Source organism: Meles meles, chromosome 3 (genome assembly GCF_922984935.1).
Source record: "Meles meles chromosome 3, mMelMel3.1 paternal haplotype, whole genome shotgun sequence".
NCBI classification, from domain to species: domain Eukaryota; kingdom Metazoa; phylum Chordata; class Mammalia; order Carnivora; family Mustelidae; genus Meles; species Meles meles.
This window is the reverse complement of record NC_060068.1, coordinates 8605856-8750034: the sequence shown is the minus strand read 5'-3', so window position 1 is coordinate 8750034 and position 144179 is coordinate 8605856.

Genomic DNA, 144179 nt, shown 5'->3' with positions numbered 1-144179 from the left:
TATAACCGTATGTTGATTTCAGTGCTAGCAAGCCATAGATGTCCATTTCAGTAATTCAGGATGAGGTTACCCAGCCTGGTCACCGGTTTTATTGGAACATCTCCTTTATTTAGACCTAGCCCAGGAAAACACTGTTCCCATTTTCATAAATGTAAGCCAAATATATTCAATAAAAATATTATAACAATTTCATATATAAAAGGATGAAAAGGTCATATAAATTACTCTATATGGCTTTCTGCCCAGAAATTTGAGTTAGAGTCTTATTAATAGTGATTTTTCTAAGGACCCGCTGAAACCAGAAATGCCCTTCACTCTTTCCACACTGAGAACACTTTTAAATTTAGATCCCTGAGAATGAGAAGTTTTCATGATGATCACCAGTAGGAAAGACTGGGGTTACAGGGCAGTAACTGAAGCACTTGCTCTTCACGAGAAATGCAGCCTGTACTCAGAGAAGAACAGAAATGGGAGTTCTCAGCAACCCACTGGGTCCCACTTGAGTTTCCTACATTTGGGATGGACAGGTATGCCAAGGGGTCCCTTGAATGTGCTGTTGTCACAGAAACACACCACAAGTCTGTAAAGTTTTGAGCATAAACATGTGAAAAGGGGATGGTACTAAGTGCACCTTTTCCTTAGATGTGTTTTAATGTCTCCTCTATGCAGATACCTCTTGCTTCCCTTCCTTTTTCCCTTTGCCCCATATCACTGTTCCTATCTGATTGGAGCATCTGACACAGATTGTGTTTGTGCTGGTTTTATATTTTCATGTGGTCATGGAACCTAACTGAAAAACTGCTTTAACAAAGTGTTTTGTATTTCTCACTCAGATGGTAACATCAAAATAAGTTTCTACCAAAGACACAGTGTAACCTAATAAACAAAACTAAGTCATTTCCTAGTTTATGTTATTCAATAGCAAACCAAAAGATCATTTTGGAAGTGATAATTGCTAACCATGTTTAATTATTGAATTTCTTCCTGGAAACAACACATTGATATTTTGTACCTTCCAGGTATTCTTTGCAGACTTGAATTTATACAAAAACCACCTCCAAGAAATTAATATTAATTAAAAAAATAAAATATATTGCCTTCAATTACCAGCTATTTGTAATTGTAAACCAAAGTAAGTGACTTCATAAGTGGTTCTGTAATGTGGGAACCAAGTTTTGTGAAAGTCGAGCATGAATCAGGAAGCCTGGGAGATTCAGGAGAGCAGGAGCTCAACGGCTGCTGCTTCCCAATCGATATCCAGTAGGTAGAGCAGGTCAGTAGATACTAGTTCTCCCAGCTGGGAAAGAATGTGTATGCATCATATATATGTATTTTATGTATTTATTTTTCTTTATTGAACTTGTCCCCAAAGATGTGCAAGGAGCAAAGTCAAGAGCCAGAAAAGGTCACCACAGGGGGGTTGCAGAACCAGAAGGAAGCAGGACAGAGAGGAGTGCAGAGAGAGAAAAGCAGTTGGAAGGTCGCCCCTCAGCTCGGACAGCAGTGTGGGAGTGGGAAAGGGTCTGGCAGGAAGCTGACAAGACTCCTGGGATTCCTTCCCATAGAACAAATAGAGAGAGAGAACACTTAGAAAAAGAGCAACAGCCATGTCCCTCCCATATGCAAGCTCAACAGTCCTGCTGGCAAGTAGCAAAGTAAGTCCAGCTGAGCAAGAGCTCTGGGGCGGGAGGAGAGCAGCAGGTGCCACAGGGACACGAGCCCTGGGAGAGTCATGGAGGCCCCTGAGAACCCATTATAGGGGACCCTAAGCCCCCCAGAAGGGACCATGACCAGTGGCTCCCCAGGATGGGCCTCTGAGCTGCCGTGGCCAGGTCTCACACTGCTAGGCCTGTGGCCTTGAGTGGCTTTGCTGGAGTGAGGAGGACAACGTGGCTGGTGACATGAATGTGCACTGAACTAAGCATTCACGAATGATGTCAGAGACTGGGACACTGCTGGACAAGGGTTCTGGACATAGCCTTAAGGGGCCCCCAGGGCAAGGGGATGGTGGGAATGGGGTCATCACCCATTCCTTCTCTCTCTTTCCTACTGGTGCACCAGGTTCACTATGCCTTTGCTGCCCAAATTGTTGCCTCCTTAGGTATGGTGGGTGTCCCCTGCTGATAGGAGTCCAGTCAGCCCAGGTACAGGTCAGGGATCAGGTAGGAACTCTGAGGGGTCTCAAATGAACCTCAGGAAAGAATGGCTTGCAGTGGACATTTGGATTTGTTTCATATCAGGGCAGGTATCTCCCATCTTCCTCTTCTCCCCATGGAGACAAACTTCATGCACAGCAGGACAGGGATCCTACCTACTCCCAGGAGCAATTCATTATCCCACCCACCAGTTTCTCCATGATCCAACCCCCAAGTTCTTATCAGTGCCCAAACCTGATCAGAGGAAAAGCTCAAAGGGAAAGTGGATTTCCCTAGTAACTGAGGGCTTAAAATAGCTCACACCCCACACCAGAATCTGCACCAGGGATGCACTAGCAAAAACATCAAATCCTGTCCTCTGTGGAGATGGGATAAGCAAGAAGAGAAAGCAACTCAGTACACCTGGGCCAGCACCACAGTTACCTGTCTGATTGGTGCAAGCATTTTCTAGGGGTGGGAGAACTATCTTAGGGTTGTCCTCTATCTTTTACAGCCCCTAGTCACTGATTAAAGTTCATGGAATGTGCTTTCCCTCATCTATGCCTTTATCGACTTGAAGACATTATAATTCTATATATAACTTCAGGTGAAAAAATGAATAAATCGAAGGTCTGGTCATTATTACTGCTGAGACTACTGCCTGTCATAACCAGATGCAGTCAGTCTGGTGAGTGGAGGAGACAGAGCCACTTCCATGCGCAGGACTCATACTTCAGAGTTTTTTGGTCGCCGATAGGTTTGCCACTATCTTCTGGTTGGAGCTATTGTAGAAAGTGCTGGGGACAAGCTCCAGTTTCAGTCCTTATCTGAAATAAGTGGAGCGGGGCATCTGCTGGAGTTCTCTAGATCCCGATCTTAACTTAAAAAAAGGGTAAAGTGGCAAACAGGGTGTAGTGATTGGAGTCTGTTCCTGGGTCTTGGTAATAGAGACTATGAATACGTTGGACCCTTCACCAGATGCTAAAAATGCAAACTTCACTTGGTCCTCCTGGAACCCTATAATCAGGAGAAAGGGTTGAAAGTGGAAAGATCTCTGTGGCATCCAAATGGATTGGATTCTGCTGTACTAAGTGGAATGTAATTTATCAGTAGAAAAGATGAGCTTAAAATGCTATTAAATGTATATACAACACCATTGTTCTCCATTCCTGTGATTATGGACATCAGAGTTCTTTACATACTTAGATAATTGTGGACATTTCTCCTATAAACATTGGGGAAACAAGTGCCCCTTTGAATCACTATCCTTCTATCCTTTGGATAAATACATATTAGAGCAGTTGATGGGCCATAGGGTAGTTATATTTTTTATCTTTTACTTTATTTATTTGATAAAGACACCATGAGTGGGAAGAGGATGAAGCATAGTCACTGCTGAGCATGAAATCCATGGCATTGTTCAATCTGGGATCATGACCTGAGCCAAAGGCAGGTTTTTTAACTAACTGAGTCACTGAGTACTTGTTAGGATTACTTCTTGGGAGCCCTGAGTAGTTCTATTTTTGACATTTAGAGGAATCTCCATACCATTTCCAGAGTGTCTGTACCAACTGGCATTCAGACCAACACTGTAAGAAGGTTCTCCTTTCTCTTAATCCTCACCATCATGTGTTGTTTCCAATCTTACTAATTTTAGCCAATCTGACCAGTGTGAGGTGCTATTTCATTGAGGTTTGATCTGTATTTCCGTGATGCTGAGTGATGTTGAACATTTTCTCATGTGTCTGTTGGCTATTTGTTCATACACAATAGAATATTACTATACCATAAAAAAGAATGACACATTGCCATTAGCAACAACATGGATGAAAGTAGAGGTGTTGTTAGGTGAAATAAGTCCATAAGGGAAAGTGAAATATCTTATTATTTCACTCATATGGTATTTTGAAACACTATTTAGAAAAAAAAAGGGGGGGGAGGAAACCTAGGGGAAGGAAAGGAAAAAATAATACAAAAGGAAGTCACAGAGGAAGGCAAACCATAAGAGACTCTTAACATTAGGGAAGAAACGGAGGGTTGCTGGGGGGGGAGAGGTCATTGGGGAAAAGGTAACTGTGTGATGGGCATTAAGGAGGGAGCTTGACATAATGAGCACTGGGTGTTATTTGCAAATTTTGATTCACTGAATTCTACCTCTGAAAGTAATAATACGTTATATTAGAAATTAAATAAATTAAATTTACAAAAAAAGCTCTGCTATTGTGTTTTCTTTCACATTTAAGGTACATTGGGGAGCTTATGTTGCTAATAATTATTGAGGGTTGTGATGTTAACTAGATGTTGCTAGAAAATATTGCTATACCTTGACAATGAGCTCTCAATCTGTTTTCTAAGGAAGGATACTGGTGAGAAGGTGATCTTGTCAAGATACAATGAAGGAAAATTGAAGAATTGCCTTAATTTTCACCTTAAGGAGAAATAAGTGTATTTTTAAGTTCATGGAATGAATCCAAGGTGAGCCTTACCACCTATGTATTTCATTGCAATACTTGTGTGAATTATGGTTTAAGTTACACTTAAATTTATCTTTACTTTTCCTAAGAAAATTGTCGATTGTGTAACAAATGATCTACTATGTATGCTCATACCTTCCTAGACCAAACACTAAAAACATGAGGTATCACTGCTTTCAGGACATAAAGCATGCAAAGCAAACCAACAGAATTATGTGACAAGGAACTAATAAGTGGGATTGGAGACTATGACAATCTTTGCTAAAATGCCAGCAGGTGAAGGAGTCAGTGCTCAGGGGTTTGTGGACTGACCAGAAGAGGACACAGAGTTGGTTGTGGGCTGAGTCTTGAGGAGTGGACATTGAACAGATTCCCTGGGAGAATTAAGAACAGGCAGGGGAGCCTAGGACAGAGGAGGGAGCTTCATGCCTCTCAGGGAAGGATATGATTCATTTAGAGTGAAGGAAGATTATTTACAGTGTCTGGATTAAGACATGCAGTTATACATACTCTCTCACCAGGCCTTAATGTACTGTTGAATTCTATTGGCTAGTAATTTGGTGAGAATTTTTGCATCTGTGTTCATCAAGGATATTGATCTGTAGTTCTCTTTTTTGGTGGGATCCTTGTCTGGTTTTGGGATCAAGGTGATGCTGACCTCATAAAATGAGTTTGGAAGTTTTCCTTCCATTTCTATTTTTTGGGACAGTTTCAGGAGAATAGGAATTAGTTTTTCTTTAACTGTTTGGTATAATTCCCCTGGAAAGCCATCTGGCCCTGGGCTTTTGTTTGTTTGGAGATTTTTGATGACTCTTTCAATCTCCTTACTGGTTATGGGTCTGTTCAGGTTTTCTATTTCTTCCTGGTTCAGTTGTGGTAGTTTACATGTCTCTAGGAATGCATCCATTTCTTCCAGATTGTCAAATTTGTTGACATAGAGTTGCTCATAGTATGTTCTTATAATTGTCTCTATTTTTTGGTGTTAGTTGTGATCTCTCCTCTATCATTCATGAATTTATTTATTTGGGTCCTTTCTCTTTTCTTTTGGATAAGTCTGGCCAGGGGTTTTTCAATCTTATTAATTCTTTCAAAGAACCAGCTCCTAGTTTTGTTGATTTGTTCTTTTTTTTTTTTCAGTTCTATTTCATTGGTTTCTGCTCTGATCTTTATGACTTCTCTTCTCCTGCTGGGTTAGGGTTTATTTCTTGTTCTTTCTCCAGCTCCTTTAGCTGTAGGGTTAGGTTGTGTATTTGGGACCTTTCTTGAGAAAGGCTTGTACCACTATATATTTTCCTCTCAGGACTCCCTTTGCTGTGTCCCGCAGATTTTGAACCATTGTGTTTTCAATATCATTTGTTTCCATGAATTTTTTCAATTCTTCTTTAATTTCCTGGTTGACCCATTCATTCTTTAGAAGGATGCTTTTTAGTCTCCATGTGTTTGGGTTCTTTCCAAATTTCCTCTTGTGATTGAGTTCTAGCTTCAGAACATTGTGGTTCGAAAATATGCAGGGAATGATCCCAATCTTTTGATACTGGTTGAGACCTTTTTTATGACCCAGGATGTGATCTATTTTGGAGAAGGTTCCATGTGCACTAGAGAAGAATGTGTATTCTGTTGCTTTGGGATGAAATGTTCTGAATATATCTGTGATGTCCATCTGGTCCAGTGTGTCATTTAAGTCTTTATTTCCTTGTTGGTCTTTTGTTTGGATGATCTGTCCATTTAAGTGAGGGGAGTGTTCAAGTCCCCTACTATTATTGTATTATTATTGATGTGTTTCTTTGATTTTCTTATTAATTGGTTTATAGAGGTGGCTGCTCCCACGTGAGAGGCATAGATATTTATAATTGTTAGATTTTCTTGTTGGACAGACCCTTTGAGTATCATATAGTGTCCTTCCTCTTCTCTTATTATAGTCTTTGGCTTAAAATCTAATTGATCTGATATAAAGATTTCCACCCCAGCTTTCTTCTGATGTCCATTAGCATGGTAAATTGTTTTCCACCCCCTCACATTAAATCTGGAGGTGTCTTCGGGTCTAAAATGAGTTTCTTGTAGGCAACATATAGATGGGTTTTGTTTTTTTATCCATTCTGATACCCTGTGTCTTTTGATTGGGGCATTTAGCCCATTAACATTCAGGGTAACTATTGACAGATATGAATTTAGTGCCATTGTATTGCCTGTAAGGTGACTATAACTGTATATTGTTTCTGTTCGTTTCTGATCTACTACTTTTAGGCTCTCTCTTTGCTTAGAGCACCCCTTTCAATATTTCCTGTAGAGCTGGTCTGGTGTTTGCAAATTCTCTCAGTTTTTGTTTGTCCTGAAAGCTTTTTATCTCTCCTTCTATTTTCAATGATAGCCTAGCTGGATATAGTATTCTTGGCTGTATGTTTTTCTCATTTAGTGCTCTGAACATATCATGCCAGCTCTTTCTGGCCTGCCAGGTCTCTGTGGGTAAGTCTGCTGCCAATCTAATATTTTTACCATTGTATGTTATAGACTTCTTTTCCCAGGCTGCATTCAGAATTTTCTCTTTGTCACTAAGACTTGTAAATTTTACTATTAGGTGACGGGGTGTGCACCTATTCTTGTTGACTTTGAGGGGGGTTCTCTGTACCCCTGGATTCTGATGCTTGTTCCCTTTGCCATATTTGGGAAATTCTCTCTAATAATTCTCTCCAATAGATTTTCTGCTCCCCTCTCTCTTTCTTCTTCTTCTGGAATCCCAGTTATTCTAATGTTGTTTCGTTTTATGGTGTCACTTATCTCTTGAATTCTCCCCTCGTGATCCAGTTGCTGTTTGTCCCTCTTTTGCTCAGCATCTTTATTCTCTGTCATTTGGTCTTCTATATAACTAATTCTTTCTTCTGCCTCATTTATCCTAACAGTGAGAGCCTCCATTTTTTATTGCATCTCATTGATAAATTTTTTGATTTCAATTTGGTTAGATTTTACTTCTTTCATTTCTCCAGAAAGGCATTTTATATCTCCACAGAGGGTTTCTCTACTATCTTCCATGCCTTTTTTTGAGCCTGGCTAGAACCTTGAGAAATGTCATTCTGAACTCTAGATCTGACATATTACCAATGTCTGTATTGATTAGGTCCCAAGCCTTCGGTACTGCCTCTTGTTCTTTTTTTTGTGGTGAATTTTTCCACCTTGTCATTTTGTCCAGATAAGAGTATATGAAGGAGCAAGTAAAATAGTAAAAGGGTAGCAAAGACTCCAGGAAAATGCACTTTAACCAAATCAGAAGCGATCCCAAATCGTGGGCTGGAGAAAGGGGATAAAAAGAGGTTCAGAAATAAAGAAAGGAAAAATTAAAAAAAGAAAACAAACGAATAAAAAATATAAAAAAGAAAACATATATATATATATATTTATATAATATATTAGATAAACTAATTAAAACGTTAAAAAAGAGAAGGGTAAAAGTTAAAAAAATTTAGTAGAAGAAGAAAAAAATTGAAAAAAAAATTAACCACAAGACTAAAGAATCATGGGGAGAAAGCCATGAGTTCCGTGCTTTGCATTCTCCTCCTCTGGAATTCTGCTGCTGTCCTTGGTATTGCACCTACTCTCCTTGGTGAACTTGGTCCTGGCTGGATTTCTTGTTGATCTTCAGGGGGAGGGGCCTGTTGTAGTGATTCTCAAGTGTCTTTTCCCAAGGTGGAATTGAACCGCACTTACCAGAGGCCGGGCTAAATAATCCGCTTGGGTTCGCTTTGGGAGCTGTTGTTCCCTGAACGCTTTCTGTAGAGTTCCAGAGGATGGGATTGAAAATGGCATCCTCCCATCTCCGGCCTGGAGGGGGCAAGAGCCCAGGGCCCCACTCCTCAGTGCACCCCCAGAGAACAGTGCCTAATCACTCCCATATCCCCAGCCTCCAGCCGCACTCCATGCTCAAGCAACCTGTGACCAGTTCAAGGTAACCCCGAGCTGAGAGCTCACTCCTCGCCTCTGTCTCTGTGGCCGGCTTCCCTGTTTTAATACCTGCAAGCTCTGCAACACTCCAACACCCCTGATCCTTCTGTGACCCTGCGGGACCTGAGGCCACATTGACCCTGCGTGGGCTTCACCCTGATTTAGCCTCTGGAGCAATGTCCCTCAGTGGAACAGACTTTTAAAAGTCCCAATTTTGTGCTCCATTGCTCTGCCATTTGCCGGGAGCCAGACCCTCACCCCGCTGTCTATCTTCCTGTCGCTTTGGATTCACTTCGCCAGTCCTACCTTTCAGAAAGTGGTTTATTTTCTATTTCTAGAATTGCTATTCTTCTTCTCTTCGATCTCCTGTTGGATTTTTACTTGTTTGAAATGTTTGATCTCCTGCTACCTGATGTAGTCTCAGCCTGCTAATTCTCTGCCATCCTGACTGGATCCTGGTATTTTAATTTAAGAACACACACTTGCAAAGAAAGAGTGAGTAATAACTTTTGGATATTTTCTTCTGGTGTTTAATTCCTTGTCATGCTGGTGCTCATACTCAGGACTGGTTCTTTATGTCAGGCAGTGGTGGAAAACTGACACTTTGTATCAGAGGACACTTGCTCTTTATCTTATATTTTTTCCTGATTCGGCTGCTTTGCTTAGATCTTTTCCTTCAGCAGCATAATGGTCTGCCCTCTAAATCTGGCATTCACTCTGCAAAAGACATGATGTTCTCTTTTGTGGGCAGAAGTTCAGCTTCCAAGGAACTCATAAGAGACGTTAAAAAATGCAAAACTATCAGTAATGTTAAATTAAAGGTAAGACGTGCAACACTATGCTGGAAGGCCAAAGAACTCTCCATGGGGTGTTGGTGAGTAATCTTAAAGAGTGGTCAAGATTTCATCCAAAGAGATGCACAGTGGATATGTGAGGACTGCAGAACACTAACTGGTGGAGACAGAAATGCCTGATGACTGTGGAAGAGTTCAATTTGAATAATGCCAAGGGAATGTGAGGAGTAGTTATGGGAGAGTAGATCAGAAAATTAAGGCAGGTGTACATTGTTTTCCTGGAGCAAGTCTTTCTTAACTGAGCTTCCATAAGACAATAAAGCCTTACATAAATTAAATTGAGCAATTATTTTCTCAACTCTCTGAAAATTACTGCATAGCTACCATCAATTTAGAGGCATAGGAGAGAAGTTAATTCATTACATATAATGGGTGCCTGGGGCGGTTAGATTTAATTTAATTCCTTCTGAGAACCTCAAGTGAGAAAGTCTAGTCTAGATTCTAGGTAATGAGGAGCCGTGGAAAACATGTGATTTTAAGTGTGACGTGATAAAGCTATGTTTGGGGTAAATTTAACTGTCCATCAGCAGAGTTTAGGACGATTTGAGGAATGTGAAACTAAAGATTACTGGAGCTTTTGTAACATGAAAAATTATGAAGGAAATCAAAATGGTAACTGAAAGAAGGTGGTGAAAACACAAGATTTATTAATTCACTGATTTCTTTTAAATATACATGAGGTACCTACTAAAAATCAGGTATTGTGGCTACTACGATGGGCAAAAAAATAGATGTAGCTATTACTGCCTATTGGTGAGTCAGATATTGAGTAAAAGAAGCACAAACCCATATAAGTTCTTAATAAAGATAATTGATATGATGGGAGGTTTCTCGGTGCATGTCACAGTAACATAAAGTTGGCTACAGCAAGATTAATGTATTTGGAGGAACAGATATGCCTATGATAGAATGAGGCTTTTTTATATATAGTGAGTTTGGAATTTGTTGTATCATTAGTGAGAAACTAGTGGAATTCAAAATCAAGCTCCAATTATGATAGCAATCTCCTATCTCCTTTTCCTGATCACAGGATTGTTATTTTAGTGATGGTGGGGTTTTATGTGATTCATTATAAATTATAACCTTGAGACCAATGATCCTTAAAAGCCACTGTTTCATTCTTCCATTCGGATACTTACTAAAGGATACTTTTGCAAAAAGTGTAATGACTCTTGCATAAGGTTATAAACACAAACACAAATGAGATTTTCCCTCCTTGTAAGTTATAGATGCATAATCACTGCATTTTATATACTGTGTGTTCTGTTGTTGAAAAACTGGCTCTACTAAAGCATATCCATAGATTTTTTGAGCCGACAGAGAAACAAAACTGTTGGAACTCAAATAAAAAGTAAGTGAACAGAAGTTAAAATAAAGAAACATAATTTTTAAAATTTAAATGTTTTTGAACCTCAACTCTATGGTCAACTAATCTTCGACAAAGAAGGAAAGAATGTCCAATGGAAAAAAGACAGCCTCTTCAATAAATGGTGCTGGGAAAATTGGACAGCCACATGCAGAAAAATGAAATTGTACCACTTCCTTACACCACACACGAAAATAGACTCCAAATGGATGAAGGACCTCAATGTGAGGAAGGAATCCATCAAAATCCTTGAGGAGAACACAGGCAGCAACCTCTTCGACCTCAGCCACAGTAACATCTTCCTAGGAACATCGGTAAAGGCAAGGGAAGCAAGGGCAAAAATGAACTATTGGGATTTCATCAAGATCAAAAGCTTTTGCACAGAAAGGAAACAGTTAACAAAACCAAGAGACAACTGACAGAATGGGAGAAGATATTTGCAAACGACATATCAGATAAAGGGCTAGTATCCAAACTCTATAATGAACTTAGCAAACTCAACACCCAAAGAATAAACAATCCAATCAAGAAATGGGCAGAGGACATGAGCAGACATTTCTGCAAAGAAGACATCCAGATGGCCAACAGACACATGAAAAAGTGCTCCACGTCACTCGGCATCAGGGAAATACAAATCAAAACCACAATGAGATATCACCTCACACCAGTCAGAATGGCTAAAATTAACAAGTCAGGAAATGACAGATCCTGGCGAGGATGTGGAGAAAGGGGAACCCTCTTCCACTGTTGGTGGGAATGCAAACTGGTGCAACCACTCTGGAAAACAGCATGGAGGTTCCTCAAAATGTTGAAAATAGAACTACCCTATGACCCAGCAATTGCTGGGTATTTACCCTAAAGATACAAACGTAGTGATCTGAAGGGGCACGTGCACCCGAATGTTTATAGCAGCAATGTCTACAATAGCGAAACTATGGAAAGAACCTAGATGTCCATCAACAGATGAATGGGTAAAGAAGATGTGGTATATATACACAATGGAATACTATGCAGCCATCAAAAGAAATGAAATCTTGCCATTTGCGATGACGTGGATGGAACTAGAGCATATCATGCTTAGTGAAATAAGTCAATCGGAGAAAGACAACTATCATATGATCTCCCTGATATGAGGACATGGAGAAGCAACATGGGGGCTTAGGGGGATAGGAGAAGAATAAATGAAACAAGATGGGATTGGGAGGGAGACAAACCATAAATGACTCTTAATCTCACAAAATAAACTGGGGGTTGCTGGGGGGAAGTGGGATTGGGAGAGGGGGAGGGGGCTATGGACATTGGGGAGGGTAAGTGCTATCGTGAGTGCTGTGAAGTGTGTAAACCTGGCGATTCACAGACCTGTACCCCTGGGGATAAAAATACATTATATGTTTATTAAAAAAAAAAAATTGGAAGGGGAGGCGAACCATAAGAGACTATGAACTCTGGAAAACAACCTGAGTGTTTTGAAGGGTCAGGGGTGGGAGGTTGGGGAACAGGTGGTGGGTAATGGGGAGGGCACGTTTTGCATGGAGCACTGGGTGTTGTGCAAAAACAATGAATACTGTTACGCTAAAAAATAAATAAAATGGGGGAAAAAAAGTTGTGGTATATTTAAACAATGGAATACTATGCAGCCATCAAAAGAAATGAAATCTTGCCATTTGCGATGACATGGATGGAACTAGAGGGTATCATGCTTAGTGAAATAAGTCAATCAGAGAAAGACAACTATCATATGATCTCCCTGATATGAGGACATGGAGATGCAACATGGGGGGGTTAGGGGAATAGGAGAAGAATAAATGAAACAAGATGGGATTGGGAGGGAGACAAACCATAAATGACTCTTAATCTCCCAAAATAAATTGAGGGTTGCTGGGGGGAGGTGGGGTTGGGAGAGGGGGAGGGGTTTATGGACATTGGGGAAGGTATGTGCAATCGTGAGTGCTGTGAAGTGTGCAAACCTGGTGATTCACAGACCTGTACACTAGGGGATAAAAATACATTATATGTTTATTAAAAAAAAAAAAAGAAAGGATGAATACCCAACTTTTGTAGCAACATGGACGGGACTGGAAGAGATTATGCTGAGTGAAATAAGTCAAGCAGAGAGAGTCAAATATCATATGGTTTCACTTATTTGTGGAGCATAATAAATGACATGGAGGACATTGGGAGATGGAGAGGAGAAGGAAGTTGAGGGAAATTGGAAGGGGAGGCGAACCATAAGAGACTATGGACTCTGAAAAACATCCTGAGGGCTTTGAAGGGGTGGGGGTGGGAAGTTGGGGGAACCAGGTGGTGGGTAATAAGGAGGACACATATTGCATGGAGCACTGGGTTTTGTGCAAAACAATGAATATTGTTACCCTGAAAAAATAAATAAATAAATTTTAAAAATTTAAATGTTTTTTATAGATCTGCCATTGAAGATATTGTCAGGAGCGTTAATTGTTCTCCAATACCTTTAGGTCCTAGAAGAACATTTCCAATAAAATTTAGAACCAAGATAAAGGTCTCAGTAAGGAGTTTTTGGCTTCTTAGTATTGAAATTAAGAATTATTCTAACTTCAAAGAAGGAGCGATTTTGATAGTAAAGCATAATTAGTAGACTTGCTTCCTTGAATTAGAAGTCCTAATTTTGTTCTAGTTTATTGATTATACTCTATCCATGTCCCATTCAGTTTGCTACTTCACATAGAGAACTTTTATGTATTTTTTTATTGTGTTTTAATTAATTAATTAATTAATCAATGAGAGGGAGAGTGTAAGATGAGGGGAGAGGGAGAGAGAATATAAGCAGGTCTAGTGTGGAGCCTGGCATGGGGCTCAATCTCACAACGCTGAAATTATGAGTCAGATGCTGAAATCAAGAGTCATATGCTTAATAGACTGAGCTACCCAGGTGTCCCCACGTAGAAAATTTCTAAGTTAACAAGTCATTATGAATATTCTGATTTCCCATTTCTTAGCATCTAATTACTAGAGTCTCATGATACTCAGTTCTGACACAGCATGAGTTAAGAAAAGATGATAGCCTTGACTTGCCTTTACTGAGAGGACACAGCATGAACAAGCTCTATGATAATGAAACTCATTATGAAGAACAATGAGCATTTCATTCTCATTCTTGCTGTTTGTATTTTCTACTAAAACACAAGTGTCTTGTGTCTTGTGGGAAGAATCAACAAAGCAGACTTGGAATTTTTGAAAATGTGAAAGAAAAGATACTATGGAGCATTATGCCTCCATCAGAAAGGATGAATACCCAACTTTTGTAGCAACATGGATGGGACTGGAAGATATTATGCTGACTGAAATCAGCATATTATATATGATATTATGCTTGACTGAAAGTCAAGCAGAGAGAGTCAAGTATCCTATGGTTTCACTTATTTGTGGAGCATAACAAATAACATGGAGGACATGGGGAGATGGAGAGGAGAAGGGAGGTCAGGGAAATTGGAAGGGGAAGTGAACCATGAGAGACTTTGGACACTGAAAAACCACCTGATGGTTTTGAAGGGGCGGGGGTTGGGAGGTTGGGGAACCAGGTGGTGGGTATTGGGGAGGGCATGTATTGCATGGAGCACTGTGTGTGGTGCAAAAGCAATGAATTCTGTTACTCTGAAAAGAAATTTTAAAAATGTAGGTAAATTCATTTCTTGAGATGGGGAATAAACCATAATTTTAGCTTTTATGGTTGTGTTATGAATGTCCACAAAAGTCTAGACTAACACAAAGGGATTTAGAGAAACAAATGAGTGAGCTGCTTTTAGGAAATCCAATTGAGGGGCGCCTGGGTGGCTCAGAGGGTTAAGCCTCTGCCTTCAGCTCAAGTCATGATCTCAGGGTCCTGGGATCGAGCCCTGCACTGGGCTCTCTACAGAAAGCCCACTTCCCCCTCTTTCTCTCTGCCTGCCTTCTTGACTACTTGTGATCTCTCTCTCTCTCTCTGTCAAATAAATAAAAATATTTTTTTAAAAAGGAAATCCTATTGAAAGTGCTAAAAGTTCTGAAGAAAGTGTAAACAGAAGTCTATAAAAGATTAAGTTTCAAATGGGACTATGAGATTTAATGAGATCCAAACACCAATATATGGTAACTAGTAGCCAGCTATATTTGTCGTTCACATTTTCTCTGAGACTATAATCTTTTCGTTTAGGAACATTGTGTTATACCAGTCTTGCCTTTATGTTATACCTTCTGTCTGAGCTGCCTCCCTGACTAGATGCTGGGAGAGAGTAAGACATAGAATCAGAATCTCAGGAAGAGAAAGACACTAGTACCTCATCTGGTTCTGTACCTTCCATTAAAGAAAATCCTTGAGTTCTAGAATCACTCATTACATTCTTAGGTGAATCCAAGTTTTCTTTTTACTGAGTTAGAAATCAGGTTGGTGACTGTCAGCAAGATTCCTAATTCTACCCAACATAGCCATCATAGGACATGTCTAATCTTCCTTCTGCCCAACATTTCTTTAAATAAAAGTGAAAATACCATAAAACTGAAATAAACTATAATCAGTTGTTACCTCGATGAGATGACATTATTAGGTATCACCCCATAGCTGTACAGTCATGACCTAATAATAATAAAAGTAACCACCATGTATTGAGTCAGTGAGCAACCACAAAATCCTGGACTAGGGATTTTACTTAGATTTTTTTTCCCCTAATGTGTACATGAAACCAACAATGTGAAGCATTTGTGCAACCAACAGGGGAATTACTGTTATTCTTTAAGTTTGCCAGTTGACAGAGGTGCTGTCACTTACTTTAGGGGCCCAACCTGACCCAGGTTCAGGTCTGACCATAAATCCTGGTTCCTTTACTATCTATGCTCCTTTATACAAATTGCAAGCACATGCCTTATTATTAACTGTATTATTCCTGGTAAAGTGCATTATGTAAATTCTGGGTCCTTTTAAAACAGTTGATCTTTGGGTTGTAGAAATAATCCAAATGATCCTCGCTTAGATAGTATAATTTTGGGGAAACTGTTTTAAATCAAGATCAAGAGGCAGATCACTAGAAGAGGCAGTTTTGTTAAGTCTCATCTCGCATGGGACAGAGTGGGAAGTTGTCTTGTCAGCAGTCAAGAAAGGATACATCAAGGCATCTTCATACTTCCCAAATCTTTAGTTGAGTCCAAGGAACATTTTATTGTAAGTTTTTGTGACTGTTTATTTCAGTGATTAAGAAGTATAATTAATAAATAAATGACAGAGATTTAGCACAAAGTTCATGTATAATATGCATGGTATATACAATATATTTATATGATATAGAGATATATATGACTTATCCAAGATATACTTATGTTTAGGTTTATATATATAATACTTTTTCATCACAAAGAAAAAAGTACAAATTCATAGTGGTAAATAGAAATGTTTACAGAAAAAAGTAGAAGTGTTTAAAAATAAATGTAATAATCACCTTTGCAGTATTCCCTTACACTCCCCCAGGTCTCTTGATAATTTGAGGAATATGCAAGTATTCTTTTCTTTGTCCTCACGTTTTTCCTTTTTCTATTTTTTATTCTTTCATTTTTATTTTTTTAGACTTTTTAAAAATGATTTTGTTTATTCATGAGTGACAGAGGAGGGAATTAACATCCAAAGTATAGGATAACTTGTTTAAATAAGAGGTGCCTTTTAAATTTACAGAGATTGATTATTTTTCAAAAACAGTTTTGCAATTCATACTTGCAAATCAATGGTGGACATGCCTTTTCTCCTCAAAATCACGGGATACCATAAAGTTTTTAAACTTTGGCTAATCTGTTGAGTGAAAAACTGTATGTCATTTAGGATGCAAATATTTTTAAAAATTTTATTTATTTATTTGACAGAGAGTGACACAGTGAGAGAGGGCACACAAGCAGGGGCAGAGGAAGGGGGAGAATCAGGCTCCCCACCAAGCTATGACCCTCAGGCAGGGCTTGATCCCAGGACTCTGGAATCATGACTTGAGCCAAAGGCAGACACTTAACAATTAAAGCACCCAGGTGCCCTCATGATGCATAATTTGGATGTCTAGTGATGCTGAAAATCTTTCTCTGTTTAAACATATGTTTATATGTTGAATTATAAAACTATATAATGTAATTATAAGGACCATTATATGTCCTTTGTGGCTTGTCTGTTAATATCCTTCACTAAATTTTCTATTGCTTTTTATTTTTTAGTTTACTCTTATTAATTAGAAGAACTTGTATATATTAAAAATATTATTTTGGGGGGCAACTAGATGGCTCATTCAGTTAAGTGCCGTGTCATGATGTCATGGTTGTGGGATCAAGCCCATTGTGGGGCACACAGTTCAGTGGTGAGTCTGTTTGAGATTCTTTCTCTCCATCTCTCTCTGCCCCTCCTCATATCTAAAATCAATACATATAATCTTTAAAAATTACTACCTTTTTGTTGGTCATATTCATTCAGAATAAATACTTTTCCCAATCTATTATCTTTTACATTTTTCATAAAAGTTTTGGCAAATGATTATTTTCTGTCATAAAATAGGGTTAGCTTAGGAAGATCCCTTCAGTATGTGTGATGGTTAATTTTATGTGTCATCATGACAAGGCTAAAGGATGTCCAGACACTAGTACAATATTATTTCTGCATGAGGTTTTGAGGATTTCTCCAGAAGACATTTCTGGTAGGAGGAGTAAAGAAGATTACAGGTGGTCATCATCCAATCTGTTGAGGGCCTGAACAGAACAAAAAGGCAGGGGAAGGGCAACTTCTTTCTGTGCTTGAACTGAGACATCCATCTTCTCCTGCTCTTGGACTCCCTTGGGCATTCAGATTCAGCCCAGGGCTTAGAACATCAGCCTGAATCTTTGGCCTTTGGACTCGGACTGAATTATACCACCACCTTTCCTGATTTTCCAGCTTACAGATGCAGATTGTGGGCCTCCTTGCCTCCATAACTGCCTGAACATATTCCTATAACAAATCTCTTATAGATATTACTGTCTATACTTCTGGCTCTAGTTTTGTGGGGGAATACTGACTAATACAGTCTGTTACAAATTTTTTCTCTAAAACAATTGTCATACTTTTTTATTGTGAAGTTTATTTTTATACTTTGAGACCAGGGCTAAGTTTCCTTTAATATCATTAGCACAAAGGTTAGCTTTATAGGACAAACTGAAATTCTTTCCATATTTTCCTATGACCTAGAAAGAAAGGGTAAAATATTTAAAATTTGGTAGAATCAGCTATAAAACCCACTGGAGTGAGGTCATTTGAAAGGTAGATTTTTAATTAATGGCCCATTCTGTGATTGTGTGTCCATGAAGATTATTCATCTCCTGGATCAAATTTCATAGTTATCCTCAAGATTTCATTTGGTGTCTCACAGTTGCTCTTATATCTTAAATCCTTCTGATACCTTGTTTTTTATAAACCCAACTTTATGTACCTTCAGTTTATCTCTTTTTTAAAGTCATATGACAGATGATCTGTGCATTCCTAAACCTACTCATGGTTGCATATCCCTTTAATTATATCCCTTGACATACACATTCTCTTCTACTGTGGCAAATTAGCAGGTGATGGAATGCCTGGCAGTTTCTTGCAGCTCTGAGTAAGCTGTAGACTCTAACCATTCTTTTATGGTTGGGGAGGATCCCACTCTGCTTTTTTTTTCTAAGGGGTTGCTACTGAAAGACCCGCGGATCCCCATACCCAAGAATTCAACACTGCCACAGGATGCAAACAGCAAGAGGATCTTTATTGTAACGCGGGCGCCTGCGGGTGGTCAGCAGCTCCTGCTAGCTGAGCACACCAGGCTGGGGTGGTGCAGGGTTTTTATAGACAGGTACAAACAAGTTTTGGGTGGGGCGGAGCTGATTGGCTGACAGTTTGAACATTTGAAAAAGGCATACTTGGTGTTAGCGGATTGGCTTTGGAGGACCCACGCGCGCGAAGACGAAGGCGGGAAGGGGGGGTAGAGCGGGGGAGCGGGAAGCGGACTTACAGAAGCAGATGCTTAGTTACAGGAACCTGATTGGTCTATTTAAATTAAGCATAGTCAGGCGTTGGGTTCAAGACAAAGACATAGCTGTTTGTTCTGGCATGGCGGCCTTGTTTCAGCACTCTGGAAAAAGCTCTCAGCAAGGAGGAAGGGAGTCTTTCATTCCCCCCTTTTTCTTTATCATGGACAGAATCTTATATCCATTTGTCCTGTACTTATATTATGTCAGTTTGGGATTCGGCTTGTTTGAGCAGTTGATATTGCTGTGTCAGTACCATTGTCTGGATTACTGACAAGCGGTCTTTGATGAACTGAACAAGCTTATTTAGGATGTAAGGGCCAATTGATAAAATCAGTAATAGAATAATAAGGGGTCCCAAAAGGGTGGATAATAAAGTGGCGAACCAAGGTGACCGATTGTACCAGCCTTCAAACCAGCCTTGCTGGGATTCAAAATCTCTTCTTCTCTGGGCCAATCTTTCTCTGAGTTTATCCATTGTCTCCCTAACTACCCCTGTTTGATCAGCATAAAAACAGCATTCCTCTTTGAGGGCTGCACATAACCCTCCTTCTTTTAGGAATAACAAGTCTAACCCCCTTCTGTTTTGTAGAACAACCTCGGAAAGGGAGGTTAAGGATTTTTCTAAGGCAGTGATTGACTTCTCTATAGCCTCCAAATCAGCGGTCATGGCAACTTGTAATTGCATAAGCTGGGTGCTTTGAAGTAGGGCAGAAGTTCCTGTCCCAATTCCTGCCGCTATTCCCCCGACTCCTAACAATAGGGCTATGGTTAGGGTTATGGGTTCTCTCCGATATCGGAATCTCTCTGATCTGGCAGGACCGGGTTAGGTCCTATGGCTGCAGAGGGGGATTTAATTGAGAGTTTTATAGTAAATATGAGTCCTTCGTCATAATTTTCCTTATAGAGTCTAAGGCCCCAGCTATATCCTTTTGTCCAGTGGACTGCTTTCTTTCCAGACTCTGTGAAGGTAATCTTAAGGGGGTGACATCATGCATTTTTACAATGTTTTCCATCATTTTCCCTTCCCCAAAATGTTCCCAGCTGATGGGAACAATTAGCTATTACAGTGATAAAATCCCAATTTGAGGTGGGTTTCCAATAGACATCACCTGTAGTTTCACATCCCCAGGCCGCACAGTAGAAGTCATTAGGGCCTCCACATTTATAGGCCCGTCCTCTAGTATTACTATTCTTTGGCGCGGGGCAGACATAAAAGGGGAATACACTAAGTTTGTAACGTCGTGGTCCGTCTCCACATCCCCGGTTAGGGGGCGACATTCCATTGCTTGTAGGGGATGTTGGTGGCTTATGGGGATCATCGTGTTGACCTATGTCCCAAGATCCCATAGCCAGTTTACAGAGATCCGGATACAGGGTAGGCCACCATGTATTAGGGGCGTGTTGGGCCGTACTGGACCAGATAACTTCCCCCGTTTGAGAGAGAACCTGCCAGGTTAATTGCTTGGGGAGATGTGGGCTGGTGCCATTTATAGGGGAAAGGAAAGAGAATAAGCAAAAGAGTAAGATCAACGGCGAATGAGTCTTATCTTTAGTGGGTTTGGGGAGCGTTGGACGGTCCATTCCGAGTTCTGAGGGTGTCCTGTTTGTTCTTCCGGGTGTGCCGTTTTCACATGGGAGGCGTGGATCCAGGCTACAATCCCGTCAACTTTTAGCGCCGTGGGCATTGTCAGGAGTACCGTGTGGGGTCCTTTCCAACGGGGTTCAAGGTTTGTGGCTCGATGTCTGCGGACCCAAACGATGTCTCCGATTTTGTAGGGATGAGGCCGCAATGAGGCGTTAAGATTTTCCTCGTAGGCGGCTGCCAGGGGTTTCCAGACCTCTTGTTGCACCAGCTGCAAGACTTGCAGATGGGCCTGTATGGAGGGGGAGGGGGAATGAGCAGAGATATCTGGCGCAAAGAACGTGACAGCGGGGGGCGGAGCACCATAGAGAATTTCGAAGGGGGTTAATCCATGGGGGCCTGGAGTATTTCTGGCCCAATAGAATGCTAGAGGTAGGAGCAATACCCAATCTTTAGAGCCAGTTTCAAGCAGTAATTTAGTTAGAGTCTTCTTAATGGTCCTATTCATTCTTTCTACCTGTCCTGAACTCTGGGGTCTGTAAGCACAATGTAGTCTCCAATCAATCCCCAGCAGCTTGGCCACCGACTGACTTACCTGGGAGACAAAGGCGGACCCGTTGTCGGACCCTAGTACCTCGGGCATTCCATACCTTGGAAAAATTTCTTCCAGTAGCTTCTTGGCGACTATATTGGCGGTTTCCTTTTTGGTAGGAAAGGCTTCTGCCCATCCTGAAAAGGTGTCTAGAAAAACTAAGAGGTATTTATATCCATACATGCCAGGTTTAATTTCGGTAAAGTCAATTTCCCAATGTGTGCCAGGTCGATGACCACGTACCTGGACACCTGGTCCAATAATAGTCTTCCCAGGATTGACTTGGGCGCAGGCTTTACAATTAGCGGCCGCTTGACGAAGAAGGAAGTTTTGTTTGGGGAAGTAGTTTTTTAAATTGGCCCTATCCATAAGAGATCTCATCTTGTTCGCGCTCAGATGAGTCAGCTGATGGAGGTGATTTATTAGTTCCTGCGCCATCTTTATAGGTACTATGGCCTTTCCTCGGTATTCCCATCGGTTTAGGGCTGAGTTGTAATTGGCCCCTATCTTCTGTATGAAATCCAAGTCGGCCTCCTCATAATTCCAAATGGGGGTCTCATCTGGCTCTCCTATCTCAGTGAGTATAGTAACAGTTAATAGTTGGGGCCCCAAAGCTGCCTGTTTGGCTGTCGCATCAGCTAGGCGGTTTCCTCTCGCCTCGGGGGTATCCCCTTTTTGATGGCCAGGGCAGTGCATTATGCTCAGCTTCTTGGGGAGAAATAAGGCTCTTAATAGGGCCAATATTTCGGTCTTATTTTTAATCTCCTTACCGTCAGAGGTTAGTAGTCCCCTCCGCTGATAAATTTCTCCGTGAATATGGGCAGTGGCAAAAGCATATCTGCTGTCTGTATAGACATTAAGATTCTTACCTTCTGCCAGTTGGAGGGCCTGGGTTAAGGCGATCAATTCTGCCCGCTGCGCCGAGGTGCCTTCTGGTAGCGCGCTTGCCCATACAATTTGAGAGTCGGTCGTGATGGCCGCTCCTGCTCGTCGTTTTCCATCCTGCAGGTAGCTACTGCCATCAGTATACCAGGTCAGGTCTGCATCCTTCATGGGCTGGTCAGTTAGGTCGGGCCGTGTCCCATGTGTTTCAGCAAGGATCTGGTGACAGTCATGCAATGGTGCCTCCCTAGGAGTGGGCAATAAGGTTGCGGGGTTAAGAGTCACTATAGGTCCGAACTGGATCCTGTCTGAGTCCAGGAGGAGGGACTGATAATGAGTCAGGCGGGCATTAGACAGCCAGCGGTCTGGTGGTTGGCGGATTAAAGACTCCACTGTATGTGGAGCCAGGATGGTTAGGGGCTGTCCCAAAGTTAGTTTGGTTGCGTCCTTGATGAGGACCGCGATTGCTGCTATCATTTTTAGACATGGTGGCCAGCCTGCCACCATGGGGTCTAACTTTTTGGACAGGTAGGCAATAGGGCGTCTCCAAGGCCCGAGCCTTTGAGTTAGGACCCCCTTAGCAAATCCTTGTTTTTCATCAACAAAGAGGTCGAAGGGTTTTGTTATGTCTGGCAGGCCTAACGCCGGAGATGTAAGGAGTGCTTGTTTGATATGGTCAAATGCCTGCTGTTGTTGCTCAGTCCAAACAAAAGGAGTATCTTGTTTTGTTAAGGGGTACAGAGGAGCCGCTATCTCCTCAAACCCCGGAATCCATAGTCTACAGAAGCCTGCGGTCCCTAAGAATTCCTGCAATTGCCTGTGGTTTTGAGGTGCGGGAATGCCAGAGATAGTCTCTTTTCTCGCGGCTGTTAGCCATCGTTGGCCATTATATAGCTCATAACCCAGGTAAGTGACTTTAGTCTGGCAGATCTGGGCCTTCTTTGCGGATGCCCTATATCCCAGTTGGCCTAGGGTTAATAGGAGGTTCCCAGTACCTGTTCGGCAGTCCTCTTCATTGGTAGCCGCTAATAGAATGTCATCGACATATTGGAGCAGGATCAGAGAGGGATGTCTTACCCGTAAGTCGGCCAGGTCCTGGTGAAGGGCTTCGTCGAACAGCGTTGGGCTATTCTTAAACCCTTGTGGTAGCCATGTCCAGGTTAACTGACCTGATATTCCCAAGTCTGGATCCTTCCATTCAAAGGCGAAGAGGGGCTGACTCTGAGGACTTAGTCTCAAACAGAAGAAAGCATCTTTGAGATCTAGGACCGTATACCAGAAGTGGGTTGGAGGCAGGGAACTAAGTAAGTTGTAAGGGTTGGGCACCGTAGGCTGGATGTCTTCTACCCTCTTATTGACCTCCCTCAGGTCTTGGACCGGCCGGTAATCATTGGTGCCAGGTTTCTTGACAGGTAACAGAGGAGTGTTCCAGGAGGACCGGCATGGGGCCAAAATGCCCTGGTCTAGTAACCGCCTTATGTGCGGTTTGATGCCCTGGTAGGCCTCATTGGACATAGGATATTGCTTAACATTGACAGGAACGGCCGTTGCCTTTAATTGTATGTGAATGGGGGGCTGCTGGATAGCTAGTCCCATTCCTCCTGTTTCCGCCCAGGCATCCGGGTAAGATGCAAGCCAGGACTCTATGTTTCTCTGAGGTTGGGAGGGCTCCTCATGTAGTCTATATTTTTCTTCTAACTGTAGGGTAAGGATGTGTAAAGGAGTCCCGTTGGGGCCGGTCACAGTGGCCCCCTGTGGCTCAAAATGGATTTGAGCCTTGAGCTTGGTTAATAAATCTCTCCCCAGGAGTGGGTAGGGGCAGTCAGGCACATGAAGGAATGAGTGAGAAACTTTACCTGAAGCCAGATGTACTTTTCTCTCCGTAGTCCATTTATATTGTTTTCCTCCTGTTGCTCCTTGAACCCATGCCACCCGGTCACTTAATGGTCCAGGGCTCTTGGTTAAAACGGAGTGTTGAGCCCCTGTATCTACTAAGAAGGTGACTGGTTGCCCCCCCAATGGTTAGGGATACCCGGGGTTTGGGGGGGGGCTCCTGACCCTGACGGCCCTAGTCTTCGTCTAAAGCCATAAGTCTTGTGACTTGCTTAGCATTTTTCTTAGGGTGTCTGAATTTCTTTGGGCATTCTTTGGCCCAATGTCCCCTTTCTTTACAGTAGGCACATTGGTTTCGGTCTACTCGGGGCCTCCTTATGTCTCCCTCCCTGTCTGACTTTCCTGCCTCTGGTCCTTGGCTGCCTTGCACTACGGCGGCCAAGATTTTGCTAAGTTCCTTACTTTGTTTACGTTCTCGATTCTCTTCCCTTTCTTCAGCTTCCTTCTTTAGTTTCTCCTCTTTCTCTTCCTGCAACTTCCTAAGTCGTTCCTCCTTTTCTTCCTGCAACTTCCTAAGTCGTTCCTCCTTTTCTTCCTGAGTCTCTCTTTTATTAAAAATCTTTTCTGCCTCCTTTAATAAATCTTGTAAAGAGAAATCTTGTAGGTTCTCTAAACGCTGTAGTTTATTCCTTATATCTGGTGCTGACTGCCAAATAAATGTCATTGAAACGTTTCCTCTCTGCTCATTGCTATCTGGGTCAAAAGGCGTATACCTGCGATAAGCCTCCTTAAGCCTTTCCAGGAAAGCGGTTGGAGATTCCTCTGGCCCCTGAGTTATCTGTCTTACCTGAGCCAAATTGATGGGGCAACTCCCCGCATTATGGAGACCTGCTATGAGTAACTGGCGGTAAAGATTTAGGTGGGTCCTACCTTCCGCCGTGTTGAAATCCCAGACGGGACGGGTCAAAGGGAAGGCGGCATCTATCACATTAGGGAGTTGTGTGGGCCTTCCGTCTTCCCCTAAAACGTTTTTTTCTGGCCTCCAGGAAAACCTTTTGTCTCTCCTCAGTGGTGAGGAGAGCCTGCAAGAGTTGTTGACAATCATCCCAGGTGGGTTGGTGTGTGATTAGAATGGATTCAATTAAGGCAGTTAGGGCTACGGGGTCCTGTGAAAAGGAAGGGTTATGGGACTTCCAATTATATAGGTCGGAGGCCGAAAAGGGCCAATATTGGAGCTGATTGCCTGGCCCTCCTCCTTGGTGCAGGGGAAAGAGTTTGGAAGTTCCTTCTTGTGTTGGCTCCCTGCGACCCCTAAGTCTTCCCACCATTGGGGATGGCAAGGGGTCGCGTTCTTCAAGTGGGTGCTCTGGCTCCCTTGTGGAATTTAGTGCCTGCGCAGGAGGGGGAGGAGGATAAGGGGGAGGTTCTTCAGATAGAAGGTCTATTAAGGGGGAGTCCTCCAGAGGAAGGATCTTCTGTGGTTTAGGACGCCGTGGAGAAGAGGGATCGCTGACTATAGGATATAGGTTAGAGGAAGAAGGAGGTTTGGGAGGGTCGGTGGGATCTGGGATGGGGTGAGGGACGGGGGGAGCGGAGGGTCCTGGGGGAGAAGTGGTGTATGGAAGGGTTTTGGGCTTTGGGTGAACGAAGGGAGAGATCCAAGGAGGAGGCTCATCAACCAGGCTTTCCCACACTACAACATAGGGTACTTGGTCCGGATGGTCTTGGGGTCCCTGGTTGAAGACTCGTTCTTTGACCTGTAAAATAACATGGATGTTAAAGGTTCCATCTTTGGGCCACCCAACGTTAAAGGTAGGCCATTCTGAAGTACAAAGTGTCTGCCATTTCCTTCTTCTGACTTCCACCGACAGGTTATTGGCTCGGATTTGGACGTCTCTCCAATGTCCTAAAGTGAGACTCATAAGTGTCTGTCCCATTTTGGAATCAAGGGAAATCCAAAGGGCAACGAGAAAGACACACAAAACACACAAGACACTTAACGCACACAAGACACTTAACGAGCCGGCAAAAAGAAACGCTGCGCGATTTTGGTGCAAAACCGAAAGTACAGATTCAGACGGCCGTGAGGAAATATGAGTTTCCTCTGTGGCCCACTGATGGACGTATCCCTTGGATACGTGTGGGGGCCCGAAAAAACGGGCCCCTCTAATCCCTGGGGCGTCCCCCAGGGTGGCACGGGAGAAGTCCGAGTTCGTCAACTCCTTCTCAAGCTGCCCAGAATACAGATCTACTATGCGTAGTAGTACAGTCCTATACAGGCGTATAGGCAGAACAAACGGGAGACGAGAACACGAGCATGAGACAGAAAATGAGAACACAGTTATTAAGGCTTAAATGCTGGCCAGCTTACCTCCCGGTGGGAGTCGGTTGGATCCTTGGGCAGGAGTCCGATGATCTCGGTGGGACCTCCAAATGAAAGACCCGCGGATCCCCGTACCCAAGAATTCAACACTGCCACAGGATGCAAACAGCAAGAGGATCTTTATTGTAACGCGGGCGCCTGCGGGTGGTCAGCAGCTCCTGCTAGCTGAGCACACCAGGCTGGGGTGGTGCAGGGTTTTTATAGACAGGTACAAACAAGTTTTGGGTGGGGCGGAGCTGATTGGCTGACAGTTTGAACATTTGAAAAAGGCATACTTGGTGTTAGCGGATTGGCTTTGGAGGACGCGCGTGAAGACGAAGGCGGGAAGGGGGGGGTAGAGCGGGGGAGCGGGAAGCGGACTTACAGAAGCAGATGCTTAGTTACAGGAACCTGATTGGTCTATTTAAATTAAGCATAGTCAGGCGTTGGGTTCAAGACAAAGACATAGCTGTTTGTTCTGGCGTGGCGGCCTTGTTTCAGCACTCTGGAAAAAGCCCTCAGCAAGGAGGAAGGGGGTCTTTCACTACCATGTCCCAGATGAAAGCCCTGACCCTCAGCACTGCTTCCAGCAGAGCTCACAAAGTTTTACACAGTTGAGTAGCCGTTCTAATGATCACAAGAAATAGACATGTGCTGCCTCTTATCCCAAGATCCAGTCATCTGAGACCACTCATGAAGTGTTCTCCTCAGACTGAAGGGAGACAAACCTTGTCTTTTGTTTCAAATCCCTTGGAGAAGGAAATCATGCCTTAAATTCCTTCCTCAGAAATCCCAGCAGGGTGGGAGCCTGCTTCCTCCTCTCTCTCTCTCTGCCTGCCTCTCTGCCTACTTGTAATCTCTATCTGTCAAATAAATAAATCTTAAAAAAAAAAAAAAGAAAAGAAAAGAAATCCCAGCAGGACTTGTGTCCTTGGACCCTCATGATTAACCAATAACATGCTTATCTGAGTCTATCACCTTCTCTAGAAAGAGGATATTGACAATGAAGTTGGAGTAGTGCTATGTGACCAGCATGCCATTGCCCTAGAATCCTGGAGGAATGACTTCAGTGTTTAGACATATCTTTGTAAGATAAAGAAGTCTTTTATGCTGTGTTTTTTTTTTTTTATCCCTTTAACACACTTTGGAATTAAATGCAACCAGATTTTAAGTGTTTGCCTCTTACAAGCATGGTATAATAAGAACTGAAAAAAAAAAAAGTGGATATTGTTCTTCAAGGAATTTTTTAAAGATTTTTATTTTATTTATTTGACAGTCAGAGATCACAAGTAGGCAGAGAGGCAGGCAGAGAGAGAGGGAGAAGCAGGCTCCCCACTGAGCAGAGAGCCTGATGTGGGGCTTAATTCCAGGACCCTGAGATCATGATCTGAGCCAAAGGCAGAGGTTTAACCCACAGAGTCACCCAGGTGCCCCTGCAAGGAATTTTAGAACTTCAAGGCTGACCCACTTGAATTTCAGTTTCTTCATAAGCTAAATTGTGTTTTGCTTTCCTGCTACATGTCTAATCATAATCATATGAGTATTTTTCTGCTCTTCTCCATGCAGATCGCCCCGTATGTAACATCTTTCCATCTGAAGCTCCCCATGGGTTCAATCACCCTCTTGCAGAAGTGCCTCTCAACTTTTCCTAAGCATTGCTGGTGTGGTCGCAGCTGTCATTTCCTCAGCACCATTTGTAGACTGCTATTTTGTGGGAATTCGTATGGATTCTAAGTAAGAATTGAGCTCAAAAGACCAGCATATTTAGTTTTTAAGAGAAAAGGAAGTAATCGATCACTTCCTATTCTAATTCACTCTCTTTATGCCTCCCCCCACACTTCTCCCCATTCTACCCTCACAGGAGGATGTTTTTACAGCTTGGAAATGGAATCAGATTTCCCGGCTGCACAATTAAATTGCAGTCAAAAATGCAACTTACCAGAATGCGTACAATACTAATAGTGCTGTAAGAAATAAGACACTTGATTTAAAAATGGCACACTTGTCTGTATCTTTAATGTGCATTCCTAATGAGTCCTATGGGGAGGCTGATTCACAGGAAAATGCACATTAGCTCCTCCAAGTTTAATATACCACTGTATGCACTCAGGCCCTCTCTTCATTACCATTCGAATGCACTGTTTTCTTTGAGGTTTTGTGCAGGAAACAAATCCCTATATATGGCACTCAGTTCTAGAATCTGATAGGTCTGCATTTGCCCTTTAGACAAAGGGTCAAAACAACGTGCTCTGTGGTGCATTGATTTTCAATCTCTGGCTATTTTTGAAATTGTAATGCAGCCCATTTCCTTTTCCAAGGGACTTTAGGCAGTATACAGCATAGAGGTGGGTATAGCCAGGGTATTTGTTTGTTATTCTGAGCAGTGGCAGGCTATCTTTCTCACATGGATTCCAGATAAAAGAGTTTACTTTAACGTCCAGTGAAATAAAATATTACTTGGAATCTGGTTTCATTATATTGAGTCTACATCACTATCTGGACTTTGAAGTCTGAGACAGCCAGTTGCCTGAAATAAAAACCGAGAAAATAGAAGTTTTATGTAATTCCTATCAAGAAATTCATAATTTTTGGTGTTTCTGGCATGCCGTACCCCCACAGTCCTACAAACTTCCTGGTTTAATCTGGAGCAAATGAAATCAATAACATTAAAGATTCTGTGAACATTTTAAATGATTTCTTTCATCTTTTTTTCCCTCATTTTCAAGCATAATGTAATTTTAGCCTTTCAAAGAGGCTTAAATTATTTTAAAACAAATGTCTTTCTTATGACATAGCAGGTAGTTTTTACTCTTGAGTAATGAATCACAATAGGATATGTTACTAAGGATGAAGTCATTTTAGAAAATACAAATGGTTATCATTTTGCAGATTTACAGAGTGAAACAGAAAGATAAGGCATACTTGAGGTGCACAGATAGGCAAAATGATTATTTGTTCATAAGGTGGTGTTAAGAATAAATTACTAAGGTTAAGGAGAGCCAGGGTCACTGGAGGGCACGTGGCATATTAGAAAGCATTTGATATTAGAGTTCATTTCACATGTCGATTTGTTTATAGTCTTTACAATGTATTATTTTTTGTCAAAATTTATTCTTAATTTCTATTAGTCTCATAATTCTTCTTTCCTATTCTTAGCAACATCTGTAAAACATAATAATAACATCCTTTATATATCATTGTTGTGAGGGTTAGAGATAAAATCACATAGACTCAGGACACCTGGGTGTCTCTGTCAGTTGGGCATCTGCCTTAAGCTCTGGTTGTGATCCCCCAGGTCCTGGGATTAAGTCCTGCATCAGGCTTCTTGCTGGGCGGGAAGCCTGCTTTCCCTTGCCTGGTTTTCTCCTGCTTGTCTTTGCTCTTTCTCTCTCCTTCCAAATAAATAGAATCATTAAAAATGAATTACTTAGGGGTGCCTGGGTGACTCAGTGGGTTAAAGCCTCTGCCTTCAGCTTGGGTCATGGTCCCAGGGTGATGGGATCAGGCCCTGCATTAGGCTCTCAGTTCAGCTTGGCGCCTGCTTCCTCTGCTCTCTCAAATTCTTTGTGATCTCTGTCTGTCAAATAATTAAATTTAAAAAAAATATATTACTTAGAATCTAGGTATAAATTCATAAAGTTTATAGGATTTAAAATCTCTAAAGAACTAATGGTATTTCTGTACACTAGCAATGAATAATTTGAACTCTAAGTTAAGAAAAATTCTTATCTGGAATAGTATCAAAAAGAGTAAATACTCAGGAATAAATTTTAAAAATGAAGTACAAGAAGTCTTGTATACTAAAAAGTATAAAATGTTGATGAAAGAATCTTAGGACCTAAATAAATAGAAAGATATTCCATATTCATGGCTCAGAGATTTAATATTAGGAATATGATAATACTATCCAAATTGATCTACAGATTCAACACAGCACCTTTCAGAATCCTAGCTGTGTTTGTTTGTTTGTTTGTTGCAGAAACTGACAGCCAAATCCTATAATTCATTTGGAAATGGAAGGGATCCTGATAGCCTAAACAGTCTTTTTTTTATTTATTTTTTATTTTTTAATTTGTTTATTTACAGCATAACAGTGATCATTGTTTTGGCATTACCCTCAGTGCTCCATGCAGTATGTGCCCTCCCTATTACCCACCACCTGGTTCCTCAACCTCCCACACCCCCGCCCCTTCAAAACCCTCTGGTTGTTTTTCAGAGTCCATAGTCTCTCATGGTTCATCTCCCCTTCCAGTTTCCCTCAACTCCCTCTCCTCTCCATCTCCCCATGTCCTCCATGTTCTTTGTTATGCTCCACAAATAAGTGAGACCATATGATACTTGACTCTCTCTGCTTGACTTATTTCACTCAGTATAATTTCTTCCAGTCCCGTCCATGTTGCTACAAAAGTTGGGTATTCATCCTTTCTGATGGAGGCATAATACTCCATTGTGTATATGGACCACATCTTCCTTATCCATTCATCCGTTGAAGGGCATCTTGGTTCTTTCCACAGTTTGGTGACCGTGGCCATTGCTGCAATAAACATTGGGGTACAGATGGCCCTTCTTTTCACTACATCTGTATCTTAGGGGTAAATACCCAGCAGTGCAATTGCAGGGTCATAGGGAAGCTCTATTTGTAATTTCTTGAGGAATCTCCACACTGTTCTCCAAAGTGGCTGCATTAGCTTGCATTCCCACCAACAGTGTAAGAGGGTTCCCCTTTCTCCACATCCTCTCCAACACACGTTGTTTCCTGTCTTGCTAATTTTGGCCATTCTAACTGGTGACAGGTGGTGTCTCAATGTGGTTTTAATTTGAATCTCCCTGATGGCTAGTGATGATGAACCTTTTTTCATGTGCCTGATAGCCATTTGTATGTCTTTGTTGGAGAAGTGTCTTTTCATATCTTCTGCCCATTTCTTGATATGATTATCTGTTTTATGTGTGTTGAGTTTGAGATGTTCTTTATAGAAATCAACCTTTTGTCTGTCCTGTCATTTGCAAATATCTTCTCCCATTCCGTGGGTTGCCTTTTTGTTTTGTTGACTGTTTCCTTTGCTGTGCAGAAGCTTTTGATCTTGATGAAGTCCCAAAAGTTCATTTTCACTTTTGTTTCCATGGCCTTTGGAGACATATCTTGAAAGAAGTTGCTGTGGCTGATATCGAAGAGGTTACTGCCTATGTTCTCCTCTAGGATTCTGACAGATTCCTGTCTCATGTTGGGGTCTTTTATCCATTTCGAGTTTATCTTTGTGTACAGTGTAAGATAATGGTCGAGTTTCATTCTTCTACATAACGCTGTCCAGTTTTCCCAGCACCATTTATTGAAGAGACTGTCTTTTTTCTATTGTATATTTTCCTGCTTTGTCAAAGATTATTTGAACGGGTTTTGAAGGGGCGGGGGTGGGAGGTTGGGGGAACCAGGTGTGGGTAGTAGGGAGGGCACGTATTGCATGGAGCACTGTGTGTTGTGCAAAAACAATGAATACTGTTTTGCTGAAAAAATAAATTAATTAATTAAAAATAATAAATGAAACTGATTCATCCATAGACTGATCTAGGAAGAAAAAAGAATTCAGAAATTACTGATATCCAAAATAAAAGAATAAATGAAAGAAATAACTAAAATGACAGTTCATATATATACTAAATTCATAAAAATATTATGATTAACTTTGTGGTGATTACGTTTACAACTGAGATGAAGTGTGCACATTCCTTGAAATAAACTAATTAGCAACACTAACTCAAGAAGGAGTGTTTTATTCTTGTTAAGGAATTAAAATCATATTTTAAAACCATTCCAGAAAAGAAACCCCTCAAATCTTAGATCACTTTTCTAGTGAATTCAACAAAGCATTTTAGGAGGAAATACTGGCATTCCCTCATGCCCTTCTGGAAGGAAGAGGGAACACCCCCCAGCTCAATATATGAGTCCACCATTATCCTGGTTCCAAGACCAAACATAGACAGGACAGGAAAACTGCAAACCTATCCCTAATGTGTATGGACTGAAAATACTTAATAAACCCACACATAACACTACTCTAACTGTAAGGAAACATCAGACAAACCCAAATGAAGGTCATTCTACTAAATGCCTCAAAATTGTCATGGTCATCAAAAATAGGAAAGGTCTGAACAGCTGTCATACTGTAGAGGAGCTTAACGAAGATATAATGACTGAATCTAATATTGTACTTGGGATAAGATCTAGAGATAGAAAAAGGACATTAGGTAAAAATCTGGTAATTACAGTCTTCAGTCAATAACAATGTATTAATGCTGGTTCATTAGTTGTGACAATTGTGTTACAGTATTTTAAGATGTTTATAAGGTATACTGGTAGATGGTACTCAGAAACTCTACAAACATTTTGCAACTTTCCTGTATATCTGAATCTATTCTAAAATAAACATTTAAAAAATAAATGTTCATTTTTAAAAATTTTATTTATTTGTTTGACAGAGAGAGATCACAAGTAGGTAGAGAGGCCGGCAAAGAGAGAGGGGGAAGAAGACACACCCCTGAGCAGAGAACCCGAGATGGGGCTCAATCCCAGGATCCTGGGATCATGACCTGAGCCAAAGGGAGAGGCTTTAACCCACTGAGCCACCCAGGTGCCCCTAAAAGTTTATTTAAAAAAAAATCACTCTAGTTACTATATTAATACTAAAAAAAGGAAGCAGCAAGAACATATGATAATTCCAAAGTTGCAAGAGACATATTTGTCAAACTTCAACACCCATACCAGACAAAACCCTACAAAACTAAAAAGACAATTGCTCAATTTAATACTGGACATCTACAGAAAAACTCTATAGCCAGCTAACATTATACATTATGGTGGAAGATTATTTTCCTGTCTAAACTAAGGAACTAAAAAAGTTAAGTCTCTTCACACTGATTCTATTAAACAATATAGTGGAGGTTCTAGCTAGTACATTAAAGTAAGAAAAGAAAAGGAAAATTGAACAGGTCAGAATGGAAGAAGTAAAACTGACTTTATTCATAAAGGAAATGAATGTGTACATAGAATACTCTGAGAAATCTACATGAAACTAAAAGCGCTTTTTAAAGAAAACTAACAAGTGAATTTAGAAAGATCAAAGATTAAAGGTCAATAAAAAAGTCAGTTGTATTTCTACATATTAGCAATTATCAAATGGAACATGCAATAAAAAGTTTCAATATCAACAAAAAAACATGAACAGCTTATTAGAAAGTTCAGTAAGGAAATATGAAGTTATTGGCAAGAATAGACATATAGAGTGATGGAAGAGAATGGAGTTCAGAAGTAGACCTATACAAATATGGTGAGCTGGTTTTGGACAAAGTTTCCAGAAGGAAGACAGACCCTATTTATCCAATTGGCAAAAGAAACTCTACACAGTCATTGGTATTGCAACAACTGGATATCTGTAAGGATAAACAAGAAACTTCTACCTTTACTTTATGCCATACACAAAAATGAAATCCAATCTATCATAGTCTTAGCACAAAAGAAAACATAGGATACTATATGTGGAACTTTCAAATACTCAAATATTTATTACTTAAGGCACAGACATGTAAGCTATGAAAGAGAAATCTTGTCCAATTGGACTTTATCATAACTAAAAATTTTTATTCCTCAAAAACGAGTACTAAAGAAAATGAAAAGACAGATTTAGAGGAAATATTTTCCCTATATACATCTGACAAAGGACCTATATATTCAGAATATGGAATGAACTCCTATAATTCCCTAGGTTGGCATGTAAAGAAATGCACAAATTTCACTTCACGAAGGAAATGGGCAATGATTTCATGAGATGATGTCCAATATCTTAGTCTTCAGGAAAATGGCAATGAAAACTGCACTGAGATACCACTATGTACCCAATAGAAAGCATATATATTTTTTTAAATTGTCATTCATTTACTAAGTTTTGGCCAAGATGGGGAACAACTGGAGATCTCATGCATTGTTGGTGGGTATGCAAAAATAGTATGAACACCTTAGAATGTTGTCTGACAGTTTATTTTAAAGGTACAGAAACACTTACTATATGATCCGGTAATTTAACTCTGTTGCATTTACCCAAAAGAGTGAAAACAGAAAAGACTTGGATACAAACATTCACTGCAGTTTCCTTCATAATAGCCCTAAAGTGCAAACAACTGAAATGTCTATTGACAGGTGAATGAAGAAGCTAACTGTGGTATATCCACAAATGGCTGCCTGGAAATAAAAAGGAACAAACTTCTGATGCATGTAACATGGAAGAATCTCAGACACATTCTACTGAGCCAAGGGAGACAGAGACGAAAAAGAAAAATTGGACAAAAGAAGGATATTTACACTTGATAAAAAGTAGAACTATCCTGAGCTTTATGGACATCACAATATAGGTTTCAAACTAATCAATTAACAAGAAGAAATTGATATGCCCACAACTGAAGTGGAAAACAACACACAGCTCTCTTAGTGAGGGACAGAAGAAGAGGACAAAATATTAGGAAGGGACTGATGATTCACATAACTGGTAATATCCTTTTCAAAACACGTGCCATACTTCTCAATATCTGAGTTTGCAACAAGTCACAAAGAAAGTTATAAATCATATACCATGCAATCATATTCTCTGACATAGGCCAGAAACTTAGATGGTAACATTAAAAATTACAGTAAAAAGTGAAAATAAACCCAAGAACTATAAATGCAAAATACACATTTCAACTTCCCTACTTTATACTAGAGAATACTGAGAGCTAAGTAACTAATTCCATTACACAATGTAATTTTTAGGCTCTTTAAGTTGGAGATAAATGTCACTGAATCATTTCAAAGCCATTCTATAATTTCATTTAAGTGATGGTCTCTCATCTGTCATGTGCAACTACATCGGACAGAATCTAATGGCCACAAAGAGATTATAATAGTAATAATGCAGTTTCATAAATCTAGATTCTAAAAATGTTCTTTATCATATCAGATAGGAAATTCTCAAAATTGAAATGATTATATTGAGGTAATATAAAGTACATTGGGTAAGGTCAAAAAATGTAAGATCATAGAGAAACTGAGGTTTCTGGAGGTGAGGGGGTGGGGGAGTGGAGGGGGTTAGGGGAGTTGGGCGAGCCTGGAGGTGGGTATTAAGGAGGGCACAAATTGCATGGAGCACTGGGTGTGGTGCATAAACAATGAATATACAATGAACATTGGAAACATGAAAAAATAAAATTAAATTAAAATGTTTATATATACATATACATATATACCTACACACACACACACACACACACACACACACACACACACACACACACACAAATACTTAACTGGGAACCTGGTAAATGGTTAGCATTCAATTTAAATTGTAACTTTCATTGTATTGCTAATACTAACACTTTATCCTATACCATTAAAATTCACCATGTTAAAAATGTGCTCAACTGGCCAATCTGTTAATGTCACCATAATTATCCAGGCTTCGAAAGCTAGAAACTTCATTCTTAATTCCTTCTTTCTTTCATCCACATCTAATTCTCACTCTCTAAATTTTCCCCTTCAACATGCAAGCTGTTCATTAACATTTGATTGAATATTTTTCAACTGTCTCCTACCTGTCTGGACCATCTCTCTTCCCATCAGTTCTTTGAGAGAACTGTCTTTCTAAAAACAAAAATTAAATCACATGATTAACTCTGATTTTCTTAGATTATAGCTCTACTATCAAGAAATCCTGAGTTCTGAGCTGACAAAGGTGATTCCCCATCTGGACTTTGTTTTGCTATCCTCATCACCTGTCATTCCTTCCTATGAACGTTGAGCATTCTAATAGTACACTATGTCACCTGTTCCCTCTGCTGAAAGTCTCCTACTTATCCATCAAACCCTAGCATAGACTATATCACCTCTAGGAGAATTTCCCTCAAGGCCTAAGGCATTTGCTTTGTTGTTGTTTTTTCTACCTGCATGATAGCACTTATAGTCTATTAAAGTAATTTATTTCTGACCTTTTTTTTTTTTTCTTAACTACTTGAAGGCTAGTATTGAGAAACTCTTATCTAGTAAGAGTGCTTTCCTCATGGTGGGCAGTCTTTGAATAAATAAATGACATTTTTGGGGGGAAAATGCTGAGCTGTCAGAAATAAAACATATACATTGTTACAACATCCAAAAGCTTAGTATATGTATTACTTGAACATCTAAGCACACCTGAGAGTCTGACCACTACCTAGGGGCCCCTGAGTCTGTTGGAAGCGAGGTGTGGGGTCAGGAACATCACAGTCACATGCCATCCACCAGAAAAAAGTGCCCAGCGGCTGTCCCTCAGCGTCCAGGTGCAAGGCACATCACCACAGCACCCCTCACCCCCCACCCCCGCCTACCTTCCTTAGCATGTGTTGCCACTCCCTGGCTAATGCCAGGGGCCCTGAGGACTTGGAGGGGAACGTGTTCCCAGACAGTGAGTGCCCAGGGACCTCGGAGGCACCCAAGAGGCCAAGCTCTTGGGGAGGGGTGGTGCCCAAGAATGGCAAAGCCTCAGTGCCTGTCCATGGGCCCTGAATGAAGGGGGATCCTGGACACTGGAGGCAAGCCCTGGCAAATGGAGATGGGGAGGGAGCTTGTGGGTCTGCTCAGAGACCCTCTAGGACTCTAGATGGGAAACCAGGGATCAGGGTGTGACTTCAAGCCTTTGTCCTGTGAGGGCAGGGTAGGCAGGAAGATCAGAGAACTCACACAGCAGGCTATGAGCCTAGAGCCTTAAATACCTGTCACAGCTGGCTCAGGCAAGGCAGTGAAGATTCAGAGGGTTGGCGATTTGGGGCAGGGATTGGAGGGTGGGGCGATGGAGGCAGCAGGGGCAGGGCACGACTCAGCTTCCTCACATTCTTGGTGTCTGGGCCTCCTGCTATCTGAGACAAGCCTGTGAGAGAAGAGGAGCTGCCCCCACTGCCCCCTAGAGTCTTCTTCTGGGGGGACATTGCTTCCATGAAGAAGACTTTCCCACAAATCCCAGCCCAAGAGAAGGCTACACAGTTGTGTCCTGGGGGAGCCCGTGGGTCAGGTGAGGATATGGGGCCCTAGGCTGCTGTCCCTACCAGGTAGGGAGCCGGGCTCCTGGTGCTGATGGCGCGCCTACCATTGCTGCCATGCACCACCCTATGCTGGACACCACAGGCTGCAAGGGATTGTGGCCATGACCACCAGAGGTCTCTGAGGACCACCCTGCTCAGACGTGCCCCCTCCACGCAGGACATTCCATGCCTGGACCTTCCCCCGTGGCCCTCCTTGGACCATGGTGCTCAGAGGGGCTTCCTAGGACTGTGACGCTGGTAGGCCTGGTTTCTTTCTCGTCTTGCAGAGATATATTGGGGACAGGCAACCTACCTACCTTACCAGTTTGTGACTCTAGTAGATAGGCCCAGCCCACAGGAGTGAAGCTAGTGGGGTGGGGGGAGAAAAAATCCCTGTGAAACACTTGTGAAGTTCACAGTCCAGAAGCACAGGCACACTAAAACACAGGACTCATAGTAGAAATATAGAATGTTTTCCCTTTCCAACACCTCACCAGCACATTATTTTTATTAAAGATTTCATTTCTTTTTTTGATAGAGAGAGATCACAAGTAGGCAGAGAGGCAGGCAGAGAGAGAGGAGGAAGCAGGCTCCCACTGAGCAGAGAGTCCAGGCCACGTTTGATCCCAGAACCCTGGGATCATGACCTGAGATGAAGGCAGAGGCATTAACCCACTGAGACACCTAGGTGCCCCTCACCAGCACATTATTAAAGGCCTACTTACTGCAGTTCTTTTACTCAGTACAGCATGTCTAGCTATCAAGACGGAATTATAAAGCATTAAAAAATTGGAAACAAAACAACCTCCACCACACACACACACACACACACACACACACACACAACCTGGAGACACAGAGTTTGTATCACATCCAGACATGGTAGGGGCATTGAATTATCAGCCGGGGAATTTAAAACATCTATGAGTTATACAGGAACAACTCTACTGGATAAAGCAGACAATGCATGAATAGATGGACAATGTAAGCTGAAAGATGGAAATCCTAAGAAAGAACCAAAAGAAATGCTAGAGGCAAACAAAACAAAACAAACAAACAAAAAACAGAAAGGATGTCTTTGATGGGCTCATTAGTAGATTAGGCATGGCTGAGGAAAAACACTCTTAGTTAGAGGATATATTAACAGAATACCTGAAAATCTATAAGGAAAGAGAACAGTGGCTGAAGAAGAATGTAGTTTCTAAGGACTGTGGGACAACTGTAAAAGTGTAACATACACATAATGAGGATACCCATCAGAAAACCCAGTGGGAAGGAGAACAAAAATAGAATGGAACAGAAGAAATGTTTGAAACAATAATCACAGAATTGCCCCGAAATAATGTCAGACATGAAACCACAGATCCATCACCAAGGAAGATAAATACCAACAGACTATACCTAAGTGTATCCTTCTCAAATCACAGAATATAAAAGATGGAGAAAAAATAGAAAACGAAGCCAGAGGAAAAAGACACCTTACTTAAAGCAAAGCCAAGATAATTACATGTGATTTCTCAGGAACCATGCTACCCTGGAGACAGTGCAGTGGAATATTTAAGGTATTGAGAGAAAAGAAAATGCCAACTTAGAATTGTGCACCCTGAAAATATTTTATTAAAAAGTGAAGGAGAAATAAAAATTAAGACAAACAAAAATTAAGGGAATTTCTTGACAAAAGACCTGCCTTACAAGAAATGTTAAAAGAAATTCTTTAGACAGAAAGAATATAATGCAGATCAGAAACTCAGAGCTACATAGAGAAAGGAAAAAAAAATTAAACAGAAGAAGTGAAGATAAAATAAAATCTTTTTACTTATTTTTAACTAATCTGGCATAACAGTTTGTTAAAAAAATAATAGTAGTGACGTACACAGTTATGTATGCCTATGCATATGCCATAAGCATATATATATTCATATATGCATATCCACACACAAATACAGTTAATATTAACATTAATGGTGAGAAACTCAGAGGTCCCACTAAGATCACATGAAAGAAAAGTATGTACCATCTCACCACATGTTTTCAACATTATACTGGAAGTTTTGCTAATGCGTTCAGGCAGAAAAGAAAAAAGGTAGAAACTAGAAACACAGTAACATTTCCATTACCATCCAAAGAAAAATGAAATACTTAGGTATATGCAGCCACTCTGGAGAACAGTGTGGAGATTCCTCAAGAAATTAAAAATAGAGCTTCCCTATGACCCTGCAATTGCACTGCTGGGTATTTATACCAAAGATACAGATGTAGTGAAAAGAAGAGCCATCTGTACCCCAATGTTCATAGCAGCAATGTCTACGGTCGCCAAACTGTGGAAAGAACCAAGATGCCCTTCAATGGATGAATGAATAAGGAAGATGTGGTACATATACACGAGGGAGTATTATGCCTCCAGCAGAAAGGATGAATACCCAACTTTTGTAGCAACATGGATGGGACTGGAAGAGATTATGCTGAGTGAAATAAGTCAAGCAGAGATAGTCAAGTATCATATGGTTTCACTTATTTGTGGAGCATAACAAAGAACATGGAGGACATGGGGAGATGGAGAGGAGAAGGGAGTTGTGGGAAACTGGAAGGGGAGATGAACCATGAGAGACTATGGATTCTGAAAAGCAACCCGAGGGTTTTGAAGGGGCGGGGGGTGGGAGGTTGGGGAACCAGGTGGAGGGTAACAGAGAAGGCATATATAGCATGGAGCACTGGGTGTGGTGCAAAAACAATGAGTACTCTTAAGCTGAAAATAAATAAAGTAATTAAAAAAAGAAAAAAGAAAAAAAAGAAATAAAATGACATACATAGTAGAATTCTAACATTATATATACACACACACAAGATCCATATGAGGAAAACTGTAAAATTTTGATAAGTGATATTAAAGTGGAGCTAACCAAATGAAGTGATATTCCTTATTAGTTTATAGGAAGACTTAATATTGTCAAGGTGTCAATTATCCCCAAATTTATCTATGGATTCAGTACAATCCCAATCAAAATCCCAGCAAGTTATTTTATGAATTTTGATAAACTTATTCTAAAGTTTACACAGAGAGGCAAAAGAACCAGAAGACCCAACACAATACCGAAGGTGAAGAATAAAGTTGGAGGACTGATGTTACCTGATTTCAAGACTTACTGTAAAGATTCAGTAATCAAGAGACAGTAATTTTGATAAATAAAAATACATTGATGGGACAGAATACAGATCCCAGAAATAGACCCTCATGAATACAGCAAACTGATCTTTGATCAAATTGCAAAGGCAATATACTGGAGCAAAGATAGTTTCTTTAGTAACAGTGTTGGAACAACTAGACTGCCTCTGGCCCCCACCAAAGAAAAAAAATCTAGACACAGAGCTTACAACCTGAGCTGAAACCAAGAGTCAGACACTCAGCTGACCGAGCCACCCAGGCATCCCTGAAATTAATTACGTATATGGTATAAGATGGAAGAACTGAGGGTAATTTAAATATATATATAGATATAGATATAGATAGATATAGATACAGATATAGATATAGATATATAGATATCTATATCTCTATAGATACATATAGATAGATAGATATCTAGATCTATATATAGACATATCTAGATCTATCTATATATATATCCAAGTGTGTGAAAAATTTCCCTCTTTTTAACTACTTTTTAACTCTTTTTTAATATTGTCGCTTAAATCAATTAGTATGTGTATGTGACCCTATTTCTTCATTCTTTAATTGGTTACATTGATTTATGTCTCCATCTTTATGTCAACAGAACACTCTCTTGATTACTCTGCCTTTATAGGAAGTTTTAAAGTCTTATGGATAAATTTTTCATTCTGACTAATTCCAAGATTAGTGTTTCCAAAAAAACAAAAAAAAGATTTGTTTATATATGTGAGGGAAAGAGAGAGAGAGAGAGAGAATGCAAGTAGGAGGAAGAATAGCAGGGAGGAACGCTCCCATTGAGTGGGGAGTCCAACACAGGATGCAGTCCTGTGAATCATGAGATCATGATGCAAGCTGAAACCAAGATTTGGAGGCCTAAGAAACTGAGCCACCCAGGTGCCCAATTTTCAAGATTGTATTAGCTATTCAAAAGTCTTTTGAATTTCCTCAAAATTTGAGAATTAGCTTTTAATTTTCGAACAAACCAATAACCTTTCCTTTGATTTTAATTAAGACTGCATCGGACATATAGATCAATTAAGGAGTTTAGAATTGATCTTTTCATAGTCTCTATTATTTCCAACCATGAACATGGTGTATCTTTACCTTTATTTAGTTCTTATTTAATTTTTCCTAGAACATTTAGCACTTTTTTTTAAAATTCAGGATAGCTAGGATCATAGTATTATATTAGTTTCAGGTGTACAATATAGTGAATTAACATCTTTAAAGAGTTATATATTTCTTTGACAGAGACAGAGGCAAAGAGAGTGCAGGGGGGAGGATCAAAAACAACAGTAAAAAACAATCAAAAAAAGTTCCCAACTCATTTTATAATATTAAATGACCTTTACAATCATAATAACCAAATCTGGACAAAGAGAATAAATTAAATAAAATACCAAAGAAAGAGATTGAATGAATAAAATACCAATCCACTTTCTTTCCCCTTTAGAAAATTAGAGTTCTATTTACCTTTACTTCTTCTATCTGCTAAGATCCATCTCTACTTTAGAGTTCACTAGTATTGATACAATGATTTTGCCTGCAAGATTTCTGAGTCCCCTGGTTTTAGTCCCCTGGGGAACTTGAACTCACTGGGAATGGCCGATGATTTCTTACATTTTATTCACTCCTTTTCAATACGGAGATAATTTTGCCTGAAAAGGAAGAAGTAAAACAGGAATTGCACTCTATTTTTTCATTTGTTATCCATTAACATTTCACCATCATTCTTAAGTTAATGTCTGAAATTATTATTATTAAAAGTAGTATTTAGTATTATTATTAATAACCCATAACTTAATAAATTCCAATGCGTGATCACATACTGGGCACGGAGTACTTATTGCAATTAAACAAAGAATTATCCTGGATATAACTTGTACCAAAACCAAAGAGGGGAGATGCTTTCACTCATTTATTCAACAACTATTTATTGATTATCTGTTCCATGTCAGGAATTATGCTAAGCACTATGGACAAAAAGTTATGTGGTCCTGACCTAGAAGAGCTCACAATTTAGGAGGTAGGAAGGGGTGGGATGCGGAGTTGGAGAAATGGGATAATCACTAGGCATTTTAAAACTAGAAAAGAAAATTGTGATTGTCAGGAGGCAGAATGAACCATAAAAAAGAGTTTATGTTCCTTCATTGTAGACCAGGGAGTACTGTACAGAGAATATATCTTAATTTTAACAAAACACCCTGGTTCCTTCTTACCTAACATGGCTCCTCAGTGAAATATTCTGGTGAGCAAAACTGAAAAACATGGATTGACTGATAGCACAGGGAGGTAAAATTTAGAGTTGGTTCCATTTCAAAAGGGTAACTAATAACTAGGTATTTACATGAAAGGGTGTCTTTCATGGTGCTATGAGTTCCTGTTCATGACTGTCCTCTTCAGTAAACCTAGAAAAGATGTAGAAGGGATGCTTGTTGAATCTACAGAAGTGGCAAACCTTGTTGGGGGGAGCTAGGGTCCACAAGGACACTTAGATTACAAACCATCCTGAAAAGTTAAAAAAATGTGCTTAAAGCAGATGAGATATAATGCAGTTATATATATATATATATAAATTTGATTACATGTTATACCAATAAACAGTGGTTCCTAGGACAAAATCTTTACATTTTAGTTGACCACAAGTTGAATTTTAGCCCGTGGTTTGATATAGCTTATAAAAAGTGAAGGCATTTGTATGCTCTGCTAGAAAAGTATATCATGAAGATATGCTTGTACAAGCTCCTCACTTATAAAATACCAAGCTATATTAAAATGATTTGCTTAGTGTTTTTCCATTAGACTATGAAATATTTGAACATAGGGACTATAAATTCTTTTTTTTTTTATATATTTTTTATATTTTATATATATATATATTTTTTTTTATATATTCCCAGGATTTAGCTCAACTCTTGGAATATAGCAAATATTCAGGAAATAGCTGTTGAATGACTAAAGAATAATTATGTGTAGAGGCTTCCCGGAGCATTTTAATGCAATTCACTTACTTTTTTCTCCCAAAAACCTATTGAAGAAAGTTTTTATTTTTAATTTCCATTATATAGAGGAGGAACCTGAGGCCTCAGTATGTGGTTTATGAAATAAGGGGCACAGAAAAGCAATATACCAAAACTTTCAAAATCTCAGTATAGAAAGTACTTCCAAACTTTCCTTTCAAGGTTTTTTTTTTTTTTTTCAAGAAACAACTTGTCCAAGGTCACATGCTTATGAGTGGTAGAGCTGAGAGTTATGTAGTGTCTACATAATAGTATGCCTCAGGACTACATAGCTTAAAGCATAGTAAGCTCCAAGGGTTAATGGAGATACTTGCCATTCTCCCCTCCCTCTTTCTTTCCTTCCATTTCCTTACCCTTTTATCAAAAATGAAACAAAAAGATTTAAGTCGGCATAAAAAATAGAAATGTAACAAATGGGAAAAATTAAAAAAGGGCAAATCCCAACTAAAAGGAAAGAATGGTAGGTAAATAAGTTGGAGCCATCGTAAGTCTATGGCACAAAACACATATAATGAGGTCCTATCCCCATGAACTTCTTTGTGACTATCTATCTTTCTGGATCCCTTCTTTTACCTTCTATTGCATTTCTTGCGACTTGATGCATTTGGCACTTAATGATGGACTTCTAACAATTTTATGGGTACAACTTTTTACTCCTCAGCAAGCTTGTATATGTCTAGACATAAGGACTTGGTGATATTAAGGTTAATATTCATTTGACCCCTTATATAATGCTATATTCCTAGTAGATTCTTTACAAGTAACCACTGCATTGAGAGAATTTTCAATTATTGGGATTAATACCTACTTCTGGACTTTTCTCACACCCTTTTTTCCTTTCTTTCTCTTTTTCTTTCTGGAGCACAATGCAGAATTAACTGTTCATCCCCAGTGGGTATAAACGTGGCTTATATTTTTCCTATGCTCAAGAGCATAATTGATATGAGGCAGGCAAAGGTCCAACTAATGGAGCACTGGAGAGGAGTTTCTGGGGATGGGAGGATGGTTCCCCCCAAACACAATGACTCAATTATGACATTCCTGACAGCTGGACTTAGGAGCTGGCTCCAGAATATGAATCCAAGTTTCCAAATTCCTTGCATTAAAAGACATGGACAGAGGCAACTGAAGCTGGCTGCATTTTTATTGTTAGAAGAATAGCTTCATGTGGCATATTCTTTTGAAGTTGTCAAATATTCTATCCAATACATTATCTCCTAATCCACCTGTCAGAAATAAAGGGTGGATATCTTTCTTAAAAATGTGTAATATAAAAATAAGTATTAAGGGGAAGATACAAATTCACTTATCACTTCTAAAGTCATTTCTAATCTTTCTTTTCCTACCCATTGGAGTTCAGTTTTCTTAAAGAGATAACACCCTGGGCCCAGAAGTAGAGAAATAAGTTTTGGCAAATAGAATCATTGAAAGAATCTTCTTGGGGGACATCTAGGTAAGAAGACCATTACTGGTATCAGAAACATGGCTCAAATGTTTGAATTTGACTGTATACCCTCAGCCTGTCCAGAAGGCCATGAGAGACACAATTCCTCCAATCTTGCGGTTTACTGCTTCAGCTGTATCCTAAACTCTGACTAGAATCTACTCCAGATTCACACTTACGCAAGCTATCCTGCTTTGCTCAATCTAGATATTCCCAGTAGGAAGTGGTAGCTGATGGGCAAATAGGGCATTAAATTCAGTTCAACATTTTATTTATCGAGCCCCTAATAATACAAATTCCATGAATGTGCAAATCTATGTGAATGAAGTAAGGTCAAGACTGGACATACAATGTCATTAAGGTATTCCTGCCTTTAAAGAGCTCCCAATTTAATGAGATACACTTACATAAAACTATGTATAAGGGCAGGGCTGTGGGGTGTCTAATAAGAGAAAGTAAAAAAAAGAAATGAAATCTTGCCATTTGCGACGACGTGGATGGAACTAGAGCGTATCATGCTTAGTGAAATAAGTCAATCGGAGAAAGACAACTATCATATGATCTCCCTGATGTGAGGACATGGAGAAGCAACATGGGGGGGTAGGGGGATAGGAGAAGAATAAATGAAACAAGATGGGATTGGGAGGGAGACAAACCATAAATGACTCTTAATCTCACAAAACAAACTGGGGGTTGCTGGGGGGAGGTGGGATTGGGAGAGGGGAAGCGGGCTATGGACATTGGGGAGGGGAGGTGAACCATAAGAGACTATGGACTCTGAAAAACAACCTGAGGGTTTTGAAGGGTCAGGGGTGGGAGGTTGGGGGAACAGGTGGTGGGTAATGGGGAGGGCATGTTTTGCATGGAGCACTGGGTGTTGTGCAAAAAGAATGAATACTGTTACGCTGAAAAAATAAATAAAATGGAAAAAAAAAGGGGATTGTAAGGTCACAGAGGAAAATATCATATTGATCAAAATTGGCAAGAGTGGACATCCTTTTCATGTTCCTGATCTCAAAGGAAAGACTGTCAGCTTTTCCCCATTGCGAATGATTATTTGCTATGGGTTTTTCATAGACAGATTTTATGAAGTTGAGGAATGGTCCCTTTATTTCTGTACTTTGATGCGTTTTAATCAGGAATGAATGCTGAAAACCTCCAGATTCTTCCTATGAAGCCCACATTATCCTGATCTGCAACCAGGCAAAGATGCCATCCAAAACGAGAATTTCAGACCAATAGTCCTGATGAAATGAAGGCTACAGTTCTCAACAAGATCCTAGCTAATAGGATCAAAGAGCACAGAAAAACATTATCCACCATGAACACGTGGGATTTTTCCCTGGGACACAAGGGTGGGTCGACATTCACAAATCAATCAATGTGTTAGAACAAATCAATAAGAAAGAGAGAAGAAACACAAGGTCTTCTGAATTGAGACAGCAAGTGCATTTGAAAAGATCCATTTGTATTCTTTAGTGCTTTACTTTTTTTCTTTTTAAACTTTTTATTATTTTTGATGTTTATTTTTACATATAAGTTATGTACATGTATATCTTTTTCTAGTCCTTTTCATTAAATTGTTTTATATTTCTAAGATTTTCTTTTTTTCTTTCTTTCTTTTTCTTTTTCTCCTTATTTTGGCATCTAGTTTCTTTTCATGAACAGTCCAAAACACGTACTGGGTCCAGTTTTTGTATTCTTTTGTTGTTTATTTTGGTTTCCATTTTTTGTTATTCCTGTTTTTTCTGCTCTGTCTGTCATGGCTGATTTTGCTTTCATAATTATTTTCTGGGCGAAATGAGGAGATGGAGAAATTCACCCCAAAAGAATGTCCAGGGGGCAGTCCCCACTCCCAGGGATTGCATCAATATGGATATAAGTAAGATCTCTGCACTAGAATTAAAACCAATGATTAGGAAGATAGTAACTGGGCTTGAAACAAGCATAGAAGGCCCAAGAGAAACCCTCACTATAGACATAAAAGAACTAATATCTACTCAGGTCCGCTTTAAAAATGCTATTACTGAGATATAGTTCAAGTGGAGGCTATACAAAGGGGATGAATGAGGGAGAAGTATGAATCAGTGATTATAGAAGATCAAAGGATGGATCAAAATGCTGAAAAAATGAGAGAAACAAAGCTACTGGGTCACGAAGGGAGACTTCGAGTGCTTGGGAATTCCATAAACTGAAATGATATCCTTATTATTAAAGGGGTCCCAGAAGATGAGGGTCAGGAGAAAAGAGCAGAAGGTTTATTTCAACAAATTGTAGTGAGTTGAGAAACTCCCAAATATGGGGAAGGAAACAAGTCCAGGAGGCACAGAGAATACCCCTCAAAATCAGTAAAAATATGTCAACGTATAAAAATATAATCCTGAAGTGTGAAATTCAAAGGCAACCAGAAAATCCTGAAAGAAACTTGGGCCAAGAGTTTCTTCACCCCTAAGGGTAGGTGCATGAGGCTGGCAGCAGACCTGTCCACAGAGACTTACCAGGCTAGAAAGGACAGGTTGGGTATAGGCAATGTACTAAATGGAGGAAAAGAATATGCAGCCACAAATAAGTGTATACCCCAAGGCTATCTTTCAAAGTGAAAGGAGGGGTAGAGAGCATCTAGGACAAACAAAAATGAAAGGAATTTCTGAATAATAAACCCTCACTGCAAGAAGCAATAAGGCGATCCTTTGAGTCAAGAGAGAGGGAGCCATATCAAAAGAGAGAGAGAGAGAGAGAGAGAGAGAACACAGACGAGGTACAGAAACAGTGACATTACACATTCTAAAAGGCACTAACTTCATATCTTTTAATAATTACTCAGAATGTAAATAGACAAAATGCAACTACTGAAAGACATAGGGTGTCAGAATGGAATGAAACAAACCAAAATGAAACAAGAAGACCCACTGAGAGATGCCTGGGTGGCTTAGGTGGCTATACCTTCTGCCTTAAGCTCAGGACATGATCCCCAGATCCTGGGATCGAGCCTCAGGTTGGGCTCTCTGCTGGGCACGAGGCCTGTTTCCCCAAACCCCCTCTCTTTCTCTGCCTGCCTCTCTGCCTACTTGTGATCTATGTCTGGCAAATAAATACATAAAAACTTTACAAAAAAGGGAAGAAGACCCATTGATATGGTCTGCACAAGAGACTCATTTTAGACAAAAGACACTTCCAGATTCAACATGAGAGTTGAGGAACTATTTATAATGGTAGTGGACATCAAGAGACCGCTGGAGTAGTCACCCATAAAGCCAAAACTGTAGTGAGAGTTAGAGGAAGACCCTCTATAAAAATAAAGGTTTCTATGAAATAAGAAGATGTTTCAATTGCCATTGCTGATGCCCCTATCTTTAAAGAAACCAAAATATAAACTGATTAATCACTAAATTAAAGGCACACATTGATAGTAATTCAAGGATAGTGGGGTACTTTAACACCCCACTCACAGCAAGGAACATGTTGTCTAAGCAGATCACCAAGGCAACAAAGGGCTTTAAGTGACACATTGGACCTGATGAACTTCAAAGAGATGTCCAGAGCATTTCACCCTAAAGCAAAGGAGTATACCTCTTTCTCGAGTGCACAAGGAATGTTCTCCAGAATAGATCATGTGCCACGTCAAAAATCAGTTCAACTCTGGTTCACAAAGATTGAATTCATACCCATGCATTTTTCAGACAACATGGCATAGATACCTGAAGTCAACCAAAAGGAAACATGTAGAAAGGCCACAAATACATGGAAGCCAAAGAACGTCTTACCAAAGAGTGAATGGGAGAACCAGGAAATTAAGAAGACTATTTGAAATACTTGGAAGGAAAGGAAAAGTAAAACCACGACAGTGCAAAAGCTTTTGGGTGCAGCAAAGTGTGTCTTAAGAGGGAAGTATACAGCAAGACAGGCCTTCTTTTAGAAACAAAACAAGTCTGAAATACACAATGTAACATAAAGGAGCAGGAAAAATGACAGCAAAGAAAGCCAAAATCCAGCAGGTGGAGAGAAATGATAAAGATGAAAGCACTAGGGCGCCTGGGTGGCTCAGTGGGTTAAGCCGATGCCTTCGGCTCAGGTCATGATCTCGGGGTCCTGGGATCGAGTCCCGCATCGGGCTCTCTGCTTAGCAGGGAGCCTGCTTCCCTCTCTCTCTCTCTCTCTCTCTCTGCCTGCCTCTCTATCTACTTGTGATCTCTCTCTGTCAAATAAATAAATAAAATCTTTAAAAAAAAAAAGATGAAAGCACTAGGGGCACCTGGGTGGCTCAGTGGGTTAAAGCCTCTTGGCTCAGGTCATGATCCCAGGGTCCTGGGATGGAGCTCCACGTCGGGCTCTCTGCTTGGCAGGGGGCCTGCTTCCTCCTCTCTCTCTGCCTGCCTCTCTGCCTGCTTGTGATCTCTGTCTGTCAAATAAATAAGTAAATCTTAAAAAAAAAAGATTATAGTACTACACAACATACAGAAGTTAGAAATATAGATCACTGAAACAACGAGCTGGTTCCTTGAAAGAACTAACAAGATTGAGAAACCATAATCAGGAATGGAGGAAAAGAGATCACAACCAACCCCAAAGAAATAGAAAAAAATGTAAGGGAATATGATGATCAATTTTGTGCCAACACACCTTCCAAAGTCATTTGAAGAGGCCAGCATAACCTGGGTCCCCAATGCAGATGAATACTCCACCAGAAAGGAGCATTATAGGCCAATATGCCTGATGAATATGGGTGTAGAACTTCTCACAAAGATACTAGCCAAGATGATCCAAGAGTACATTAGAAGGATTCTTCAACAGGATCAAGGGGGGCTAATTCCTGCATTTCTGCAGAAGTGTTTCAATATCTGCAAGCCGATCCACGTGATACACCACATTAACATAAGAAAGAACAACCATATGATCCTCTCCACAGATGCTGAAATGGCACATGAAAAAAACACACACCATCTTTCTTGAAAAGATCCCACTGTGTGTCGGACTAGAGGGAAAACACCTCAATATCCTATGTCACAGAGGAAAGGCTGAGAGGGGATATCATTTTCAATGAGAAAACACTTGGAACTTTTCCACTAAGGTCAGGAACACAAAGGGACTGTCCACTCTCAACACTGCTGTTCCACATTGTACCGGAAATCCTATCATCAACAATCAGACAACAAAAGGAAATAAGAGGCAACCAAATCAGCAATGATGGAATTAACATATTTACATTTTTATCCTCATGAGAAGACATGATGCTGCATGTAGAACACCAAAAAGGAGGCGCCTGGGTGGCTCAATGGTTAAGCCTCTGCCTTTGGATCAGGTCATGATCCCAGGGTCCTGGGATCGAGCCCCACATCGGGCTCTCTCCTCAGCAGGGAACCTGCTTCCACCCCCCCGCCTGCCTCTCTGCCCACTTGTGATCTCTGTCTGGCCCTAAAAGCACACTGCATAAAAGAAAACATTTGTTAGACAGGACTTTACCAATATCAAAAACTTTTATGCTACTAAGAACTTTGTTCTTATTAGGGTCACAAAAATACAAGTTATAGACCAGGTGAACATATTGGCAAACCACATATCTGACAAAGAATTTCTATGGAGTGCATGTAAAGAACTCTCAGTGTTTAATAGGAAAAAAACAAACTATCTAAACAGAAAATGGACAGAAATATGTGGACAGCCATTATATCAAAAAGAACATGCAGATATCACATAAAGCTAAGGGAAAAAAAAATGTTCAACCTCTTTAGCCATGAGAAAAATGCCACTGAAAACCTGACGGACTTACCAGTACTACCCGCCTTTTAGGTTAGCTGGCTAATATAAAACACAGTACAAATATCAAATGTTGGAAAGAGCCAGCTCTCCTACACTGAAGGTGGAAAGGTCAATGGAAGAGCCGTTCTGGTAAGAACATGTGATGGGTTCTAAAGAAACAAAACCTAAACCATGTAACCTAGCAAGCACTTTCCTGAACCCAGAGAATGAAAATTTGAGATGCCATGAAACACAGTGCACAATGTTTCACTTCAGATTCATTTGTAACTGCTGAAAAGAATGGAAGCAGCCAAAATGAGTGAAGATTGCCTTTGTGAAGGGAGCTTCTGAAATACCTGTGGCTTCTGGTCATCTAGAAATCTACCTCTCTACCTCCCTCATCCTATATGTAGTAGTGCTCTACATGTCAGCACATCCCTAAGCCTAGTAGTGCCACCCTGGCTCACGGGAGTTGGAAATGTCCCTGAAGGCCCCAGAACCATAAGGTGTGGCTGTCAAGCAACAGTGAAGGAGGCAGGGTGGGTCTGGTGCTGGCCTGTGACTTGGCAGATGCTGTCCTGTGATTTCCTGTAGCCCATAGGGGCAGCGAAGGTTGGTTATGGGACAGAGTGATCTCATGAACTACCTTCCCAAAGGTGATATTTTGCCTTTGGGGAGAAAAGGCCAGGAAAAGGACCCAGCTCACTGTCTACCACCCAATCTTCCCTCCCTCCTCTAGACTGCCTCTGTTCCTGCCCTTGTAGATCCCCTCCCCAAACCTGCCTTCTCCTGCCTCCTGCTCACACAATCACCTCCTACAAAAGCTACCCTCATTTTCCATATGAAGGAAGAGGGACTGAAGAGGTGAGCAGCTCTGGGGTGACAGCCCACCCAGGGGCCTGATGTTTGTGGAACCATTGGTTCAGTGAGCATGATCTGAGCAGCTAATCACAGGAGTTTCTGAGGGCTAGCATCACATAAGCAACCCATACCTGCCTTACATTTAAGTGATCTGGACTCAACTAGCATCCACCCAGGCTCCTGGAAGCAACCCCTCCAATCAGCCCAGACATCATCCATCTTATGATTGCAAGTCTCCCACTTTCCAAGTTCCCTTGAAGTTCAATATAGCCCCAAAGGAAACTTCCTCATGGTTCCCTTCTGTGTATGCCCAGTTGCTATGAGCACACTGTCATTACGGAGGTCAGCCCAGGAGACACAGCTCTAGGCATTTCCCCTAAATCTCAGTTGGTGTCAAATGTAAATGGAGATTACTGCTAGTTGCACCCCACCTGCATTCCCACTCCACATCCCTGGAGCTAAGATGGAGCATAGCCCAGGAGGAGTCAGCCAGGAATCTCACCTTCCAACTCCATTCTGACACCCAATGTCCAATTTATCAGAAGATCAGCACTGACTCTCTGGAGTGGCCCCATTCCTCATACCCAAGCAGACCCTAGAGTCTCCAAGGTGCCCCTGTTCCCACCTCTGTCCCACTGCGCCTTACTCTGGGCAAACCTAAAGCACCCAAAGTGAATCCCACATGTCCCCCCAATTCCTGCAGTGCCTTTTGGTCAGAAAGGAGCCCACCAGCCTGGCCACCATTCTGCCTCCTGCTCTGACCCCAAACCCATTCACCCAGAGACAGGGCATCGTCCCCCACCTCTGGAGTCACTCTACCCTTCCTGCCTGGTCTTGTCACACTTGTTCTTCCAAGGACTGCATCATAGACGAATCTGTCCCCAACCAACAGCTGTTTTCCTGGCAACAATCTGAAGCCATAACATCAGGGGCCAACCTCCCACTTAGCAAAAATCTGACAAAAATGGTCTCTGCCAATGCTTTAGGCAGAAATACCTGTGAACAGACACACAGATTCTCTATTCCTTCCGATCAGAATGCTGCTGAACTTAGGTCCTCTGCTTTGCTTCTAGAGTTCAGTGTGTCTGAACGTGTTGATGAAGACAGGCAGGTTGTGCTCAATGTCAACTCTGCATCCTTAATCGACATATCCTCAGAGCCATGGACACCCCAACCTCAGAAGAATGCAATGGATCATAAGGGATAGTAGTGACTGTAAGACAGGCTGCCCTTTATAATCACCCAGGGTTTGCTTTCTGTAAACCAGTTATTTAGAAATCATCAATTTTGGTTGTTTTTCTTTTAAACTTTTTTTTTATTTTAAACGGTTTATTTGCCTAATATTTAAATTCACACATACCATCAATTGGGGAGATGAACACCTATTTTCCAACTCCCCTTCAATGCCATAGTGGGTAGGTGCACAAACACTAACCCTTGGGCAATGCGCGTAAGGCAGAAACATCGAGGAAGACCTTCATTTGAATAAAGAAGCTCTCCACCTCATGGAGCTGAGCCAGCGTCTCAGTGCACTGCTTGGCTTCTTGCCTTAAGGCCTGCACTTCTCCCTTGAGGATGGAACACTGCTCCTTCAACTGGAGGATTTCTGCCAATGACTCCACATAGTTCAGTGCCTGGGTCTCCTGCACTACTTCCTCCCATTGCCCCTCTTCATTTCCTGCCATGAATTCGAAAACAAAGTGTTGAAACCACTGGCATAGTTTTCTCATCAGGAGGAGACCTCCCCACAAAATGAATAATGCAGCGATAGCCGGCCACAAGGACCTTAGGCTGAAGGACGTTGAAAGTGAGAAGAGACTCAAATGCTCCCTTCCCTGCAGAGGTGAAAAGCATGCAGTCGTAGATTTGGGGGTCAAGTTGGTGTGCCAGTGGCTTCTTAGTCCCGTGCTGTCCGGGGATGGAGGGCTCATGGTTTGGAGGCTCCTAGGTCTCCATGGCTGCATTGGACAAATCGGCGCAATGCTGATCAGGTTTGCAGGTCTCCTAATCTGCCGCCAGCTGGAAAGCCCAGTGTTTGAGTGCCCTGTCCTCTGGGGAGGAGGAAAGTTCTGTGTCCATAGAAACATGCTGAACTCGCTGTCCTGGTGCGTTCTTGACCTAGTGCAGAACTCTTTTGTTGGTCTCCAGGTCCAAGGGCACGTGGTGAGCCTGCTATCCAGGTGCCTGCTTGGCCTAGTACAGACCTGATTTTGTGGTTTCCATGTCCATGGGCCCAGGGTGAGCCAGGTGTAAAGCTGCCTCCTTGGCTGGTCACAGAAGTGGATTGTCGCTCTCCAGGTTGAAGGGCACCAGGCATAATGACAGACAAAATGCCTGCTTATCCCATTAGACAGCACAGTTCTTGTTTTCCAGGTCCAATGACACATGGGAAGCCTGTTGCCAAGGTGGCCACTTGGCCAAGCCAAGAGCTGAGTTGCTGGTCTCCCAGTCCAGGGGTACAGGGTGAGCCTCCTATCTAGGTGTCTGCTTGTCCTAGCCCAGATCTCATTGCTTTGGCTCAAGGTCCAAGGGCATGCATTTAGCCCACTATCCTGGTGCCTGCATAAGCCACCAGACAGCTCCATTTTTGGTCTCCAGGTCCAAGGGCACTCGGTGAACCTTTTGTCAAGGTGCCCCCTTGGCCAAACAAAGAGCTGAGTTGTTGGTCTCAGGGTTCTAGGGCACATGGTAAGCCACATGTCTAGGGGTCTGCTTGGCTTAGCCCAGAGGTCCTTTGTTGGTCTCCATGTCCATGGACACATAGTGAGCCAGCTGTCCAGGTGCATGCTTGGCCTAGTAGAGACCTGATGTTGTGGTTTCCAGGTCCATGGACCCATGGTGATCCAGCTTTGAAGTAGCCTGCTTGGCTTATCATGGAGCTGCATTGTTGGTCTCCAGGTCCAGCATATGGTGAGCCCACTGTCCTGGTGCCTGCTTGGCCAAGCAATGAGATGCGTTGTTGATTGACAGGTCCAAGGGCACATGGTGAGCCCACTGTCCTGGTGCCAGCTTGGCCAAGCAATGAGATGTGTTGTTGGTTGCCAGGTCCAAGGACACATGGTGAGCCTCAAGTCCAGTTGTCTGCTAGGTCTAGCCATGAGCTCTTTTCTTGGGCTCAGTATCCAAGGGCCCATGGTGAGCCAACTCTCAAGGTGCCTGCTGGGCTTACCCGATAGCTCACTTGTTGGTCTCCATGTCCATGGGCACATAGTGAGCCAGATGTCCAGGTGCATGCTTGGCCTAGTAGAGACCTGATGTTGTGGTTTCCAGGTCCATGGGCCCATGGTGATCCAGCTTTGAAGTAGCCTACTTGGCTTATCATGGAGCTGCATTGCTGGTCTCCAGGTCCAAGGGCACATGGTGAGCCCTTTGTCCTGGTGCCTGCTTGGCCAAGCAATGAGATGCATTGTTGGTTGCCAGGTCCAAGGGCACATGGTGAGCATCAAGTCCAGTTGTCTGCTTGGCCTAGCTGAGAGCTCTTTTCTTGGGCTCAGTATCCAAGGGCCCATGGTGAGCCAACTCTCAAGCTGCCTGCAGGGCTTACCAGACAGCTCACTTGTTGGTCTCCATGTCCATGGGCACATAGTGAGCCAGCTGTCCAGGTGCATGCCTGGCCCAGTAGAGACCTGATGTTGTGGTTTCCAGGTCCATGGGCCCATGGTGATCCAGCTTTGAAGTAGCCTGCTTGGCTTATCATGGAGCTGCATTGTTGGTCTCCAGGTCCAAAGGCACATGGTGAGCCCACTGTCCTGGTGCCTGCTTGGCCAAGCAATGAGATGTGTTTTTGGTTGCCAGGTCCAAGGGCACATGGTGAGCCCATTGTCATGGTGCCTGCTTGGCCAAGCAATGAGAGGTGTTGTTGGTTGCCAGATCCAAGGGCACATGGTGAGCCTCAAGTCCAGTTGTCTGCTTGGCCTACCCAAGAGCTCTTTTCTTGGGCTCAGTATCCAAGGTCCCATGGTGATCCCACTCTCAAGCTGCCTGCTGGGCTTACCAGACAGCTCACTTGTTGGTCTCCAGGTCCATGGGCACATGGTGAGCCTGCTGTCAAGTTGCCTGTGTGGCCATACAAAGAGCTGATATGTTGGTCTCAAGGACAAAGAACACATGTTGAGCCCAGTGTCAAGGTGTCTCCTCAGTCTATCAGACTGCTGAGCTGTGGCTCTCCAAGTCGATGGGCACATAGTGAACCCACTGTCATGGTGCTTGCTTGACCAAGCAAAGAGCTGAGTTGTTGCTGTCCAGGGCCAAGCGTACATGGGGAGCCCACTGACAAGGTGCCTACTTAGCTTGTCAGTCAGCTCAGTTGTTGGTCTCCTGGTCCAAGAGCACCTGGTCAGTGGGCTGTCCAGGTGCCTGCTTGGCCTAGGGGAGAGCTGATTTTTTGTACACTGGGTACAAAGGCCCATGGTCATGCTTCTGTTGAGTGGAGTTGCTTTCCCGATACAGTGCTGGGATGCAGGAATCATGGTTTCATGGCTCTTGGCAAACCTGTTCTCGGGGCTTACTTGCCTTGTGCTACATTGGGCTGGCCAACTTGAGGTATGGAGGCTCCTTGTCCACCAAGTGTCTGTGTGACTCATCGGCCCAGTTTCAAATGGGATCAGAAGCCTCCCAGTCTCTGGGATCTTGGCAGGTGCTCTGTTCTGAGGCCTGACTTTTTCTTTCTTAGGCTGTGTTTGATGGTCTGTAGGCTCCAGGTTAGCCAGGTTTCTGGGGAATTATTTTGTCCACTGATGATTTGTTTCAGACAGTCCATGGATGGAGGGTCACTGTTGCAATGACTAACACTGCATACAGAGATGTGGTGATTCCTTTTCCCAGTACCTACTTGTTTCATAAAATTCTCTCTCTGCCTGGTGTCTCCAGACATTCCACACACTGTGCACATCTGGGTCGGCTGGATGTTCAGAGCATTCATGTGCCCTGTGCTGGGCCAAGTTGGAGGGCTCCAGAGTAGTAGTGTGTCCAGTGTTCCCTCAGGATGTGGAACCAGCTTTCCTGTACTGAACACGCCTGTGACCCGAGAGGTGTGGGGCCCAGCTGGCTGAGAATCCATGGTACTCCGGTAGACAGTGTCCCACTCCCACGTGCCAAATGAGAATGTCTCCCTGAGGGCCTGGGCCAGCCTGCAAGTGCGAAATGGGTCAGCGAGTCGGCGTGTACGGGTTCGGGGACTATCCGGACCACAGAGGGGCGCAAAAGTAGGTGCTAACATGAAGGTGGTGTGTAGCGTATTGGAGAGAGGCCCGGGGCAGGTGGAGTGGGCAGGGGGCTTGCCATGGGCAGGGACAGGGAACAGGACATAGAAGTCGAGGAAGAGCAGCAGGAAGAGCTGTCAGCGAACCGCCATCTCTCTCCTCACTGCAGCCTGGGCCGTTGCCAAGCTTTTATAACTGCCCTGGGACATCACAATGCCTTCTTCATGTGATGTCACCACCATGTGGTGTCACCAATGTGTGCTGGCCAATCACCTGGGATTTCTCAGATTGGCCTCATACTGGTGACCAATCACCAGGCAGGTCAGCTGGCCAATTACTGATGGCTTTCTCAGTGACACCCCTGACTGATATCATCACATGGAAACCATGTTTTAAAAGGAAAAGAGGCAAAAAGTCCTTCAAGAGGAAAAATTAATATTTGAGTTATATTTAGACTGATGGGAATAGCGAGGCTGAAAGATTCAAAGACTACAAAGGTTAATCTGCCACACAGAGGCACCATTAATTAGAACACTAAGGTGGATATTAATAAAGATATGGAGCATTAGACACCATGAAAGGTCACAGTTGTACTTAAGTCAGACCACATGTCCATAGAAAATGCTACTCTCAGCTTGTCCATCAAAGCTTAAATAATACGTGGAGAAAATGGTAGGCATTACGTGTAGGGCATCTTCCCACAATAAACATCAACCTGGAGCGGATGAAGTGGTGTCACCAGGAAGTACCTGCTTGCCCATATCATAGTGGCCTTTAGCTCTCATAGAAGGGGGGCAACAAAATACACCCTGTCACCGGGTTCATAGTCTTCTTGTCGAGCATCCAATCAGGAAATTCTGGGGGGAAGAATTACATTGCTCTCCTCCCTCAAATACAAGTTCATACTTTTCAAATCATTCTGTACACTCAAGAAATCAATCAAAGGTATGATCATATACTTTCTGCAAGTATACAAGTAGAAACATGACCGCCATTGGGAAGGCAGGAGGATGGAGATTTGAATCAGGTGTAGTAGAGCTGACGATACCATGGAGGGGAGGCAGTCTGTTTCAGGAAGATACCACAAAATAATATAAACAGCTGGGTGCAAAAGCAGAACTTTTTCAAGTCTGGATAATGAAGAGGTGGTACCTAGATACCTTGTTATATTACTCAGCCACCAAAAGATTGACACCTTGTCATTTGTAAGAAGGAGGATGGAACCAGAGGGTATTAACGCTAAAGGAAAGAAGTCAGTCACAGAAAGCCAAATGCCATATGATTTCTATCATAAGCATATTATAAGAAACAAAACCAATGAACATAGGGGAGGGGGAGAAAAAGAAAAGATGCATATAGAGAGGGAGGCCAACCATAAGAGACTCAACATTAGGGAACAAACTGAGGGTTGCTGGAGAAGAGGTAAGCTGGGACATGGGGTGACTGAATTGTGGGCATCATGGATGGCATTTGATGAAATGAGCACCACATATTATATCCAACTGATGCATCACTAAATTGAACCCACAAAACTTAAAAAATAAAGAATATTTTCAGGGGCATTCCATAGCTCTTCCCCACCAGCACGTAAGAAGTTCCAATAAAGTACTTGTTGAACGAGTGAGATGTCAGATGGAGCCGTCTCATCTCTGTTAAGATACACAAGCTCTAGAGCTCAGGGGAGAGAAGAATGAGAACAGAGAGGTACTCTGGAAAAAACGGGAGCAGATCGGCTTCCCCATGTGGTCCTTGAAAAGAAGAAGAGAGTGTGTGGCCTGGCAGTGAACACCAACCAAAGGGGCACACAGGAAAAAGCTGGCAACAGGTGGGTTTGACTTAATTTGTGGTTGATTTTCTAGTTCTTTAAGGTATAAAGAGATTTGGTGTATTTGGGGTTTTTCACTTTTTTTTTTTCTTTTGAGTGAGGCTTGGGTGGCTATATATTTCCTCTTTCAGACTTAGGACTAAGGACTGCCTTTGCTGTATCACATGGGTTTAGAACAATGTGTCTGCATTCTCATTAGTTTTCATTAATTTTCTTGTGGGTGAGTTCCAGTTTCAAAGCATTGTACTCTGATAATTTGGAGGGAATAATCTCAATCTTTTGGGATCCTGAGTGTCTGCCTTTGGCTCAGGTCATGATGTGTGGGTTTTGTGATCAAGCCCTGAGTCAGGCTCCCTGGACAGTAAGGAGTCTGCTTCTCTTCCTTCTGCCCCTCCACCATGCTCATGCTGTCTCTCTCTCTCTCTCAAATAAATAAATGAAATGAAATATTAAAAAAATAAAACTATTAAACCTTTGGTAGATTGGCCAACCATTAAAAAAAAAAAGATGCTAACACTACTGCTATATAATATACTAATATTAGAATTACTACTATCAAAAGTTTGTGACAAAATTTGACTACAAATTCTATAGATATTAACAGGACAATAAGGAATTATTATGAATAATTATATGGCTATAAATTTGACAATGTTGATGACATTGAAAAAAATCCATAACCTATGCAATCTATCACAGTTTACTCAAAAACAAACAAATAACCTGAATAGTCCTATAAGGGACATTGAGTATATAGTGAAAGCCTTCCCCCAAAATAAAACTCAAATCCCATAAAGCAATCACAGCTGAATTCTAAAACAAGAAGTAAAGAAGGAAGGAAGGAAGGAGGGGAAAGGAAAGGATAGGAAAAGAAAAAAGGAAGAAAGGACGAAAGGAAAAACAAACAAACAAACAAACAACCTAACCCTACATAACCTGCTCCATAAACCTAAAGGGAAGACACAGAAACTCATTCATAGAAGCTGGTATTAATCTGATTACCAGAGGCAGACAAAGACATTATAAGAAAAGAAAATTACAGACCAGTATCCCTCAGGAATACAGATGCCAAAATTCTAAAAATACTCTTTGGCAAATTGAATTCAACAATACATGAAAAAGGAAGTTACATCATGACAGAGTAGGGTTGATCTCAAGAATGCAGGTTGCTTTAACATTCTAAAACCAATGAACAGAATTTACATATTAACATATTGATAATAAAAAAATCATATGTTTATTTCAATTGACAATAGAAAAAATTGATAAAATTCAGTATTTGTGATAAATTCAGCAGGCGAGGAATAGAAGGGAAATTCCCCTGTCCTCTTAATAGGAAGTGTAGGAGAATGATGTTTATCATCACCACTTCTTTTCCACAATATATTTAAACTTCAGCCAGAGAAATCAGGACAAAATGGGAAATAAAGGGAATCTAGATTGGAACGAAGAAGTAGAACTATCCTTGTTTATAGACAAATGATCATCTATGTGGAAAGTTCAATAGAACAAGCAAAAAAAAAATCTAACAGTAATAAGTGAGTTTTTCAAAGGTACAGGATACAAATCATACAAAGAACAACAACCAGCTGTATTTCTGCATACAAGCAACAAACTCTTAAAAAAAAAACTCTGTTTACAAATAGCAGTTAATATGAAATGCTTAGGGTAAATATGATAAAATATGTAAAATATGAGTACACCAAAAAAGATAAAACGCCGCTGAGGAAAAATAAAGAAGACCTAAATAAATGAGACATCCATTTTGTTCATGTTGAGTTGGAAGACTCCAAATGATTAAAATATGAGTTCTACCCTGATTGATCTACATATTCAGAATCCTAGTAATTTGAAGAAATCATACAGAGTATGTTATCCAATAACAGGAGAATTAAAATAGCAATTAATAACAGAAAAGCATTGGGTGGAGTCAAGATGGCAGGGAAGGAGGAGGAGGCGCCGTTTCAACCTGTACCCTAAAGTGAGCTGATTATCAACCAAATAACTCTGATCACCCACAAAATCAGCCTGAGATCAGAATTATACACGTGTGGATCTCTACAGGAGCAGAAGATGCCAGTGGCAGGTAAACCAGAGTGGGAACGTTGGACTGATATCGGAAGATAAACAAAAGGGGGAGGGGGCCACCAGAGGTGACCCATTGGAAAGTAATACCCCAATACGAGAGTGCCCTGCATCTGGGGACCAGCATTAACTTGGAGCCTGGGTGAAAGCACAAAAAATGAAGAAAGAAAGAAAGAAAGAAAGAAAGAAAGAAAGAAAGAAAGAAAGAAAGAAAGAGCAAAGGACCGTGGGGGGAAATAGTGGGATTCTGGGCGGTTAGGAACAGGGGCTTAAGTTCCTGGACCCAGCACAACCTCCCCTGGCACTGAGCCAGAGAGAGTGCAGCAGAGAAACCAGGTCTTTGTCCCTGACCTGCCAGCTGGCCTGAGCAACCAGCTCTGTGTCCGTGAAGGCCTGGAGTCCGGCTCCCATGAGGAGCTGGGAGCCTGGCCAGACAGCAATCCTGAAATGCATGCGTCCCACATCCTCCCCTGGGAGAGGTGCTCAAAGGTGCTAGCCTGGAGGTCTGGCATTCAGAAAAAACAGACATTCCCAGCCCAGGCCAGCGGGAAAATCTCAGTATGCGATTGATGCTTGGAACCTCTCTGGCAGTCTGGAGCTGCCCAGACAGCCGACGCTGCCCTGGTATTGGGTACAACGAGGAGCTCCTACATCCCCAGGGACCTTGAGTCAGAACCTACTCTGCCAGCAGCTCTGCAGAGCATTCTGAGGCTTCTCTCTGAGAGGGAGGTCGGGGTGCAGTTTGCTCTCCTCTAAACCTCCAAAAACCATCAAAAGCTGTCAAAGCAAGAGAAAACAGATGAAAGAACATAAAAATCTCTAGAGAACAAAAGCCTGAAAAAAATGGTTTCCTCAGAGCCCACCCCCTTGAGGGGGGTGGGAGGACCTAACTCAGGGAACATCATAGTATGAAAACACACGTGGCAGGACCCTCCCCCAGAAAACCAACCAGGACGGAAGAAAAAAAAAAAAAAGAAGAAGAAGAAGACTACAAGAGAACAACCACCACTACTTCATAAATACAACTTTTAATTTTAACTCTTTACCAACATTCTGGTTCTTTTTTTTTATATACAAACAGATAATTTTTAACCTATTTACCATCACACTGAGATGTCCAGTACATCAAATTCCTTAATAACCTTCTAAACTGAACTTTTAGATACATACACCCGTGTTTTTCTTTTGCTTTTCTATTTTTTTAATTTTTTAAATTTTATCTTAGTTTAGTCAGGTTTCTTCTTTTTTAATTTTTATTTTCTAATATACATATAGAGTTAAACTTCAAGGTAATCCCCTTTCCCCAATCAATGCTACCCTATAGACAAACCAATTTTTAATCTCCCTGTATCTTAGGAAAGTTGAGTCCCTTAACAAAAACATCAAGATACATACAGGAAGAATCAAAGTAACCTTCCTCGCCCACACTGAGAATTTATAACCACTCTCCCAACTTTTCCTTCTACCTGTGTTTCTGTGTATTTGTGTTTGTCCTGATAGTATATAAATATTATACTTGGGATTCTTTCTGATGAGTTTCTTCATTTTTTATATCTTGTCATATAATTTTAACAGACTTTGTGTTTGTCTGTTTCTGTTGGTATACTTCATAAATCTTACCATGGGGCCCATTTGGGCTGAGCCTTCTCTTTTATCTTCCCTTTTTTCCTGTCTCTCTCTCTCTTTTTCCCCCTTTTTTTTTCTTTTCTTTTTTTTTTCTTCTATTCTATTTCTTTTTCTTTTCTTTTTTCTCTCATTTGGGTGGGGAACCCTGATTGCACAGAAGGTTCCAGGGTGCACCTTGACTGCACCACAATCAATACATCTAGCTGCATCTGTTCATTCATCTCTTACCAAAATGACTAGGAGGAGAAATGCCCAACAGAAGAAAAATACAGAGGATGGACCTTATGCAACAGAGCTAATGGCTATCGACATAGACAATATGTCAGAAAAGGAATTCAGGCTAACAATTATCCAGGCAATAGCTAGGTTGGAGAAAGCCATGGATGACCAAACGGAATTGATTAGGGCAGAACTGAAAGCCACCTGGGATGATGTTCAAAATGCTCTCAATGAATTCCAATCTAATATAAATTCTCTAAAAGCTAGGGAAACTGAGATAGAAGATAGAATTAGTGATCTGGAGGACAAACAGATAGAGAGAAAGGATCAGGAGGAAGCCTGGAACAAACAGCTCAGAAGCCAGAGAAACAGAATCACGGAAATAAATGATGCCATGAAACGTTCCAACGTCAGAATTATTGGAACATTCATGTACTAGAGGCAGACAGGTTCCCCCCAAGGTTTTAGATTCTCGAAAGTCCTCATGACACCTTATAATTAAAATGAGTAATTATGATTCTAGACAGACCCTCTTAAAAGCAGCTAGGACAAAGAAGCTCCTGACATACAGAGGAAAGCCCATTAGAATAATGTCAGACCTGTCCACAGAGACCTGGCAAGCCAGGAAGGGCTGGCAAAATATATTCAGAGTACTAAATGAGAAGAACATGCATCCAAGAATACTTAATCCAGCAAGACTGACATTCAAAATGGATGGAGAGAGAAAGAGATTGGAAGACCGGCAAAGCTTAAAAGACTATGCAACCACCAAGCTGACACTGCAGGAAATACTAAGGGGGATTCTATAAAAGAGAAAAAATCCTAGGAATATCATTGAACAGAAATATAGAAACAATCTACAGACAGAAAGACTTCAAAGGTAACACGATGTCAATCAAAACGTATCTATCAATAATCACTCTCAATGTGAATGGCCTAAATGTGCCCATAAAATGACACAGGGTTGCAGATTGGATAAAACGACAGGACCCATCCATATGTTGCCTAGAAGTGACCCATTTTGAACCTAAGGATACACCCAGACTGAAAGTGAAGGGATGGAGGAGCATCTTTCATGCCAATGGGCCTCAAAAGAAGGCCAGGGTAGTAATTCTAATATCAGATAAATTTGACTTTAAACTAAAGACCGTAGTCAGAGATACAGAAGGACACTACATAATTCTTAAAGTGACTATCCACCAAGATGATTTGACATCTTTTACAATTAACAATTGTAAATATCTACACCCCCAATATGGGAGCAGCCAATTACATAAGAAAATTATTAATCAAGATAAAGAGTCAAATTGATATGAATACATTGATAGTAGGAGATCTTAATATGCCTCTCTCAGTAATAGACAGATCATCGAAGGAGAAAATTAATAAATAAGAGCATTGAATGAAACATTGGGCCAGATGGACCTCATAGACATATATAGAACATTCCACCCTAAAACAACAGAATACTCATTCTTCTCAAGTGCACATGGAACCTTCTCCAGAATAGACCACACACTGGGTCACAAAGCAGGACTCAACCAATACCAAAAGACTGACATTATTCCCTGCATATTCTCAGATTACAATGCTTTGAAACTGGAACTCAATCACAAGGAAAAGTTCAGAAGGAACTCAAACACCTGGAAGCTAAAGACCACCTTGCTTAAGAATGCTTGGATCAACCAGGAGATCAAAGATGAACTTAGCCTAAACAGTCTTAAAAAAAAAAGAGAGAGAGAGAGACCAAATTTAGTGGACTTGCATTTCCTCATTTACAACAAAATCATGATGTCTGACTTTGTGGTAGTGGCATAAAGACAGAGCTTTAAAACAATGGAACAGAATCAAGAATGAACAAAAATATCCATACATCTATACATCTAGTGGAGGTCAGGCAGTTGCCATAGTGAGCACTTTAAAGAAGTAACTAGTAAAAAAGTACCTTGGGGGAAGATGGTGCAGTGAGGACCCTAAGATCACCTTGTCCCCTGGAGAAAACTAGATAACACTCATCTCAGTGTAAATATCCAGAAAATGACCAAAAGACTGGCAGAACAAATCCACAATTAAAGGTAGGAACATGGGTGTATGTATCAAAAAGTTCAGGTTAGAAGGTTATTAAAGAATTTGATGTACTGGACATCTCAGTGTGATGGTAAATAGGTTAAAAAATTTTCTGTATGTATATAAAAAAGAAAGAACCAGAATATTGGTAAAGAGTTAAAAACAAAAGTTGTATTTATGAAGTAGTGGTGGTTGTTCTCTTGTAGTCTTTTTTTTTTCTTCCTTCCTGGTTGGTTTTTTGGGGGAGGGGCCTGCCACGTGGGTTTTCAGACAATGATGTTCCCTGAGTTAGGTCCTCCTGCTCCCCTCAAGGGGGTGAGCTCTGAGGAAACTGTTTTTTTTTCAGCCTTTTGTTCTCTGGGGGTTTTTATGTTCTTTCATCTGCTTTCTCTCACCTTGACAGCTTTTGATGGTTTTTGGAGGTTTAGAGGACAGCAAGCTGCACCCCGACCTCCCTCTCAGAGAGAAGCCTCAGAATGTTTTGCAAAAGCTGCTGGCAGAGTCAGTTCTGAGTCACTGTCCCTGGGGATGCAGGAGCTCCTCGTTGTACCCAAAACCAGGGCAGCGGTGGCTGTCTAGGCAGCTCCAGGCCGCCAGAGAGGTTCCGAGCAGAGATCACACACTGAGATTTTCCTGCTGTCCCGGGCTGGGAATGTCTGTTTTTTCTGGATGCCAGAGCTCCAGGCTAGCGCCTATGAGCACCTATCCCAAGGGAGGGTGTGGGATGCCCGCGTTTCAGGATTGCCATCTGGCCAGGCTCCCAGCCCCTCATGGGAGCCAGACCCCACTTGTTCTCCAGCGTGCTGGCGTTCAGGTGCACTGGGGGCTCAGGGATGGAGACCTGATTTCTCCACCACACTCTCTCTGGCTCAGCGTCAGGGGAGGCTGTCCTAGGTCCTGGGACTTAGGTCCCTGACTCTAACCGCCCAGGTTCCCACTATTACCCCCACGCGATCATTTGCTCTTTGTTTTTTGCATGCTGGTCCCCAGACACAGAGCTCTCTTGTGTTGGGGTATTACTTTCCAATTGGTCACCTCTGGTGGCTCCCTCCCTCTTTTTTTTTTATCTTCCTATATCAGTCCAAAGCTTCCAGTCTGCTTTACCTGGCGTCTTCTGCTCCTGTAGAGATCCAGACGTTTATAATTCTGATCTCAGACTGATTTCATGGGTAGTCGGAGTTCTTTGGTAGATAATCAGCTCCCTTTAGAGTACAGGTTGAAACAGTGCCTCCTCCTACTTCCCCGCCATCTTGACCGAAGCTAATGTTTTAATTGAAGTATAGTAGACACACAGTGTTGCCTTTGTTTTAGGCATACGATATTATGATTCGAACACTCTAATTGTGATGCTATGTTCACCACAAGGCTAGCTGCCATCTGTCCCCATATAATGCTGTTATAGTACCACTGACTATGCTCTGTGTTTATCTTTCATCCCAGTGACTTACACATTCTGTAACTGGAAGCCTGTATCTCCCATTTCCTTCACCCATATTGTCCATGCCACTACTCCCCTTCCCTGGGTCAATCAGTTTGTTCTCTGTATTTATAGGTCTGTTTCTGTGGGTTTTTTTTTTTTTTTTGGTACATTTGCTTTGTTTTTTTAGAAAAAAAATATATCAAGTGATTTGTCTTTCTCTGCCTTATTTCACTTAGCATAATAACTTCTAGGTCCTTCCACATCATCACAATGGCAAGATCTCATTTTTTAAAGGATTATTTTATTTTATTTATTTATTTTAAATTTTTTTAAGATTTTATTTATTTATTTGACAGAGATCACAAGTAGGCAGAGGCAGGCAGAGAGAGAGGAAGGGAAGCAGGCTCCCTGCTGAGCAGAGAGCCTGATGTGGGGCTCCATCCCAGAACCCTGAGATCATGACCTGAGCTGAAGGCAGAGGCTTTAACCCACTGAGCCACCCAGGTGCCCAAGGTTTATTTGTTTTAGAGAGAGTGAGAGAGACAGAGAGATTGAGTGAGCACAGCAGGGAGGGTCAGAAGGAGATGGAGGCAGTAATCTCCACCAGACTTCTTGCTGAGCAAGGAGCCCAGCACAGGGCTTGATGCAAGACCCTGAAATCATGCCCTGAGCTGATATTGAGAGTCAGATGCTTAACTGTATGAGCTGCCCAGGTGCCCCTCATTCTCTTTTTATGGCTGACTTATAGTCCACTGTGTGTGTGTGTGTATGCACTAAATTTTCTTCAACCATTCATTCATCAGTGGACACTTGGGATGATGAAGCTGATTTTTTTAATAGTTATAGAATTTTTATGTCATGTAAAACAATATTCCTTTTGTTGTTCTTTAAAATAATTGATTATTCAGATAAGGGTTGATGGTATTAGGCATTAGGTATTAGTTAAGCAAAGAAGAATCATCCCCATTCCTGCAACCTGAGGTTTGCCAATCTCATCCCTTGGAGGTTGACCAATCTTTAAAGATGGAAACCACCTTATTCTGTGTTTTTCTAATGGTTTGGAGTTCTAGTGGATATCTGACTTTGCACAGTCACTCTGGTGAACTCAGGGCAGAGAGAAATAAGTAGATTTTACTCATCACTTATTAGCCTCAACAACTTTTAAACAATTTTTTTATAAATCATATTTGTATTATTTGAAGACATTTCCCACGGAAACTGAACAAGGGCACATGGAGGTTTTATGCCTGATTGTCTATAGCTCCCCAGGTACAAGCCAGTATATATGGCAGAATCAGGACCAGGTATTTGTTTGTACACATTATCCATCTTCACCTCTTTTTTTTTTTTAATTTTTGACTCCATTAATCTACCTAAGAGAAAATGAGAGAGAGCACCAGAAGGGGAAGGGCCAAAGAGAGAAGCAGACTCCCCACTGAGCAGAGAACCAGATGGGAATCTTGGGACTCCATGATCAAGGAGAAGGCAGTCACTCAACTGACTAAGCCACTCAGGCATCCTCATCTCTTTCTCTTCTTACCCAGATTTCTTTATTCCTTTCCATATACCCTCCCCCTGTCCCTCCCTATCTTGACTTCATTTGCCAAATAATGGACTCTGACAGGCACATTGCTTGCCATAGAGGGCACTGAGATCTACTTTAAAAAACACAAGATAGGGGCACCAGGGTGGCTCAGTGGATTAAGCTTCTGCCTTAGGCTGAGGCCATGATCTAAGAGTCCTTGGATGGAGCCCCACATAGGGCTTTCTACTCCGAGGGGAGCCTGCTCCCCCCACCCCTGCCTGCCTCTCTGCCTACTTGTGATCTCTCTCTCTCTCTGTCAAATAATAAATACAATCTTATAAAAATAAAAGACACAAGATAAGTAAGTCAATCACAAAACAATATGCCAAGCAGTAGAGCAAAAATATGAAGGAGATGAATATTCAGTTGATCGGATTTCTGTAAGACAAACAGTTGCCTTTCCTGAGTCAAGGTACAATACTTAGCATTTGAATTCCGCAATCAGATTTACTTTCAAGTCTTTTCTTAACCACTGATTAACTGTGTGACCTTTGATAGCTTTCTTATTGTGGATTGCTTTGTAATTCTTAGAGAAGGAAGATGCAATCAGACAAGCATTGCCCCTTCTTCCTACTTATAAATCCTTGGGAATGTCTATCTACCTAAAGGAAAAATCATTTTCCTTCACTCATAGCACTCTGACACTGCATGTGTAAGTTTCCCTCCCCCAAACCAACTAATTCTTCAACTCTCTGGATACTAATTATTTTTCTTGCAATTCAATTATGAGGCTAACTAGCTGGAGACTCTACTAACTAGCTGTAGACCCCAGAAGTTAAGGGCTCAGTTCTACAAGATGTCCCATGACACCAGACGCCAGTCACAAGGTTTAGGTTGTTGCCTATACTTCTGATCAACCACTTATGAATTGGGAGTTCTACAACACCCTCCTTATGTACCATAATTTGCTGTAAAGACTCCAAGAACTCAGGGAAAGACTTATGTCCATTGTTTTATTATAAAGGATATGAACAAAGATACAGATGAACAGCAAAATAAAGATGTAGTAGGGCAAGGTCTGGGAGCATCTCAAGCACAGGGACTTCTGTCCCCCTTGATGTTGGGGTGAGCCAACATCCCAGCATGTGAATGTAGTCTCCAACCTAGAAGTTCTTAGTTTAGGTATGGAGGCTTTTCACATAGTTATGATTGATTTATTAACTTAATCTCCAGCTCTTCTTTCTTCCTTGGAGGATGGGGGATGGGGCAGAAAGTTCCAAACTTCTAATCATGTTTGGATGGTTGGCCAAACATTTTGGTTTCATTCTTAGAGGAGTTCCTATTAAAGGTCTGGTGTTGGTGTTTCCCAGCTGTTAATCTCCGCTATTCTTAGTACTTTACTTTACAGTTTATTTCAAAATATTCTGGATGCATCCTGCTTGTGTCAGACGTGGTCATCACACGCCTCCAATTGCCTTTGTTATCAGTATTGCTTTCTGGCTTCACATTTTCTACAAGCTAAGATTCCCAGTGCAGGGAAAATGCTTTCACTTTCTAAGGAATGAGAGGACTAGTCTACCAATAATTCTCCCACATCAGAGCATCTTCATTAACCTGTATAGAGAATGAAAATGGTTATTTTTACTACTTCACTCATTCATTCAAAGCTAAGTCATTGGGGGTGGATCATTGAGAGTCTAACTCTGTGCTTGTCACAAAATAGGGAGGGAGGGAGGGAGGGAGAGAGAGAAAGAGAGAGAGAGAGAAGACAAAATATAACCTTTAATTTCAAGGAGCTTAAAGTCAAGTCAACCAGATGGTAACAGCCTAGTGTAATGTGTGCTGTAAGGAGAAGGAAGCACACAGGAGAGGCAGGATGGACAAGGGGTTAAGAGCACTGATTCTGGAACAGACTACCAGGTTCCAACTTTGGCTTCACTACTTACCAGCTGTTGGAACAAGTTATCTAACATCATTGTGACTTGGGTTTTCCCATGGTTAAAATGGGGTGTAAGGGACTCTAGCTTGTAGTTAAGATTTAAATGAATTAAAATGGGTAAAATGCTTAGATTAGTACCTGGCATAAAGCGACTCAATAAATTTTGTTACTAATACAGAAGGTGCACTTAACCTTGTGTGTGTGGTTGGTGTGTGGTGGAAGCTAGGTAAAAAGAAAGACAGAAAGAGTTTCTTGAGGTACTTATAGATATAAGCCTTAAAGATTTCTTTCCTCAACAAATGCATACCAGGTATTTGCTATGCAGCAGGCCCTAGAGGAATCCATGTAAAACAACAGGTTGAAATATATAGAAGGGAAACTTCCTAGGCAACAAGAACAGCAGGTTCAAAGCCATGACCATGGGCTAGATCAAGCCATTCCTGGAAGTGCACATAGTTCAGTGTGAGGGAGAACAGGGCTAGAGTTGAAGTAGAGCAGATGATAACACAAGGGAGTGGGAGTGAGGTATCAGATTGTAGAGAGTCTTGTCTATCACACTGTAGCATTTGATATTTATCCCATAGACATAGGAGCCAAGGAAGATTTTAAGTCCAGGAGTGACTGTGATCTTATCTGTGTCCTTTCCAATACTACTCTGGTGATAATATTAATCTGAGCAAACACAATGTTCCTTAGGAAGTGAGTTCTCCCTCAAAGCTCCTTACGGGAGAGGGGTGGGATGGATTTTATGCAAATCAAAACTAATGGAATTTGAAATAAAAGCACTTACAAACTCTAAAGTGAAAGTGAGTTTTCCACATGTGATTAGAGCATGATGTATCATCTCAAAGAGAAACAGCTGATAATCCGTGAGACTCTCAGCACAAAATAACCATCCAGGGTTGGTCCTTCTGGAACCGATCCCATATTCTTTTTGTGTCTCATTCATTCATTTAATCAAGAAACATTTATTGTGCCAGGCACTTCTCTAAACAACAATAATAAAAATATTTCTGACCGCTGGAAGACAGGCAGATAATAAACATTAAAGATAATAAGTTAATCACATGAAATATTAAAAAGAGATGAGTATAAATTAAATTTTAAAAATGAACCAGTGTAAGGAACCTGGGATTGTCCATTCATGATAGGAAACATAATAGCATGATTTCAGCCCAGATGAAAGGAACTGCAAAGCCATCTGCAGTATACAATCCTTGATAAACTCTGTAGTGGGTGCAAAGTCCTCTCAGTACGCTTGGGTCTAAGCTGCAGAAAGACAGCTACCCCTGAAAAATTGCATCTGAACACATATACATACATATATATTGGAATAATTTATAAATATGTGTATATATATATATTTATATATATTTTTATATTTTATAAATATGTATTAAATATATTATATATTATATATGATATATATAATATATATTATATATAATAGACATTACATAAACCAAGATTTTTACAGCCTGTGTAAGTTTGTTTTGAACAATGTGTGAACAAGGCTTAAAATGGGCTGGAACATTTTCTACCCATTACTTCCACAATAAACATGGCCAGTGACTGGGGGTGGGGGTTGTATGTAAATGTGTGTATATGTGTGTGTGTGTGTGTGTGTGTGTGTTTTGGATAGCATCTCTTGCTGGGAACCGAGTCTGCCAGAGCCCTATTCTTCTACAGCTTGTCTTGATAACAGCTGAATCCCACAGGAACCTCAATTAAAAAAAAAATCACAAAACAAACAAAAGTCCTTCAACAACATAGTATCATGGAGTGGTGTGTCCTTTGTCACTCATCTACCCTTCATGTAGACCTGACTCCAAGGGGGAAGGCCACCTATGGAATCATCTGCACCCATCAGTCAGTTCTGCAAAGTACATCACTCAACTCAATCTGGTTTGGTTCCAAATCCCCTTCCTGATTACTCTCTGGCAAAAACAAACAAACAAACAACAACAACAACAAAAACACCCACTATTAGGGCTGTATGGAAGTCATGCTCTCAGCGCAGATATCCGATAAACACTCCCACATATCATAGCCTTCTCAATGGCTAAGCCATATTTCAGAGTCCTTCTTGCCTGCATTTTCCCTAGTTGCACTTTGAGGATTGGAATGCCCTTGTCTTTGCAGCCTCAGACAGCTGAAACCACTGGGGCAAATGGTGCAGAGGCTGCTGACCTGCAGCTGCAGAAGTCCAGGAGGGCTACACAAATGTTCAGGATTGCTCAGGAGGCCAGGTGATGCCTGGGGCTTCCCAATTTGCACAGCCCTGGCACCCTGCCATGCGCAGCTCCAACCTAAGACCTCCTGAGTGGGGTCCCGGGGTCCGGGTTGTGGGGGTTTATTGGGGAGGGCGGGCAGGGACTCAGCCAGGTGCTCTTGGGCTGGTCAGCGGGAGAGGCGCGCGTTGGTGCCCTAGAGGTTCCCATTCATGACACGGGCCCCTGAGTCGCAGGCTAGTAAGGTCCGTCGGCTGCCTGTCCCCCAGCAGATCTCTGCAAGCAGAGAAAGACACCCAGCCTGGCTGCGCCCCAGTTGGAGGAAGCGGCCAGGACCTGCAGCCCCTGGTGCCAAGCACAGTGGCGGTGCATGGCCCCGATGGGAGGCATGCCGGTAGCACCCGGAACCCGGCTCCCAGCCTGAGCGCGACAGCCGCCTAGACCCGCGCGTCCTCGCCTGTTTGGCCAGCTTCCCCAGGACATGACTGTGCGGCCTCTTCCTGGGCTGGGATTTGCGGGAAAGTCTTCTTCATGCAAGCGATGTCCCCCCAGCAGGACACTTTAGGGGAGCAGCCAGGGCCCTCCTCTTCTCTGACAGGCGAGTCTGGGACCTCAGGAGGCCCGGGCACCAAGAACGTGAGGACATGGAGCTGCTCCTGCTGCCGCTGCCGCTGCCACCCCCACCCTCTCCACGCGCGTGCCCTCTGCGCCGCAACCGCCGCGCTGGAGATCGCCGCCTGGGGAATTTAACGCTCTGGACTAGCGGCTCCTGGCCTGCAGCCTGAGTTCCCTGATGTTCCGCCATCCCCGCCCTCCAGCGCCCAGGTCTGGCAAGTCACCCCGAGTCCCCGGGTTTCCAGTCTAGAGTCTTAAAGGCTCTCGGAGGGGCCCCTAGTCTGGCTCCTCATCTCCGTCTGCCGCCGGACTGATGGCCGGGCCCCTCCTTCAATCTGGGCCCGCGGAAGGACACTGGGGCCTCGCCTTTCCCCGGCCCCCACCCTCCCTGAGGGTTTGGCCTCTGGGTGCCCCCGAGGTCCCCCTGGCGCTCACCATCTGCAGACAGGGTCCCCTCCAAGTCTTCAGGGCCCGCGGCTTCCGCCAGCCTCTGCAACCCGTGCTGAGGAAAGTAGGAGGAGGGGCTGGGGCGCTGGGCCTCCCACCTGGAGGCTGAGGTGTGGCCACTGCGAGGTTTTTTCTGGTGGGTGGGGTGGGGGGAGGTCCCTGCGCCCACACCGTGCTTCCCCCAAGGTTCTGGGGCTCGGGGGTGGTGGTCTGACTCACATGTGTGCTTGGGATGCTCAGGGTCCTTCCCGCAGGGGCATGGAGGTTTGGTTAGGCTGGAACCGGCCTGGCTGGGCGGTGGACTGCGGAGGAGGGTCCCAGGCCCGCACAGGGGCCTTCGCACTGGGGGTCCCTTGGTCCCCAGGCTGCTGCGGGCTGGATAGGGGCCCAGGCGGGGGCATGGGGCAGCCCGCGGGTGCTCTGTCAGAGTCTGGAGCGGGGACTCTGGCGACCACTTGGAGCTTTTGGTCCTGGTGCACAGGGCGGCCCTGTCTGTGGCGTGCTGGTGCAGACCAGCCAGGTGTCTGGAAAGGGTCCCCTGAGCAAGAATACATGGCTCAGAGTCGCAGACCTCTGCAGCCCATCTGTGTGTTGGCGGCATTTGGGTTTTCTGGCCCTGTCCACTCCTCCTGCACCCCTCCCCCAAAGACCTACTATTTGGACCCCCTATTTTGCCCTGTGTCCTGGTGGTGCCCCTCCAGTTTCTCTGGACACCAACTGGGATTAGAGGAGTCACTGAACTGTTGCATAAGAAATGTCTGGAGGTACCAGGTGTCTATTGTGAGAACCTGGAGGGGCGACGGGGAGCTTCTGATGGTCCAGACCTCACAGCCTTTCCTGAGTCCACGCACCAGGATCCCAGGTTGGCAAGAGGTCATTTGAGGAGAGGGGAGATGCTGTTCTGAGTATGGAAGGGAATGGGCCTCCCTGGGATCTTGACTGTGTTGCGGGGCACCTAGGGATGCCTGTGCACTTGATGATGTATGGGCCTAAGTGCTGGTGTCCTTTGATATATTGAGACTGTCTGTGGAGTGTCCTTGTGGCTTTTCCCCTTCTGAAATGAGATTCAGGGATATGTGTGTGTGTGTGTGTGTGTGTGTGTGTGTGTGTGTGTGTGTGTGTGTGTGAGAGAGAGAGAGAGAGAGAGAGACAGACAGAAAATTCACCAAGTTAGCGCCACATTCAGGAAGGTAAATGAATGTTCGGAGTAATTGACATGGACTTTAAAGCACTTTTCTTTTATTCTTGTAAACTTAAGCATTTGGGGGAAAATCAAAGATTGATACTCCTGAGCAGTTTTCTTCCTTTACTAAGGGAAATTAAGCATTCTGGCAAAGGATATTTGAGTAGCTTGATCATTTAACAAGTAGTACTTATCCAATAAATGAAAGATTACTTGCATCTTAAGCCGTTGTCCTCAAGATGCTGTCTTTCATTATATATCTGAATGGGCTGCCACATTATCACCAGTCTCCTCTCTCTCTCTCTCTCTCTCTCTCTCTCTCTGTCTTTCTTTCCAAAGGAAATAGATTTTGCTAATCTGGGCATTCTGTAGCTCTTTACTTCCTTTGGGGCAAAGACAAGGTGAAGCACTTTTTTGTTGTTTTTAATTTTTTTTTTCCATAAAAGTGCACCTCTCTCATTTTAAATATTAGCAGGCATGCCTTGATTTCAGACCTCCATATTAGGATTGATTATTATTCTATTGATGATTAGGAAATAATCATAATAAAGAATTTTTCTAAACTGTAGTTCATGCAATCATTGCCATTTATACTCTTACAGACACTAGTCCTCAGGTAACCCAAATACTCAGCAAACTCATCTATATGTTCCATCTTGCCCTTTTGGGTTTTGATAGTTTTTGTGAGCCATGAGACTTATTTCCTAAAAAGTCTACTATGTGATTGCAGTATGTGTTGTAGTGTTAATTACCAAGGTGTGGATCAATGTTGTTTAAATTGCTAGTTACAATCAAAATTATAAAAAAAAAAAGAAAAGAAAAAGAAATCCTAACAAATTAGTAATGGTGAGAACAGTTTTGTATTACTTCTTTTTCTCCATTTCACATATGTATCCGTATTTGGGGTAGTGATATAAAACACGTTTTTGTTAGTTTGTTTGTTTGTTTTTCTGAACGGTCTGAATTTTTAAAGACACACTTTGGCCAGATCACTACATAGAGTCAGTTCGTCTGGCTTTTAGTTCTAGTTCTGTTACTCTCTTGATGATCTTAAGGAAATCACTGGACTTGTTTCAGTTTCCTCCTTTGTAAACGGGAATCAAAGGGTAATGCTGCAGAAAGTGCTTTGAAAAATGCATAGATGCCAATTATTTCTTTTATTCTAAGAATACAGGGTGATGTTTAAGAGATAAAGCAGAACAGTAGCATCTTTCAAACTAGTCATTCTGAGAGACTGTTAATCCAGTGGTACCGCCATTGCCTCTAATGAAGTTCATATTCCCCGAAATTACTGTTAAGGAGGCAATTACACGCAATGTGGTGAAATTTCGAGTGCGGTGACCCAGGTTCAAGTCTTCACTGTGTTGGTCCTATTTTTCTGACCTTCACCTTCAGTTTCCTATTTATACAATGAACATGACAGTAGTACCTATTATTCAAGATGGTTGGGAGTATTAACTGTGAAATGGAGTGAATACTGTCATAGAATAAGCACACAGTATTAGGTCTTACAGTTAGTAGTTTCTCCCATATTTGCGGTTCATACTGTTGTCCCACTTTTTCAAGCTAAAATCTATGGTTCATTTTTAACTCCTTCATTTCCTTACCTCTACCACAACCACCAGAAAGGCCAGTTAACTATTACTTCACAACATAACTTTCCTTTCTCCACTTCCTCTGTACTGCTGCCGCGTAGCCCAAGCCAGACCACCACTGTCTCTCACATGTACCTTTCCAGAAACTCCGTAACTTTTCTAACACCTTCCTTGCTCTTGCCTGGCCCGGTTTTCACTTCACAGCACCAGAGTGATCTGTAAAAATGTGCACTGATCAGACTGCTCCCTGCCTTGAAGTCCTATAGTGGCTTTCCATCATACTTAGATAAAATTCAGACACCTTTTCTTAGCCTTCTCTATTTCTCCCTCCTTACCTACCTTTTCCACCTTGTGTATTCTCCAGCCACATGGGCCTTCTTTTGCACGCATCAGGTCTTCCAATTAATTCCTGTCCTGAGGCCTTGGGTGTTGCTCCTCCCTCAGCTTCTGCCACAGGTCTCTGCAGTGTTGGCGCTCTCATGTTCAGATGTCTGGTCCTCTCAGAGGCCTGTGCTGACTACCTAAGTGGAAGTTGCTGCCCTCACTCATGCTCCATACCTCTGTTTGCTTTTCATCTTAGCATTCATCCTTGCCTCTTTTCTTATTTACTTCTCATGTGACCTGAACCCTTTGCCAGATTGTGAAAACCATGAGAATTGTGATCTTATTTTCTGTATTGTTGAAGACTGCCTCTCTAGTGTTTAGGACAGTGCATTCATGAGGTACTCCATAAACACCGCTTGGGTTATACAGCAGTGAACAGGACAGATGTAGCCCATGTTCAGAGTGTTTTATTTAGACCAGGATCAGCAAATCCTTTCTTAAAGGGACAGATAGCAAATTATGTAGATTTGTAGATAATAAGGCCTCTATTGCAACTATCGACTTTGCCCTGGTAGCACCATAGCAGCCACTTACAGTATGTAAATGACTGGGCATAAGTGTGTTCCAATAAAAAATGGGTTTAGAAGAACAGGCAGTGTGTCCCTGGTATATAGTTTGCTCAGCCCCTGCTTTAGAGCATTGCTGCTGACTAGAACTATCTGTGCTGATAGTACTGCTCTTTATCTACAATGTCCAATCTGATAGCCACTAGCTACATGTGGCTATTGAGCACTTGACTTGTGGCTGGTACAACTGAGGAACAGCTTTATTGAGGTATGATTGACATACAGGAAACTGTACATATTTGAGGTCTATACACCAGGAAGCTTTGGCACATGTATATATTGATGAAACCATCATGGTCAAGACAGTGAACATACTTATAATCTCCCAAATTTTATGTCCCTTGCGAATCACTTGTTGCTCCCCATTCCTAGGAAACCACCAGTCTGTTTTCTGTCATTGTAGATTATTTTGCATTTTCAAGAATTATATATAAATAGAATCATACTATGTATTTTTAACATCTTTAATTCAATATAATTATTTCATGATTCACCCGTGTATTTGCATTTATCAGTGCTTCATTTCATTGGTGAGTAGTATTCCATCATGCAAAGAAGCCATAGCTTGTTTATCCATTCACCTAGTAGTGGATATTCGGGTTGTTTCCAGGTTTTGGCTACTATACGTAAAGTTACTATGAACATACATGTATAAGTCTTTGTCTGGACCAACACTTTCATTTCTTTTGGGTAAACACTTAGGGGTTGAATGGCTGGGTCATATTTTATCTGTAATTTAACTTTTTAAGAAAATATCCAGTTGTTTACCAAAGTGGTTTTATATTCTTACCAACAGTAGTGTAAGAGTACAATTTCTCCACATCTTCACCCAGACTTACTGTCCTTTTGATTATAGCCATCTTAGAGGGAATGATATGGCAGTTCAATGTGGCTTTGATTGGCATTTTCCTAATGACTAGTGATGGTGAAAATCTTTTTACGTGCTTATCATTCATATGTTAAGTTGAGTAAAGTTCATATTCAAAGATTTTGCCCAATTTAGTTGGATTTTTAGTTTTTATATTACTGAGTTTTGAGAGTTTTATATTCTGATTCAAGTTCTTTATCATATATGTGATTTACAAATATTTTCTCCCATTATGTGGCTAGTCATTTTATTCTTTTCACAGTGTTTTTAAAGGAACAGAGTTCTCAATTTTAATGAAATCAAAGTCATCATTTTTCTGTAATTTTACTTAATTATCATTTATTTGAATTTAAATTTGAGTTGCCACAGGTGTCTATTGGATACTAGAATGGACAGTGCATGTTGATAGAAAGAGACAAATGCTATATTAACAAGAATTAATAAATGGTGCTAACTCTTTTTTTTAACTCTTATTAAAAAAAAAACCATGGAAATGGAGCTAGGCCACTCTCATTAAGGTTTCCAGGAAGGCCTCTTTTAAGTGAGGATTTACTCTTTTGTGAGTGAAAACAAGATGCTGTAAAAAAGATTTTAAGAAGTAGGAGCAATTATTCAAGGATCCTGTGGTAGGAAAGGAGCCAGTGTGTAGAGGCCATATAAGAAGCTATTCTCTTTATTTTATAGCCACATTTAGTATTTTAACCTGAAGCAGAATCACATACCTGGTTCATCCGCATTTATTCACTAGTCAGATGATTTGATTATTTCTAGAAATCAAGGATTTTCTGTCACTTAGACTCTACAGAATAATGCACAAGAGATTTTTCTAGTCATTTCTAAACATATGGATCTAAAAGATAATAGGAACGTAGAGATAATGCTTCGGGATAATGCATTCTGGATAGAATCCTGGATTAATCCTTCTGGATAATGTATCCTTGAGGATATCCACATTTGGCTAGAACAGTTTTTTATAGAATGAAATGGAAGCACGTATTAGAGTAATTTCGGTTAGGGATCATTTGTGTCAAACTCAGTCACTCTGACCCTCTGGTTTCCCATAGTAATTGAAAACCCCTTGAATAAGATGGGTGTTGGGATGGGAAAGAAAGACTTAAAGGCACAGAAATTCAGTTGGAGCAATGGGATTTTGAAATAGCTCCAACATATTAAAATGTAGCAGCTGTTGTTGAAAACATCATTCTGTCTAGTCTTTCTGCATTCTTTGGGTCCAGATCTCTTTATAGCTGTTCATGGTAGAATACCCCCGAGAGCCAGCTTTGGCTATGTGTGTGTCTTACACTGGGGTTTGAAGGAAACATCTTGGTGAGTAAGCTTTAGTTTTACTCTATGATACTGAGAAAATATTATGCTTGTGGATAAACTGATATTTTCCTGACTTCTTTTCTTGTGTTATTCACAAAATGACTTGATAAAATCAGGCACATTTCTTGTATTGTCTCAGAGGAGTCTGAAGTGATCAAAATCTGAATTAGATTAGTCAGAAATGGCCTCTCTTCTCACTGGTGTGATCTCCAAACTTGTGAGTGTACTTTGTTTCTTTGTCTGTAAAATGGTGGTAATAATCCATATCTTGTATAGTTCACATTTGTTTCTTATGGGTCAGAAGAAGAATGTATATTCTGCACTTTTAGGTAGAGAAGCCAATTCGTTATCTTTTACCCAGTGAAAGAAGGTGTAAACCAATAAAAAGAGTTTTATTTCTTTGAATTTGATAAGGGAACATTGACATGCAAATGAATGGATGCTATTTGTCTCATTCAGCTCAGGCTGCCATAACAAAATACCCTAAACTGTGTGGTTTATATATCAGACATTGATTTCTTACAGCTCTGGAGGTGGTGGATGCCTATGATCTGGGCGCCATCCAGTTCCTGGTAGAGGGTTCCCCTGGCTTGTGGTTGGCCATCTTCTTCTGTGTCTCCATGGGACTGGGAGGATAACGGTGGATGGAGAAGAGAGGGAGAGAGGTGGAGATGGAACTAGATACCTCTGTTCTCTTCTTTTAAGGGCACAAGTCTTATCCTAGGGGGCCTCACTTTCATGACTTCATCCAAACCTAAATCAACTCCCAAAACCCCTGCCTCCTAATATAATGCATTTAAAATTAGACCTTCATCATATGAATTTAGGTGGGATATAGGCATCAGTCCATAGCACTATGCTTGCAAGTGGTCAACTTTGAAGGAGAGAAATATCAAATAATGTAGAAACTTGAACAGAAAGATAACAATTAATGTTTATATTTTATGGGATAATAAGAGGAAATTTTAAAACTTCTTTAAGTGAATACCTAACTACATATAATACACATCAATTAGATGAGGTAAGTTTTATTAACTTAATTCTTTTTTTTTGACGTTTCTTTTTTTTAAAAGGTTTTATTTATTTATTTGACAAGACAGAGATCACAAGTAGGCAGAGAGGCAGGCAGAGGAAGAGGGAGAAGCAGGCTCCCGCTGAGTGGAGAGCCCAGTGTGGGGCTCGATCCCAGGACCCTGAGATCATGACCTGAGCTGAAGGCAGAGGCTTTAACCCACTGAGCCACACAGGTGCCCCTATTAACTTATTTCTAAAGAAGGAGTGAGCCCTGCCAAAGCCACATGTAGTAAGCAGTAAAGCTAGAATTTGGACCCGATCTCCCAACTGTGTTTTTTCTTCTAACTAGATTATAGATGCTTTTCTTGCTATTTCTAACAGCAGGTGTAGGAGAGAGTAGGTTAGAATTCCATATGACCAGCTGAGAAAAGCACATATGAGAGGTGTTCCTCCTGAAGGTAATTTTCTTCTTTGGGGAGCAGAATCTCTACTTTCTCCTTCTACCATTGAATGTTATGTTCACGGCTGCCATTCATTAGGTAAATTTTTAGATAACTGCTTTAGTCAGGGTTCTCCAGAGAAAGAGACCAGTGACAGTCCTGTGATTTGCCATGTGTAAGTTGAAGACCCAGGAAAGCTGGTAGTTCAGTTCATCCCCATCTTTTCCTGAAGCAATATGAGATGAGATGTCCCAGCTCAACAGTGAGGCAGGAAAAAAAGTGCAAATTTCTCCTTCCTCCACTCTGTTCTGTGAAGGCCCTCAAGAAATGGACTAATGCCTACCCGCTTTGGGGTGGGCCATCTGTCCTATTAAATCCAGTGATATAAATGACAATCTCATCCAGAAATACCTCACAGACACACCAGAAATGGTTAATCTGGGCACGTTGTGGCAGTCAAGTTGGCCAATAAAATTAATCATCAAGGTAAGTATTAACTAACAGTATCAATAAATGACACAATCATTACTCTCGTTACCTTGGAAATGTGTGATTTTTATGCCTTGGTATCTGTCATTTTCAGAAGCTTTATATAAGGCACTCATCGTCCTTCTGGAGTTCCTTAGCAAGGTCTGTTTTCCAGGCTAGTATCTCAGTCCTTCTCACTTTTGGAAAGCTTGGCATCTTCCACAAACTTTGAGAATTTTATTTCAAAGTTACATGTGGGTGCATTGAATTCTGTACCTCTATGGCCAGTCACATGTTTGGCACACCCATTTGAAACTCTCTCAATTCAGAAAACATTTTATGTCATGAATCTTGATTGTAGGGAAGAACTCTTGCTTCCATAATTATATTTACTTACAATGTGAACACAACAGTGTGTTTTAACAGGGCAAAAGAAAAATTAATTTATGACTCTAAGATTCATGTGTTAGAATAAATTGGTTTTTATGTTTTTTTTTAAAAGATTTTATTTGTTAGACAGAAAGAGATACACTGAGAGAGGGAGTGGGAGAAGGAGAAGCAGGCTTCCCATGGAACAGGGAGTCCAATGTGTGGTTCCATCCCAAGACCCTGGGATCATGACCAGAGCTGAAGGCAGATGCTTAAGGACTTAGTCATCCAGGCATCCCTAAATTGTTTTATTTATTAATAAAATATTTATTTATTTATTTATTTATTTATTTATTTATAACTTAAGGACAATCTTATTTTTACACATTTGTATAAAAAATCAAAGTAAAATAGTTTAGAGATTTGCAACTTAGACTGAAAATTCACAAGTCAGAGATACTAAATAGTGCAATTGTTGTTCTCAGTTCCAAGGGAAGATGGCTGTGAATCAATCTGTCACTCTCTGTGATTTTGCCATTGTCCAAGGGAAAGATCTGTAGGACAAAATATGGATCATATCCAGAAGACAATTCCCGCCCCCCACCCCCACAGTGTTCTGTAGACTAGTAGAGGTGACACAGCTTGATACCTACAGCAAACGAAATTTCAGTAACTGAGGTATCCATTCAAAGATCTTATCGTGCCATCCAGGACTTGGTAGCTGTTCTTTTCAAGGTAAAGTCATGTTTATAACCACATAACAACTTAAGAGAAATATGGGATTATAAAGCTTGCCCTCCTAGAAGTTATTAGTCGTGGAAAGTATACTAAATTTCAGTTTAAATTGCCACTAATATGGATTTGTGAACTCTAAAATATCACAGAAATAAATGAAATTTATATATGCACGTGTACACGCACTTACACGTACATACACTTGTGTACACAGTGCTTGAAGAAATGCATGCATATTTTGTTTACTGTGATTCACTAGAGTTCCATGACTCACACCTCTCTCATCCCCAAAGCATTTGACAAAAACTGTGTTACGGATTGAATGTGCCCTCGCCAGAAACTCACATTGAAGTCCTGATCCCCTGGGTGAGATGAGGTCAGGAGGGCAGAATCCCCATGATGGGATTAGTGCCCTTTAAAGAGACCAAAGAGCTTACTCTCTCTGTCTGTGTCTGTCCCCCATGTGAGGAGGATACAGCTGACAGGCAGCTAGCTACAGATGCAAAAGTTGTTCTCACCAAGAACTGAATCTGCTGGCACCTTAACTTTGGACTTGCCAGCCTCCAAAACTATGCATCCTAGGTGTCTAGATGTGTGTGGTTCAGTCTGCCCAGTGTTTTTTTTTTTTTTTTTTTTTTTTTTTTTGTTACAGTACCAGAGCAAACTACCTCTGAAAGATAATTTCATAGAGGGGATAGCCTGCTCTCCCACTTGGTATCCTAAGTGTTGGAGATCTCAGGGACTGTGGCTTCCTGGCGTGTGCACAGAGCCCATGAGCTGGATGTTGAGTTTGGTATTGGCAACTGCAGTGGTTTTCTGGTTTTCTGAAGCAGCTTTGGATGGGGTGAGGGTTAGCCTTTGTTTACTTAACAGAGAACTTAGCTACAGTGTGGGAGGCTGGAAAGGGAGCAGAGGAAACTGCTTTCTGTCAGCCACCAGTAACGGGGCTTGCAGGCAACACAGCCCAGTTTATTTCATAATTTTGCTTCAGTCTGAATTTCTTTATCTAGGACAAGTTTGGATTAGAAACATCTGACCAACAGCAGAAACAGTCCTATCAGCACTGTGTGTTGGTGCTGTGTTGAGCAGCCTTGACCACGTTTTGACAGAGAGCTATCCCATGGCACAACTGAAAGGTAAAACCTATTTCTGGTTGTTTGTTCACTTGCATGTGGACTGTATGTGTGCCCACATCAGCTCCCATTTCAAAGATGTGGAAAACTCAGCTACTCTGTGGCCTTTGGCTTTCCTTGTTTACCTGGATCCTAATTTACACCTAGGAGAGGATATGTATTTCCTCCTCTACCCCTGCATTGACCCTCTGGAACCTCAGCTTTGGCAGTAGTCTTTGCTAGGTTAGACTACATCCAGATCTGGATAGACGTGAGCCTGCTTTCCATTCGCATTTTACGCATTCTGTTTCTCACCATTATGGCTTCTGAGTTTGATGACCGTTCCCTTCCCCTCTGTATGAGGAAGGTGAGAGTGTGCTGCAAGGCAGAGCTTCCCAACCATAAGAGATGTCTCTTCTACAGTCACCCCTTCGGCTGCTAAGCAGGTAGGTGGCTACCAGGGCAGCCGGAGAGCCTCTGTTTAGCAGGGTGTGCCGTGGATGTGTAAATCTTATCCCCTTGTCTGGGCCAAGATGGGAGAACTGTAGTGAAACCCCACCTCGTAAGGGAATATTAGGTGGTTGGCCCTGTCTACTCCTCGGTGCTTCTGAAAAGGAATCATGACCTGAGGTTGCAACTGGTGGTTTTGCCAAAGAAGAAAGTCCAGCCAACTTCAAGGCCCACAGTGATACTCCAGAAGCCTGCTCGGGTCAGGTGGAGCAGAGAAACAAAGCATAACATATAAGGACAGGACTGCTCTCATATTTATGTATGTACCCTACTTATGTGCTCCAGAGCCTCACTGGGTACTTCACACTACCACGTTGTTTTCCACATAATCTTACTGTGTTCTTTGTGCTAGGTCGGATGGTTCTATCATCTCACAGAGTGGGCTCAGAAGTTAAGAGCTAGAACCATGGTGCAGAATATAGGTCCAGGGTCTCCTAGTCCAGTTCCCATTATCCTATGTTTCATAGATTCTCACGTTTATTGTTTTATTTCAAAATGGTTGTCTAATAGAGGGAGGAAAGACAGACAAAAGGAAAAGTATTTCTTTCTTAATCTCAGAAAAGAATTTATATCCTTCTACACGGTCTGGTGTGATGACATTTGTGTTAATGAAATACTCACATTGATTCTGGTTGGGATGATTATGAGTAAATAGAGGATCACACACATCCCAGACCAAAGTGACAGTAGTGAGATGCTTCAGCTCACTCAATGGTCAAAACCTGGTTGTGACAATAGGACATAGAAGCAAGGTGCAGGCTTAAAACTTATTTTCCTGTTTCCTTTCAGAGCCACTGTCCCTGAGGTATGGCTCCACAAATTAAATACTGCAGACGTTTTGGGAAGACAAGAAAGAAACAGCTTATTGCTTACAAGATTGTATAGACTAGCGAGAAAAGGATTCATGGTTAAATTTAAATAAGCTAATTTGTAAATTTGATAACTTTTTTTTTCTAGCCTTGAAATTTGAATTCTATAAAAGCTTTCCTCCAAGCCCCCCTTGATATCTGGCTGCCCTACACTCTGAAGCAAGCCCTCAAAGCCCTCATTTTAATGCTTTGCTAATTTTAAATGTTTGGAAGTGAATTCAGCACAGTGGGCTTAAATTCAACTGAAGTGCTTGATGTTTTTCTTCATGACTTGACTGTAACAGAAGAAAGGATGAAAAATTGCAGTTCACCAGGCTTAAATCTTTTATCCTTTTCCTTTCATTTGACAGACGTTCTCTTCCTATGATCTCTGTGAAAATTAGGAATGACCAGATTCAGAATGATTTAGAGGGTCCAAAATTAGTACTGTATCTCTTGGTTAATATGAAGTAAACTTCTAATGAGAGACTACCTACAGGTTTTTATGTAAACAGTGTTTTCTGAGTTGTTGAAAATAAAAGACCAACAATATTTTTCTTCAGTTACCTGTCTACGGCTTCATTTTCCTACATAGGCACACTTGTATTACCAACTTAAACTCTCAGATATGAGCAGTGTTAATTCACTGACTTGATACACTGCTACTGAAAATTTACTGTGTGGAAACAGTAAGGCTAAACCCCAGGCAAGGACTGATGGGTCTATTCCTCAGACCTCTGAGGAATTCAGATGGAGAGGCACACGCACATTTTATACAAAAACATATGGACAAAAGCAAATAATTTTCATTTACTTGTATTTTACTGCAGATGATTATTATACACATAAAGAAAATGATGACTCTTGACTCTGAGCCAATTTGTTGGGATGGAACCCAGTGGCTTAGTAGTTTGGTATTTGCTATTTAGCTTTTGATTTTTCCTTTTCACAGCTTTACTGAGATATAATTCGCATGGCATAGTATATTGAGAGAATGGTGCATCTGTTGTTGCAGTCAATTTCAGAATATTTTCATTCCCCAAAAAGAAACACCACACCCCTTCATCATCATGTCCCAGGAACCTTATCACCTCAAAGTCTGGGCAAATACTAATCTGCTTTCAGTTTCTGTAGACTTGTTCACTCTGGATGTTTCATGTAATTGGGACCGTAATAACATGCGGTCCTTTGGACGTGATGTTGTTTAATTACCACAGTGTTTTCAAGATTCATTGGTGTTGTTACAGTGTGTCTTTTATGGCCAGGTAATTCTCCATTGTGTGGATATACCACCATGGGTTCATTCGTTCATCAGTGGATGGGCATTGGGCTTGTTTTCCACTTTTTAACTCTTCTAAATATAGCTGCTGTGAACCTTCATATGCATGTTTTTTTCTGGATGTGTGTTCATATTTCTTGTTTATGTACCTGGGAGTGAATGTAGGATCCTAGGTAACTCTGTGTTTAGCCATTTGCAGAGCTTCAGAACTAGGTCCCAAAGTGACATCACCATTTGACATTCCCACTAGCAGTTTATGAGAGTTGAGTCTATCCGTGTCTTTGCTGGCACTTTCTATGTCTTTTTTAATATAGCCATCCTCATGAGTATAAAGTCATGAGTATAAAGTCATGGTTTTGGTTTGCCTTTCCTTGATGTCTAATGATGTTGAGTATCTTCTCTTGTGCTTATTGGCCATTTGCATATCTTCTTTAGAGAACTGTCCATTCAGATCCTTTGGCCACTTAAAAACTGGCTTCTTTATCTTTATTTAATTGTGACAATTCAAAAACAATTCTTCATATACAAATTCTTTGTCAAATATATGATTTACAAAGTTTTCTTCTACTCTGTGGGTTTTCATTTTACTTTGTTAATAGTACTCCTCTAAGCATATAAGATTTTAATCTTTGCAGAGTCCACGATATCTATTCTTTTCTTTTGATTGCTTGTGCTGTTGGTGTCATAACTAAGAAACCATTGCCTAATCCCAGTGAACAAATAGCCTTTGTATTTTTTTCTATTTTTTAAAAATTATAGATCTTAATTTTATATCTTTGATTCATATTGAGCTAATTTTTATATATGGCATGAGATAGGAGTCCAACAATTCTTTTGCATGTGGATGTCCAGGTGTCCCTGCACCATTTGTTGGCAGGTAATTAACTTTAATCATCAGGTGTTTACCCTGTAGTTCAAAGTGGTAAATGAGCACTATGTTAGAAGATGTAGTCTGCAGTATACAAGGAAGACTCTTCCCCACCCAGTTCCACAGCAATGTTTACATATCCTTAAGAACAGCATTCCACGGAGTCCCTGAAAGGTTGGTATGTGGATAGTGATATAGATATGGAGGAGAGTGGATTTTAAAAACACACATAACCCTTCACTTCTTTTTTTTGTGTGTGTGTGTGTTTTCTCATTTTATTTATTTTTTCAGCGTAACAGTATTCATTCTTTTTGCACAACACCCAGTGCTCCATGCAAAACGTGCCCTCCCCATTACCCACCACCTGTTCCCCCAACCTCCCACCCCTGACCCTTCAAAACCCTCAGGTTGCCCCAACCTCCCACCCCTGACCCTTCAAAACCCTCAGGTTGTTTTTCAGAGTCCATAGTCTCTTATGGTTCGCTTCCCCTCCCCAATGTCCATAGCCCGCTCCCCCTCCCCCAATCCCACCTCCCCGCAGCAACCCCCAGTTTGTTTTGTGAGATTAAGAGTCATTTATGGTTTGTCTCCCTCCCAATCCCATCTTGTTTCATTTATTCTTCTCCTATCTCCTACCCCCCCATGTTGCTTCTCCATGTCCTCATATCAGGGAGATCATATGATAGTTGTCTTTCTCCGATTGACTTATTTCACTAAGCATGATACACTCTAGTTCCATCCACGTCGTCGCAAATGGCAAGATTTCATTTCTTTTGATGGCTGCATAGTATTCCATTGTGTATATATACCACATCTTCTTTATCCATCCATCTGTTGATGGACATCTAGGTTCTTTCCATAGTCTGGCTATTGTAGACATTGCTGCTATAAACATTCGGGTACACGTGCCCCTTCGGATCACTGAACTGTTGGGATTTCATCAAGATCAAAAGCTTTTGCACAGCAAAGGAAACAGTTAACAAAACCAAAAGACAACTGACAGAATGGGAGAAGATATTTGCAAACGACATATCAGATAAAGGGCTAGTATCCAAAATCTATAAGGAACTTAGCAAACTCAACACCCAAAGAACAAACAATCCAATCAAGAAATGGGCAGAGGACATGAACAGACATTTCTGCAAAGAAGACATCCAGATGGCCAACAGACACATGAAAAAGTGCTCCACGTCACTCGGCATCAGGGAAATACAAATCAAAACCACAATGAGATATCACCTCACACCAGTCAGAATGGCTAAAATGAACAAGTCAGGAAATGACAGATGCTGGAGAGGATGTGGAGAAAGGGGAACCCTCCTCCACTGTTGGTGGGAATGCAAGCTGGTGCAACCACTCTGGAAAACAGCATGGAGGTTCCTCAAAATGTTGAAAATAGAACTACCCTATGACCAAACAAACCCTTCACTTCTTGAGTATATAGTTTGTACAAGGCATTGTACTAGGCTTTGGGAATGCAAAGAGAGCCCTACTATAGAGCAGAATTCCAGTAAATAATCTTTAAAGGACTGGAGACAGTTGGAAAAAAGTTACAGTCCCAGCTCTCTAGTAATGGGCAGAAAGATAAATAATCTAATATGAAAGCTATAACTGAGCCATAATATGTGAAGCAGGAGAGGAACACGGTGACTGAACATATAATGGATATAACTGATTAAAAAAAAAAAGTCAAAATGGATAGCAACTTACAGATTAGTTGGTAATAGTCCATCAATTTTGTCATTATTGAAGTATTTTAAAAAATAATTTCAGGCATTTTGTTCTCATGTTCAGTTATGACCTCTATTTTACTTTTTGGCAGAATAAGACTTTGCCCTTATGACTGAATATAACTGTAGGAGAGACAGCTTAGAAAATCAAAGATCGAAATAACTTTCTTCTGTTTATCTTACATTTCATTCACAAATTGCTGCTAGTAAAATCACAGCCATTTTAAAAATGGAATCACCTTTATTCCCTTTTACAACTTCTTCCAAGGTCCTCTTTATCTTTCCCAATTGGAAGGGGAGGTATAAATAAATGCTACTTTGTACTTGTTTTTTAGCTCATATACAATTCTTGTTTCATTTTATGGGCCCTTGAAGACTAGACAAGTGATGCAATATCAAGAGAATCATTACCAAAAGGTCAATGCAATTAATTCTTTTAACTAATATGTAGTTTCTCTGTTTGGGAAAAAAATAGACTTACTAGGGCACCCAGGTGGATGAGTCAGATAAGTAGTGCACTCTTGATTCTGGCTCAGGTGTGGGTCTCAGGGTCCTGAGATTGAGCTCTGCACTGAGCATGGAGCCTGCTTGAGGTTTTCTCTCTTCCTTTCCTTTTGGCCCTCTCACTTTTCTCCCTCCTCCCTCCCTCTCTTAAAAAAATTAAAAAAAAATAAAAATTAAAAAAAACCAGATTGCCACTTTAAAAATATTCAGTTTCAGAATGGGATCTAGTATTTGTGAGGTCATCTGGCTGTGAATGTCAAGCTTCTGGGCATTCTGAAAAATCTTACTCTACATTGTGATTTAAGTTAACAGCAACAATAGGAAACACTGTTTTAAACCTAGCCTCTGTTCTCTGTGAGGCAAAGAATCATAGTTTTTACTAACATTGAATAGCTGAAATGTGTTGTTGCTAGTATAGGCATAGCCTCAACCTGCCCTGAGAGGCATACAGGGTAATCTATTTGTAGAGGAAGCAATTGTCTCTTTTTCTATTTCCATGTGTTGTATTTCACAGAGTTGTTATAAACAAAAAGTAAAATCCAAGTCTTTGTTGCGAGAGAACAGACTCTTTGATAGATATGGGAATTTGTTTTGAAATGACAATTGCCCTTTTGTTTTGTTATGCTTTTGAAGAAAAAGAGTTGTGTGTAATTTTAATGAATAGACACGTAAATCTTTTCTTAACATCCTACTACATTGCCCATTTGGCCATGGGGGAAAGGCAGAGAGAGAATCTTAAGCAGGCTCCTTGCCCAGCATGGAGCCCAACATAGGGCTAATTCTCAAGACCCTGAGATCATGACCTGAGCTGAAATCAAGAGTCTGAAGGTTATGGGGCGCCTGGGTGGCTCAGTGGGTTAAAGCCTCTGCCTTCGGCTCAGGTCATGATCCCAGGGTCCTGGGATAGAGCTCAGCATGGGGCTCTCTTGCTCAGCAGGGAGCCTGTTTCCTCTCTCTCTCTCTCTTCCTCTCTCTCTCTCTCTCTCTCTGCCTGCCTCTCTGCCTACTTGTGATCTCTGTCAAATAAATCAATAAAATCTTAACAACAACAACAGCAAAAAAGAGTCCAAAGGTTAACCACTAAACTACCCTAGTGGACTTGTAATTACTTCCAAGAAGAATGAATCCCATGAATCTTAAATTGGCTCATATAATGTTTATTTACTTTCTTGCATGTCCAGGGTATATCTTTGGTGGACACTCAACATGAGAATATCAGAAATAGAAGGGCTCTAAGAGACTGTGTAGTCCAAATTTTCTCATTTCCTATATTAGTAGTTGAAAGCCCAGAGAAGTGACTGAGCTGCCTTGGGTTGCATATCTCAATAGTGGTGAGACTTACTGCAAACAGTAGGATCTCAAATAAAAATAACATTCTTCCTGTAGTTTGATTATATTCTGTTGCATGTGACTCCAAAAGATGAGGTAGGTACACTCTTCATTTCACTCCTTGTTCATCTGATAATTTTGTAACTAAGGAAACATGGTGAACTTAGCCTGGATATGAACCTCTGTGTTAGGTCTCCATGAGAAAGTCCATGAGATTCTCCATGAGAAACTCCTATTTTAAAGAAACTTTTACAGAAGAAGATTGGTGACCCTTATTTGATTATTCATTCTCATGTTTACCAGCCTTCGCTCTCAGGAAGACTTCTTTGTCCAAAGGTTTCAAATTTGGGGTCCATGAATCCCTAAGGAATCCATGTTATGCAGGTCTCTGAACCCTTTGGAGTTACATGCACAATGTAATTCACAGCTTTTTAAATTTTTCAGAGAACCTCTCCCCTAGGTTTCAATGTGGTTTCTCAGTCTACAGATTAGCAATGATTCTTTTTGTGTTGCCTTCCTTGGAAGACACTTTCTATCCTCCATATTATGACCCAGCATTAAAGTGAAGATTATTTCTCCTTCTGAATGAAGAACTTCAGATCATATTAGCGTTTCTCACAGACTCTTCTTCCCCCAACACTTTGAATACTATCTATGGTTGTCTTTTGAACATCTCTAAATTCTTTGTACACCTGAAAGGTGAGGAGTGCAGAATTAGAAATCCTCTATGAATGAAGCTGCAGTGAGGAGCACGGATCTGCTGCATATGATGTCAGAGTTTTAGGGGCCACATAAGCAAGGCTGCTGAGATAGATCCAGGAATGTGGTTCTACTAAGATGGACTAGGCATATCCTGACCTAGCTCAACACGGAGTAAGGAACCCAGGGAAGACTTAAAGGATTCGCACATTTCAAAGCTCAAAGCATGGTAAATAGATGCTGAATAAAGGGAGTTTGGAGGATTGGTGTAAGGAATCTAGCACAGGCCCAAAGGTGAAACAGAATTCTCAGAATACGTGCCTGTGAACAAACAAACAAACTATCCTTCTTAGGAACATCAACCCATCTTTTACGGTTGACATTCTTCACATGGGGACAAGTCACTGGACCTCATAGTGCAAGTACTTGTCTCCCAGGTTTCCTTCTCCGCGCCACCTCTGCAGTCACACTAGGCTCAGAATGGTGGATTGAGGGGAGTTATGTTCGCAAGAGATGTGAGTAATGGCAACAGTGGGATGGAGCTGACCATCTGTAAGATAGAATGTAGGTTATCAAACCCACAGACTTTTCTGGGAATCTGATGAAAACTGTGGGTTCTCTCTCCAGAAAGAAGGCATAAGTACATACCATCTAAACAAGAGAAGTACACAATTGAACCATCCCTGAAACTCATTCCTGGTTAATAATTCCTGATTGAGAAGTATGGTATTGTCTATTTCTCACCCATTTGCTTCCTGTCTTTTACTCATGGTTTATGTAATTGTGTCAGTTGCCCTCTGAGCTGTACTCAGAGGTTGGGGCATAGAATTTCCATATGTGAGCTAAAAGATTAAGGTGGGGATAGCAACACCTTATATGGGGAATATGATTATTCCCCTGTTCCTGTGCGAGGATCTACTTTTGATTATACTAGAAGCAGTTCCCTTATGAATAATGTAATGATGTGTGCTGATCCTGAGCCAGTTAGCTTTCTCTAGTTGCCCCTAAAGCAGCACTCAGTTCCCAGGATTGCTGACCTAGGCCCTCTGGTGGTAGGGGAGACCTCTGGCCAGTATAAGGTCAGAGAGTAGAGCAGGAAAAATGGCCAAAGCCTGAACTTCAGCCCTGGCCATTGAGAAGCATATTGGTGATTTTACCTATTTGTTTCCAGTGGCAGGTCCACTGACTCTATCTAGAATGGTGAATCTATAAGGTGTAATTTAGAGAGTGATTATCTGGAGCATACAAGTTGAATAAATCTCTACTTACCAAAAATCAGAGGTCCTCTGAAACAAAGTACTTGAATTATAGTTAATCCTATGTGTATATACCACTAAGAAAAAGAAAAAAATATATCTTTTTTTTTTTTTTTTAGTTATAGCAAGAAAAAAAATCTGTTTGGAAGATGGGATCCTAAATATGTAAGTATTTAAATCTATTAAATATGTAAGATAGTCTCTTTTGCTGTAGAGGATTTCTTTTGTCTCTCTTTACTTGATCTCTTCAAATCCTGACTTTTTTTGAGGCCCAGTTTATGTTCTGTCCTGCCTATGAAAGAGAGATAATAGAGCTACTCGATGGCATTTTGGAATATAAATGAGAGAGTCCACTTCTGCCTTTAGCAGAGTGGCTGGAACATAGTAAACCATCTATGTATCTATTAGCTCCAGTTCATGCTAATGGGTATGATACTACTTTTCCCAAATGCTCTGATCAACTTTTAACCTCCTTATTCTCTATGACTTCTGTGCTGATGTTATTTAATAAGGTCTGTATTTTATGTGATTCATAAAGACTTCTAGAGCTGGTGTTTATGACCAGTTGCTTTAAAACTACTTTAAAAATCTCCTAGGACCTGTTACACAAATGTGGAGGCTCTGCATACTGTTGAAGTTTAATGATAGAAATATGTAGGCATCAGAATACTAAAAGATGAGTTATTTTAACCACCACCTATCTTGGTTTTGCACAGATGTTAGCTTATTTTTTATCATAAGGTGATACTTGTGCCTGGGCATGAGGCAAGTTTTTCCTGTTTTAAATATGAAGAAAGATAACCAAAACGAGATTATAAAAAATGGAATGCTGATTTCTTATATGCATTATTAAATTAATTAATGAATGTATCAGGAAATTTGAAGTGGCAAAACAGGCTAACTTTCTATGGAAATGACCATTTTACCCATGAAGACTAAATATCATTTCGATAGACATTTTCAACAAGTCTTTCATAATATGTAGAAATTGAATGAATATTCAGTCATTAACTTATTCATTAATTTTTCAATGGCATTTTACGCAGGAGGAGTTTTTATGTTCAAAGGAATCCTGTGATGATTTTCCTCTAATCTGTGAATCATTTTATATAAAGTGAAATCCTTATCACATTTTCTTAAAATAAGAGTATAACTGAAATTTCTGTGAATGATGTGCTAATTGAACATAAAATCAGTATGAAGTCGTGTTTTTTTTTTTCAGTGCCAAAAATAAATTATAGAACCAAATCCCAATTAGTGAAACTTCTAGAGTACTGTGGCCACTCTCTTAGTACTCAGTATGTTCTCAGACTCTGGCAGTTCCCACACATGTCCCTAGAAGACACATTGGGCATTAGGTTGAACAGGAAATATAAATTACTTTTAATAGAAGCCAAATCAAAATGTAATTAGAAAGATACTCTTCTTCCAAATAAATAATACTTTTCAATGTTTATAGACATGACTTCTGGATTATTGGCATTAATTTACCTTTGCCTTTGTGTGGAAAAAAGCTAACAGTAATATTTTCACAGTTTGACTGTGATTATCTAGAAAACTCAAGAGTAAGTATTGTTCGATGGAGGCAGACAGAAGAGGCAGAATTATTAGTACAACTGTATATATGGATATATTGTTAATACAAAAATAGCTTTAGGGGCACCTGGGGTGGCTCAGTGGGTTAAAGCCTCTGCCTTCGGCTCGGGTCATGATCTCAGGGTCCTGGGATCAAGCCCCGCATCCGGCTCTCTGCTCAGCGGGGAGCCTGCTTCCGTTCCTCTCTCTCTCTGCCTGCCTTTCTGCCTAGTTGTGATTTCTCTCTATCAAATAAAATATTTAAAAAAATAGCTTTATTATCTACTTTATAAAAATAGTGTTAGGCATAATTGCTTATTGGAAGCTTCTAGGATAGATATGTTTCAGGCTTTTCAATGATAAGGAGTCCTTATATCAGTGGATTTTTAGCCCAAGATCAGGGGTCATTAGTGGCCTATTTACCCCCAAGCTTGTGAGACTCTGTAATCGCAGGCATGTATATACTTAAAGTTTGTGTTTGGAAGTTTGGAATATTGTGGAGCATTTGTATTGATCTCAGAGATTTAGTGGGCAATGGCCAGAGATGGTAGATGCACAGGGTATCCTGCACATCAAAGATTTGTGGGGACCTCTATGGCTTTGAGGGTTCCATGCATGGCATGTTTGTGTAGGGAGCTGAAAAACTTTATATGATTGTTTCCATCTATAACTTCACTTTGTTTGAGGTATAAAGACAAAGTATTTTTATATGCTTTTGTTTTAATAAACACTAAATTTTCCACAAGTGCCACTACCTCGCCTATCAAAAGTTAATTGTACCTTATATTGTTTGGGACGATTTCAGAAAATCATTTGACTTCATTTTCCTGTACTTGTGTGGTATGGCTTCTTACCCTCTGTCTATTCTTAAACTTAAATATATCATTTGAAAGTTCTATAACCATGTGGGTCCGTCATTGTCTTTTAGTATAGTCCTGCAAGAGCATATACCTATTGAAATATATAATTTAGTAGTGATTACATTTATTTTAATTTCTTTGTATTGCTATTAGGGAATTGTATTGATATTTTTGAAATTCTTTTAAATATGTCTGAATTTCATTTCATGGTAGAAAAGAAGGAATGGAAATGAATACATACATGTAGACGTCACTATCCCATTAGGGATCTGGGTCTCATAGGGTTGAGAAGGAAGAGGCAGTTGAAGTACTGGGTCAGTAACACTGACAACACCTACCCACCTTAGTGAAATTGTGGTGCGCTAGAGAACCCATGCACTAAGACACAGCCGTGTCCTTCCCAATCCTGCCTTCCCATTACCTCTGCAATAATTAGGGCTTACATTAGACCCAGTTCCTAAATTTCTGCCTCAGGAATAATGAAATATGGTGAACTTGTATCAAGATAACCACAGGAAATAAAAGTATATTTAAGTTGAGGTTGTATATGTTATAATCTTCAATTTATTTCTTATGAGTTTCTCCAGGTCAGGAAAGTGAGTGCATAGCACAGGGGAATAGAGTCTTCGTCTATCATACAGAAAGAGTGCTTTTACTCTGTGCAGTGCTGGGCAGTCGATGTGTACAAAAAGAAAGCTGTTGGGTGTTGAATATGTACAAGGTTTTTGTACATAATGTAGTCTCCGCTTTGGAGGAACCATAAATGTCTTCTAGTCTGGTGGTTTCCAGAGCTTTCTAGTTAGTGTTCTGCAGTGGGATCCAGAGAATTGCACAATTGTCAGAGACTCCTCATGGTTGATTTCAATACACCCTTGGTGGAGAACCACTAGGACAAGCTACAAAAGAATCCCTTTTTTTGAAATGGACATCTATGGCTTGCTAGCACTGAAATCAACATAGGGTTATATGCAAAGCTGGCATCCCTTTAAAATGATACAGGTTTTCTTTATTATATAAAGAATATAAAAATATGTACACATGTTAGTTTTTATTTATTTATTTATTTACTTTGAGGGGACTAGGGAGAAGGAAAGAGGGAGAGGGAGTATCTTAATCTCATACCACACAAACCTTGGAGCTCAATATTGCAGTCACATCTCACAAGACCTGAGATGAAATCAAGAGTTGGATGCTTTACCCACTGAGTCACCCAGGGAAACCAATCATTGGTAGACTTATATTAAAAAAATGTTGGAAATGCTGTTGTACTAAATCCCATTTATGTGTATGGCTGCAGATTACAATGACTTAGCCACATTGGTGAGTATCATAAGGTGACCATTGGTATATTAAGAGCAATGGGCTTTAGAATTCTGATGGCTACTAGTTATTTTCTATTTATAATTCTACTGAAGTAACAAACTCTAAGCAGCAATGTTGATGTTGTTCAGACAAATAAGGATGGTTATTATTAGGATAGGAACCACTGGTGGCATGAAGAACAGAGAATAACCCCTTTCTGAAGGTCATCAAAATAGAACAGAACCACCACAGATCTATAACATGTCCGTCTACTGTAGGTGGAAATGGAAACTCACAAAACCATAGCTATGATAGGGATTAGCTATAATCCAGGAATGCTCCACTTTTAAGAGTGCTAAATTAATTCATTTCAATATGATTCAGTGTTTTGTATTTTATGTTCATATGTTTTATGTTTGTGTGTGTGTGATTTTTATGGCTATATATGTTCATTTTTCAAAGGAAAGTTAAGCTATATTTCTTTATTAATTGATCAATAGTAGGATTGGTCATTGATCTAGAACTTTTTTCTTAAACCCCTGTTTCCAAGCATAAACAGTGAGAACCATTTGCAGGAATTAAATGCAAAATGAACTGCATTATACACTTCAGTGTCATTGAAGGGGGTTATTTTGGAAACATTCTATGCTTGCTAAACAAATTGTCCATTGTAGCTAAAGTTTTGTCATTTGTCACCACTTAACATGTTTTTTTTTTATTTGTTTATTTTCAACATACCAGTGTTTATAGTTTTTGCACCACACCCAGTGCTCCATGCAGTACGTGCCCTCCCTGTTACCCACCACCTGACATTTTTAAAAGATTTTATTTTAATTCCAGTTAGATAATACACAACATAATGCTAGTTGAAGATATATAATATGGTGATTCAACACTTCCATACAACACCTGGTAATCATCACAAGTGTACTTGTTAATCCCTATCCCCTATTTAATACCTTCCCAACACCCTCCCCTAGGTGATCATCTCCTCCTTCTTTGGAGTTATGGGTCTGTTTATTGGTTTGCCTCTCTCTCTTTTTTCCCCTTTGCTCCTTTCTTTTTTGAATTCACATACGAGTAAAAACTTAATGGTGTTTGTCTTTCTGTGGTTTATTTCACTTGTCATAATACTCTCTAGATTCATTCATGTCACTGCAAATGGCAAGAATTCATTGTATTTATGGCTTAGCAATATTATATTATATACCTATATCTGATGTCTAATATGTATTACATATCTATATATCTATACATATCTCTATATATGACATATATTATATATCTATAGATTGTCTATATAAATATCTATACACATGTATAGATATAATTTATATACCTATTTATACATATATATATTTATACATCTGTATAGATTTATATAATGGTATAAACACCTTTTCTTCTTTAGTTATTTAGCTGTTGATGGACAACTGGACTCCTTCCATATTTTGGGTACTGTGGTCAAATATACAGTATTGCTTATGTATGCAAACTATTGAGAATGTCTGTGGCTTTTAGACATCAACTTACATTTTATAAATTACTTATAAGAAAAAAAAAGAAAAATTACCACAAAAATAGAGTGACTGGTACTATATAATTATTTTGTCAAATCCCTATTATTTATTTTTCTGAATTAATGGAATCTGTCTTAAATCCTGAAATAGGATGGAATGGTATTGTTCTTAAAGAGTTCACAAGGTGAAATTAATGGACTTCTAAGAAGCAGGACTAGTGGGAACTTTGTTACATTTCTACAGAGCAGATCCTCTGAATTACTCTTATTATGGTCCCCATCATCTTGTTTCTCAGGCTGTAAATGATGGGGTTGACTACTGGTATCAGGATAGTGTAGGAGACAGCAGGGACCTTAACCTCTCTGGAGTTTGGAAGGATCTTGGGCATGAGTAAGTGTAAACAAGGATCCATGTGGGCCAGAGTCAACATGACTGGAACATCACAAAAGAAATGGTTGATGGCTTTGGATCTATTCTAAGGGATTTGGAAGTCATATGCAGTGTGGGCATAGGAGTTGATTGAGCACAAGATCAAAGATCCTCTTATGGTCACCACACAAACTCTTTTGCCCATACAAACAGCATAGTGGAGAGGAAAGCAAATTTGCTGCATAATGATCATAGGCCACAGACGTCAATAAAAATCCATCTGCATCAGATAAATTAATGAAAAAGAAACTCTGAGTTGCACATTTGTTTCCAGAGAGATAATCAGAAACCATCTTGGGGACATTCCTGGAGATACAGTTCAGGTCCATGAGGGAGTTGACTAAGTAGAAAATACATGGGTGTGTGGAGGTGGGTGTCCAGGATGATCATGGACAGGTTACCAAACATAGCCATTAGGAAAAGGAGAAAACTGAGAATGAAGAAAAACAGGATAATTCTTCATGGTGAGAATAACCCCAATAAGAATAAATCAGTTGATGTTTGGTTAATATTTTCTGTGTGTCATTAATTTAGTTTCCCCTAAAGGGAGACACATAATAAGTACAGAAAAAACAATCTCTTATTAATTCATTATTTTAGTTCCACTCTGACTTATTCAGGACACATTGCCTCTCTTAAAAAAATTAGCACATATCTTGAAAAAAATCTCCTCATAGTTAAAAATCTTGATGTCATACAAATATCAAACTCCAAAATAGTTCATAGAAATGTGTAAATTTGTAAGGATAATATATTTTGGTGACTTTATTAAGATACCCATATTTTATTTTTCTGTATAAGTTTAGTTATGATCAATGGCAGTCTTAGTACTTGTTATATATGCATTGTAAGGCAGTGTAAATGCATAAATTATAGACCCGTACATAAATATATTTTATGACACACAGGCAGTGATTTTTTTCTCTAAGTAAGCCCTAAGATTTCTGAAATTATAGTAGTCTATCAGGACACGGTGTAGATATATATCCTTTTGGTTTGTTCATTTGTTTGTTTTGGTGCCAAGACATATTATCTACTTCATTTTCCCCCAGAAGTCTACAATGAAGAGTTGTTGACAACTATAACTTATAAGAAGCCGATTTGGTCCTCCTCACTCTATAGTCAAATGCTTTAAAGAAACTCCTTTCCTGACAGTTTTCTCTAAAATTTTATTTTAGCTCCTTGGTTCTGCTTACGCTCTCTGAAAATATCTGTATTATTCTTCTGCTTGTCACAATTATATAACAGTTAGCATTGCTTTATGACACCTCTTCTTATTCTGTTTGACCTTTTGATTTTGTGTATTTAAAACACTTTCAATTTTTTGATAAGTGTGAGTTTAGCTCCTATATGTATCAATCTCTGTCATAGAAATCAACTAACATAATACAGAAGTAAATCTACATGACTTTAAATGAAGTGGGAAACAGAGTAGAGGGTGGAATCAGAGATAGAAAGGTGAAGAACACATTGGGTGAAGACGTTTTAAGGAACAGACACTTAAAAAGAGTAGGAGAAATGGCATTTTGAGAATATTCTAAGTAGGAAGGAGTGGAGAGAATCTTCTCCAGAAGGAATACTATCAGTGAGTAAAGCCCAGCATGCTGTGCCTACAAAGGATTGTAGTGCTTCACTCTCTCATACTTTTCTAGGATCAAAGCCATCAGAATATTGAGGAATTCTTTGTATGAAAGATAGACACACACCCATATAGTTATACTGAATTAAAAATGACCTACATAAATGCCTGGTTGTGGATATTAAGGAGGTACGTATTGCATGGAGCACTGGGTGTGGTGCATAAACAATGAATCTTGGAACACAGAAAAAATAAAATTAAATTTAAAAAAAGATAAATGCAAGACCCTTTTACAACAAAAATGAGAATTTGTTAAATCCATACTAAAAATGTCATGTGTTATTTAAAATGAAGGGTCAAATAATAACCTTTCTTAAAATAAATGATAATAATTAATGTAATAAATGTAATGAAAGTTTGAAAAGATAAATTGATGAAAATCGACCAGAAAGCACAGTAAAACACAAAATTTGACACTTAGGAGAGAAAATAGAGTGAGAGGAATAATAAAAGATGACCCAACATATACTTATGGGCATTTCTGTAAATGTGTATGACATTCATTTTTTTTGACACAATATTTATTTATTTTTAATTTAATGTTACAAAAAGACCTTTTTTCTTTCTTTTTTTTTTGTATCTATGAAAGAATCATGTTTATTTAAAATGAACACAATTTAACAATTGTCAAATGGGAAGAAAGAAATTACAGAAAAAAAAATATAACCATCCATATATGCCTGGTTTGCTTATTTCTTTCAAAGTGAATGAGAGTCTTAAGATTGGGCTAAAGGTCGCTTTACATGTTATTTTCTGTATTTTTTGAAGTACACCATCTATAATCTAATCATTTCTGGAAAGTTTTTTTATTTTTCTATAGGTCAAGAAACATTAGAAATATAGTTTCATGAACAATAAAGATATACATCAGGCTCCCTATTCTGTTATTTGGTGTTGTTTTTGTTTTTTGCGGTTTTTTTTTTTATTTTTTCAAATTTTTTAAATTTTTTTCAACATAACAGTATTTATTGTTTTTGCACCACACCCAGTGTTCCATTCAATATGTGCCCTCCCTATAACCCCCCACCGAGTTCCCCCAACAACCCAATCCCTACCCCTTCAAAACCCTCAGGTTCTTTTTCAGAGTCCATAGTCTCTCATGGTTCACCTCCCCTTCCAATTTCCCTCAACTTCCTTCTCCTCTCCATCTTCCCATGTCCTTCATGTTTTATGTTATGCTCCACAAATAAGTGAAACCATATGATACTTGACTCTCTCTGCTTGATTTATTTCACTCAGCATAATCTCTTCCAGTCCTGTCCATGTTGCTACAAAAGTTGGGTATTCATCCTTTCTGATGGAGGCATAATACTCCATCATGTATATGGACCACATCTTCCTTATCCATTTATCTGTTGAAGGGCATCTTGGTTCTTTCCACAGTTTGACGACCGTGTCATTGCTGCTATAAACATTGGGGTACAGATGGCTCTTCTTTTCACTACATCTGTATAAAAGAACTTTTTTCTAAACCAATATATGATTTACAATATTGAATGATGATATAAAGAACACAGAAAATTAGCATAAATAATCATTAAATGGTATTTTCTTGAAAATACTCAATATTGGGGTGCTTGGGTGGTTCAGTGGATTAAGCCTCAGCCTTCAGCTCAGGTCATGGTCTCAGGGTCCTCGGATGGAGCCCAGCATCAGACTCTCTGCTCAGCAGGGAGCCTGCTTCCTCCTCTCTCTCTGCCTGTCTCTGCCTACTTGTGATCTCTGTCAAATAAATACATAAAAATCTTAAAAAAAAGAAAATACTCAATATTGTCTTGAAAACAATTTCTTGATAATCCTCAAAATGAGGTAGACTGGTATTCTAAATTCCCCTTGAGAGAAATTATGATAATATGAGAAGAAATCTATACAGCTATGCATATAAAATAACATCACGTTTCAAATACTGTTATATATTTTATATGTGAACAATAAATTCTAGGAGATGGAATAAAGCTCTAGATGCATATCCTCAAACATAACATGGTATGTAGCCACGTTGACAGAATGGGAAGGGGAGGCAAAAACGATGATGTAGGAATGGGATGACTCATCATTCACAGTGGCCTGAGTTACAAATCATGGCCTGGTATTTTGGATATTTAGAAATCAAGTATTAGAGATGAGCATATTGTTTTAAAAACTGAGAAAGTATTGGGGAAAATTATAAATGAATTTGAAGTATTTTTCCTGGGTGTCAAGAGGCACAGGTTATGGGATCATAATTTTATCCTGTGGTTTGTTGATGCCATTCCATACATTCTTGGGATAATACACTAAAGTGATAAAAAAGTTATTTCAGTTAGTAATTTCCACGTACTCAAATTATTGCAGATGTTCATTTCCTAAACTACCTTGAAATACCTACATCATGGTTCTGGGTCTATGTGAAGCAACTGATTTTCAGTTATTGGGTGGTCATGGTCAACTTGTAGAGGAAAAACTGGGAGAGCTGGTTGTGTTCATAAATTAAATAGATATTGCATTTGACACAGAAGCCGCATTAGATATTGAATATCTGTTTATAAACTCTGATCTGTAGAATTATATTTTTATATTAAAATACTTAGATTATTTCCCCATTACTTTAATTTTACTCAACGATGTAAAGAATACCATTCTCTTTACTTTGCAAAAGATTTGCACCTGCTTCAATCTTTTAAACTTCACTAGAACTTTTGGGTCTAGCATCGGCATTACTGACAATAGACAGTGGAGAAAAAGGGAAAGAGATGGTTTCTTAATGAGTTGGAGAACTAAGGCTTGAACCTGAAGGAGGTTCATACATGGCAGAGAAAATAGGACTATACGCTTCCATTGACCATGTCAAGATTGGTGCCAGGAGTTAATTTTATTTAATCCTGACCAAAGTCTCTCGGGGTTGAGACTACATCAATATGAATGCAGATAGTTGCTGTTGATAAATCAAGTTTCAGAGATTTAAAGGGAATTCTTTGGATTTCTTGTATTAACATAGGTGGTAAATAGATGCAGATATTTATATGTGAAATTTCTATTTAAAAAGAATACTATCATAACACTAAATATTTTAGGCAACAATTAGGAAATATCAAATGGTTATTTTTAACTACTCAGTACTAAATAGAAATTAAAAGAAAATTTAAAAGCTATTAATTAAAAATGCACTATTGATGAAAGAGTGTGAAGAATACATACACGTTATTTAAGCCTAAGTAGCTTGGTTTAGTGCTTCTATATTGTCATTTCAAGAAATTTCTTGTTTAAAGAAGAACTAATTTCTATTCTCCTGAAACTGTTCCAAAAAATAGAAATGGAAGGAAAACTTCCAAACTCATTTTATGAGGCCAGCATCACCTTGAGCCCAAAACCAGACAAGGATCCCATCAAAAAAGAGAACTACAGACCAATATCCTTGATGAACACAGATGCAAAAATTCTCACCAAAATACTAACCAATAGGATTCAAAAGTACATTAAAAGGATTATTCACCACGATCAAGTGGGATTTATTCCAGGGCTGCAGGGTTGGTTCAACATCCACAAATCAATCAATGTGATACAACACATTAATAAAAGAAAGAACAAGAACCATATGATACTCTCAATAGATGCTGAAAAAGCATTTGACAAAGTACAGCATCCCTTCCTGATCAAAACTCTTCAAAGTGTAGGGATAGGGGGCACATACCTCAATATTATTAAAGCCATCTATGAAAAACCCACCACAAATATCATTCTCAATGGAGAAAAACTGAAAGCTTTTCTGCTAAGGTCAGGAACACGGCAGGGATGTCCATTATCACCACTGCTATTCAACATAGTACTAGAAGTCCTAGCCTCAGCAATCAGACAACAAAAAGAAATTAAAGGCATCCAAATTGGCAAAGAAGAAGTCAAGCTATCACTCCTCACAGATGATATGATACTATATGTGGAAAACCGAAAAGACTCCACTCCAACAGTGCTAGAACTTGTACAGGAATTCAGTAAAGTGTCAGGATATAAAATCAATGCACAGAAATCAGTTGCATTTCTGTACACCAACAACAAGACAGAAGAAAGAGAAATTAAGGAGTCAGTCCCATTTACAATTGCACCCAAAACTATAAGATACCTAGGAATAAATCTAACCAAAGAGGCTAAGAATCTATATGCAGAAAACTATAAAGTACTCATGAAAGAAATTGAGGAAGACACAAAGAAATGGAAAAATGTTCCATGCTCCTGGATTGGAAGAATAAATATTGTGAAAATGTCTATGCTACCTAAAGCAATCTACACATTTAATGCAATCCCTATCAAAATACCATCCATTTTTTTCAAAGAAATGGAACAAATAATCCTAAAATTTATATGGAACCAGAAAAGACATCGAATAGCAAAGGAATATTGAAAAAGAAAGCCAAAGTGGGTGGCATCACAATTCCGGACTTCAAGCTCTATTACAAAGCTGTCATCATCAAGACAGCATGGTACTGGCACAAAAACAGACACATAGATCAGTGGAACAGAACAGAGAGCCCAGAAATAGACCCTCAACTCTATGGTCAACTAATCTTCGACAAAGCAGGAAAGAATGTCCAATGGAAAAAAGACAGCCTCTTCAATAAATGGTGCTGGGAAAATTGGACAGCCACATGCAGAAAAATGAAATTGTACCACTTCCTTGCCCCACACAAAAAAATAGACTCAAAATGGATGAAGGACCTCAATGTGAGAAAGGAATCCATCAAAATCCTTGAGGAGAATGCAGGCAGCAACCTCTTCGACCTCAGCCACAGCAACATCTTCCTAGGAACATCGGCAAAGGCAGATTTCAGAGATTTAAAGGGAATTCTTTGGATTTCTTGTATTAACATAGGTGGTAAATAGATGCAGATATTTATATGTGAAATTTCTATTTAAAAAGAATACTATCATAACACTAAATATTTTAGGCAACAATTAGGAAATAACAAATGGTTATTTTTAACTACTCAGTACTAAATAGAAATTAAAAGAAAATTTAAAAGCTATTAATTAAAAATGCACTATTGATGAAACAGCATGAAGAATACATACACGTTATATAAGCCTAAGTAGCTTGGTTTAGTGCTTCTATATTGTCATTTCAAGAAATTTCTTGTTTCCTCTCATTTTCAGTCTGAATCATATTTTCTCTTGTTCTTGGCAACCATAAAACTTTAATCAACAGTGTAGAAAATACACACATCACTTCCAGATCCTCTCAGTGAACTCTGACCCATGTCCTGCTCCCATACCAAAGTTGCCCTAGGTGGTTTGGCTTACAAAGATCAACCTTCTCTTTATTACCTCCTCTGTAAATTGCTTTGTAAATGAATATATTCAGTTTATTCCTCCATCATAATGAGAAAGTTCCTCTAAATAATGGTATTTATAAATAATTTGCATATTACCATAGTAATTCTTAGTTAAAGAATATTTAATAAGCATTATCTATATTACATATGTTATTTTCCTTGTTTTCCATGTTTGTATTCGATTGCAAATAAAATTTGAAAAACCTCTCACTTTATTGATGCACATATTTACAGAATAAAGCGATTTTTCAAATATAAGATCATCATGATAAAGATTAAATGTGGATTCCAGGTGATGAGACGTAATTTAGTTAAAACTGTATAGTGATCCAGTGTCAGATCTGGAAATGTGTCCTCTAGATACCAGACAATGAGGAATTTTCTTCTGAAGCAGACAAATCTCAAAGAAGGATCATTGGGATCACTAAATAAGTCTGGTAGCAATCATTTTTGTCAATTATTGCATAGTTGGAAAAAGAATGTGCATTTAACAAAGAAATTTCTAGTTTTTGCCCAAAATGTTTTAAGAATTCTCAGACTAATCTTTTATAATCATCTGAATGTAAAAAAAAAAAAATCGCCAGCAGTTTTCGTATAAATTTGGATTGCTTCTTCTCATTTCAAGAACCTTGTCATACTTTTATGTGAACTTTACCAAATTAAGGTTCTTTATGGACCTATAGGGGAAGAGTTCTCTAAAAGACCCATCAGATCTTTTTCCCCAGGACTTCCTTAAAAGTACTGGCTGCATGAAGTCCACCTTGGTTGTTTGGAAAATATGTTCATACTTGTATGTGTATGTCCATAGATAATTATTTTGCATTGCTATTAGTTATCCAGATTTTACAGTATCATGAAATGACTTTCCTAGAATGAATCAGATTACTGAGAGGAGAATCCACTGGAATCTAGCCCAGCACAGGTCCCTACAGTATCTCTGCAATTTCATATATGGACTTTTTCATGCCTTCTAATATTTTCACAACAGTTTCTATTAAAATGGACAAACAGTACAGAGTTCAAAATGCTTTAGTGACTTAGGAATTAATGTGCTTCTTAAATATTTAAGTAATGTGTATTTTCATTTGTTTAGATAGATATAGAGCTTGTAATCTTAAGAATTTTATTGTACACAGAGATCTAAAATGCACAGTATTTGTATGTGCATACATCTGTGTTCTTCTATATATACCTTCATGAAATATCACAATAGCAAATCAGCACTGAAAAATAGGTAGTTAGGTAGACAGATGTATGGAGTTATATCTGATTCACCAGAATATACTTTGACTTTGGATTCAGATCGAAAAGAAGTTTATTTTGCTTTATTGCAAAACAAGCTGCAGATTTTTGGAGCCAATGCTAAATCTAATGCTAGCTGTCACTTACTAGAAATGTAAACACGGATTAGTGAATCCAACTCTCTGACCTTTACCTCATAAGTATAGCAGATCAAAATCATGAGATATGATCTCACACTTCCTAGAATGCCTGTAATTAATAATTGAAAAAATAATGAGTTTTGGAGAGAATGTGGCGAAAACACAACACTTGAGCACTATTGATTGGACTATATATTACTACAGCCTTTATGGAAATTTGTATAGAAGTTCTTCAAAAAGTTAAAAGTAAAACTCCCATAGTCCCACCTCTGGCTATATATCCAAAGGAAGTAAAATGATATGAAATCAAATTTGAAGCTATACTTTACTCTTGTAATCATTATTGCGGTGTGACTCATAAGGGATAAAATATGGAAATTAATTTTACATGTTCATTGACAAATAAATGGAAAAATGAAATAAGAGCAACATTTATGAACCTGGAGGACATTAAAAGGAGTGAAATAAGCCAAACACAGAAAGACAGACACTTACAATAATTACAATTGTATATGAAATCTAGTAGTCCATCTTTAATAGTAAAGAGTAGAATGGCCATTGTCAGTGACTGAAGGCAGGGAGAAATGGGAAGATGTGGGTGAAATGCTAAGTTTCCAGTGTACATGTTGAATAAGTTCTATTTAGAGAAATGTATGTGTACTTAACAAAATTGTATATTGGAAATTTTCTGTTACTATATCTCACCAGTTGGTAGTATTCATACACACACACACACACGCTAAGTGAATTGGTGGATATGTGCTTTGTAGTGATTATTGGAAAGTGTAAGTATCTTAAATAAAGCTGTGCACCATATGTATGTGTGTGTATATATATATATATGTCAATTATTCCTAAACAAATCTGAAGAAAAAAAAAACAAAAAAAATGACAAGACTGAATTATATAATTTATACTGGATATGTCAAATCTGAGTGGCATGAGTGACCCATGCACACTAATTGTGACCTTTTTTACTATCTTCACTATTGCCACTAAAATCAACATAGTTACCATCATACATGTTTATCCATACACATACCATCTTTGGATTTCTCAGGGACATTGTTCCCAAAAAGTTTCAAAACACTCATTGATTTTCACAAAGCATCCTACTTTGCTATCACAGATGTAACTATTCCTCCACTGGAGACTTAGTGATAGGCAAATAAATTTTTATTTTATGTTTTTATTATTACTTATTTTTTAAGTTAACTTTAAAAAGAGATTGTATTTATTTATTTGACAGAAAGCACAGGCAAAGGGAGCAGGAGAGGGATAAGCAGGCACCCCTCCAACCAGGGAGCCAGATGCAGGGCTCACTATCAGGGGCCTGGGATCATGAGCAGAGCCTAAGGCAGAAGTTTAACTCCCTTAGCCACCCAGGCGCCCCAAAGACAATTTTTTTTAATACCATAGTTAAATACAGAAAGCAGTAAAATTTGTGTTAAGGGGATAGGAGAAGAATAAATGAAACAAGATGGGATTGGGAGGGAGACAAACCATAAATGACTCTTAATCTCACAAAACAAACTGGGGGTTGCTGGGGGGAGGTGGGATTCGGAGAGGGGGAGCGGGCTATGGACATTGGGGAGGGGAGGTGAACCATAAGAGACTATGGACTCTGAAAAACAACCTGAGGGTTTTCAAGGGTCAGGGGTGGGAGGTTGGGGCAACCTGAGGGTTTTGAAGGGTCAGGGGTGGGAGGTTGGGGGAACAGGTGTTGGGTAATGGGGAGGGCACGTTTTGCATGGAGCACTGGGTGTTGTGCAAAAAGAATGAATACTGTTACGCTGAAAAAATAAATAAAATGGAAAAAAAATCAAAAAAAAAAAAATCTTATCCCTTTGGGCCCACCCATTTCCTTCATATATGGGCCTGCACATAGAAAAAGTTTACATTTTTGAATAAAGATACAAAGTATGTAAAAAACTTTAAACTGATGCAAACAAAAACAAAAACAGAGGAGAACCAAGGCAGAGGAAGGTGTTTAAACTTTCCTTGACTTCTTGGAATGGTGGTAACAGAGAGCTTTATGAGGGAATCTGTAGGGAAGGAGGGCAAACAAATTCTCCACTTAATAAAAAGTAAAAAAACAAACCAAACCAAACCAAACCAAAAAAAGCTTTAAAATCGATCCCTGGTTGTAGACAAGTTCTCCAAAACCAGTAGCTGGCACCCCTGCAACAAACAAAGAGGGAAAAAGTTCCTGGATTATCTCAACACTCAGGTCCTTTCCTCTGCTGACGGTACTGGGGGGTTTCTGGACTGTACTCCGTTGGGTCGCCAGTGCAGTGGCTGGGCAGGCTGACCAAGCTGACCAGTCTGCTCCCTTCCTGATGTTGGGCTCCAGTGGGTTGCCCCAGCTGCCCCCTCCTACCCCGCTGCCCCCTCCCGCCTGGCCTGCCACCTGCTTCACCCAGAGGCCAGCCCCACTCTGTGGCAGTTGAAGCTGTGCCCCTGCCCCTGGAGGCCTGGTCCATCTGGCCTTCAGTGGAGGGTCTCCTGGCCCCCGAGGCCTCTCCCGCTCTCCTGTGGCCTCGCTGCTCTTCCTGAAGGAGAAGCCCCTCCACCAGAAAGACTTCTGAAAGGAAAAGTGCTTCTTCTTATTTCTGGGGGTCTCTCGCTGCTGGGTTAGTGCAGGGCTGGTCCCTGGCCTTTGGGGGAGACATCCAGCAGGGGACCAAGGCGGCCTCCCTGTCAGAGGGTGCAGCCTAGCCCGTCTTGGCGGCCTCCCCCCTCCCAGGGCGCCTCTTTCTTGGCGAGGTAGCCTGACTTCAGGGGTAACCATGGAAGCTCTTCCTTCTGGGCCATGGGTGGGACCCCTCCCCCGCCCCGCCCTGCTCCCAGCAGCCATGGGCTCCTCCAGGTCTGGGCTCCAGCACTGCCCTTGGCCTGCAGCTCATCCTTTGGAGCCTGGCTAGGCCGGGAGTGGGAGAGGTGGCGCCTTTACCTGCGGGTGATGGGACTGGTGGGGAAATGGAAGGGGTGCATGACAGCGCCAGGAATAATGGGACACTGGAAATAACAGGGGGAGGCTTAGTGGTTTTTTGTTGTTGTTGTTGTTGTTGTTTTGTTTTGCTTTTGTTTTTGTTTTTTTAATAAACATTCTTAGGATGTATTTTGTGAGGCAGATTTACAACACTACAGTCTTGATTAAGAAGGAAAGGGGAAAAAAACACACAGAAAAAACCAATACCCACATTTTCTAAAAGATCATAGTCTTAGGAGTTAATTTAAACCACAGGAACTTTTCACTTATCTCAGCTGTACCAGTCAGTGATAATATGCCTCTTTGAAATTCAATTATTTTACTAAAAATACCTTGGTTTAGACAAATTCTCACATTTGCAGGTCCATTACCATTCATACATGTGCTGTGTATTTTGTCAGAGAATTATAATTATTTAGTGACCGTATTTATGTGAATATAGTATTCAGTGTAGACCTTAGTTTAATTTACCATAAATAGAGAAAAGAAGTGCATTGATGATTGTAGATGTCAGCCATTGATTAAAATATCAATTCCACTATATTTACTACCATTTTACAGTAGAATACAAGGTACAACAACAATTCTTTCAAGAATTCTATAATGGTATGTCTAAGGCTTAAAGAGAGCTTCATTTTTTTTAAACATACAAGTATGTCAAAATTTATTTACTTTTTAACATTTAATTATATATCTATATGAAAATATGAAATATATAAAATCTATAAAATATGGATTTTTTTTTTAATTTTTTTTCCATTTTATTTATTTTTTCAGCGTAACAGTATTCATTCTTTTTGCACAACACCCAGTGCTCCATGCAAAACGTGCCCTCCCCATTACCCACCACCTGTTCCCCCAACCTCCCACCCCTGACCCTTCAAAACCCTCAGGTTGTTTTTCAGAGTCCATAGTCTCTTATGGTTCGCCTCCCCTCCCCAATGTCCATAGCCCGCTCCCCCTCTCCCAATCCCACCTTCCCCCAGCAACCCCCAGTTTGTTTTGTGAGATTGAGTCATTTATGGTTTGTCTCCCTCCCAATCCCATCTTGTTTCATTTATTCTTCTCCTATCCCCCTAACCCCCCATGTTGCTTCTCCATGTCCTCATATCAGGGAGATCATATGATAGTTGTCTTTCTCCGGTTGACTTATTTCACTAAGCATGATACGCTCTAGTTCCATCCACGTCGTCGCAAATGGAATGATTTCATTTCTTTTGATGGCTGCATAGTATTCCATTGTGTATATATACCACATCTTCTTTATCCATTCATCTGTTGATGGACATCTAGGTTCTTTCCATAGTCTGGCTATTGTAGACATTGCTGCTATAAACATTCGGGTGCACGTGCCCCTTCGGATCACTATGTTTGTATCTTTAGGGTAAATACCCAATAGTGCAATTGCTGGGTCATAGGGTAGTTCTATTTTCAACATTTTGAGGAACCTCCATGCTGTTTTCCAGAGTGGTTGGACCAGCTTGCATTCCCACCAACAGTGGAAGAGGGTTCCCCTTTCTCCACATCCTCGCCAGGATCTGTCATTTCCTGACTTGTTCATTTTAGCCATTCTGACTGGTGTGAGGTGATATCTCATTGTGGTTTTGATTTGTATTTCCCTGATGCCGAGTGACGTGGAGCACTTTTTCATGTGTCTGTTGGCCATCATCCAAATTGGTAAAGAAGAAGTCAAACTATCACTCTTCGCAGATGATATGATGCTATATGTGGAAAACCCAAAAGACTCCACTCCAAAACTGCTAGAACTTGTCCAGGAATTCAGTAAAGTGTCAGGATATAAAATCAATGCACAGAAATCAGTTGCATTTCTGTACACCAACAACAAGACTGAAGAAAGAGAAATTAAGGAGTCAATCCCATTCACAATTGTACCCAAAACTATAAGATACCTAGGAATAAACCTAACCAAAGAGACTAAGAATCTATACACAGAAAATTATAAAGTACTCATGAAAGAAATTGAGGAAGACACAAAAAAATGGAAAAATGTTCCATGCTCCTGGATTGGAAGAATAAATATTGTGAAAATGTCTATGCTACCTAAAGCCATCTACACATTTAATGCAATCCCTATCAAAATACCATCCATTTTTTTCAAAGAAATGGAACAAATAATCCTAAAATTTATATGGAACCAGAAAAGACCTCGAATAGCCAAAGGAATATTGAAGAACAAAGCCAAAGTTGGTGGCATCACAATCCCGGACTTCAAGCTCTATTACACAGCTGTCATCATCAAGACAGCATGGTACTGGCACAAAAACAGACACATAGATCAGTGGAACAGAATAGAGAGCCCAGAAATCGACCCTCAACTCTATGGCCAACTCATCTTCGACAAAGCAGGAAAGAATGTCCAATGGAAAAAAGACAGCCTCTTCAATAAATGGTGCTGGGAAAATTGGACAGCCACATGCAGAAAAATGAAATTGGACCACTTCCTTACACCACACACGAAAATAGACTCCAAATGGATGAAGGACCTCAATGTGAGAAAGGAATCCATCAAAATCCTTGAGGAGAATGCAGGCAGCAACCTCTTCGACCTCAGCCGTAGCAACATCTTCCTAGGAACAACGGCAAAGGCAAGGGAAGCAAGGGCGAAAATGAACTATTGGGATTTCATCAAGATCAAAAGCTTTTGCACAGCAAAGGAAACAGTTCACAAAACCAAAAGACAACTGACAGAATGGGAGAAGATATTTGCAAACGACATATCAGATAAAGGGCTAGTATCCAAAATCTATAAGGAACTTAGCAAACTCAACACCCAAAGAACAAACAATCCAATCAAGAAATGGGCAGAGGACATGAACAGACATTTCTGCAAAGAAGACATCCAGATGGCCAAATATGGATATTTTAATAGACTTTAGCAAAATAAGATTTTCCTTTGAATGGCCATTGTTAATTAAAGATTTTTTTTTATTTATTTGAAAGACAGAGATCACAAGTAGGCAGAGAGGCAGGCAGAGAGAGTGAGAGGGAAGCAGGTTCCTTGCTGAGCAGAGAGCCTGATGCGGGACTCGATCCCAGGACCCTGAGATCATGACCCGAGCCGAAGGCAGCGGCTTAAACCACTGAGCCACACAGGCGCCCCGGCCATTGTTAATTAAATGTTTAAATCTATCCATTGTTGGGGTCCCTGGGTGGCTCAGTGGGTTAGGCCTCTGCCTTCAGCTTGGGTCATAATCTCAGGGTCCTGAGATAGAGCCCTGAATTGGGCTCTCTGCTCAGCGGAGAGCCTGCTTCTCCCTCTCTCTATGCCTGTCTCTCTGCCTATTTGTGATCTCTCTCTGTCAAATAAAAAAAATCTTTAAAAAATCTATCAATTGTTAATTCTAATATTTTATTAAATAGTTTCTTTATTAATTCTAATCAAAATTATCTTAAGCATTTAAATGATAAGTAACAATAAAAATATGCATAAGACATGTACCCTTTGTTATCATGCATAGTTACAAACGTACTGGTTTCTCAAGCTGATATCGGTCCTCCCATCATCCTATCAATGAAGTCATTTTTCTGAATAGACTATTTTTCAAACCACTGTGTATACTTTGCTCTCATCCCTGCTCTTGCCATTTTAGATAACTCCATAAAGACTCATGATCTGGGGACATCTTTGGAGAATAAGGAGAATACTTGATGTTTTATGAGTGTATTCACTCAAAAACTCACTCAGTGTGAGAAGTGAATACAATTCTCATGTCTCATTCACTGAGATATGAGTAACATTAAAATAGCAATTGCTCATCATATCTCTAGGACAAAATTTAGAAACAAGTTCTGATAATTTGTGTAGCTGTTTTAATAGTTGAGTTCAAGTTTATTCAGTGGGTAAACAAATATATTTATTCAGATTTTGAATATTATATCTCTCATGTATAACTTCTTTCTTTATTTTGGCTATTAATTCCTTATTGAATATATCATTTGCAAAAATCTTCTCCCAATCAGAAGTTATGTTGATTGTTCCCTTGGCTGTGCAGAAGCTATTTATCTTGAGAAACAGCAGTTCATTTTTCTTTTGATTCCCTTGCCTTTAGAGACCTGTGTTGCAGGAAGTTACTGTGGCTGAGGTTGAAGAGGTTGCTGCCTGGGGTTCTCCTCTAGGGTTCTGAAGGATTCCTCTCTCCCACTTGGGTATTTCATCCATTTTGGATTTTTTCTTACATGTGGTATAAGAGAATGGGCCAGTGTTGTCCTTCTGCATATGACTGTCCAATTTTCCCAGCATCATTTATCAAAGACATTGCCTTTTTTCCCATTGGATATTCTTCCCTGTTTTATTAAAGATCAGTTGGCCTTAGAGTCAAGGGGTTTTTTTCTGGGCTCTCTGTTCTATTCCATTGAGTGATACGTCTGTTTTTTTTTTTGTTTTTTTTTTTTGTTTTTTTTTTTCCCTTTTTATTTATTTTTTCAGCGTAACAGTATTCATTCTTTTTGCACAACACCCAGTGCTCCATGCAAAACGTGCCCTCCCCATCACCCACCACCTGTTCCCCCAACCTCCCACCCCTGACCCTTCAAAACCCTCAGGTTGTTTTTCAGAGTCCATAGTCTCTTATGGTTCGCCTCCCCTCCCCAATGTCCATAGCCCGCTCCCCCTCTCCCAATCCCACCTCCCCCCAGCAACCCCCAGTTTGTTTTGTGAGATTAAGAGTCATTTATGGTTTGTCTCCCTCCCAATCCCATCTTGTTTCATTTATTCTTCTCCTATCCCCCTACCCCCCCATGTTGCTTCTCCATGTCCTCATATCAGGGAGATCATATGTTAGATACGTCTGTTTTTGTGTCACTACCATGCTGTCTCGATGATCACAGCTTTGTAAACTTGCTTGCAAACAGAAATTGTGATGCCCCAAGCTTTGGTATTCTTTTTCAACAATCCCCGGGCAATCAGGGGTTTTTCTGGCTACATGCAAATTTTAGGATTGCTTGTTTTAGCTCTGGGAAGAATATCAAGGTTATTTTGATAGGGATTGCATTGAATGTGTAGATTGATCTGGGCAGCTTAGATGTTTTCACAATGTTTTTCTTCCAATATATGAGCATAGAGGTTTTTCCATCTCTTTGTGTCTTCCTCAGTTTCCTTCATAAGTCTTCTGTAGTTTCTATGGTACAGATCCTTGACCTCTTAGATTAGGCTTATTCATAGGTATCTTATGATTTTGAATGCTATAGTAAATGGAATTGAAACCTTACTCTTTCTCCATTCGGATGGTTAGTATATAGAAAAGCAACTGATTTCTGGGCATTCGTTTTGAGTCCTTCATGTTGCTGAATTGCTGCTACAGTTCAAGTAATTAAGGGGTGGAGTCTTTTGGGATTTTCTCATAAAGTATATTGTCATATGCAAAGAGAGAGTTTGACTTCTTTGCCAGTTTGAATCCATTATCTTTTTGTTGTACAAATGCTGAGGTTAGGACTTCTAATGCTCTGTTGAACAAACGTGGTGAGAATGGGAATCCCTGTCATGTTCCTGACCCAAAGGGAAAAGCTCTCAGATTTTTCCCATTGAGAATGACATTTGCTGTGGGTTGTTCAGAGATGGCTTTGATGAAACATGTGCCTTCTAACCCTATATTTTGAGGAGTTTTCATCTGGAAAGGATGTTGTATTTTGCCAAATGATTTTTCTGCATCAGTTGAGAGGATGATATGGTTCTTGTCATTCTTTTGTTAATATGATCTATCACATCGATGCACTTGTCTATGTTGAACCTTCCTTGGATCTCAGGAATTGATCTCCCTTCATCATGAATAGCTCTTTTAACATTCCATGGGATCTTATTGGCTAGTATCTTGCTGAGTATTTTGGCATTCCTGTTCATCAAGGTTATTGGTCTGTAATTCTCCTTTCCAGTAGGGTGTCTGTTTTTTGGATCAAGCTAATGGTCGCCTCATAAAATGAGTTTGGACATTATCCATCCAATTCTTTTTCTTTCTTTCTTTTGAAACAGCTTCAGTAGAAGAGGTATGATTTATTCTTTCAATGTTTGGTAGAATCCCCCTGGGAAGCTATCTCGCCCTGGAATCTAGTTTTGTTGTTGTTGTTGTTGTTTTGAGCTTTGTGATACCTGCTTCAATTTTTGGGCTGGTTTTGGGTCTGCTCAGATTATCTATTTTTTCCTGTTTTGGACTTGGTAGATTGCAAGTTTCCATGAATGCATCTATTTCTTCCAAATGGCCTAACTCATTGCTGTATAGTTGCTGATAATATGTTCTAAGAATTCCCTGTTTTTTTTTTTACATTGGTCATGATCTCTCCCTTTTATTATTACTATGAAACAAACATAATGCCTGTTATTTTCTACACTTATATTTAAGCCGTGATGGATGAGTTGAGAGTAGCATTTGCTCTATTGCCACGTGGTCTGAGTTACCCACAACTGTGACCTTCATGTGGTCTAATGGCCAATGTCTTCATTAATATCCAGGTAAGTGTTTTAATTAACGGTGCCTCTAAGTGACACATTTAGCTTTGCATTGGTTGAGACTTTCAGCCTCACCATGACTTTCAGTATAAATACAGCTCAAATATTAACTTTTCCTCTTGAAGGACAGTTTACTTGTTTTCCTTTAAAACATGGTTTCCAGGTGATAATATCAGTCAGGGGTGTCACTGAGAAAGCCAACAATAACTGGTCAGCTGACCTGTCTGGTGATTGGTCACCAGAATGAGGCTAATCTGAGAAATCCCTGATGATTGGCCAGGGCATAGTGATTACTTTGCATGGTGGTGACATCACAGGAAGAAGGCATTGTGATGTCCTGGGGCAGTTATAGAAGCTTGGCAACAGCACAGGCTGCAGTGTGGAGAGAGATGGCAGTTCAGTCACTGCTCTTCCTGCTCTTCCTTGACTTCTCTGTCCTGTTCCCTGCCCCTGCCCATAGCAAGCCCCTGCTCATTCCTTCTGTCCTGGGCCTCTCTCCAATACTCTACACACCACCTTCATATCAGCACCTATGTCTGTGCCCCTCTGTGGTCCTGAGGCCTCAAATCTGTGCACTGCGATTTCTAGACACGTTTAACTTGGCATTGGTTGAGTTATAAATCATGGCATGGTAATTAGGATTTAGGAATCAAGATGAGAGATGAGTGTATTATTTTAAAAAACTGAGGAAGGAGGGCCCTGGGTGGCTCAGTGGGTTAAAGCCTCTGCCTTTGGCTCAGGTCATGATCTCAGGGTCCTGGGTTGGAGCCCTGCATCAGGTTCTCTGCTCAGCAGGGGGCCTGCTTCCTCCTCCTCTCTCTGCCTGCCTCTCTGCGTACTTGTGATCTCTGTCTGTCAAATAAATCAAATCTTTTTAAAAAATGAAGTACTGGTAAAAATTGTAAATGGGTTTGAAGTATCTGCCTCTGGTGTCAAGAGGCATAGGTTGTGGGACCATCAATTTATCCTATGGTCTGTTGATGCAGTGTCCATGCATTCTTGGAATAATATAGTAAAGTCATAAAAAAGTTATTTCACTTAGTAATTTACATGTACTCAAATTATTGCAGATGTGCATCTCCTAATCTACTTTGAAATACCTACATCAGGGTTCTGGGTCTATGTGAAGCAGTTGATTTTCAATTATTGGGTGGTCACTGTCAACTCGCAGAGGAAAAACTGGGAAAGCTGGTTGTGTTTATAGTTAAAGAGCTACTGCACCTGACACGGAAGCCACTTTAGATATTGAATATCTGGTTCCAAACTCTAATATGAAGAATTATATTTTCATGTAAAATAATTAGATTATTTCTCCCTTATTTTAATTTTACCCAATGGCATTATGGAAGCCAGTCTATTCACTTTGTAAAAGATTTGCACCTGCTTCAATCATTTAAACTGCACTCAAACTTTTGGGTCTGGCATCAACATTACTGTCAATAGGGAGTGGAGTAAAAGGGAGAGAGATGGTTTCTTAGTCAGTTGGAGAACGAAGGGTTGAATCTGAAGAAGGTCCATACATGGCAGAGAGGATAGGACTATACACTTCTATTGACCATCTCCCCAGGGTGGAACCTACCATATGTGAGACTGATGCCAGGAATTTATTTTATTTATTCCTGACCAAAGTCTCCTGAGGTTGAGACTTCCATCAATATGAATACAAAGAGTTGCTGATGATAAATCAAGTTTCAGAAATTTAAGGGAATTCATTGGATTTCCTGTCTTAACACAGATAGTAAATAGATTCAGGTATTTATATTTTTAATTTGTATTTTAAAAGAATCCTATCATAGCACTAAATATTTTAGGCAACAATTATGAAATAAAATTGGTCATTTTTAACGCTCAAAACTAAATAGAAATTAAAAGAAAAGTATTAAACCTATTATTAAAAATGTACCAGAGATGAAACAGAGTCAAGAATTTATACAAGTTATCTATGCCTCAATAAATTGCTTTGTTTCTTCTATATTGTCATTTCAAGATATTTCTTGTTTCCTATCTATTTCAGTCTTAATCTTATTTTCTCTTGTTCCCTGCAATAATGCAGCTTTGATCAATAGTGTAGAGAATACACACATCACTTCCAGATCCTCTCAATGAACTCTGATTCATGTCCTGACCCAATACCAAAGTTGCTCTACATGGTTTTGCTTACAAAATCAACATCCTCTTTATTTTCTCCCCTATAAGTTGCTTTGTAAATGTATATATTCAGTTTATTCCTACTTCATAATGAGAAAAGTCCTCAATATAATGTAAGTTATACTTAATTTGCATATTACCATTTTGAATTTAGCTTAATATAATTTAATAAGCATTATCAATATTACAGATATTCTTTTTCCTAGGCTTCCAATGTTCTTATTCCATTACAAATAAGACTTGGAAAACCTCTCACCTTATTGATTCACATATTTACAGAATAAAGTGATTTTTCAAATATAGGATCATTATCATAAAGATTAAATGTGGATCCCATGTGATGAGAAGTAATTTAGTTAAAACTATATATGATCCATTGGTAAATCTAGAAATATGTTCTCTAGATACCAGACAATGTAGAATTTTCTTCAGAAGCAAACGAATCTCAAAAAAAGATCATTCAGATCACTAAATAAGTCTAGTCACAATCCATTTTGTCTGATTATTGCATAGTTGCAACCAGAATGCGCCTTTAACAAAGAAATTTCTACCATTTTCCCTAAAATTTTATAAGAAATCTCAGACTAAACTTTAATAAGCATCTGAATGCAAAAAAAAAATCACCAATTTTCATATAAATTTGTTTTTTTTTCTTCTCTTTTCAAGAACTCTGTCATACTTTTGTGTGAATTTTATCAAAATAAACTTCTTTACCCACCTATGGGGGAAGAGATCTCTAAAAGACCTAGCAGACCTTTTTCCACAGGACTACCATGAACCTACTGGCTGCACAAAGCATACCTCAGTTCTTTGAAAAATTTGTTCATACTTGTAGCTGCATGCCCATAGATAATAATGATTTTGCATTGCTATCCATTATCTAGATTTTAACATATTATGAAATGACTTCCCTAGAATGTATCAGGTTGCCAAGAGGACAATCCTCTGGCGTCCAGCCAAGCACATTTCCCTACAGTATCTCTGCAATGAGTCATACATGAAATACATGAAATTTTTCATTTTTCTAATGTTTCCACAACAGTTTCTGTTAAAGAAGACAACTTATTTATGAAGCAGAACAAATAACATGGAGGACATGGGGAGATGGAGAGGAGAAGGGAGTTGAGGGAAATTGGAAGGAGAGATGAACCATGAGAGACTATGGACTCTGAAAAACAACCTGAGGGTTTTGAAGGGGCAGTTGGTGGGAGGTTGGGGAACCAGATGTTTGGTAATAGGAAGGGCATGTCTTGCATGGAGCACTGGGTTTGGTGCAAAAGCAATGAACTGTTACACTGAAAAGAAATTTTAAAAAGTGAAAAAAAAAAAAAAGACAAACAGCACAGAGTTCAGAAAGCTTTCATGACTTAGGGATTAAGACTCATTTAAAATAGTTAACCAATGTGTATTTTTTATTTGTTTAGATGGTTATAAAGCTTTTGATCCTAAGGATTTCATTGTACACAGAGATCTAAAATGTATAGTATTCGTATGTGCCTATATCTGTGTGTTTCTGTATATATATCGTCATGAAATATCACATCAGAGAATCAGTACTGATAAATAGGTAAGTAGGTAGAGAGATACATGGAGAGATATCTGATTTATCAGTATATACTTTGTCTTTAGATTCAGACTGAAGAGAAGTTTATTTTTGCTTTTTTGTAAAACATGCTGCAGATTTTTGGAGCCAATTTTAGATCTAATGCTAGCTGTCACTTACTAGAAATGTAAACATGGATTAGTGAATCCAACTCTTTGAGCCTTTAACTCATCAGGAGAGCAGATCAGAATCATGAGATATGATTTCACACTTCTTGGAATGATTATTATCAATAATTGAACAAAATGATGTCTGTTGGAGTGGATGCGGATAAAAAACAACACTTGAGCACTATTGATGGGAATATAAATTAGTACAGCCATTATGGAAAATAGTATAGAAGTTTTTCAAACAGTTGAAAGTAAAACTATCTTAAGTTCCAACAATCCCACTTCTGGATATCTATGCAAAGGAAATAAAATGATATGAAATCAAATTTGAAGCTATACTTTACTCATGTAATCATTATTGCAGTGTGACTCACAATAGCTAAAATGTGGAAATTAATTTGACATATTCATTGACAAATGAATGGAAAAATGAAATAAAAGTATCATGGATGAACCAGGAGGACATTGAGAGAAGTGAAATAAGCCAGACATAGAAAGACAAACACTTTATAATTACAATTGTAAATGAAATCTAAAAGTCAATCTTTAGAAGAGTAGAATGGCAATTGTCAGTGACTAAAGGCAGGGAAAATTGGGAAGATGTGGGTCAAATGCTAAGTTTCCAGTATACATGTTGAATAAGTTATATTTACAGCAATTTATATATAGTTAACAACACGGTATATTGGAAATTTCCTGTTACTGGAGATCTCCCCAGTTGGTAGTATTCTTACACACACACACGCACACACACACACACACACACACACCACATACACAAGCTAAGTGAATTGGTGGATATGCACTTTGTAGTTATTAGGAAGCGTAATACTTAAATGAAACTGTGTCCCTTAGATATATTTAATTTTTGTCAATTATACCTAAATAAATTAGAAGAAAAAGCAAAAAAAAAATGACAAGACTAAATGGGATAGTTTATACTGGATGTGTCAAATCTGAGTGGCATGAGTGACCCATGCACAGTAGCTGTGATATTTTTTTACCATCTTCACCATTGCCACTAAAATCAGCAGAGTAACCATCATACATTTTTTATCCATACACATGTCATCCTTGCATTTCTCAGGGACTTTGTTCCCGAAAAGTTTCAGTACACTCATTGGTTTTAATAAAGTATCCAACTTTGCTCTATTACTATTACTGTCACTATTACTGCACTGGAAAATTAGTGACAGGCAAAGAAAATTATATTTCATTTTCTTATTTTTACTTATTTTTTTAAATTAACTTAAAAAAATTGTCTTTGTGTCACAGAAAGCACAAGCAAAGGGAGAAGGAGAGGGGTAAGCAGGCACCGCACCAACCAGGAAGCCAGATGCAGGGCTCACTATCAGGACCCTGGGATCATGAGCTGAGCCTAAGGCAGAAGTTTAACCAACTTAGCCACCCAGGGCCCCAAGGACATTTTTTTTTTTTAATATTCTAGCTAAGTACAGAAAGTAGTACAACTAGGTAAATTTTCTGTTAAGAAATCATCCTATCACTTTGGGCACACCAATCTCCTTCATATATAGGCATGCCCATAGATTGACAAAGTTTATATTTTAGAACAAAGATGCAAAGTATGCAAAAAATTAATAATGATTCAAAATTTAAAAACAAAAGAGAATCACGGCAGAGGAAGGTGTTTATGATCTGCTGGACCTGTTGGAATGGGGTAACAGTGGGATTTAGGATGGGATCTGGGGGGAAGGAGGGGGAACCAAATTTGTCGATTAAAAAAGAAAAAAGAAAAAAAAAGGACATCCTTGAAATCAACCCCTGATTGTAGACAAGTTCTACAAAACCGGTATCTGGCACCCCTGCAACAAACTTGAGACAAGTTCTTGGATTATCTCAACAATTGGGCCCTTTTCCTTGCTGCATCCACCAGGGGGCTTCTGGACTGCACTTGGCTGGGCCTCCTGTGTGGGGTTTGTGCAGGCTGACCAGGATTACCTGACTCTCCCCGCCTTTTGGGGCTGGGCCTCCTGTGGGTCGCCCCCACAGCCCCTCTTTCTGCACAGCCCACTCCATGCCCAGCACCAATGCCAGCTCCCCCAGGCCAGGCCCATCTCTGAAGCAGATGGAGCAGCGCCTCTGGAAGTCAGGTCCACACCGCGGCCTCCCCGACCTGCTGCCACCTGCTCCCAGAGGCAGTGCCCATCTCTGTGGAGGCTGGAGCGGTGCCCCTGGAGGTCCTCAGAGGTTCTGGCCTCGCCAGTGGCTCCCCCCCCCCCGCCACCCCGCTTTCCCGTGGTCTTCCTGCTCTGCCTGAAGGAGAAGCTGCTCCCCTAGAAAGACTTCTGGAAGGAAACACACTCCTTCCAATTTCTTGGGGTCTTACTGCTGGGTGAGCCCTGTCCATTCCACAGCCTTCTGGGGAGACTTCGAGGAGGCGGCTCAGATGGCCTCCCCATCAGCGGCACAGCCTATCCTGTCTTGCTGGCCTCACCCTAGGGCATCACAATGCCTTCTTGTGATGTCACCACCATGCTCTGGTGAATCACCCAGGCACTCACAAATTGCTCTCATTCAGGTGGCCAGTCACCAGGTAGCTCAGCTGGCCAATGACCAAGGGCTTTTTCAGTGACCCTTCTGACATCATCGAATGGAAAACAGGTTAACTTTCTTCAGGATGAAAAATTCATCTTTGGGATGTATTTATAGTGAAGTTCATGGTGAGGCTGAAAGACTCAACCAGTATAAAGCAAAATGTGTCACTCAGCGTCACCATTCCCTGAAATGCTATCACCAGTATTTATGAAGACATGGACCATTAAACCCCATGAACTGTCACACTTCATGGGTAAGTTCATAATATGACATTCAAGTAAACGCTACTTTCCACTCCTCCATTAAAGCTTAAATATCAATGTAGAAAATGGTAGCTATTATGTTTGCTATGTCTTCCCAAAATAAACTTAAACCAAGAAAGGATGATGCTGTGTCCCAAGTCATTACCTTTTGCCAAAACAATATTCGGCTCTCATAGACGGGGAGAACAAAATCCAGCCTGTCAGCAGGTTCACTGTCTTCATGTCTAGCTTCCAACACAAAGCAGTGGGAGGAGGACTTAAGTTTGTCTCCTCCCTCAAATACAAGTCAATATTTATCAGATCATTCAGAACACACAATAAATGAATCAGAGATCTGAGAAAACAAATGCTGCAGGTCTACAAGTAGAAAAGGACCCACCATTCAGAAGGGAGGTGTTATTCAGATTTGAATCTGGTGTTATATAGCTTAGGGGTGGGAACCTGCCTGGGGAAGCTACCACAAAGTCTTCTTAGCAGCAGATCAGAAAATGGTAACATTTAGAAGTCTGCTACTGTGGGGGTTTCCCTGGCTTAAAAATGCTCAGGTAGGGAAGCCAGGTGGAATCCTTGTCAATCCTGAGTGGCAAGATTGGTCTCAGGATCCCTGGGGTGACATGAAAATGGGTGGTGCTGAGTATGGCAGAGTTCCCAGACTTCAGAAAGTTAAAAACAAACAAACAAAAACAAAACAGCAAAACAAACATACAAACAAAAAACAAACAAACAAAAAAACCCCTATCTTTCCACCGAACTTTAGGAGCAGGAAACCTGCCTGAGAAGAGAGTGTCTAGATGCCAGTTTTCTGCTCTGTGTTGACATAAACTGCTTGCTACTGCATGGTTGTAGGATTGTTTTCCAGGGATAGGGAGGCAAAAGCAGAAGCATAGGAGATCTGCTATGAGAGGAACCACACATTTCCATGCTAAACATTTGGACATCGGTGGTGAGAGTGGACAAACCTGGTGTGTTCCCAAACGTAGGGGAAAATCAGTCTTTCTCTGTTGAGGATTATATCTATTGTGGGTCTTTCCTATATGGTCTTTATGATGTTGAGTTATATTCCCTCTCTTTCTACGTGGTAGAGAGTTTTTTCAAAGAAGAAGCAGTATTTTGTGAAATGCTTTTTCTGCATCTATGGAAAATGTCATGGTTCTTGCGTTTGTTTTTTATTTTATTTTTTGTCCATTTTTTAATGTGGTCTATCCCATTGATTGACTTGCTGAGGTTGAGTCACTTTTCAGTGCAGGAATAAATCCCTCATGGTCATATTGAATAATCCTTTAAATGTACCATTGGATCCTGTTGGCTAGTATCTTGGTGAGACTATATGCATCCTTGTTCATCAGGGATACTGGTCTGTAATTGTTTTCAGGGGGCATTCTTCTGTGATTTTGGCCTCAAGGCAATGCTGGTCTCATAGAAGGAGTTTGCTGTTTTCTTTTTTCTATTTTTTTATACTTTCAGAAATATGGGCATTAATTCTTATTTTATTACTTGGCAGAATTCCCCTGGGAAGCCATTTGTCTCTGGATACTTTTTGGGAAATTTTTGGTAATTCAGTTTTTTTCCCCTTTTTGCTGGTTTTGGGTCTGTTTAGGTTTTCTGTTTCTTCCTCATTGAATTTTGGTAGATTATGTTTCAAGGACTGTATCCATTTATTTCAGCTTGCCCATCTTTTGGCATGTATTCGCTCATAATATTTCCATATGATTGTTTGCATTTCTTGGGTTTTGCTGTGTTTTCTCCTCTATCATTTATGCTTTTATTTATATGGGTCCTTTCTCTTATTTTTGGTAAACCTGATTAGAGGTTTAGCAATCTTATTAATTCTTTCAAAGAACCAGTTCCTAGTCACATTTCTCTGTTCTTTTATTTAATTTCTGTTTCTTTGCTTTCTGCTCTAATCTTTTTTTTAGGTTTTATTTATTTATTTGACAGAGATCACATGTAGGCAGAGAGGCAGGCAGAGAGAGAGGAAGGAAAGCAGACTCCCTGCTGAGCAGAGAGCCCGATGTAGGACTCAGTACCAGGACCCTGGGATCATGACCTGAGCTGAAGGCAGAGGCTTTAATCCACTGAGCCATCCAGGTGCCCCTTTGCTCTAATCTTTATTATTTCTTATCTCCCACTGGATTTATGGTTTATGTCCTTTTTATCTCCAGTATGTTTACGTATAAGATTAGGTTGTGCATTTGATACTTTTCTTCTCTCTTGGTGGGGGGGGGGCTTGTATTGCTATATACTTACCTCTTAGAACTGCCATTGCTGCTTCCCAGTGGTTCACAACTGTCGTGTATTCAGTTTCATTTGCTTCCATGAATTTTTAAAGTTCTTCTTTAATTTTCTGGTTGACCTATTCATTCTGAAATAGGATTCCTTTTAACCTCCATGCATTTGTGCTCCTATGTTTTCATATGTTAGATTTCAAGTTTCATAGCATTGTGGTCTGAAAATATGTATGGCATGATCTCAATCTTTTTTAAAAAGTTGAGGTCTGGAGAGTCAAGATGGCGGAGAAGTAGCAGCCTGAGACTACATCAGGTAGCAGGAGATCAGCTCGATAGCTTATCTCAACATTGCAAACACCTACAAATCCAACGGGAGAGCAAAGAGAAGAAGAACAGCAACTCTAGAAAGAGAACATCAACCACTTTCTGAAAGAACCTGTTTTTATCGCCTTTCTCCCCCCCACAATTAGGGGTCTCTTCAGATTTGGTAACAGCGCATTTTTCTGGAGTCTTTGCCACCCTTTTAGTAGTTTATTTGCTCCTTCATATCCTCTTATCTGGACAAAATGACAAGGCGGAAAAAATCACCACAAACAAAAGAACAAGAGACAGTACCGAAGGCTAGGGACCTAATCAACACAGACATTGGTAATATGTCAGATCAAGAGTTCAGAATGACGATTCTGAACATTCTAGCCAGGCTCAAAAAAGGCATGGAAGATATTAGAGAAACCCTCTCTGGAGATATTAAAGCGCTTTCTGGAGAAATTAAAGAACTAAAATCTAACCAAGTTGAAATAAAAAAAGCTATTAATGAGGTGCAATCAAAAATGGAGGCTCTCACTGCTAGGATAAATGAGGCAGAAGAAAGATTAGTGATATAGAAGACCAAATGACAGAGAATAAGGAAGCCGAGCAAAAGAGGGACAAACAGCTACTGGACCATGAGGGGAGAATTCGAGAGATAAGTGACACCATAAGACGGAACCACATTAGAATAATTGGGATTCCAGAAGAAGAAGAAACAGAGGGGAGCAGAAGGTCTATTGGAGAGAATTATTGGAGAGAATTTCCCTAATATGGCAAAGGGAACAAGCATCAAAATCCAGGAGATGCAGATAACCCCCCTCAAAGTCAACAAGAATAGGTCCACACCCCGTCACCTAATAGTAAAATTTACAAGTCTTAGCGACAAAGAGAAAATCCTGAAAGCAGCCCGAGAAAAGAAGTCTGTAACATACAATGGTAAAAATATTAGATTGGCAGCAGACTTATCCACAGAGACCTGGCAGGCCAGAAAGAGCTGGCATGATATATTCAGAGCACTCAATGAGAAAAACATGCAGTCAAGAATACTCTATCCAGCTAGGCTATCATTGAAAATAGAAGGAGAGATCAAAAGCTTCCAGGACAAACAAAAACTGAAAGAATTTGCAAACACCAAACCAGCTCTACAGGAAATATTGAAAGGGGTCCTCTAAGCAAAGAGAGAGCCTAAAAGTAGTAGATCAGAAAGGTACAGAGACAATATACAGTAACAGTCACCTTACAGACTAATAATGGCACTAAATTCATATCTCTCAAGTTACCCTGAATGTTAATGGGCTAAATGCCATAATCAAAAGACACAGGGTATCAGAATGGATAAAAAAAACAAAACCCATCAGTATGTTGCCTACAAGAAACTCATTTTAGACGCGAAGACACCTCCAGATTTAAAGTGAGGAGGTGGAAAACAATTTACCATGCTAATGGGCATCAGAAGAAAGCTGGGGTGGCAATCCTTATATCAGATCAATTAGATTTTAAGCCAAAGACTATAATAAGAGATGAAGAAGGACACTATATCCTACTCAAAGGGTCTGTCCAACAAGAAGATCTAACAATTTTAAATATCTATGCCCCTAACGTGGGAGCAGCCAACTATATCAACCAATTAATAACAAAATCAAAGAAACACATCAATAATAATACAATAATAGTAGGGGACTTGAACACTCCCCTCACTGAAATGGACAGATCATCCAAGCAAAAGATCAACAAGGAAATAAAGGCCTTAAATGACACACTGGACCAGATGGACATCACAGATATATTCAGAACATTTCATCCCAAAGCAACAGAATACACATTCTTCTCTAGTGCACATGGAACCTTCTCCAGAATAGATCACATCCTGGGTCACACATCAGGTCTCAAACGGTATCAAAAGATTAGGATCCTTCCCTGCATATTTTCAGACCACAATGCTCTGAAGCTAGAACTCAATCACAAGAGGAAAGCTGGAAAGAACCCAAATACATGGAGACTAAACAGCATCCTTCTAAAGAATGAATGGGTTAACCAGGAAATTAAAGAAGAATTGAAAAAATTCATGGAAACATATGATAATGAAAACACAACAGTTCAAAATCTGTGGGACACAGCAAAGGCAGTCCTGAGAGGAAAATATATAGCTGTACAAGCCTTTCTCAAGAAACAAGAAAGGTCTCAAGTACACAACCTAACCCTACACGTAAAGGAGCTGGAGAAAGAACAAGAAAGAAACCCTAAACACAGCAGGAGAAGAGAAATCATAAAGATCAGAGCAGAAATCAATGAAATAGAAACCAAAAAAACAATAGAAAAAATCAATGAAACTAGGAGCTGGTTCTTTGAAAGAATCAATAAGATTGATAAACCCCTGGCCAGACTCATCAAAAAGAAAAGAGAAGGGACACAAGTAAATAAAATCATGAATGAAAGAGGAGAGATCACAACTAACACCAAAGAAATACAGACAATTTTAAGAACATACTATGAGCAACTCTACGCCAACAAATTGGACAATCTGGAAGAAATGGATGCATTCCTAGAGACATATAAACTACCACAACTGAACCAGGAAGAAATAGAAAACCTGAACAGGCCCATAACCAGTAAGGAGATCGAAACAGTCATCAAAAATCTCCAAACAAACAAAAGCCCAGGGCCAGACGGCTTCCCAGGGGAATTCTACCAAACATTTAAAGAAGAACTCATTCCTATTCTCCTGAAACTGTTCCAAAAAATAGAAATGGAAGGAAAACTTCCAAACTCATTTTATGAGGCCAGCATCACCTTGATCCCAAAACCAGACAAGGATCCCACCAAAAAAGAGAACTACAGACCAATATCCTTGATGAACACAGACGCAAAAATTCTCACCAAAATACTAGCCAATAGGATTCAACAGTACATTAAAAGGATTATTCACCACGATCAAGTAGGATTTATTCCAAGGCTGCAGGGTTGGTTCAACATCCGCAAATCAATCAATGTGATACAACACATTAATAAAAGAAAGACAAAGAACCATATGATCCTCTCAATAGATGCTGAAAAAGCATTTGACAAAGTGTAGCATCCCTTCCTGATCAAAACTCTTCAAAGTGTAGGGATAGAGGGCACATACCTCAATATTATCAAAGCCATCTATGAAAAACCCACCGCAAATATAATTCTCAATGGAGAAAAACTGAAAGCTTTTCCGTTAAGGTCAGGAACATGGCAGGGATGTCCATTATCACCACTGCTATTCAACATAGTACTAGAAGTCCTAGCCTCAGCAATCAGACAACAAAAAGAAATTAAAGGCATCCAAATTGGTAAAGAAGAAGTCAAACTATCACTCTTCGCAGATGATATGATACTATATGTGGAAAACCCAAAAGACTCCACTCCAAAACTGCTAGAACTTGTACAGGAATTCAGTAAAGTGTCAGGATATAAAATCAATGCACAGAAATCAGTTGCAATTCTGTACACCAACAACAAGACTGAAGAAAGAGAAATTAAGGAGTCAATCCCATTTACAATTGTACCCAAAACTATAAGATACCTAGGAATAAACCTAACCAAAGAGGCTAAGAATCTATACGCAGAAAATTATAAAGTACTCATGAAAGAAATTGAGGAAGACACAAAGAAATGGAAAAATGTTCCATGCTCCTGGATTGGAAGAATAAATATTGTGAAAATGTCTATGCTACCTAAAGCAATCTACACATTTAATGCAATCCCTATCAAAATACCATCCATTTTTTTCAAAGAAATGGAACAAATAATCCTAAAATTTATATGGAACCAGAAAAGACCTCGAATAGCCAAAGGAATATTGAAAAACAAAGCCAAAGTTGGTGGCATCACAATTCCGGACTTCAAGCTCTATTACAAGGCTGTCATCATCAAGATAGCATGGTACTGGCACAAAAACAGACACATAGATCAATGGAACAGAATAGAGAGCCCAGAAATGGACCCTCAACTCTATGGTCAACTAATCTTCGACAAAGCAGGAAAGAATGTCCAATGGAAAAAAGACAGCCTCTTCAATAAATGGTGCTTAGAAAGTTGGACAGCCACATGCAGAAAAATGAAATTGGACCACTTCCTTACACCACACACGAAAATAGACTCCAAATGGATGAAGGACCTCAATGTGAGAAAGGAATCCATCAAAATCCTTGAGGAGAATGCAGGCAGCAACCTCTTCGACCTCAGCCGTAGCAACATCTTCCTAGGAACAACGGCAAAGGCAAGGGAAGCAAGGGCAAAAATGAACTATTGGGATTTCATCAAGATCAAAAGCTTTTGCACAGCAAAGGAAACAGTTCACAAAACCAAAAGACAACTGACAGAATGGGAGAAGATATTTGCAAATGACAGATCAGATAAAGGGCTAGTATCCAAAATCTATAAGGAACTTAGCAAACTCAACACCCAAAGAACAAACAATCCAATCAAGAAATGGGCAGAGGACATGAACAGACATTTCTGCAAAGACATCCAAATGGCCAACAGACACATGAAAAAGTGCTCCACGTCACTCGGCATCAGGGAAATACAAATCAAAACCACAATGAGATATCACCTCACACCAGTCAGAATGGCTAAAATGAACAAGTCAGGAAATGACAGATGCTGGCGAGGATGTGGAGAAAGGGGAACCCTCCTCCACTGTTGGTGGGAATGCAAGCTGGTGCAACCACTCTGGAAAACAGCATGGAGGTTCCTCAAAATGTTGAAAATAGAACTACCCTATGACCCAGCAATTGCACTACTGGGTATTTACCCTAAAGATACAAACATAGTGATCCGAAGGGGCATGTGTACCCGAATGTTTATAGCAGCAATGTCTACAATAGCCAAACTATGGAAAGAACCTAGATGTCCATCAACAGTTGAATGGATAAAGAAGATGTGGTATATATTCACAATGGAATACTATGCAGCCATCAAAAGAAATGAAATCTTGCCGTTTGCGACGACGTGGATGGAACTAGAGCGTATCATGCTTAGTGAAATAAGTCAATCGGAGAAAGACAACTATCATATGATCTCCCTGATATGAGGACATGGAGAAGCAACATGGGGGGGTAGGGGAAAGGAGAAGAATAAATGAAACAAGATGGGATTGGGAGGGAGACAAACCATAAATGACTCTTAATCTCACAAAACAAACTGGGGGTTGCTGGGGGGAGGTGGGATTGGGAGAGGGGGAGGGGGCTATGGACATTGGGGAGGGTATGTGCTATCATGAGTGCTGTGAAGTGTGTAAACCTGACAATTCACAGACCTGTACCCCTGGGGATAAAAATACATTATATGTTTATTAAAAAAAAATTTGGAAGGGGAGATGAACCATAAGAGACTATGGACTCTGAAAAACAACCTGAGAGTTTTGAAGGGTCAGGGGTGGGAGGTTGGGGGAACAGGTGGTGGGTAATGAGGAGGGCACGTTTTGCATGGAGCACTGGGTGTTGTGCAAAAACAATGAATACTGTTACACTGAAAAAATAAATAAAATGGAAAAAAAAAAGTGGAGGTCTGATTTATGATCCAGTACGTAATCCGTTCTGGAAAACTTTCCATGTGCACAGAAGAAGAATGTATTTCTGAGTGCTTTAGGATGAAATGCTCTGACTATCTGTTAAGTCCAGCTGGTCCAGTGTGTCAAAGCCCTTGTTTCCTTGGTTATCTTCTGCTTAGAGGATTTGTCCATTGCTATGATTAGGGTGTTAAAGCCCACCATTATTGTAGTATTTTCAATGAAATCCTTTAAGTTTATTATTAATTAATTTATACATTTGACTACTCCTATATTATGGGCATAAATATTTACCTTTGTTAGATCTTCCTGTTATATAGACCCCTTTATAATCATATACTGGCCTTCTTCATCTCTTATTGTCATCTTTGGTCTAATATTTATTTTCTCTAGCAAAAGGATGGTTACTCCGACTTTCTTTTGATGTCCATTAGTATGATAAATCATTCTCTACACCTTCATTTGAAATCTGGAGGTGTCTTTCTGTCTGAAATGAATCTCCTGTAGGCAGTGTACTGATGAGTCTTTTTTAAAATTTTTTAATCAATTATGTTATCCCTTGTCTTTTAATCAGAACATTTTATCCATTTACATTTAGAGAATTATTAAAATATAAATTTAGTGCCATTTTTATTACATGTAAGGTTGCCATATCTGTGGATTATCTCTGTTCCTTTATGGGTTTTGTTACTTTTGGGATCTCTTTTTGCTTTATGTGTCCCTTTAATATTTCTTGCAAGGCTGGGTTAGTGTTCATGAATTCCTTTATTTATTTATTTGGTCTGAATGACAGCCTAGCTGGATATAGTGTTCTTGGCTACATATTTACCCAACTTAGCATATTAAATATGCCAGTCTTTTCTGGCCTGCCAGGTCTCTGTGGACAGGTCAGCTGCCAGCCTTATGTGCCTACATGTGTAGGTAAGTACATCTTGTCTCAGGGTGATTTTAGGATGTTCTCTTTATCTTTGAAATTTCACTTTGAATTTTCACTCTAGTATGTCGTGGTGTTGACTTATTTCTGTTGATTTGGGGGGAGTTCTCTGTGCCTCTTGTACCTGAATACCTGTTTCCTTTTTTGGTTTAGGTAAGTTCTCAACTATAATTTGTTCAACTAAACCTGCTGCTTCTTTTCTACTCTTCTTCTGAGACTCCTACAATACAGATATTCTTTCACTAATGGAATGCTGAATTCCCTAAATCTACCTTCATTATCTAAGAGTCATCTATCTTTCCTCTGATCAGCTTCATTATTTTCCATAACTTTGTCTTCTATATCACTAAATTCCTCTTCTATTTCGTTCATCCTCACTTATATGGTCTCCACTTGGGACTGCACCTCAGTGATAGCATTTTTAATTTCAGCATGTCTATATTGTAGTCCTTGTATGTCTATAGTGATGGATTTTCTAGTACCTTCTATGTATTTGTTTTTCAAACAAAGCTAGTATCTTTATAATCTTAGCTTTAAATTCTAGTTCAGACTTCTTACTTGTAACTGTATGATTAAATCTGTGGCTATGAGAACCACTTCCTTACTCTTGTGATAAATTTCTCCTCATTATTTTTTTTTTCAAGATGAGAAAAGAATAAGGAAGAAAAAAAACACAAGAAAAACAACAACCAAAACAAGAAACTAGATATCTTTGTGTCCTCATCTGCTTGTTTAGAGAAACTAAATCCCAACATGTTAAAAAAAATAAGAATTAAAATATAATAAAAGCAAAAAATAATAAAACATATATAAAAATTAAAATTAGAAAATTGTTCTGATTTTATGCTCCACTACTTTTAGTACTTTGCAATACTACTTTACTACACCACTACTTTACTACTTTGCAATAGTATCTCTAGGAGGACTTCTTTCCATCCCCTGTATCATTAGCTGTATCACAGCATTTTCAAGTCTCTGCACCTTCTACATTCCAAAAGGAGGTCACTTTCCTACCTGTAGCCCTGCAGCATTTCTTTTCTCAGATCTCTACTTGATTTATCAGGTTTCAGAATGATTCGATAGGTATCTAACTCTATTCAAGAAATGAGAAAAACTTAGAATCCCTTCTCCTCTGCCCTCCTGTCTCCTATTTATCCTTTTCTTGAAGAGAAAGTGTGTTCACTTTGGTTTCTAGTGAAGAAATTTTGAGAATTTGTGTTCTTAGCTGAATCTCAGAATGCAATTGCTGTAGTAAAACATTGCTCTATAATCACCTGATATTAATGATTTTATAAGGTGGGGCACCTGGGTGGCTCAGAGGGTTAAGCCGCTGCCTTCAGCTCAGGTCAGGATCTTGGGGTCCTGGGATCAAGTCCTGCATTGGGCTCTCTGCTCAGTGGGGAGCCTGCTTTCCTTTCTTTCTGCCTGATTCTCTGCTTACTTGTAATCTCTGACAGTCAAATAAATAAAAATAAACTTATATGGACTTTATTGAGGTTTGTTCCCTTTAAATTTACTTTATTGAGGCTTTTATCATAACTGGATGCTGTCCTTTTTCCAAATATATTGTTTTCATTTAATCAAATGATCATACAGTCCTTATCCTTTCTTTATTATGTGGTGTATCAAATTGATTGATTTGTGAATACTAAACAATCATTACAACACAGGAATAAATCCCACTTACTTATGGTAAATGTTTTAAGGATTTTATTTATTTATTTGATAGAAAGACTGTGAGAGAGATCATGAGTAGCTGAAGAGGCAGATGGAGAGGGAGAGGCAGACTTCCCTGTTAAGCAGGGAGCCCAAAGCGGGGCTTGATCCCAGGTCCCCGAGATCATGACCTAAGCTGAAGGCAGAGGCTTTACCCACTGAGCCACCCAGTGCCCCTAAATCAACAATTTAAAGGATACTAGCTGGGCTTAAATAATGCTAATAAGATCTAAACAATGCCTTACTGAAGAGACCAATGAACTAAGTACCAGTCATGCTAAAATGAAAAGAATTTTATAATTAAGTCACAAAACCAACTGTATGTAATGACACTGAGGATGGATGAAACAGGAATGAATCACTGACATGAAGATAACATTATGGAAAATAAGGAATCTGAAAAGAAGAGGGAAAGTAAAGTATTGGCTCACCAATGTGGACTTAGGAAACTCAGGCAATTCACAAAACACAGTAACATTCATTTCATAGGGATCCAAGAATAAGAAGAAAGGGACAGAAGGTTTATTTGATCAAAGGGTAGCTGGAAACATTCTCAAATTTAGGAAGACATAAACATCAAAATTGAAGTGGCACAAATAAGGAAGGAATCCTGAACGTAGCAAGTGGAAACAAACAAACAAAAATTCTACAAGGACAACCAAACCAGGTCTATAGAAGAGATGTCCACAGAAATATGATAGGCCAGAAGAAAGTGACATGACATATTCAAAATGCAGAATAGTAACACTATTCATCCAAGAATACTTTATCTGGCAACGCTGTCATGTAAAATAGGACTGACAAAAAAGTCCCAGAAAACAAAATTAAAGAAGTTCATGAGTACTCCAGTCCTGTAAGAAATAATATGGGGGACTCTTTGAGAGGGGAAGACCAAGAACATCAAAGACTAGAAAAGGAACAGAGAAAATCCCCAGAAACACTAAATTAGAGGCAATGAAATGGCACTAATTTCTTTTATTTTTAAATTTTATTAATTTATTTGAGACAGAGAGAGCAGGAAGAAGGGGAGGGGATAGAGAAAGGAAGAAGCAGACTCTGTGCAGAACAGAGAGTCCAACGTGGGGCTCAATCTCAGGACCCTGAAATCATGACCTGAACTAAAGTCAGACACTTAACTGACTGAGCCACCCACGGGCTCTTTGGTGACATGAAATTCTTATCAAATATTCCTCTGAATGTAAATGGAATAAATGTTATAATAAAAAGGCACTGGTATCAGAATGGATTTAAAAAAAAGATCTATATACTTCTTATAAGAGACTCATTTTAGATATAAAGATACCACCAGATTGAAAGTGACTGGATAGAGAAAATCTACCATGATAATGAATGTGAAGGAAAATCAGAGTAACATATTTATATCAGAATAACTAGATTTTAAACCCAGGATCGTAATGAAAGATGAATGAGGACACTATTTCCTGATTAAGGAGTCTCTCCAACAAGAAGATCTGACAACTGTACATATTTTTGCTATAAACATGTAAACATCCAGATATATAAGCAATAAGTCACATAAAGAAACTGATTGAAACCAATATGATAAGAGTGACTGTCTTAGAAGAGTGAGGTGTGAGGTGACTGGATGATGGACAGTGTGGAAGGTGTATGCTATGGAGTGTGCTGTGAATTGTGTAAGACTGATGAATCAAAGACCTATACTCCTGAAACAAATAATACATTATAGTTAATAAAAATATAAATTAAATAAAAACCCCTCAACAACGTTGTTATAGAAAGAATATAAACCAACATGATAAAAGGCATATGTAAAGACCCACAGTCAATATAATCTTCAAAGCAGAAAAACTGCTTCACCGTTACAGTTAGGAATAAGACTCTGTCATAAATGTTATTTAACTTAGTACTGGAAGTCCCAGACTTAGCAGCCAGGCAACAAAAGAAAAGAAAAAAAAATTAAAATAAAGCATCCAAATTGACAAGGACCAAGTCCAAACTTCAGTGTATGCAGATGACATGATACTCTATGGAGAAAACATAAAAGACTCAGTGCTGCAGGATATAAAATCTGCATACAGATATCTGTTGCATTTCCAACAATGAAGCAGCAGAAAGGGAAATCATGAAGTCAGTCTCATTCACAATGGAACCAGACACAAGAGACCTAAGAATAAACCTGATGAAAGAGGTAAATGTCTCTACATTGAAAACTATAGAACACATAAAGAACTTGTAGAATATACACAAAGAAATGGAAAAACACTCCATGCTGATGGATGGGAAGAATAAATATTGTTAAAATGTCTATGCTACCAAAACCAATCTACCCATTTAATGCAGTCCATATAAAAAACCACCAGCACTTTGAGCAAAACTAGATCCTAAACTTTTTAAAGAACTACAAAAGACTCTGATAGTCAAAATAATTCTCAAATTCCATAAAGAATGAATCAAACTCAGCATGCCAAAATTTAATATTCCATTTAAGAAATGGGCAGAAGATATGAACAGACATTTGTTTGTTTGTTTTTTGTTTTTCCCAAGGAAGACATACAGAAGACTAACAGCCAGAGGAAAATATTCTCAACATCATTCAGCATCATGTAAATGCAAATAAACACCAGGATAAGATACAACCTCACAACTATCAAAATGCTAAAATTAACAAAACAGAAAATGATGAAATTCAGTGATGATGGAGCTACAAGAAGCCTCTGTCATGTTTTGTGGTTATGCAAACTTGTACAGTCACTCTGGAAAAGTGTATGGAGGTTTGACCGCAGTTAAAAATTGAACTACCCAATGACACAGCAATCACAGTGCTAGGTATTTACCTGAAGGACAGAAAATTACTGGTTCATAGGAGTATATACATCTCAATGTTTATAGTAGCATTATCAACAGTAGTGAAATTATAGAAAAAGACATATGCATGTGTAATATAAACACACACACACACACACACACACACACACATTACATACCCACCCAAAGGAATGAAATCTTGCCATTTCCCATGACATTGACACAGCAAGTGTTTGTTATGATAATGAAATGTTGTAGTCACAGAAAAGCAAATACCATATGATGTCACTCATATATGGAATTTAAAAACAAGACAGATAAAAATAGGGATATTAAACACCACCAACAACAACTAAAGGGAAGCAAGCCATAAGGAACTCCAAAATGTAGAAAAAGAGACTGAGGGTTGATGGAGGAAGCTTGAGGGGGATGTGTTATGTGGGTAATGTGTATTAAGGAATATATGTGCTGCGATGAGCTCTGGGTGATATGTGTAAGTGATAAATCATTAAATTCTACACCTGAAATCAATTTCACCATATATATTACCTAACTAGAATTTAAATAAATATTTGGAATAATAATTTAAAAAATCTGCATAATGAACATGTATAGACGTATTCCAATATCATCAACTCATATATTATTTCATACTTATATGGATTATACACCAAAATAGGTCACATTCTGAGCTGTGAAATACACCTTTACAAATGTTAATAGAAGTCATATAATGTCTGTTCTCAGAATATAGTGCAATGCAACTAGAAAGGGAGTACTGGGTGTGGTGCATAAACAATGAATTCACTGAAAAGAAATTAAAAAAAAATAAATGAAAAGGTAAAAAAAGAAATCAATGTTGAAACCTAAAGTAAACATTTCAACATGTAAGGATTAAACAACATACATTTAAATAACACAGGCAAACACATAAATCTCAAGAAAATTGTATTTTTTTAAAGTTTATTACTTACAATCTCTGCAACCAGATGAGGGATTGAACTCATGACCCCAATGTCAAAAGCCACATGTTCTTCTAAGTGAGCCACCCAGTTTCACCTCAACTGTTGCAACACATAAAAAAGAAAAAAAAACTTAGTGAATTTTATTGAATGCGGAGACATACAGCTTACATGGAAATGTGTTATGTTGAATGCATATATTAAGAAAGAAAAGTCTAATATCAATAATTTACATTCATTTCTAAGGAATTATAAATACTAGATCAATAAATACAATTCAACAAAAACTAAATTAGAGACAATGTAACAAAAAAGAAAAAGAAATGATAGGAATAATAAATACTAGAGCAAAATCAGTTAAATTAATAGAGAAAAATCAAGAAAAGGAAAAAAAATCAAAATTAGGTGATTTGATTAAAAAATGCACTTTTTTGGTGATGAGCACTAGGTGATGTATAAAAGTATTGAATCACTGTATTATACACCTGAAACTAATATTATGCTGTATCTTAACTAAGTGGAATTTAAATAAATCCTTATAAAATGATTAATGAAATTGATAAAACTCTAATCAGGCTAATGAAATAATAAGAGAGTGAGAAGACACAATTGAATAATATCACAAATGAAAGAGGGGAACATGAATACTGATCCCACTGAAATTAAATGACTAGAAAAGGAATACTATAAGTAACTCAAAGGTGACAGGTTTGATAACTTAGTGGAAATCGAGAAATTTTTGAAAGACACAGTTTGCTAAAACTCATTAAGAAGAAAGAGACAAAATGAATAGGACTTCATCTATAGAATAAATTGAATAATCATTAATAACCTTCTAAAACAGAAACTACAGGCCCAGGTGGGTTCACTGGTGAATTTAATTAAACATTGAAAGAACAGATTAAATTAATTACCTACAATTACTTTCAGAGCATAAAAGCAATTGGAATACTTCTGATTCCTTCGATGGTATCATCATTACCCTATTATAATTACAACAATGATATAAAAAAGACAGATCAGATTCTCTTATGAACATAGTTACAAACATCCTCAAAATGCTACAAATTGATTACATAATGTATAAAAGAATTATATATCACAATTAAGTAGATATATTGCAATTATGTGAGATTGAACATTCAAAATCACTTAATGCAGTTTATTATATCAAAAGAATAAATAAGAAAATAATCACCTCCCATATAAATAAATACTTAAAGAGCATTGTACAATATATGACACCCACTCACAATTAAACCTCTTAATATACTAGAAATAGAGGTAACAGTTCATCATGACAAAAAATATCTACAAGAAACCTACTGTGAAATTTATAGTTAATAGTGGGAAACTAGAAACTTTCACACGAAGATCGGGAACAATACAAGTATGTTCCCTCTCATTAGTCCTTTTCAACATTGTGCAGAAAGTGTTAGGAAATTCAATTAGAAAAGCAAAAGAAATGGAATATATATAAATTGAAAAGGAAAAATTAAAAACACTTTTGTTCATACATGATCTATTTATTGGGTAGAAAATCTAAGAGTAGACAAAAGCTCTCATGAAATAATAAGAAATTTAGCAAATTTGCAAGGCAAAATTTTAATATAGAAACTGCAACCTTGCCCTATGCCATATGGCATCAATGACAAGTGTAATAGGAAATATTAAAAACAATATCATTTACTTTAGCACCAGGAAAGAAAGAAGAATGAAAGAGAAGAAAAGAGGGAAAGAAAGAGAAAAACATTGTTAGGAACAAATAAAATAAAATAAAATATGTATCATATCTCTAAGGAATATGCCACAAAATTCTGATGAATGCAGTTAGAACTAAATAAATGTTTAGAGGATCCAGTTTCATGGATAGGAAGATTTAAAGTTGTGAACGTACTAATTTTACTAATTTAGATTTATAGATTTAATGAAATCCAAATCAAAATTATATCAAGTTATTTGTGGACATTGACAAATTGATTATAAACTTTATGTGAGAGGAAAAAATAAGCCTAGAATAGCCAACATTATATTGAAAAGGAAGAAAGTAGAAAGACGGATGATGTCCAAATTGAAGAATTTATACAAAGTTGGAGAAATCATGACTGGTAGTTTGGTGTGAGACTAGATGAAGATATCAACGGAAAAAAAAGAAGACTAGAAGAAACCCAACATAAGTATAGTTAACTGAATTTTGTCAAAAACAAAGACAACATGATGAAGCAAATACTGTCTTTTAAAAATGATGCTGGAACAACAGTGTCCTGTTGCAAATAAAAAATCTAGAAAAACACATAAACTGAAAAAGCATTGTAGAACTAACTGTAAAACTATAATGTTTGTAGACAATAACACAGGAGAAACCTAGATGATGTCGAGTGTGAAAATGATCATTAGATACAATGCCAACACATAACTTATTTTTTTAAAGAAATCGCTACACCCAAAATGGGGCTCAAACTTAAAACCCTGAAATCAAGTGCCATGTACTACACTGATTGAGATAGCATAGATCACAAGGCATAATTTATTTTAAAAAAATCAATATACTGCATTTACTAAAAATAAATAAAAAATAAAATAAAATAAAAATAAAGATTTACTAAAAATAAATCTTTTGTTCTATGAAAGAAAGATTTAAAAACAAACAGGAAACCCCAGATTCAGAGAATTTTGAAAGAATAACTTCCTAAAACATATATGTGATAATTTTTTTGTAAATATACAGAAAACTCTTGGAATCAGCAATGGAGAAAATAACTTGATTAAGAAAACAGAGGGGGTACCTGGGTGGCTCAGCAGGTTAAGCCTCTGCCTTCAGCTCAGGTTATGATCTCGGGGTCCTGGGATCGAGTCCTGCATCGGGCTCTCTACTCAGCAGGGAGCCTGCTTCCCCTTCTCTCTCTGCCTGCCTCTCTGCCTACTTGTGATCTCTCTCTCTCTTTCTGTCAAATAAATAAATAAAATCTTTAAAAAAAAGAAAACAGAGGAGTCCCAAAGACCCATCACTAAAGAAGATAGATGGCAAATAAGCATAGCATACAATGTTTCACATTACATGTCATCTGTTTTATGCAAATTAAAATGTAAATAAGATATTACTACATATCTATTGAGTGGTCAAAGTCCAGGCAACCACAAGACTAAATGCTGATGATGATGTGGCAAAGCAGAAGTGATATTTTTACTGACAGGATTGCAAAATGACACAACCACTTTGGAAGATAGTTTGACAGTTTTTTAATAAAATAAACTTATCTTAACCATGCAATCCAGCAGTCCACAACACATGAAAACATATCCACATAAAAACTACACTGCAGGATGCCTGGGTGGCTCAGAAGTTAGGTATCTAACTTTTGATCCAGTAATGGTCCCAGAATCCTGGAATCCAATCCAGCTTCTTGCACAATGGAGAACCTGCTTCTCCCTCCAACAGCATCTCTCCCTGCTTGTGCTCTCCCTCTCTCTGACAAATAAAATATTTTTAAAAAATCATTACATAGATATTTATCATAGTTTTATTTATAATTGCAAAACTTGGAAGCTAACAAGATGTTAGCTTATCAGTCCATGTTAAGGCATGGAGGAACTTCATACACATATTTTTAAGTGAAGGAAGCCAATCTGAAAACCCTATACACTGTCTAATTCCAGCTACAACATATTCTGGAATGAGCAGAACTATGAAGACACTGGAAGTTCAGTAGCTCTCAGGATCATGTGTTGGGGAGAAATAAATTGGCAGAGCACAGAGGAGTTTGAAGGCAGTAAAACTACTTGCATGGCTCTATGATAATGGACATAAGTCTGCAAAAAATGGGAGAGAAGGCAATTTTTTTTTATTTCCAATGCCTATTTTTTGGCCAGTAGCAACAACAACAACAAAATCACAAGGATCACAAAGAAGTAGGAAAACCTAGTCCTTATGTTGATATAAGGACTATATTGATAGAAACTGTCCTTTAGGAAACACAAAGATGAGAATTGCTAGATCAAAAAAAAAATGAATACAATCAAATGAGTAAATAAAAAAAAACAGTAAAATAACTAAAGGAATTTTGTTTCAAATATCAGGTAAATAAAATGAGAATATCACCAAAGAGCTATGAATTCTAAAACAAAACAACAACAAAAAGAAAGCAATCAGAAATTCTAAAGTTGAAAACTACAAAACCTACAGTAAAAAAGTTACTAGGGAGATTCAATGGGACATTTGAACAGTCAGAAAAAAAATCACTAATGAAAATGAAGGCAGGCCCATATTTGTAGATTCTGATGAGCAAAAACTTATAAAAGCAAAAGAGCAAAAAGACAAAAAGATGTGAAGATAGCCAATGGTATGACTGGATCATCATGAAGTAGAACAATATATGTTATAGGAATCCCAGAAGAATATTAAAGTGAAAGAGGCAGAGAGATCATCTATATGAAAAAACTGGCTAAATTTCAAAATTGATGATAGATATAATTATACAATTCAAAAAACTTAACAAAATCCAAGTTGGATACCCTTAGAAAGATCCACAAAAAGACACAAAGTATCAAAATATGAAATAAGATATTGCAAGCAGCAAGAAAAATGCAACGTGTCATGTAAAAGAGAACATCGGTAAAATTATCTTCTGAGTTCTCAGCAGAAATTGAGAACTGAGCACAGGGAAAAATATATTCAAAGTGATGGCAGAATAAAAACTGTTAACTGAAAATATTGTGACTGTAAAGTTATCCTTCAAAAGAAAAGAAAAGAAAGGAAAGAAACTAAGACATACATACAATCAGTGAAAGGTTTTTATTATGAGGCCTTTCTTACAGGAAGTGTGAAAGGAACACTTCATTTCAGGTTGAAATAAAATGATGTAATATGGATTTGTAAACTTAATTTAAATTTCCTAAAGAGATTAGAAGACAGACATATGAGATTATTATTAGTCTGTACATGAAAAATGAGGAATTAGTTTGTGAGGAAGAAATTAATACCTAAAGTGAGGAGAAATTAGGTATACTAATAGAGTTTATAGATGTGATTAAATTTAAGAAAAACCAGATGCATATAGGGGAAGGTAAGAAAGCGAGAGATGGAAGCAAAGCATAAAAGATTCTTAAATATAGTTAATCAACTGAGGGTTAATGGAGAAGTGGGTTGGGGTTGGGCTCAATGAGTGACAGGAATTAAGAAGGGCACTTGTGATCAGCATTAGCTGTTATATATAAGAGATGAATCAGTAAATTTACTCCTGAAACCAAAATTGCCCAATATGTTAACGAACTAGAATTCAAATAAATAATTGAAACAAAATTTAAGTATCAATTAAAATTCAATTTTTTTTATATTTTATTTATTTGACAGAGAGAAATCACAACTAGGCAGGCAGAGAGAGGAGGAAGCAGGCTCCCTGCGGAGCAGAGAGCCCGATGTGGGGCTCGATCCCAGGACCCCGGGATCATGACCTGAGCAGAAGGCAGAGGCTTTAACCCACTGAGCCACCCAGGCACCCCTAAAATTCAAATTTTAAATCTGTAGTATGTTATATGTAATCCCCATTATAACTTTAAAGAACATATCTTTTCTTAATTCTTATTTTGTTATTATCATGTTCAATTAGCCAACGTTTGGTACCTCATTAGTTTTTGATGTAGTGTTCCAAGATTCATCAGTTGAGTATATCACCCTGTGCTCATCACATCACGCACCCTCTTTAAGGTCCATCACCCAGTTACCCCATCTCTACTATGTATTTTATAAAACACTACCTCTGAAACAAATACTACACTATATCTTAATTAAATTTAATTTAAATTAAAAATGCAATATATTATAAATATAATGATTACCAATATGGTATATATTTTGTTCACCATTTTAAGATTTTATTTATTTGGCAGAGAGACCCTGAGAGAGGGACACAAGCAGGGGGAGTGGGATAGGGAGAAGCAGGCTTCCCACTGAGCAGGGAGCATTATGAGGGGCTCAATCCCAGGACTATGGGATCATGACCTGAGCTGAAGGCAGAGGCTTAGTGACTGAGCCACCCAGGTGCTGCTGTTTTATTCATTCTCTGTGCTTTACTTAATAAGACCATTTCTACTTCAAGGTCATAAACACATTTCCCTTTTATATAAGAAGGAAAAGAAAGGGAATTTGACCATGCCATTACAAAATAAAATCAACTGCACACACACAAAAAAAAATACTGGGGAAGTTAAGAAACAAATTATATGACGCACAGAAAGCAAATGGCAAAATAGCAAAATATATTCCATATTTATCAGAAATTACCTTAAGTGTAAGTCGGCTAAATATCCCAGTTACACCATACGTTGTCAGAATGGAATAGATATAGATGATATAGATATAGATATAGATATAGATATAGATATATATACACACACTATAAGACATTCAGTGTACATTGATGAAGTTTGAATACTGTGAAAAATAAAAGGATATGAATAAAAGATAACCCATGCAAAGGATAGTCAGAAAATATGAAGTTGTAGTAATATGAGAGAAAGTGGACTACAAGTCAAAAATTATTCATAAGAGTTGAGTATTCCAATTTTCTGATAAAGATGTAGAAGTCCATTATACATATGGACCATATCTTTATCCATGCATCTGTTGAAGGGCCTCTTGGATCTTTCTACAGTTTCGTGATTGTGACCATTGCTGTTATGAACATCTTATTTTATTCTTATGTATTTTTAAGTTAACTTTTTTTAAAATATCATATTTATGTATTTGGCAGAAAGCACAAGCAAAGGGAGCAGGAGAGGGGTAAGCAGGCACCCCACCAGCCAGGGAGCCAGATGCAGGGCTATCAGGACCCTGGGATCATGAGCTGAGCCTAGGGCAGAAATTTAACCAACTTAGCCACCCAGGAGTCCCAAAGACATTTTTTTTTTTAATACTATAGTTAAATACAGAAAGCAGTACAACTAGGTAAAACTTGTGTTAAGAAATAATCCTATCACTTTGGGCCCACCCAACTCCTTCATATATGGGTATGTCCATAAGTTGACAAAGTTTATATTTTTGAATAAAGATGCAAAGTATGCAAAAACCATTAATACTGATGAAAAAAAATAAAAACAAAAGAGAACTACAGGCGAGGAAGGTGTTTAAGCTCCACTGGACCGGTTGGAATGGGGTAACAGTGATTTAGGATGGGATCTGTGGGGAAGGAAAGGGAACCAAATTTGTTTCTTACAAAAGAGGAAAAAAAAAAGAAAAAAAAAAAGACATCTTTGAAATCAATCCCTGGATCCCTGGTTGTAGACAAGTTTTCCAAAACCAGTATCTGGCACCCCTGCAACAAACTTGGAGAAAATTCTTGGATTATCTCAACAATTGGGCCCTTTTCCTTGCTGCCTCTGCCAGGGGCTTCCGGACTGCACTTGGCCTGGCCCCCCGCTTGGGGGCTTTGCAGGCTGACCAGGCTGACCTGGAGCTGGGCCTCCTGTGGGTCGCCCCCGCAGCCCCTCCTCCCGCGCCACCCCTTCCTCCCACGAGGCCTCCTCCCCGCCCAGCCCAATGCCTGCTCCCTCGAGGCAGCGCCCATCTCTGCAGAGGCTGGAGTGGCGCCCCTGGAGGCCCGGTCATCCAGGCCTTCAGGGGAGGCTCCAGGCTCGCCCGCGGCCTCCCGCCGCTCTCCCACGGCCTCAGCCTCCCTGCTCTTGCTGAAGGAGAAGCCGCTCCCCAGGCAAGACTTCCGGAAGGAAAAGCGCTTCTTCCTGTTTCTCCTAGTCTCGCTGCTGGGCCAGCACATGGCCGGGTCCCGTCCGCGGCCTTCTGGGGAGATGGGGAGGAGGCCTCCGAGGCGGCCTATCCGTCAGGGGTCAGGGCCCAGCCCGTCTTGGCGGCCTCGCTGCCCTGGGGGCCTCTGTCTCTGCGGGGCGCCAGGCCTCCAGGAGGGCAGCAGCGGCTCTTCCTTCTGGGCCCCAGCGGGTGGA